A 144,179-nucleotide genomic window follows, 5' to 3' on the forward strand; every position below is an offset into this window, starting at 1 on the left:
CACGGTGCTCCGCCCCCTCCCCAAACGTCGCAGTACTGCAGGGAAACGAGGTGGGCCCGGCTGGGGGTGGGGGACGAAGTCGGCTTCGTCTTTCCGCTCTTCAGCCAATGGTGAACTCCCCCTGAGGGAGATGGGGGAGCAGGCTGTAGAGAAGGTCCAAGTATTTTTCCCTTTTTCTGCCACGTCCCAACCATTGACGTGAGCCCACTCCTCAGGTTCTGATTGGGCGTATGCATTGTCCCCCAGCAGAGATCCTGTAAGCCGATTGGTCATCTCTGCCATGAGGGCGGGGCTTGCGTACTCTCCTCCTTCGCTTCAACCGCGGCGCAAGGGGCGGGACTCGCCGCCACCGCCTCTGCTTCCGCCGCCGCCACCGCCGCCGCCGCCGCCGCCACAGCCGCCAGCCGCTGCGCGTTCGGCGGGGGAGGAGTTGGAGGCGGAGAAGAAGGCGGTGGTGGCGGGTGGAGGTTCGAGCGCTGTTCTCGCTCCGGAGCCGCTGCACATTTCGGTGAGGGTTTTTTTTTTTTCAATCTGGCTTGTTCCGCTGTAGGGAGTGTGGGGGTCGGGGCGAGGAAATTGCTGCGTTCTGCTCCTCAGTTTCTCTATCTCTAGCCTCGGGAAGGAGCGGGGCCTGTCCCTGGCCTGCTGCGCCGGCCATGGTGGGTGGGGTTGATGGCTGTGGGAACCCTTCTTCGCCTCCTGGGCCCTGTCCAGCCCGGACCCGGGCCGCGCTCCTATCCGGGACGGTCGCGCCCGCCGTCCCCCGACGGATGACATCGGTTGGTATCGGGGTCTCCGCTGCCGCTCTTGCCTGCTGCCTCTTCTGCTGTCCTTGGTGACTTGGCCAAGGACCCCGCTGGCTTTCCCGTACACTCGCCACTGTCCAAGAGTGTGCCCCCCAACCAACACCTCACACCCCCCTTCTGCTGGTTTCCCGTTACCCCGCGTAGAGCGGAACCATCTTACGCCACAGGCCTGCAGCCCCCCTCCCCCGAGGAGCCTTCCGTTGCCGTCGCTCTGCTGGGCGTCTGCATTTTCCCCGATTGTCAGTGAGGCTCGGCACGCAGACACCCCGCTCGAGCCGCAGCAGCCGCTCTACTCCCGGGATCAGCACCCTTCCGCCAGGGCTGTTCTCTGTTAGCGATGTCAGGCCAGAGCTCCTCTTGCAGATGCACCTTTAATTTGGCCTCCCTCAGATGACTGTTAATCATTTTGCGCACATTCAAAATGGTGAGCTTGAAGACGCTCAGACGAAGTTGAAGCAAAGGGAGGTGGTAAATAGTCATTTTGCAGGGAGGAAGAGTAATCTGAGAGTTCCCTCTCCGGACATTAAAAAAAAAAAATTTACATCCGCATAGGCACTTCTTTTGAGTCTGCTGGTTCTGTGAAGTTTAAAATTTTCATTACACGCTTAATGTATTCTGTTTTATCATGAAATATTTGGTCACATTTCTTTAAAATGGCAGTCACCTTTGCTGAAGGCTACAGATTATGTGAAGTGTATGTGAATAAACCTGAGGATAACAGTAATAAACGATTAAACTATATTTTTCAGTGTTGTAATTGTCTTGGGATTCATGTCAATGTTATATGAGATAACCACTTAATTTTAAAAATTCATTACAGACATGGCAAGTTTGATGTACGTTTCAACAATATAAATAACGGACTGTTAGGTAAAATTAGAATATTTCTTTTCATCCCCCAGTCCCACTCCAGTGTAAAGTTGACAGTTTAGTGTCCATTTTTCAAAATCCTCTTACAAATGCACTTCTAAACACATAAACGTACACGTAAAGTTTTTTTTTTTGAGGGAGGCTATACCATATACCAAACATGTTTGCATACCGCTTGCTTATTGATTTAATTACATATCTTGAACATCTTTACTTGTTACATAAAGGTCTCCCTAATACTGTTTTAAAGGCTAACTGGTATCAGTTTGAATGGGCTATAATTTATTCTATTCCCTTTTTGAAAGACATTTAATTGTAGTTTTCTGGTATCACAAATAATGATTTGCAATGAAAATAACTTTCTAATTAATTGATCAATGTTTAATTACAAATTTTAACTCATCCTTGATTTAAAAAAATTAAGCAGTATGGAAGAATGTAAGATAAAAAGTACTGCTTCCACTTCTAGTCCTGCTTGCATCCTGATTGTCTGCCACTGTTTACAATTCAGTAAACTTCCTCTATGTGTGATTATTTCTGGAGCATGGGTTCCTAGAAGTGGAGTTGCTCAGTTAAAAGATTATGCGTATTTTAAATTTTGGTAACCCTTTCTCCCTCTTTATTACTCTTGTTGAAAATATTCTTGAATGTTTCTTACACACTTCTTCTTCTAGGTAAACTTTAGACTCAACTAAAAATCCTTAGCTATTTTGAATAAGGTTGTATTGAAATTTTAGATTAACTTGGAGACAACTGATCTTCATAGTATTGAGTCTCTGTCCTCAGAAATATTGCCTCTCCATTTTATTCACATCTTGTTTTATATTCTTAGGGAAATTTTTATAGTTTTTCTTTTTTTTCTTCATACGTATAACATTCCTTCCCAGTATTCCTAGCTATTTTATGGTTTGATTCGTGTGGTGGATGGAAACTTTCAATAACATTCCTCTTTCTTTTTCTCTGGTTATGCCAAACTTTTGAGTTTTCTATCATGTATCAAATTATTTTATTGAGTTGATTATCAGGAGATAGTCACAGTTTTGTGGTTTCCTTTTCAGTTTTTATAATTTACGTGTTTTTCTCATTGCTTTTGCAATTATACATCCTATAAAATGTTGAGCACTGATAGATTAAAAACTAATAGCACTGATAGCTAAAAACATGTCATTGTTTCTGACTTTAAGGGATAATGCTTCTGATGTTTTAGCATTAATTATGATGTTTGCTGAAGCTTTCTGGTAAAGCCGCCTATATTAAAATATTTCCTTCTAGTCTTGGCTTTCCAAGATGATTATGTTGTTGTTTCTGACATTTTTAAAAACCATAAAAGAGTTTTCTTATATATATATTTTTGACATCTTTTGAGGTGGTATATGTGGTCATCACCAGTATTCCCTGGTTTATATTTTCCTGAGAGATCACCTTCTTAGAAAATCAACCTTATTGAGGATAATTTAGATACAATAAAATGTACTTATTTAAAATGTACAGTGTATTTTGTTTTTGACAAATGTGTACTCTGTGACCACCACCACAGTCAAGAGTGGAATATTTTCATGTCACGATTAAGGTATAGAATATTTTCATCTCCCCCAAAGTTGCCTTTTGCAATCAATCACAATTTCACCCTGAGGACTAGGAAAGTACTCATCCTTTTTTTCTTGCTATAAATTGTTATCATTTTCTCTAGAATTTCATGTAAGTGGAATTGTGTAATACATACTCTTTTTGTATCTGACTTTTTCTCTTGGCATGTTTTTCAGGATTATCCATGTTTTTCTGTACTTAACTGGTTCATCTCATTTTATTGCTGAATAGAAGTCCTTGGTATGACTTACTAGTTTGTTGACCATTCCACCTGTTTACAGATACTTGGATTGTTTACAGTTTGGGGCTGTTATTAATAAATAACCTTCATTTATTGAACATTCATTTATTCAGTGAACATTCATTTATTTTGAATTTTTGTGAACATCTTTTTTTCTTGGTAAATTCCTAGAAATGGAACTTGTTGGGTTGTATGATACATGGATATTTAACTTTGTAAGAAACTGCCAAGCTGTTTTCCAGAGTGGTTGTCCTACTTTACATATCCGTCAGCAGTATATGACAGTTCCAGTTGCTCCACATCGTCCTCAGCACTTGGTTATTTCAGTCTTTTAAATTTTAGCCCTTTTAGTGGGTATGTAGTAGTATCATACTGGGATTTTAATTTACATTTACCAGATGACTAATGGTGCTGAGAATTTGCTCAAGTGTATGTCTTAATGAGCAAAAGATCTGTTGACATCTTTTGCTCTTTAAAAAACAAAACAAAAAAAATGGGTGGTTTGTCTTACTGAGTTGTAAGCATTTTTTAATGCAGTCTTAATACAACTCATTTGACACAGAGATACATAAACACACACAGTGCAATCTGAAGCTTGTTTTTTTCATTTTCCTAACTTTAAAAGAAGAGCTTTTAATTTTGATAAATTCATCTTACCAACTTTTTCTTATGATTTGTGCTTCTGTGTTCTGAAGAACTCTTTGCTTAATGCAAAGTTGTGCAGATTTACTCTTATGATTTTTCTATAAGTTTTCTAGTTTTGGCTTTTATGTCAAGGCACATTATACATTTTGGGTTAGTTTTTGTATATGGTGTGTAGTAAGGGTCAAGGCTCATTTTCTTTTCAGGCGTATATATAGTTCTAGCACCATTTGTTGGGACTGCTTTCCTTTCCCCATTAAATTAACTTTGTCAAAAGTCAGTTGACCGTATAGGTGAATCTGTTCCTGTACTTTTCTCTTGATCTTTGTGCCTGTAATTTTGCCAATTACTAAGTTGTCATGGTTATTTTTACTTTATAATAAGTGTTGAAATTAGGTAATATGAATCCTTGAACTTGATTCTTTTTCAAAATTGCCTTGGCTATTCTAAATTTACCATAAAACTTTTAGAGGCAGCCTGTTGGTTTCTACAAAAAGTCCTGAAGGGATTTTAATTTGGATTGTGTTGAATGCATAGATCAATTTAGGAAGAATCAACATCTTGAGTCTTCCAATTCATGAATACATGTTGTCTCCATTTATGTAGGTCTTCTTTCATTTCCTTTGTCAGCATTTTGTAGTTGCATCAGAAAGATGTTGCTCATTTTGTTAGATTTATATCTAAGTAACAGTTGATACTATTATAAATAATTTTCTTAAATTTTAGTTGCCAGTTATTCACTGCTATATGTAAAAATACAGTTGGTTTTTGCATATTGACCTTGATTCTTGCAACCTTGCTAAATTCATTTATTCGAGTAAATTTTTTGTAGATTCTTTGGAATTGTCCTATGTAGAGAATCATGTTATTTGCAAATATAAATCCATTTTATTCGTTTTCAATTTGTATGTAATTCCCTCTACCTTTTCTTCTTCTTAGACTGACTAAGACCTCCAGTGTGATGTTGAATAGCAGTGGTGAAAGCAGATATCCTTCTCTGTTCCTGATCTTAAGAAGAAAGCTTTGAATCTTTCATTATTGAGTGTGATAGAGTGGTGCTATAGGTTGAATGCTTATGTCATTCCAAAATTCATAGTGTTGAAACATAATCCCCATTGTGAGGGTATTTGGAGATGGGGTCTCAGGGAGGTGATTAGGTCATGAGGCTTCTGCCTTCATTAATGGATTTGTGTGCTTATAAAAGAGGTCCCAGAGAGCTCCTATCCCCTTATGCCGTATGAGAACACAGTGAAAAAACTGCAGTCTGTGAACCAGGAAGTGACCCTCACCAAACATTGAACCTACCAGCGCCTTGATTTTGGACTTCCCAGCTTCCAGAACTGTGAGAAGTAAATTTCTTTCTCTTTTTTCTTTTTTAGACAGAGTCTTGCTCTGTCGGCTAGGCTGGAGTGCAGTGGCGCAATCTCAGCTCGCTGCAACCTCGGTCTTCCAGGCTCAAGCAATTCTCCTGCCTCAGCCTCCTGAGTAGCTGGGATTACAGGCGTGTACCCCCATGCCCGGCTAATTTTTGTATTTTTAGTAGAGACGGGGTTTCACCATGTTGGCCAAGCTGGTCTTGAACTCCTTACCTCAGGTAATCCACCTGCCTTGGCCTCCGAAAGTGCTGGAATTGCAGGTGTGAGCCACTGAGCCCAGCCGAGAAATAAATTTCTGTTGTTTATAAGCCACTTCAGTCTATGGGAGCTTGTTATAGCAGTCCTAATGGACTAAGACAAGTGGCCTTTTATCATATTGAGGATGTTCCCATTCTGTTCTTGGATTGTTGAGACTTTTTTTTGTTGTTGTTGTTGTTGTTTTTGAGACGGAGTCTTGCTCTGTTGCCCAGGCTGGAGTGCAGTGGCCCCATCTCGGCTCACTACAACCTCCACCTCCTCGTGGGTTCAAGCGATTCTTCCGCCCCAGCCCCGAGTAGCTGGGGTTACAGGTACACGCCACCTGGCTAAATTTTTTGTATTTTTGTAGAGATGGGGTTTTACCATGTTGGCCAGGCTGGTCTTGAACTCCTGACCTCATGATCCTCCTGCCTTGGCCCCCCAAAGTGCTGGGATTATAGGCATGAGCCACTGTGCCTGGCCAAGAGTTTTTTTTGTTTTGTTTTGTTTTGTTTGTTTTTTTTTTTGTTTTTAATCGTGAGTGGATGTTGAGTTTAGTTAGGTAGTTTTACTGTATTTATTGAGATAATAATATGGTTTGTTTCTGTGTTAATGTGATGAATTACATTAACTTATTTGCGAATGTAGAATCATCTTCCATTCTGTGGCTAAACCTCACTTGGTGATGGTGTATTATCTAGTATCATTTTTATAAACTGGTGAAATATTTTGTTTTTTTTGTTTTGCATCTATGTTCATGAAAGATACTTTTTCACGTAATGCTGGCTTCGTAGAGTTGCAAAGTGTTTCTTCTTATATTTTTGAAAAAATTTTTATTAGGATTAGTATTATTTGTTTTATAATTTTTTTTTTAGAGTTTGCATGTGAACTCTTCTGGTCCTAGAATTTTCTTTGTTGGAAGGCCTCAAAGGATAAGTCCAATCATCCTTTAATAGATACAGGATTATTAGGGTTATCTATTTCTTCTTGAAAGCTTTCAGTCTTTGTATGAGTCACTCACTAAGTGCGGTTTAGTAGTTTTTGTCTTTCAAGGCATTTGTCTTATTTCATTTATTCATTGTCATAAAATTATTTCTTAATTATTTTGATGCCCATAACATCTGTAGTGATGTCTTTCCTTTCATTCTTGTTATTAGCAGTGTGACCTCTCTTGTTTTTATTTGGTTCCAGGTTTATTTTATTAATCTTTTCAAAGTCAACTTTTTATTTGATTGCTTTTTGATTTTTTTTATTTTTAGTTTTATTGATTTCTACTCCTTACTATTTCTTCTATATGCTTTGGGTTTAAATTCCTCTGTGTTGATTTATTAAGGTGTAAGCTTAGGTCATTGATTTGAGACCTTTTTTCTTTGCCTTCCAAGCACTGCCCGAGGTGCTCACACAAATTTGATGAACTGATTATTTTTAAAGTTCTTACATCACGTCCACTTTGACCCATGGAGGCTGCTGTTTAATTTCCAAATATTTGGTGATTTTGCATGTCTCTTTCTTTGTATAATTTGTTTTAAATTCTTTCATGGTTGTTGTATGACCAGAATATGGTTACTCTCAGTAAATGTTCCATGTCCACTTCAAAATAATGTGTATTCTGCTGTTTAGCGATGGAGTATTCTATGTCAAGTTGATTGATGGTGCTTGTTAGGCCTTCTGTTTCCTTACTGAGTTTTTGTTTGTTTCATTGATCATTGAGAGAAGAGTGAAGTCTCCGAGTATAATGGTGAGTTTATTTATTTCTCCTTTTCAGTTTTTGCATCATGTGTATTGAACCTCCTGTTAGGTGCGTGTAAATTTAGGATTGTTAAAACTTTTTGGTGAACGAACCCCTTTATCATTATGTAATGCCCTCTTTATCTGTGATAGTATTCCTCATTCCAAAGTCTACTTTATCTAATATTAATATTGCCTCTCCAGCCTTCTTTTAGTGTTTGTGTATTATTTTCCATCCATTTAATCTGTCTTTTGTTTAAAATGGGTTTGCTCTGTTGTGCACATGTCCCCTAGAACTTAAAAGTATAATTGAAAAAAGAAAAATGAGTTTGTTCTAGACAGCCTTTTTAAATTCATCTTGAAAAATCTGTTTTTAAATTGAAGTGTTTAGACTGTTTACATTTAATGTAATTATTGATGTAGTTGAATTTAAATATACAATCTTAATTGTTTTCTACCTACTCTGATCCCTGTTTTTGAGTCCATTTTATCTTGACCATTGGCTCACTACTGAAACTTACTTTTTCTCTTTTAAAAAGTTATTGGCTTCTCTGTGATTTATATTATACATCTTTAATAATATACTATATTGAAGCAATATTATACCACATTTTTCATAGTGTCAGAGCTCTACAACAGTACATTTACAATGTATATTTACAATTTCTCCTTTTGCGCTATTACTGTTTTACCTTTTACAAATGCCATAAATGCATAATACCTTGTAATGTTTTTTTTATTCCTGTGCTGTCTAGTATGGTAGTCTTTAGCCAGTGTAGCTATTTAAATTTGAATTTAAAGTAGTATAAGTTAAATTAAAATTATTTTCTTTGTTATAATGGCCTCTTTTCCAGTGCTTACTCCTTCTGCATGAAGAACTTCCTTTCACATTTCTTGCACTTCAGGTCTACTGGTAACAAAGTCCGAAGATTGTCTCACAAATACTTTGTTTCACTTTTTCTTTTGAAAGATTTTGCTGGATATACATTTATTGTTCACAGTGTTTCTAATATTAAGGATGCTGTTTATTATCTTTTGACTTGCACAGTTTCAAATAAGAAGTTGGCTGTGATTCTTATTTAGTTGCTTTTTCTACTGTCAGTATCAAATATGTTTTATCAGTGGTTTTTAAATTTTATTTTATGTGTTTGTTTTTTGAGACAAGGTCTCGCTCTATTGCCCAAGCTGTAGTGCAGTAGTACAAGCTTGTCTCCCTGTAGCCTCCAACTTCTAGACTCAAGCAATTCTCCCACTTTATCCTCTAGAAATGCTGGGATTGCAGGCCTAAGCCACTGTGCCCAGGCTGTCGTTGGTGGTGGTAGTGGTTGTTTTTGAGACAGAGTCTCACTCTGTTGCCCAGGCTGGAGTGCAGTGGCGCCATCTCAGCTCACTGCAACCTCCACCTCCTGAGTTCAAGTGATTCTCATGCCTCAGCCTCCCAAGTAGCTGGGATCACAGGCTCTCGCCGCCACACCTGGCTAATTTTTGTATTTAACAGAGTTCCACCATGTTGGCCAGGCTAGTCTCACAACTCCTGGCCTCAAGTGATCTGCCTTCTTTGGGCTCCCAGAGTGCTGGGATTGCAGGCATGTATCATTCGTTTTTTGTTTTGTTTTGTTTTTTGTTTTTTTGTTTTTGAGATGGAGTCTTGCTCTGTCTCCCAGGCGCGAGTGCAGTGGCGCAGTCTTGGCTCACTGCAAGCTCAGCCTCCCAGGTTCACTCCATTCTCTTGCCTCAGCCTCTCGAGTAGCTGGGACTACAGGCACCCGCCACCACGCCTGGCTAATTTTTTTTGTATTTTTTTTTAGTAGAGACAGGGTTTCACCATGTTAGCCAGGATGGTCTTGATCTCCTGGTCTTGTGATCCACCCACCTCTGCCTCCCAAAGTGCTGGGATTACAGGTGTGAGCCACCGTGCCCGGCCATATCATTCATTTTTTATAGCAGGTTAGAGATGTTACATCATGGGATATGTGCACATTTTTGTGTGTTTTATATTTATACTGCTTTTGTAGAGGGGAATCACTGAGCTTCTTGGGATTTATGATCTTTTAAATAATGTTTGAAAAATTCACAGCATCTTCGAATGTTTCCACTGTCCTCCCTCCCACCGCCAATTTGTGGGATTCCAGTTAAATTCATGGTGGTTCATTTAATGAAGTCTACAACTCTTGGAGGCTCTGTTCTGGTTTTTGTTGCTGTTGTTTTTTAATGTGTTTCTTTTCACTTAAATCTCTTTTGATGTAGGCTTGGGTCATTTCTTTTGACTTATCTTTTTTTTTTTTTTTTTTTTTTTTTTTTTTTGAGACAGTCTCAATCCATCACCCAGGCTGGAGTGCAGTGGTGTGATCTTGGCTCACTGCAACCTCTGCTTCCTGAGTTCAGGTGATTCTCCGTATCTCAGCCTCCTGAGTAGCTGGAATTATGAGCGTGCACCACCATGTCTCACTAATTTTTTGTATTTTCATTAGAGACGAGTTTCACTATGTTGATCAGGCTGATCTTGAACTCTTGACCTGAAGTGATCCGCCCATGTTGGCCTCCCAAAATGCCGGGATTACAGGCGTGAACCACTGAGCCCGACCTGACTTATCTTGAGCTCACTAAAAGTTTCCTCCCCTAGTTTTTTAATGAGCCCATAGAATGCATTCTTCATTTCTATTACTGTGTTTTTTATTTTTTGCATTTCCATTTTCATCTCTCCTGAAATTTCTCATGAGTTGATCCATGTTCCTACCTTTGTGCCGAGTCTTTAAAAGGGTAATCATAGTTATTTTAATTTTCTTCTCTGATAATTCTGTTATTTGCCTTACCTGGTTCTGTTCATTGCTGTCCTTGATAAAGAGGGTTTTTTCCTCCTTAGCTTTTTTGTCTTGTAATTTTTGACTGAATGGAAGACTTCATATGCAGAACAGTAGAGATTGCGGCAAATAATTCTTATGTCTGGATGTGAGTCTGCTTCTGCATCTGCTAGGCTTTTAGTGTGGTGTGGCATTGATTCAGTCTAATTCATGATTGAGATGGGTTTAGATTTTGTTTCTGCGGTTGCATTGTGTTTAGTGTTACCTTGTGCTTAGTGTGGCAGCTGAAGTGCCTGATTTTTCTAAGTGTTCCTATTTCACTGTCAACTTTCAGCTTTCTCATGTGTGCCCATACCTCAGTGGAGAAGTTTCTCCACATGCTGTCATTATTCCCAGCAGTAGACTATTGTTTCTTGATGCTGACTAGCCTGGGGATGGATGCAGAGTTTTCTCTGTCTTCCTTATCTGTACTCAGTGTTACAGAAGCCTTGTGTCTCTTGTTTTTGGGTATGGGCCATTGATGCTGTACCTTCTCTCCATGGTAGCCAAACTCTGCCTCATATCTTTTTTTTTGAGACGGAGTTGCACTCTTGTCACCCAGGCTGGAGTGCTGCATTAGTGTGATCTCGGCTCACTGCAAACTCCGCCACTCAGGTTCAAGCGATTCTCCTGCCTCAGCCTCCCAAGTAGCTGGGATTACAGCGATGTGCCACCACGCCCAGCTAATTTTGTACTTTTGGTAGAGATGGGGTTTCCCCATGTTGGCCAGGCTGGTCTCGAACTCCTGACCCCAGGTGATTCTCCCACCTCGGCCTCCCAAAGTGCGACCTCAGGTGATCCTCCCACCTCGGCCTCTCAAAGTGCTGGGATTACAAGCCTGAGTTCTGCACCTGGCCCATATCTTTAATAGGTTTTGTGCAGGAGAGATTTTCTGCTCCTTCCCCAGTGGTAGCAAATCTTTAATGTACCGGTATAGGAGCCAGGACTAAGTTTCCTAACTCTGCTCTAGGAGTAAAGGTCTTTTTCTTTTACTCATACTCAAACCACAATGGAGGACAGAGGTTGCTGCCCTTCCCTAGTGGTTTAAAGTTGTTGTTGGCCGTTCACTGTGGCTCACACCTGTAATTTCAGCATTTTGAGAGGCCAAGATGGGCGGATCATTTGAGCTCAGGAGTTCAAGACCAGCCTGGCCAACATAGTGAAACCCTGTCTCTACTAAAAAGAAAACAAAAACCAAAAAAATAGCTGGGCGTGATGGCAGGCACCTGTGATCCCAGCTGCTTGGGAGACTGAGGCAGGAGAATTGCTTGAACCTGAGAGGCAGAGGTTGCAGTGAGCCGAGATGCCGCCACTGCCTTCCAGCCTGGGCAAGAGAATGAGACTCCGTCTCAAAAAATAAAATAAAAATAAACTTGTTGCTTTTTTTTTCCTACTAGGGTGTTGAGGAAGGGTTTCATTCCTTTCCCTTGTTGGCAGTCACTCCCTTTCACAACAGAAGTGGGAGTGACACTCCAGCTTTCTATACCCTGCAGAAGTGGAACTCCTACAAATGGTGTATTTCTAAAATTACTTTTTATAGCTGTTTACTGTACTGACTTTTGTATCTTGATGTTACGGCTGTCTGTCTTAATCTGTTCCTGCTGCTATGACAAAATACCTAAGACTGGGTAATTTATAAAGAAAATAATTTATTTCGCTGGGCGCGGTGGCTCAAGCCTGTAATCCCAGCACTTTGGGAGGCTGAGACGGGCGGATCACGAGGTCAGGAGATCGAGACCATCCTGGCTAACATGGTGAAACCCCGTCTCTACTAAAAAATACAAAAAACTAGCTGGGCGAGGTGGCGGGCGCCTGTAGTACCAGCTACTCGGGAGGCTGGGACAGGAGAATGGCATGAACCTGGGAGGCGGAGCTTGCAATGAGCTGAGATCCAGCCACTGCACTCCAGCCCGGGCGACAGAGCGAGACTCCGTCTCAAAAAAAAAAAAAAAGAAAAGAAAAGAAAATAATTTATTTCTCTCAATTCTAGAGCCTAGATGTTTAAAATCAAGGTGCCATTGGGTTTAGTGTTTGATGAGGGCTGCTCTCTGCTTCCGAGATGGCACCTGGTGCTTGTCTTCACACAGCAGAAAATGAAAGAGCGTGAAGGGCTAAGTAGTTCCCCCTCAGCCTTTTTATAAGGTACTAGTCCATTTATGAGGGCAGAGCCCTTATGACTTAATCACTTTTCAAAAGACCCCACTTTTTATTACCATCACAGTGTGGATTAAGAATTTTGGAAGATGGCACAAACATTCAAACCATAGCACTGACACTATCACTGAATTTTTTTGTATGTCTCAATTTTTTCTTTTAGATTTCTTTTCACTTTAATAGTTTTATTTTTACTTTTTACAAATTTTATTTCTACATTCCTAGTTTTGTTGGTATCTCTTGTTTTCCTCTTTCTCCCCCTTCCCCCCCCCCTTTTTTTTTTGGTTTTACGATGGTTAGAACTTTACATGTTAGGCCGGGTGTGGCAGCTCACCCCTGTAATCTCAGCATTTTGGGAGGTTGAGGCAGGTGGATCATGAGGTCAGGAGTTCAAGACTAGCCTGACCAACATGGTGAAACCCCATCTCTACTAAAAATACAAAAATTAGCCGGATGTGATGCATGCCTGTAATCCCAGCTACTCAGGAGGCTGAGGCAGGAGAATTGCTGCACTCCAGCCTGGGCCATAGAGAGAGACTCTGTCTCAAAAAAAAAAAAAAAAAAAAAAAAGAGAAAAAAGAACTTTACATGTAAAGTAGAAGTAATGATTGGCATTTTAAGAAGGAAATGATACTGACACTTCACTGTTCAATATAATTTTGCCATACGTTTTGGACTGATTAGTTTTATAAGGCTTAGTAAATTCTTTTCCATTTTTAGTTTTTGAGAGTTCTTCTAAACTTTAATGAATGTTGAATTTCATTGAATGCTTTTTCTCCATCCACTGAAATATTTATTAATGAAAATAGAGGCAATCATATCTAATGATGAGTCTGTTTTGGAATAGACTCAGTATATACTGTTTTCAAATATATTGCTGTAATGGCTTGCTAATATCTCAGAATTTTTGTTTTTTTATCACTGGAATTGACATCTAATTTTTTATTTTTGTGACTTGTCTGCTTGTCTGACCATTTCTTTTTTTTTTTTTTTTTGAGATAGAGTTTAGCTCTTCTTGCCCAAGCTGGAGTGCAGTGGCGCGATCTCAGCTCACTGCAATCTCTGCCTCCCGGGTTCAAGCGTGTCTCCTGCCTCAGCCTCCCGAATAGTTGGGATTACAGGCATGTGCCTCCACACCCAGCTAATTTTTTGTATTTTTAATAGAAATAGGGTTTCACCATGTTAGTCAGGCTGGTCTTGAACTCCTGACCTCATGTGATCTACCAGCCTCTTGGCCTCCCAAAGTGCTGGGATTACAGGCGTGAGCCACTGCGCCCAGCCTTGTGTGGCTAGTTCATGAAGATTTTACTCTGCTCTTCAAATGAACTTTAAAACAAGCTTATGAAATCCTTTTCTATTCTCTGGACAAACAGGTTTAGCACTGGAAATCTATTTGTATATTTGGATAGAAATTTCTATTAAGACCTGTGGGCCTATTGTTTTGCTTGTGGGAAGATTTTTATTCCTTCCCCCGAAGTCAGGGCCTTACTCTGTCGCCCAGGCTAGAGGGCAATGGCACAATCATGGCTTACTTCAGCCTCCACCTCCCAGGCTCACGTGACCTCCCACCTCAGCTTCGCATGTAGCTGGGACTACAGGCACACACCACCATTCCCATCTAATTTTTATATTTTTTATAGAGATGGGTTTTCACCATGTTGCTCATCTGGTCTTGAGCTCCTAGGCTCAAACTGCCCACCTGCTTCAGTCTCCCAAAGTGCAGGAATTGCAGGCATGAGCCACTGGGCCCAGCCTAGTGTTGTCCTTTTAAGTTATACTTTTAGTGACCCTTATTTTTATGATTTACACATTAAAGAAACATTCATCTGATAACCTTAATATCTGAAGTCTTCATAGGCATTTTCCGTTTCCTTTCATTTTGTTAATTCTTGTCAACGTTATTTCTCATGTGTGTTTTACTCTTTATTGTGAGTTCATATTCTTTGAAATTTTACATGTGAGAATTCTGACCTGGGTTGAAAGTGAGGCGACTTTCAACTGAGAGGAATTAGCTTTGCTTCTCTCGGGTACTTGGAACACTGCTCCCTAAGACTTAACAATATTCTTACTTTGTGGCTTGTTGGCTCATACAGGTTGTATGAATTGCAGCCACAAATCTAATGAGATTGAGCTGTGGCTTTGAATTGTTAGGCGTGATATTCCTTCTCTTTTCCACCATTCACCCCCTACCCAGAGTTAAGACATTTTTATTTGCTTTGAGTTGTGAGGTTTAAAAAAAATGTTTTATCTGTCATACTGTTAGAAACAGAAATTGAGAAGTTGAATTTTCATGAGATCTTGTTTTATACATGTGTTTCTTATTCTCTAATGTTTGTGTGGTTAGAAGAAGGATCCCATGTCCTAGGTTTCCCAGGATAATTCCACTTCACACCTTCTATTTTTGTCTGATAATTAATTGTGTGTTTTTGCATTCTGAAGTGTCTTAGCCTAATTTTCAGTGGTCCATAAAAACCTGTTGCTAACAAAGTGTTTAAACATTTTTCTGCCAATTATAAAAGGAGCACAAGTGTGAAAGAAAAGTTGGGAAACAAAAAAATGCCTTCCAAAGGTATAAAAATCACTCATAGACCCAAACTGAAATACAACTTTAACACTTGAATATGTTTTCTTCCAGTGACAATTTAAAACTTTTTATTGCACTGTGCTTATAAAAATGTGTGTAACTTCAGTAAATTAGCACAGACTGAAGTCAATATAAACACCAACCAAGTCAAGAATTAGCATGTGGCTGGGTGCGGCAGCTCATACCTGTAATCCCAGCACTTTGGGAGGCCGAGGCGGGTGGATCACTTGAGGTCAGGAGTTCGAGATCAGCCTGGCCAACATGGTGAAACCCCATCTCTACTAAAAATACAAAAATTATCCAGGTGTGGTGGCAGGTGCCTATGATCCCAGCTACTCGGGAGGCTGGGGCAGGAGAATTACTTGAACCCAGAAGGTAGATGTTGCAGTGAGCCAAGATTGCACCACTGCACTCCAACCTGGGCAACAGAGTGAGATTCTGTCTCAAAAAAAAAAGAATTAGAATGTTACTAGCACAGCCTTCTGCTGTAATACCTTTCAGGATTTTGTCTTCCTCCTCTCTGGAAAAGGTGATTATTCTCTCTTGGTATGTAACACCATAGATTAATTTTGCTTGTTTTTGAACTTTTATAAAAATGGAACATACAGCATGAATTTTTTATATTTGGCTGTTTTTCATTTCATTCATTTTTTTGAGATCCATTTGTGTTTGTAGTATTCCTGTTGTGGGTAGCTGTAGTTCGTTTTTGTTGTATAGTATTTTGCCTACAAATATATTCTGTTATATTCACCCATTTTGCTGTTGAACATTTGGGTTGTTGACAGTTTGAAATTATTATGGACATTGCTTCTATGAACATTTTTTAAAATTTATTTTTTTAGAGATGGGGTCTTGCTCTGTTGCCCAGGCTGGAATGCAGTGCCGAGATTATAGCTCACTGCAGCCTGGAACTCTTGGGCTCCAGCAGTCACCCTCCACAGACTGCCATATAAGTGGGACTGTAGGTGAACATTTTTATATGTCTTGGTATGCATTTAGAAGATGGACTGCTTGACCATATCATATGCATATGTTCAGGTTTAGTAGGTGCTTCCAAAAAGTTTTCCAAGATGAATGCAGAGATGTATATTTACAGCTGTAATGTGAAAGTTGCTTAAAATCCACACCAACATTTGATATGGTTAATATTTTAATTTTCATCTCCAGTGTATAATAGTAACTTGTTCTAATTTATGATTTCAGCCAGTTTATGAAATTGATACCTTTTCATATGTTTCTTAGCCATTTGTGTATCCTTTTCTGGAATGTGTCTCATGTTATCACATTTCTTTTGGATTATCTTATTCTTTTTTATATTTAGGAGTATGTTATATATGCTGTATGTGAGCACTTTGATACTTATATATAATGTACATTTCTTTTCTCATTTGTGGCTTTCCTTTTCAGTCTCTGAATGGTATCTTTTTATGAATGGAAATTTTAAATTCCATTGTGCAGTTCATTGGCCCTTTATTTCTTTAGGAAATTTTACTTTTTGTTCCCTTTTTAAAAAAATCTTTCTTTACTCCAACATTATAAAGATTTATCCTTTTTTGGATTTATTGTTTTGCCTTTTACATTTAGATCTACAGTCCTTTTGGAATTGAGTTTTGCACTTTGTGGGAAACAGGCCAAATTTTGTTTCTGCATCACTATCCAATTAATCTAGTGTGTTCAATGAAAAAACATATCTTGTCCCTAGAGCTCTGTAATGTGTCATTGTCATAAGTCAATTGTATGTAATGTGTATCTGTTTTGGGACTCTGTTCCTGTGTTGGTCCTATATGATACTAGCCACATGTGGCTGTTTAAGATTAAGATTAATATAGGCATGAACACTGCAGAATTTTATCATCACAGAAAGCTCTATTGTTTGACACTTTTCTTTTCTTTTTTTTTTTTTGAGATGGAGTCTTGCTCAGTTGCGCAGGCTAGAGTGCAATGGGGCAATCTCGGCTCACTGCAACCTCCACCTCCCGGGTTCGAGTGATTCTCCTGCCTCACCCTCCCAAGTACTGGGACTGCAGGCATGTACCACCATGTGCGGCAAATTTTTGTATTTTTAGTAGAGACAGGGTTTCACCATGTTGGCCAGACCTGGTCTCCAGCTCCTGGCCTCAAGTGATCCACCCACCTCAGCTTCCAAAACTGCTGAGATTTCAGGCATGAGCCACCACGCCCGGTCTGTTGGACACTTTTCTATCCTATTCCATTGATATATTTGTCTGCCTATTCCCTAACAAGCCTCTTATTAATTATCATAGGTTTTTAAGATTTGTCTTCTGAAAGAGTTATCTCTTTGTACCTTGTTCTTTTTAATGATAACTTTGGTTATTCTTGGCCATTTACAGTCCTATTTACATTTTAGAATCACCTTGTCAATTTTCCCCAAAAAAATGCCTGCTGGGATTTTATTAGGATTACATTTAACCCATGTATTATTTAAGGAGAATTGAAATTCATGAAACTGAACCAAGCCAATGAGTATGGGATTTTTCTCCATTTAGTTATGTCTTCTAAAATGTCTGTGAGTAATATTCTGCATCTTTCATTGAGTTTATTTCTAGGGACTTGATGTTTGTGGTTGCTGTTTTAAACGATAACCTTTTTAGGTAATGTTAGTAATAAATTTAGTTTTCTAGCTGCATGTGATAATACATTTTTATATCAACTTTGTATCTGTCAACCATCTAAAACTTACCACTGTAGAACTTTACTTGTAGGTAGTTTCTTCCATTTTTTTTATATGTAACCATGTTGTCTGTGAATAATGAGATTTTTCCTTCCTTTCCAATCCTTAAACTTTTTATTTTCTCTCATTTTTAATTCACTGGCAAGCACACTCACTTGATAGGTGTTTGAGTATATGTATTCAGCTCAGATAGCATGGACTTCTTAATGGAAACTGTGGAAGCCAGCAAACAATAGGAATACATCTTTATAGTGCTCCAAAAAAGAAAAAAAAAGGCATCTAATGTAGAATACTATTTTCATTTGAATATCCTTCAAAAACAAAGACAGTCTGAGACATACAGAAGCAGAGAGGGAAGTTGTTACCAGCAAACTCATAACAAACATTAAAAGATGTTATTCAGGCTAAAGGAACATCAGACAGATGGAGGCATGGAAATGGAATAAGTAGACGTTTTCAGAAAGGGATATTGAAGGTGTTTGAAACAGTCTTGATAATGTTTGGTGAGGCTTATATGTAGGGTGAGCTATATGAAAATAACAACCATGGACATGAAGGAGTTAAACTGTTATATGAGTTTCTTGCATCTTTTGGGACCTGGTAAAAGAACTACAGACAGTGCTCAACTGGTTTCATTTATGATTTTTCAACTTTATAATGGGTTTAGTAGGGTCTTAAAAGCATTTTCAACTTAATGATATTTTCATTTTACAGTAGATATGTCAGGACATAATCCCATTGTAAGTCAAGGAGCATCTGTAGTTTGAAGTAGACAGTAAGAGTGTAGGTCACATTTTGATATAAGGACAAGCTGAAATGGACTTGTCCAAACATAAACCACAACCAGACTTCTATGATGTTAAGACAATCTACATGCAATAATTGCCTGCCAGAAGAAAACTTAAAATGCTCATTAGAGAAAGATAAGTTATTTAGAGCTTCTAGGAAATATTATCCAGCATACATCAAGGATACATTTTGTAATTTCTAGGAAAACCACTAAGATAATGATATTTTAAAGGATATATCAAAAAAGCTAGTAGATGAAATGGAAGAACAAAAAAATTATCATTACCAAGGAATTCAAGAAAGGAGGAATAAAGGAACAAAGGACAGGTGAGATGATTGAAAATAATAACAAGATGGTAGATTTAAACCAGACTACATTGGTAATTATGTTAAATGCGAATGGATTAAATATTCCAACAAAAAGAGAAAGATTATCCGATGTTTTATAGAAGTGAGTAAGACCTACCTATATTCTGTTCATAATAAAAGTACTTTACAAGTAAAGGCACAGGTAAAATGAAAAGATGGAATCAGTATTGTTGCAAATACCAAAAGAAAGCTGATGTGGCTATATTAATACCAGACAAATGGACTTAAGGAGAGAAGTATTCTGAGAGATAAGAAAAAATTGGCCCATGATAAGTGGGCCAATTTATCAAGAAGACATAATTCTAAATATGTTTTCACATAGTAACACAGCTTCCAAATATGTAAGACAGAAGCTAAAATAGCTAAAAGAAAGGTAGATCCGTATTCCTAGCTGGAGATTTTAAGTACATTCAAAGTAACTGGTAGAACAATAAGATTAAAAAAGTATTAGTAAAGAAATAGGAAATTTGAATGGTATGATTAATCAACTTGACCTAATTGACATTTATAGAACATTATATTCAACAACTGAAGGCTTTACATTATTTTTAAGTGCATATGGGACATTTGCAAAAATATTCTTGGTCATGAAGTAGTATCATTAATCTTCAAAGAATTTAAATTATACAACGCATGTTCTCTGATCACTATAGAATTATATTACAACCCAATAACAAAAAAAAAATAGGCTGCAAATGTTTGGAAATTAACCAAGACACTTCTGAGTTAGCCTATGAATGAAAAACAAAGTCACTGTGGAAATTCAAAAACATTTTAATCTGAAAAATAATAAAAATAATACATATCAGAACTTTTGGAATACAGCTGAAGCAGTGCTTAGAGGTAACTTTATGCTTTAGATGTATAAATTAGTAAGAAACAAAGGTTAACGGTCAGTAGTCTAAGCTCTTATCTCAAAGGAGCAATGAATTAAACCCAAGGAAGTAGAAAAAAGGAAATAGTATAAAAGTAGAAATCAATGAAGCAGGAAAGTTTTACAGTCAATTAGTTAAGAAAACTTTTTAAAAATGAAAACCTGTAATGACCTGATTAAGAAAAATGAAAGAAAACACAAATCACTAGTATCAGGGATGAAAAAAAGAGACATTACTACCGATCTTCTGTATATTAAATTGTTAATGAAAGGGGATCATTTACAACTTGATAATACATTTGACAGCTTGAATGAAAGGTCATAATCCCTGAAAAACACAGTTTACTCAGCTTACATATAAAGAAATAGAAAATCTGAGTTGTTCTGTGTCCATTAAGGTAGTTGAATTTGTCAAAAACCTTTCCACAGAGAAAATCCTAGACCTGATGACTTCACTGACAAATCTGCCTTATATGTAAGTAAGATATAATCCTGGATTTACACAGACTCTTCTAGAGAACAAGAAGAACATAGATTTATTTGCGTATTGTATGACTTTAGTATAATCTTGATAGGAAAACTGGACAAAAGCATGAGGAGACCATTTTAAGCCAATATTTCTCATAAACATAGATAAAAGAATAATCCTGTGAGATATAAAAGGATTAATGTATTGTGACCAACATGGATTTGTTTGGAGAATGTGAAATTAAGTTGGTTAAATGTTTTAAAATTAATAATTTGGCTGGATGCAGTGGCTCATGCCTGTAATCCCACCACTTTGGAAGGTCGAGGCAGAAGGATCATTTGAGCCCAGGAGTTCAAGACCAGCCTAGGCAACATGGTGGGACCCTGTGTCTACAAAAAATTTTAAAAATTAACTGGGTGTGGTTCATGCCTGTGGTCCCAGCTACTCAGTAGGCTGAGGTGGGAGGATCTCTTAAGCCAAGGTTGAGTCAGGATCTCTTAAGCCAAGGTTGAGTCAGCAGTGAGCCTTGATCTGGCCACTGCACTTTAGCCTGGGCAACAGAGCAAGACCCTGTCTCAAAGATAAAAAATAAAATTAATCAGTGTTATCTATCACTTTTACAGAATAATGTAGTGAGTTCATAGGTCCATAGAGAAAAAAATTGTAAATTTTGTAGAATTTACAAAAAAATTATTTGACAAAATTCAGCATGTGTTTATGTTTAGAAAACCTCATTAATTTATGAATAGAAGGAAGCATACTTAATTTGCCAACAAAAAACTGTACAGCTAACATCATAGTCAATGAAAAACAACTGATTCGTGTGTAATACATCTGTCCCTCTATTCAACATTGCATTGAACTGTTTTTCTTTTTCTTTTTTTTTTTTTTTTGAGACAGAGTTTTGCTCGTTGCCCAGGCTGGAGTGCAATGGCACAATCTTGGCTCACTGCAACCTCCGCCTCCCAGGTTCAAGCGATTCTTCTGCCTCAGCCTCCTGAGTAGCTGATATTACAGGCATGCACCACCACGCCCGGCTAATTTTGTATTTTTAGTAGAGATGGGGTTTCTTCATGTTGATCAGGTTGGTCTTGAACTCCCAACCTCACATGATCCTCCTGCCCAAAGTGCTGGGATTACAGGCGTGAGCCACCACGCCCGGCCGCATCGGACTTCTAACCAGTATGCTCGGCCAAAAATGAATATAAAAATTAGAAAACATAAACCCCAAATACATTGCCAGCAAACTTTTAAAATAGGTGAAGTTAGCAAGGTGATTGGATACAAGGCCAATTATTATATGTACTAGCAACCACAAAGTGTAAAAGTTTTTAAAATGTGTGTAGAATAGCATTGAAATATGTAAGATGGCTAAGAATAAATTCAATTAACTTGAACAAGACTTCTATACTGAAAATTAAAAGTGCCAACAGACATTTCTAAATACTTACATGGAGAAATTATTCCATGTTTATGTAGGAAATTAATGTTATTATTTACAGTGAAATATAGTAATGACTTCACCTCATTCCTTATTTATTGTGTATCTACTAGTTAGAAAATAAGATCTACTGGACGATTTTGCAGTTGTATGTATGTATAGGTGGTCATTTGCTGGCGGATAGAAGATAGTAGAAATCTAGAGATAGTTTAAAAAGAATATACAAGTATGAGAAATAATTTAAGTGTAGGCTTTGATTGTTATTCAAAATAAATACCTTGTTAACTCTTGGGATATTTATTTTGCCTTAGCAGTTAATAAAAATACGAGATAATGTTAGTAAACTAAGTTAAAATATAGTTGATTTTGACATGTATATATAAAATAGCTTTCTAATAACATTTGTCATAGTTTGTCATAAATGCATTTTGTCATAAAGTTTGTAATCTGAATTTATATCTCAGTTGTGATAATAGGTGTAAATTATCAAAATTCTGTGTGTCTAAGGAATTCATTTACTAAAAGGAAATGCAGGGTAGATAATTATAGAAGACTGATTTAAGAGAAATTCTAAATGTTTTTAGGGCATTTTGGAGGCATATATGTAATTATAAATATGAGAGAATATAAAATAAATACTCTAATGGACTTGGAAGAGTAACCAAGACTTCTTCAAGTAAGGATCAAATTGTATTTGATTCTCAACTTTGTTTTTTAGAAAAGATACTTTAAAAGTGAGTTATTTCTGGCTCCCGGCAGATGAGTCATAAGCATGTAGATCCATGCTATCGGTTGAAACTCTTCTTCTGAAAGTTTAGCTGATTTTTCTCTCCGTGTGCCTAAATCTTCATTTTAATTTACATTATTTGTATTTGTTACCTCTTGCAGGATAAGAGGGTAACTTGTTATCCTGCAGTCGACATAGCAACTCAGACATTTATCATCTGACTGTCCCAGTGGGTTGGAAATTCAGGAGCTGCCTGGTTGCTGATTTTGGTTCAAGTCTCTCAAGAGGTTGCAGTCAAATGTAGGCTGGGACTGCAGTCGTTTGAAGGCTTGACTAGGGCTGAGATAACTGCTTTCCAGGTTGCTCATCCTTGTGGCTGTTGCTGGAAGACCTTAGTTTCTTGTGGATTTTGTCAGGAACAGTCAGTGTTTCACCATGTGGGCTTTCCATGGGTCTACTTGAATGATCTCATGATGTGGCAGCTGGTTTCTTTTAGAAAGAGTGAACAGAGAGATTAAGGGAGCCACAATTCCTTTTATTACCCTATTTTTATACATCACACACAGTCACATCCATCACACTGTCTTCATTAGAAACAAGTCACAAGAGAGGGCTCTAATAATGACAGCAGTTTATTAACTTGCCTAAATGAAGTTTGAATCCATGTGTGCCCACGTACTTAGCCCTCTCTTTCCATTATGTGACCACATTTCCATCAGAGAAAGGAGCACAGAATTATCTCATTCATTCATTCATTTGTTCAGTAACTTTAAATATACTGCCAGACAATGTACTAGACAAAGTGTATGCAAATAAAAAATAAACAAGGTCTTTGTCTTTAAATTCACTAGTTTACTGTGAGAAGTGTATCTTGCAGGTCCATGTTCTTCCTTGTAATCCTTGAAGATTATTCCTATTGTCTGTCCAGAGCTGCTGGCATAATACTGTAGTTAAAATGATAAAATGATGACTTCTAGATTAATAATTGAGAGACCTAGAAATTAATACGTCCCTGATTGACTCCTTTAATTCTTAGCAACATGTTTATATATTTGTTTCAGTACTAGTAAGAAGTATGTAAAAACCCCAAATTGTTTGAAGTGACTAATTGTCACAAGTAGAGAGGAGTCTGTTATGAACATGTTAGGTGAATAGTACATGGCGCAAATAACTGATCAGCAAAGGAAGTGTCTATTTAGAGAAAAACTAAGTGTTCCCAATTTACCTTAGCTACAAATTTGGACTGATTAATCATTTTAATCTTGACCCTAGCTATGGTCATTATTCCCTACTTATCTCCTCCCTGTTTTGCTTTTTTCTTGTTTTTTATACTTAGAGATAGAAATGAGAACACTGTGGTAGATAGAATATAGAGGTTTCGGATTAAATAGAAATAATTTAGTATCTACAGAGAGATTTTAGTCTATATTCATAAAACAAGAACCACTATTAAATAATAAAGAATCACAGAATAAGAAAGTATGAGAAATTAAAAAGATTGTTACAGAGAATAATGAAAGGCTAAGAGAATAAGGAAAGGCTAAGTGAAAGAAGTAAAAGTGAGTGAAATCTCCCAGTCTGTAGAGTGAAAATATGAAAGGAAAGTTTAGAGACAAATGATTAACCCATTTGGACCAAATAAAGAAAAAGTAGTAAGGAAAAGGATATATTTGAGACCTGTACAAGAGTCTCTTAAATTAAAATAGCTCTTCCAGTGCTGTGTAGGAAAAATTTAAACATGGCCTGACCCAAACAAGTCTTTGTGAAATTGTAGAATACCAGCTATTGAGACAAGATCCTAAATATCCAGACAGAAAAATTTGGTGTTTCTACAAAAGTAGGATAAATCAATAGACAGGTAGGACACAGTGCCTTTCAGAGTTTAGAAAAAGTGATTGTGTCTTGAACTGTACTAAAGTGTGAGACAGATAGTATATTCAGATGTCCAAGGACTCAGTGTTTGCCTCCAACATATAGTTGTTGAAACCATTATTTGAGGATCTTCCAGTAAAGGAAAAAATATGATAAAAACATGGAATTCAAAGTAGGGGACTTACCTGAACGGGTAGTACAATCAAAAGATTTCCACAGAAGTAGCTGAGTAATAGACCTTGAAAACAGGTAGACTAAATTTGGATCAGGATGTTAAACAGCTCGGAAAAGAGTATCTTTAAGAAAAAAAGTGGAATCACATTAAAGAAAAGTTTAAGAAACAGGGTGATTTCCATGATTTCTGCATTCTTCCCAATGCCTTTCCTCTCTTCAGCAGTATTCCTATCAGGTATTTGCACCAACCATACTACCAAAGGTGCCGCCGTTCGCCATTATCCTCCATGTTGCTAAGTGGTCAGAGATAGGCTTTCATCATACTTTAACTTTTGGCACGGTCAGTTCTGCCTGAAACACTGTCTTCACTTGGCGTTCACACTTCAGGACTTCTCTTTTCTCTCACTGGCCTCTTGTTATTTTTTCTAGTATAGGTTAAGCATCCCTAATTCAAAAATTTAACATTTAAAAAATGCTCCAAAATCTGAAACTTTTTTTTTTTTTTTTGAGACGTAGTCTCACTGACCTCAGGTGATTGCTTGTCTTGGCCTTCCAAAGTACTGGGATTACAGGCATGAGCAACTGCACCTGGCCCGAAAATCTGAAACATTTTTACTGCCAATATGACACCGTAAGTGTAACATTCCACACATCAGTACTTAACAGAAACTTGGTTTCACGCACACAATTATTAAAAGTATTGTATAAAATTACTTTCAGACTGTATGTAAGATGTATAGGAAACAAGTGAATTTTGTGTTTAGACTTGGATGTCATCCTCAAGATATCTTATTATGTATATGCAAATATTCAAAGATTTGAAAAAATCCCAAATCCGAAACACTCCTGGTTCCAAGCGTTTCAGAAAAGGGATACCCAGTCTGCTTCTTTTTCCCTGGACCCTTCATATTTGATTGTCTCAGGGCTTAACTTTACTTCTCCATGTACACTAGAGATCTCATCCAAGTTCATACGTGTTTTATGCACTGACAACTCCCAAATTATACTAGAACAGCTCATAATTTTTCAATCTACTCCAGACTCGTATTTAACATTTCCTCTTGAATGTCTAACAGATATCTCAAACTTAATTCATCCACAACTGAACTGAATATATTTTCTTCAAATCTGCCTCTTCTACAGTTTTTCCTACATTAGTTGAAATTAACTGCATTTTTCCCATTGTCCAGCCTTTAAAACCTGGAGTCAACCTCGACCTTCTTTCATATCCTATATTAGTAAATTTTGTTGATTCTATTTTTACAATATGTCCAGAATCTTGTCATTTCTTACCCCCTTTATTTTAACCCTGGTCCAAACCACTGTGATCTCTTGCCAGTATTATTTTGATAGCTTTGTAACAGTGCTCCCTGCTTTTGACCTCATTCCCCTTCATGCTATTCAATACAGTAGCCAGAGCGTTCTTCTTAAAACAGAAGTCACATATCTCTTCTATGCTCAGAACTTCGATGGTTTTCCATCTCAGAATAAAACCCACATTTCGGCCAGGCACTGTGGCTCATGCCTGTAATCTCAGCACTTTGGGAGGCCAAGGAGGGTGGATCACGCGGTCAGGAGTTTGAGAGCAGCCTGGCTAATATGGTGAAACCCTGTCTCTACTAAAAATACAAAAATCAGCCAGTCATGGTGGCGCGCGCCTGTAGTCCCAGCTACCAGGAGGCTGAGGCAGGAGAATTACTTGAACCCGGGAGGCGGAGGTTGCAGTGAGCCAAGATCAAGCTACTGCACTCCAGCCTGGGCGACAGAGCGAGACTCGGTCTCAAAAAAGAAAAAAAAAACAAAAAATTAAAACATTGTTAATTTGCACCTTTGTTTTTGCCAGTATGTTAAGATTATTTTTTTTTATATTCCTTTTCTCTTTAGCTGTTGCTAACAGCCTCTTTTGATTCAGATACTTTAAAGGATCATAACTTGTTACTGAATTTGTAATTTATATGGGTGAATGTGGGTGTGTACTTTTACATATGTTAATATATATCTGTCTGTGATTAGACAGGTAACATGTACAGTTAAACTCATTTGCAGAGATATTGTCTAATAAATTTGCATTAATGATGAGCAACTGGCAATAGCTCAAGTGTTTAAATAATTAAGGTGTTTAAATAAAAAACTTAACCAAACTTTCAAAAAAACCACAGGTTGCAACTTCTCAAATAGTACTTTTCAAATAGTAAATAAATGCATTAATTTCAAAACAGACGTTCTTTTTGTATTTGTTCCATGATAAATTGTAGTTTTTCCTGATTGAAAATAGGTTCTTATTTGGGATTAAATTATCTGATCAATTGACTGTTGCAAAGATTAAATACATCATTATTTACACACATTATTAATTGTTATAAGCCATTACACTATTTTTCAAAAATGAAGTTTGTATTCTTACAGTTACCTTTTAGCAATTCCAGGGCTAAAGGAACTTTACTGCTTGACAGAGAAGCAATGATAGCACAGTGTAGTAGACTCCCAAATAATTTGGGAGTCAGTACTTTTAATATTATAAAAGTTTATTATTTAAACTTTTTTATTATTTAAAAAAGTTTATTATTTAAAATATTGTAAGTTTAATATTTAAAAAGTACCCGAGTCAGTACTTTTAGTATTTTTGTTTGTTTACTTATAAATTATGTATGTATTGTTGTCATTGACAGTCTTAAGGATGATACATACTTAGGTGAGTTTTGTCAAGAGCAGATGTAAATCTGTATTTCAGATAGCCATTTTGGTATTTCTAAGAGTTTTTGATTGGCTTGTCAAATCATGTTGTATTTTGCTTGTTTTTGTTTATTTATTTTTGGGACGGGATCTCACTCTGTCACCCAGAGCTGGAGTGCAGTGACATGATCTCGGCTCACTGCAGCCTCTACATCCTGGACTCAAGCAATCCTCCCACCTCAGCCTCCCGAGGGACTACAGTTGTGCACCACCACGCCTGGCTAATTTTTTTATTTCTTGCAGAGACAGGCTTTCACCATGTTGGCCAGGTTGGTCTCGAATTCCTGAGCTCAAACTGATTTGCCCGCCTTGGCCTGCTAAAGTGCTGTAATCTAAGGTGGATTACAGGCATTTGCCACCGTGCTTGGCTACATCACATTGTATTTTTCTAAGTTTTATTATAAGGCTTCCCTAGGAGGAGCGAAAGTATCATTTTTGCTGTTTTTGTGCTTTTATTATTAATCTATTGTTCAATTCATTGTTTCTTTGTAGGAATCTTCTGTGGCTTATTCATAGGGCGAATAAAAACTAAATCACATCTATAATTCTACTGAACTAGTCACACAGACACTGCCATATATGTCACAGTACACTGAAAAGGAGCCAGCAGGTAAGGAAAGTCAGTTCTTCTACATTGAGCACTTTTTGTTTTTCCCTCTGGGTACCTTGAGTACCAGTAAATGACATGTGATCATCTGACATATGATCTTACTAAAGCCTGGTTTTGATCCATATATTGAATGTTTGTAAAGCTTAGTTTCTAATTTTTGATAGGCAAAAATAGAAATTCTGATATTTTCTTTCCATACCCATTTAGCTTGGAAAGCTTTATGCTTTCCAGTTTGGAGACTATTCTTTTGGTAGAATTGTTAAGGGCATTGGTTCTGGAGTCATACTATTAGATTATTAGACAAGTTATCCAACACTTAATTTTAACTTTAATTTTTCAATTTTTAAAATAGAATACAGTATCCACCTCAAGATTACTGATGGGGTTAAGTAAGTGTAACACTTGATATTATTATACTTGATATGTGCGTGTATTGTAAATACATGTTGTTTCTGTTTCCTTCTTGGAAGTGATTATATTTCTTATTTTAATGCAACTAAAAAATTATGTAACTGTTTCATTCATTCATTCATTTATTCATTTTTTTTGAGATGGAGTCTCAAACTGTCACCCAAGCTGGAGTGCAGTGGTGCAATCTTGGCTCACTGCCACCTCCGCCTCCTGGGTTCAGGTGATTATCATGCCTCAGCCTCCCGAGTAGCTGGAATTACAGGCATGTGCCACCACGCCCAGCTAATTTTTGTATCTTTAGTAGAGACAGGGTTTTGCCTTGTTGGCTAGGCTGATCTTGAACCCCTGGCCCCAAGTGATCCGACTGCCTCAGCCTCCCAAAGAACTGGGATTACAGGCATGAGCCACTACCCCCAGCAACTGTTGCATTTATTAACTATACCATATGCTGTGAGAAAATATTTTGTTTAGTTGCTGTGTAGTACATGTAATATATAATTGACTAAACTTACACTTAATATATGTGTGTGTATAATAATGAACTACTTAGTGAAAGTTGCTGCTGTTTACCTCAGTCATCAAAACTTAATAGTCAAGTCATTTAAATGTTGATGGCTTTTCTTACCGTAGCATATACCATTCATTGGTAGTTTTGAAGGCAGGGTAGTGTGTGTTTGACCTGGATCATTGCTGTTTTGTTTTGGATAGTTTTATCTGACGTTAATCTTTGGAACATATTTTTTGTGGTCTGGTTGATTCTTCAGGGTACAGATACCATTTAAAGAGGTTACTTGTTATCTTTGACATAAATGTTTTCATTCTTAAAGTAATTGAAACCATCATATCATATGCTAGTAATTGACTAATCAAATATGTATTGAGCACTTATATTAATATATAAGGTACTTAATTTGGAAGATCTCCAGTCCATAAAGAGCTTTGGCAGTATAATAATTTGGCATGTGGAAAACATTTTTTGGTAGGTTTCATTATAAAAATCTGAAATATCTTGAACCAAATTTTAAAACATGTTTTTTGAAGGGAAGAGGCCACTAACTCTTATTATATAGTACTTCATGTTTAGTTTTCTAGTGTGTGAAGAATAATGTTTTATAGTACTAGTAAGATACACTTCATGTTCAGAAGCATATGATTTGATAAGTAATAAAATATAAACTGAAGTAGTTTTCCCCGACAGGTTGCCAGAATAAAGCTCATTGCTGTTCCTGTTTTAATTTTTTAACTTTTTTTTTCAGCAATGGACCAAGAATCTGGTAAGGCTGCCTGGCCCAAACCAGCAGGAGGATATCAGACAATTACAGGCAGGAGATATGGAAGAAGACATGCTTATGTCAGTTTTAAACCATGTATGACCAGGCATGAAAGAAGCTTAGGTCGGGCTGGTGATGACTATGAAGTGTTGGAACTAGATGATGTTCCAAAGGAAAATTCCTCAGGTGTGTAACATATAATTATTTAAAGGTTATTAATAGTTATATAGGAATTGATCTTATAATTAAGTTTTTGGGTGGGTATTATGCATGTCTGTGAGTGTAAATGCAGCATACTTCCTATCAAGAAATTCTATTTTGAAATTATTACTGAATTTAACATTAATGGTATATATATTTAAACATAGAAGAAAATAGTATATAGCCAGTCATTAAAATATAACTACACTGTCATAGTAGTTATTACAATGTCATAACCTTCAGCCAAAGGAAATCATCTTTGCATCAAAAAGAAATGTTTTGAAATTTTTAAAAACGTGGATCAAGTAGAGATATTTTTTCCCTGCATATGATATTTAAATAACTTTTCTTCTTCTCTTCTTTTTTTTTTTTTTGAGATGGAGTCACTTTCTGTTGGCCAGGATGGAGTGCAGTGGTGCAATCTTGGCTCACTGCAACCTCCGTCTCCCAGGTTCAAGCGATTCTTGTGCCTCAGCCTCCCTAGTAGCTGGAACTACAGGTGTTTGTGACCACACCCAGCTAATTTTTGTATTTTTAGTAGAGACAGGGTTTCACCACGTTGGCCAGGCTGATCTCAAACTCCTGACCTCTCAAGTGATCCACCTGCCTTGGCTTCTCAAAGTGCTGGGATTACAGGTTTGAGTCACTGTGCTGGCCTTTTTTTTTTTTTTTTTTTTTTTAAGATAGAGGCTTGCTTTGTCAGCCAGGCTGGCGTGCGATGACACGATCTTGGCTCCCTGCAACCTCTGCCTCCTAGGTTCAAGTGGTTCTCCTGCCTCAGCCTTCCAAGTAGCTGGGGCTACAGGCATGCGCCTCCACACCTGACTAATTTTTGTATTTTTTGGTAAAGATGGGGTTTTGCCATGTTGCCCAGGCTGGTCTCGAACTCCTGACCTCAAGTGGTCCATCCAGCTCAGCCTCCCGAAGTGCTGGGATTAGAGGCATGGACCATTGTACCTGGCCAACTTTTCTTTAAATTTATCTCTAAATTTAACTTGACTTGTTTATTTTTTCATCATCTTACAAAATCCAAAGGACAAGGAAGGCTTATTCAATTAAAATTTCTTAGTTATTTGGTGGTTTTGAAAAAGTATTTTGCAGCTATCCATGTACCATAATTGCACATTTTTGGACTGGATTTGTCTTCTTCCTCTTGTTCTAAGCAAACTTGACATTTCTAGATTATTTTTGCTGTCACATGTAAGAACTTGAATTACTAACTAAGGTCATCCCATTAAAGAACTCTTTGTTCCCAGCTACTCAGGAGGCTGAGGCAGGAGAATTGCATGAACCTGGGAGGCGGAGCTTGTAGTGAGCTGAGATCGCGCCACTGCACTCCAGCCTGGGTGACAGAGCGAGACTCTGTCTCAAAAAAAAAAAAAAAAATAGAATAAAAAAACCCTTCCTACAATATGTCATGGCCAAACTTCAGTTATTTTACAATTCATGAATTTTTATTCCAGCAAATCTCTAATGTCTTCATTTTTTATTGTTACTGGTGATGCAAGATACTTATGCTTAAAGTAATTTATAGATACAATTTTACTCGTGTTTCAGAATTCTCACAGTTGAACTATGACAAGAATCAACGTTGATCTGTTATTTTCAGTCATAACTATAACATATCTAAAGTTAACTTATTACAAACGTATTCAACAATCCAATTTATAATCTAATATAAATGTCTAGATACTGAGATATAATTTTGTGAATTGCCAGCAAAACACAATAGGTTCTAATTTCTCTTAGATCTGTAACTATAGTTATTATATCTGTCATAAGTACTTTTGAAGGTTTTTTTGTTTTTTTGTTTTTTTGCCTGCATGTAATAAAGAAGGTGAGTTTGGAAATCACTGGGAGGGCAGATTGGTTACCCTAGACTCCACTTACGAGAGGCTTCACATTGTATAACCTCTCAAGAACTTCTCCTTTATATGTCTTGCAGAATGCATAAGATATTAGGATTTAGATAGAAAACCGCCAAAGACATGTGAGGGAGATGATAGTGAAAGGCTATACATTGACATAAATGAACTCATAGAGTAACCAGTCTGTATCCCCAGTTAAGTTAAGGAGCATAGAAGTGCTTGGTAAATAAATTTACTCATATGTTCAAGTAGGCAATAATTGGTACGATTTCCACTTAAGTGATAGTTATTACATAAAATTTTATCTGAGTTAATCCTTCAAAATATGTTTTCTTTGTTTTCTATGAAGGTTCCAGTCCTTTGGATCAAGTTGATTCTTCTTTGCCCAGCGAACCTATATTTGAAAAAAGTGAAAAAGAAATTCCCACTTGTGGTTCAGCATTGAATCAAACCACTGAGAGCGGTCAATCCTTTGCTGCAGTACATCATAGTGAGGAAGGCAGGGATACCTTAGGAAGCAGTACAAATCTTCATAATCACTCTGAGGAAGAGTATACTCCAGGAGCTTGTAATGCTTCAAGTGTCCAAAATGGAATTGCTTTGGTTCATACAGACTCTTATGATCCAGATGGCAAACATGGAGAAGATAATGACCGTCTTCAACTTTCTGCAGAAGTCGTGGAAGGTAGCAGATACCAAGAGTCATTAGGCAATACAATATTTGAGTTGGAAAACAGAGAGGCAGAGGCATACTCTGGTCTTTCACCACCAGTTCCCTCATTTAACTGTGAAGTAAGAGATGCGTTTGAAGAGTTAGATTCTGTACCGTTAGCGAAAAGTTCTGCTGGTGATACTGAGTTTGTCCATCAGAATAGCCAGGAAATTCAGAGGTCTTCTCAAGATGAAATGGTTAGAAAGAAACAACAAAACAATACTAGCCAGGAAAGACAGACAGAAAATTCAACTGAAGATGCAGCCTACAGTCCAGGGCATATTTGTAGTGAACAAAATACCAATGATATGGAAAAGAACCATGGAAGTTCTCCTGAACAGGTAGTGAGGCCAAAAGTTAGAAAACTGATAAGTTCAAGCCAGGTGGACCAAGAAACAGGTTTTAATAGGCATGAGGCGAAACAAAGAAGTGTTCAAAGATGGAGGGAGGCTTTGGAAGTTGAGGAAAGTGGCTCGGATGACCTCTTAATAAAATGTGAAGAATATGATGGAGAGCATGACTGTATGTTCTTGGATCCACCATACTCAAGAGTTATTACACAAAGGGAAACAGAAAATAACCAAATAACACCAGAAAGTGGAGCCACAGCAGGAAGGCAAGAAGTGGGTAACACCTTTTGGAATGGCTGTGGAGATTATTACCAACTCTATGACAAAGATGAAGACAGGTAAGGTCACATCCAGTACTTTTTCAGATTGTGTAGTAAATGAAGTGGTTTCTTTCTAGAACCATGTTTGATGGTTAGGCTATTGGATAAGATCAGGCAATTAGACATTTTGACTTACCAAATATTCTTATTTACTGAATGCTAACCATACATGCAAACTACTCATTAGAATTTTTCACAAAAAAATGTTTTTGAGATTTTAGTAGTTTACAGAAATAAGTTCAGATAATGATTATTAATTATTATAAAGGGATAGAGATGCTAGTTAGCTCATAGTATTTCAATTAATAAAATGTAAGATAAACATTTATTGTATTTTTTAAAAACCTACATTAAGCCAGTCTGGGTTTAAAAAGTGATTAATATCACAAATTATTGGTGGTAATACTTCATTAACATTGCCAAGTAGTTACTAATACCACTTGTTTCCCTCTTTATCTGTTCTTCTTGTGGTCTTCCTATCACTCAGTTTATTTTTTACTTATTTTTTTCTTAGCATTCAGTTCTCATTAACAACTCTGTGTGGTAGGTTTTGTAAATAAGGAAACTGAGGCACAGAGCGTTAAATAACTTCCTAAGGTCACAGAGCAACTGAATGGTAGAACTGGACTTTGAGTGCCTAGTTAGGTATTCCAGAGACTGTTCACCACTATTCTTTGCTATTTTCAAGAGAACATAAAACTTATAATAAACATTCTGATTGCTCTTACAAACCTATATCTTTTTTTTCCAAACCATAAGACAATAGAAACAAGAAAAAAATGGAGAATTTCTTTGTTCAGTTGTTGAATTTCCATTACCTCAGTGTCCAGATTTTCATGAGTCCTTGTAAGCTAGTTGCACCCCTGACGGTGCTCAATTACAGTGCAATTGCAAGATTTTATTAGCTAGTAGAAATAATTGTGTGGTTTTTTTTAGCTATAAAGTACTATAAAGGAAGAAATATACCATTTTGAATATGAATGCATTTTAATTCATGTCATAAAACAATTCATTTGGTTTTCTTTGGACATATGAATTAAGTTACTATAATACAGAATGTGTAATTTATTATAAAAAATATTTAAAATGTAATTTCTGCTACTCTGTCAAAGTTTGTAAACTTTAAGGGTTAGTAAGTAATTTTTGTATGATATACTGTTTTTAAGCTGAGGGTAAAGTTTTTTTCAGTTCAAGCCACAGTCTTTTATTCAGTATCCACACTTCTAAAAACAGAAATTGGACACAAAGCCTGACCTGATGTTAACTTCCTGGATAAGCACATCTGGTTCTGAATTGAAATGAGGGTATTTTTTCAAATATTTGTATATTTTACTGCAGAAATATGATTATATTTGATTACTGTGTGCTGGCCTGGACCACGTTGGGGATTGTTAAGTAGTATTTCTAAATCTGGGAAATATATATCAAAATTCCAAAACACATTCAGCCCTAAGATTTTGAATTAGATTGCAAGTCTCTAATATTATACCTCTAGATTACTATTTTTTAAAAAAGACAAAACTTACAGTCTTTGATAATTTATTTGTTTTGAAAGTGTAAGGTACTTGTATTTTTTTCCCCTAGTTACACTTTTTCTTCTTTAAGGAGAATCATTTAATTTGGCTGTACCTTTGTCATTTTGGGCAAAATATATACCTCTCTTCCTTGCTTTTTATAGTTGGTTATAATGTCTTATGATGAAGTTGATGAAATTGTTACATTGTTTGCCAACCCCTAGAGAAAGGGTAGTCTTCCTGGCTCCTGGATTTCAAACTGATTTTCTTTGTTTTGGGGGTGGTCAGTGGTAGAAGTGTATTCTTTGCCTTGAAGGACCCTGGACTTTTGATAGTTATAAGGTATTTTCTTAGTTATTTGTAGTTCTTGTTGTTCTTATTTATTTTTAATTTTTTTCTTAAATGATGTCAATATTCTGAACCATGATATATATAAATCACATATATATATATATATATATATTTTTTTTTTACAAGCACAATGTGTAGATGGGAAAAAACATTTACAGTTAATAGAAACTTTGTCCTTTTAAATTGCTAGTAATATATTAACTACAGAGCCTGTGGTTAGGGTATGCCAAAATGATGGAACTACTTGAGGATCATTCTTTAAGACACACTGAAATGCTGAAAACACTTAAAAGGTTTTTGTTTTGTTTTGTTTTAAAGAATCATAGAATAAATTCTAAAGGATAATGGTTCTGCCTAGGACTGTACTTGTATTTTTATCCATAGCCTTAAGATATGTTTTAGGATCTCAAACTATCTGTACAGTTTTTTGTACAGACTGTTCTATTTCTGTCTAGAAACTCCATTTCTATGCTGATGTTTCCTGTTCCTCTACCCTAATTCCCTGCAAAGGATTATAGTTGCCAGGGTGCCTTTTTAATATGGTGCCAGCTAAAGGTTGGAATTTAATAGCTGTACACTCCTATTTAGTTTCATTTTGCCCTTGTTCATCTCCCTGATGTTTCATTGTCATCCTCCCTATTTCTTGTATTAGTAGATTGGAGAAATGGTGATGCTAGTCTTCTCAGGTTTTGGATGGAAAGTATAAGAACTGCTGCTTAATTTGAGTCTGTGAACTTTGAGTTTTCTTTGTAAAGCTTAAAAAGTTGATAAACTTGAAAAGTTTTTTTTGTCATGCTTATAATAGCCAAAGTAGAACTCATCAAGAATATAACTAAAGTTCATTGTGGCATTTTAATTTTTTTATTATTTATTTATTCATTTTGAGACCGAGTTTCTCTCTGTTGCCCAGGCTGGAGTGCAGTGGCGTGATCTCAGCTCACTACAACCTCCGCCTCCTAGGTTCCAGCGATTCTTCTGCCTCAGCCTCCTGAGTAACTGGGACCACAGGCGTGCCATCATGCCCAGCTAATTTTTGTATTTTTAGTAGAGATGTGGTTTCACCATGTTGGTCAGGCTGGTCTTGAACCCCTGACCTCAAGTGATCCACCTGCCTCAGCCTTCCAGAGTGTTAGGATTACAGGCGTGAGCCGCTGCACCCGGCCAGCATTTTCAGATATAGGAACTTTGGCTACTTTTAAAAAATATGGAATATATATTCTTTATAAGTAGAGAAGTATTTTAATGAATTCATGATTGCCTTCTTCCGTGAAAAATTCTAAATGATCACTTAATCACATCTGAAATGTTACACTCTATGGGATAAGCATTGCAGCCAGTAGCATTGCTCTGAGCTGTTTGACAGGAATTGAGCCCCACCTTATTAAATTAGGACTCCAAGGGGAATTTTAATAGGCAGCATATAATTACCAGACTTAGAATTAGACCAAAGAGCTAAGGTTAGTACCCTGCTCTTTTGAAATACACCCTGAGAAGTTTAGTAGCTGTTTGACGACAAGATCTTGAGTTTAAAAAAACCTTTCAGCAATACTAGCACATCTTAACCTTGGGCCTAAGTGCTTTGAAGAGAGGCAGGCCATCTACTGACCATTCCTTATAGCACTTGGGGTTTCTTGCAGAATTTTTGTGTTCTTAGGACTTAACTTTGCTTAAAATTAAAAAACCTTACTTAAGGTACAATGTCGGGACAACATATTTTGTTGAAGTTGTTGGGAAATAAAATGATTATTAGCCATTTAGTTGACTTTGATATGATACATTAAAAGATTTGTTGAAATCTTCTTAAGTGCCAGACTTTGTTCCAGGTGCCCTGTTAATGCAAATCGTAATGGTCCCTGTTCCCACAACGTTCACTAGCTTTATGAAGAAGACAAAATATACATATTTGATTAAGTACCTTTCCTGTTCTGTGTAGGTTACTTGAAAGCCACAAAGAAAGAGTTTCTCTGAGAACTTGGTACTACCCACAGCAAATAAAACATCTATATGCAGCTAAGGCACGGATCTTAAAGCACATGCGCTGACATTTTAGCAAACCTTTTTATCTTGTTTTCAAGTTCATAGAAGTTTGGAAGGAGCACATTAGGTGTAAATGTGTTTGTTCTGCAGATATGCTAGGGAGTTCATGGGATTACAATATCCTGATATTAAGGAAAAAGACCAGAAAGTGACAAAAGGCAGGCACAATTCAAAAATCATAGCCTTCTTGCCCTTATTAATGAAATTAAGCAGACTTATATATTTGGACATAATCCATTCGTATCACTGTATGACATTACAGTTCAGTGTTAATAGTGGTAAAAGTTCCAAAATATTTAGATTATGTCAGATAACAAAATATTTAAAGTTTCACTTTTTCCTAGGCTCCATGTAGTTGAGTTTCTTATGGCTATGATAAATGCCAGGAAGAACAAACTAACAAGTACCTTGGGGAATTATGGAATGAGAGATTGCTTTTGGTTGGTTTTATGTTTCCATAGCTTATTTCTGCCTAGGATTTGTACATAAATTTTGTCTATAATTTCATTCTGTATATGAAGTTTTTTTAGCTCACAATTAAGTGTGTACAGTGTAACATTTGAGTAAATTATAGTCATCTGCATTTTAAATACAACTTTAAGTGCTAAAAGGGGTCAGTACCAGTGAAGAATCATATGAAGATCAAAGTAGTACTTAGTTTTTACTTTGAGAACTTTTAAATGTGTCACTCACCCACTTTTAAAATCTAGGATGAATGGATCTTCACTATTCCATGATCATTTTTGTGTCCTATTTGTTCTGTTGCTTCTTAAAAAGTGATTTTTTTTCTTTTTTTTTCTTTTTTTTTTTTATTTGAGTCGGAGTCTCACTCTGTCACCCAGGCTGGAGTGCAGTGGCACGATCTCGGCTCACTGCTAGCTCCGTCTCCCGGGTTCATGCCATTCTCCTGCCTCAGCCTCCCGAGTAGCTGGGACTACAGGCGCTCGCCACCACGCCTGGCTAATTTTTTGTATTTTTAATAGAGACGGGGTTTCACCGTGTTAGCCAGGATGGTCTCGATCTCCTGACGTCGTGATCCACCTGCCTCGGCTTCCCAAAGTGCTGGGATTACAGGCGTGAAAAAGTGATTTTTAAATCTTTTCCCTTTTTGTTTTTCCTTCCATGTACTCCTGTCACTCCTAGTGGTTAACTTCGTTTCTTGTTTTCCTGTAGAAGTTAAAAATGTATAAATGTGGATTTTCTTATTTTCGTCTTCTCCATATTAGGGGATAGTAGTATTTATTTGTATTTTTAATTTCCTCTTCAATGAAGAGAGGTAGCCCCTCTCATTCTGTACCTATAGTGATTTCTGATACTTCATCTAATTGTCCTTACTCATAGGTTGCTTCCCTCTATCTCTCAACCTTGAGTTTTTCTCTATCTTGAAGAAAACCTTTACTTTTTCTTGCTCTCTCTGTTATTTGCCTGTTTGTGTTTTCTTTTCCACCGCTGAGTTTTAAGAAAAAGTTTTCCATACCCACTGCCTCTATTCTGTCACTATCCACTCTTCTTACTGTCTTGAAATCCAATTCCTAATATTGTTTCTATATTCTTTTTTATTGAGATAGAGTCTCGCTTTGTCACCTAGGCTGGAGTGCAGCAGTGCACTCTCAGCTCACTGCAACCTCCGCCACCTGGGTTCAAGCGATTCTCCTGCCTCAGCCTGCTGAGTAGCTGGGACTACAGGTGTGCACCACCATGCCTGGCTAATTTTATTTCTCTTTCTTTCTTTCTTATTTATTTATTTATTTATTTCAAAGTCTTGCTCTAGTTGCCAAGGCTGGAGTGCAATGGCACCATCTCAGCTCACCACAACCTCCGCCTCCCAGGTTCAAGCGATTCTCCTGCCTCAACCTCCTGAGTAGCTGGGATTACAGGCGCCCGCCACCACACCCAGCTAATTTTGTATTTTTAGTGGAGACCAGATTTCTCCATGTTGCTTAGGCTGGTCTCAAACTCCCAACCTCAGGTGATCCACCTGCCTCGGCCTCCCAAAGTGCTGGGATTACAGGCGTGAGCTACCGCACCCGGCCCTATATTCTTTAATGTCAGTGGTGACCTCCTGATTCCCACATCCGTTTGTCTTTTCTCAGTACCCATTTCCTTTGATTTCTCTGCACTATTATGAAAAATAATTGCAGTGTTAAAGAAGCAGCTGTGTTGTAGTGAGCTGCACTGAGTAAACAAGAAGTCTAGTTCATGAAATAATTGAAAATCAAGATAAGTGATTTTATACAGGAAGGTCTTGAAAGAAATAGAGTCTGATCTGAGCCTGGAAGTGGGGGAAAGGTGAAGTGATTGTAAAGATGTTCCTGATGGCAAGACGAATGGTTGTAGTGAAAGTTCACACTTTAAGGACACTGTTTGAAATAGAGCATTCATGAGTTGGATGCAAGTAAGTACTGGGATCAGATAGCAGTAAATTATAAGTGCTATTCAATGACATTTAACTTTTTATTCTATAGGCCACTATTTCCAAAGTGGGTGAAATATATTAAGTGGTACACAGACAGTGTTTTTAATTTTAATCATTATGTATCCATGTTAATGGAAAGTAAAATATAGGTAGCACATCAAATCCAGGACTTAATGGCTATTGCTTATCCTAACTAAATGTATTTGAGTTTTAAAAAAAAATGTTAAAAAAAGATTTGCTAACAGTTATTGGTGGCTCATTATTTATCAGGCATTGTTAAAATGTTTTATATATATTAACTCATATACCCTTTACATGAACCCAGCGAACTATTAAATACTGTTGTTTTATTCACCTGATATGTGAGGCTATAAAGGCATAGAGAGGTTTTCATAGCTAGTAAGTGGTGGATTCAAATCCAGACAAACTGACTTCAGGACCTGTATTCTCAACTATCATACCTTAAGACAGAGGGTAAATGTGCAACTGCTGCAAAAATTGTGAGAGTGATAGGCAAATGGCTTGTTTGTGAAACTAAAGCAGTAGCATTAGGGAAAAAGAGCTGTTGAAGGTTTTTTGGAGTAATACTGTAAACATACTGTTTGATATGTAAATTGAAGTGATGGTAGTATTCAGAATGCATTTTGAGGGAGTGGAATTAAATTTAGGAACACCAATTAATAATTGACTATATAGGTCTAATTTGGAGAAAAGCATTTGAACCAGGGTTTTACATTTTAGGAGAAACGGAGAAAAAGGAGCTAGACTATAAGAGCCATTGTGCAGAGAAAGAATGGAAAGTAAGAAAGGATTTGAATGTGGGGAGTTTGTGAAGAGTCAAAAAATAAGTGTTTCCAGAATGAGAGCATGGTGATAACATTAAAAGATAACAAATCAAGAGAGGGATTCATCTGACAGATGAATTTTATAATAGAATTTTTGACAAGAAAGGTGAAAAATCTTAAAATGCTTAGAGGGTAGTTAGTGATAGGAAAAGCTTAGTGTAGTGGTTGGGGCTGACTGGGGATATACATTTAAAAGTTGTCTCCTTAGCATTGAGGGTTAGGTATCATGAGTAATACTGATATGGGCCTGGGGTCTGGAAACTTTTTCTTAAAGGAGCAGATGGTAAATATTTTAGGCTTTGGTGACTAAGAGGCAGAATTAAAGATAAACATGTAAAAACTGTTTTTAGCTCACAAACCATTAAAAAACAGACAGCAGAGCCAGGTTTGAACCCAAGCCTGTAGTAGTTTGCCAATCCATAACATAGGCTTATTGATTATTGATCATAGACTTTCCTCTTATATTGAAGTTTAGAGATATTCCATGAGTTATTTGATTAATATGGAAAAGTGAGGACTTTTTACATTACCTCTTTGGACAGGATCATATTCTGAGTGAAATCTTTTTTTTTAAATGAGCTTCTCTTTTATATATGTTAGGAATTGCCACAAATTTATGTAGAAATCTTACCCTAATTGTTAAAGACATATTACAATAGGAGTTGGTAATGTAGCTTTGAATTTTATAAGGTTCTTAGTCAAGAAAACTTAGCTGAATAAGCTCCTTTAAAACTAATTTCTGTGTTGGATTTTTACACTTACATAAGTCTAGAAATTGTTTATATTAGATTATTCTTTGATTCACAGAAAATTGTACAGAATACAAGGAACTTTGGCTTAGACCCAGCTGAAAGAACACCTTTTAGTTGCTATGCCTAGGTTTTATACCTTTCCTTCTCCGGGATGTTAGTGCCCTGCCATCCATTGTTTACTGGAAATTGGCAATTGATTTTATATTTTTGCTTCTATTAAACTTCTCAGAGCTTAGATTAGTGCTGCTGTTTGTTAATAGCATCTTGATCTTTGAGTGTATCTGTTAATAAAAGAAATCACTAACTGCATATTAATGACATAATCATCATCATTTTAAAATATATAATTTCCTACCAATTATCACTTCCTTTCAAAAATGTAAACTAAAATTGTTGTTTTTGATTTTCCAAGTCAAGTGAACATAGAGAAATCTTTGAGGAGATTCTTAACCAGAATGGTTGGTATGGTTGGAGGGGGCATTTAAGACTTATTTTCAACACTGATAAGTAATATTTTAGCCTTTGGTAGTTATAAGATGACTAATCCTTTAAAAACTAAGAGTAGTTAAATGTAACCAAGTTGACTAAAGCTAAGTGTAAAAAAGTAATTTTCTGTGCTTTTTTTTTTTTTTTTTTTTTTTTTTTTTTTTTGAGAGGGAGTTTCACTCCTATTGCCCAGGCTGGAGTACGATGACGCAATCTCGGCTCACCGCAACCTCTACCTCCCAAGTTCAAGTGGTTCTTCTGCCTCAGCCTCCCGAGTAGCTGGGATTACAGGCATGCACCACCACGCCCGGCTAATTTTGTATTGTTAGTAGAGACGGGGTTTCTCTATGTTGGTCAGGCTGCTCTCAAACTCCCGACCTCAGGTGATCCGCCCACCTCAGCCTCCCAAAGTGCTGGGATTATAGGCATGAGCCACCATGCCCGGCCTGAACTGAAACTTACTTCGTATTCACAGTCCTACCTAAGGACAGTAAAGCTTTGCCAGTACTGCTTTTTATGCATTTGAATGTCACTTCTTTAAAAGTTCTTTGGGAAAAAGGAAGGAAAAAGACAGTTAACTTTTTATTACATGGTAATAGTAGAAATTTATTCATAGAAAATATGTCATTAGTTATCACTATAATTTGAAAGTTGTTATAATCATATTAGATATGCAGTAAGTCTACTTACATTTATTCCAGGTAGCATTTAAGATTACCAAATTGTACTTAAAAGTTTATTTAGAAATATGTCTAAAATATGACAAGCCCCTATCTAGGTACCATGGATGTAGTGAAAGAAAAAGTAAAGTGATATGTTCCATAACTTGCCATGTGCCATATTCTTTTCAAAGAGTCACACTGCTGCATGCATTTATTTGTTTAATAGTCTAAAGATTGAATTAACACCTAACGAAGCATGTGTGGCATCAGCACTCCACTCTATACCATGATGTCGGGTGTGTTAGTTCATCCGTGCATTGCTATAAACAAACACCTGAGACTGGGTAATTTATAAAGAAAAGAGGTTTAATTGGCTCACAGTTCAGCAGACTGTACAGGAAGCATAGTGGCTTCTGCTTCTGGGGGGGCCTCAGGAATCTTCCAATCATGGTGGAAGGCAGAGGAGGAACAAGACTTCTCACTTGGCAGGAGCAGGTGCAAGAAAGAGTGAGGGGGGAGGTGCCACACACTTTTAAACAACCAGATCTGGTGAAAACTCAGTCACTATCACAAGAACAGTACCAAGGGGATAATGCTAAACTCTTCATGAAGGATCCACCCCCATGATCCAGTAACCTCCCACCAGGCCCCATCTCCAACATTTCAGATTACAGTTCAACATGAGATTTGGTGGGAACACAGATCCAAACTGTATCATCTAGTTAACACCCCAAATGATAAAAATAACTGAACACATAATGATAGTTTATTTCTCTTCTGATTTGCAGTTCTGAATGCAGTGATGGGGAATGGTCTGCTTCTTTGCCTCATCGATTTTCTGGTACAGAAAAAGATCAGTCCTCAAGTGATGAAAGCTGGGAGACTCTGCCAGGAAAAGATGAGAATGAACCTGAGCTACAGAGTGATAGCAGTGGCCCTGAAGAAGAAAACCAAGAATTATCTCTTCAGGAAGGGTATGCTGAGAACAGTGAGATTTTTTTTTTGTATATTGTACAAGAGTGGTATATATCACATTCAAATGTTGGATATGCCATTAATTGTATTTATAAGCCTTATGTAGAACCAATAGGACCCCCTGATTTTTTTCATTATGCTTTTGGTGTTTTAAAAAGAACAATTAAGTTGAAAACACTGATAATTTCAGTATCCTCTATTAAGACACAATGTATGTCTCCACTTTGCTTTAATAAGAGAAGTTGGGCACCTAAAATGTCATTTTGGTTAAGTTAGGAATGGGTAAATTAGTACTGTCATTGCTTAAGGGAGAAAGGACAGCCTCGAGGGAAATCAGTGATTCATTCACAGAAATGGAGAAAGTTAGTTGCAAAAGCTAGTGTTCATAATCTTGTCTAATTGCATTGTATGATCTCTCCAAAATATCAGTGATTGATGGTTAACATTTTTGTTCTTTCCTCATTTTAATGGGAAAGCTCTAGTACTATAAGGGTTGTCAAACATACCATGAAGGACTAGATAATAAATATTCATGGCTTTGTGTTCAGTCTGTGTTGCAGCTACTCACCTCTACTGTTGCAGTATAAAAGTAGCCATAGACAAGATGTAAATGAATGGGTGTAGCTGTCTTCCAACCTTTTATTATTTTATGGGTTTCTAGCAAGAATGTTTGTTGAATTTTATTAAAGTCTTTTTAGCATCAATGAAAATTATCATGATGATTTTTCACTTTTGCCCTGATCATGAGGAATTATTCTATAATTAGATTTGCTAATATTCAACTTCCCTTGCTCCTTGAAATAAACCAAATCTGATCACAGTCATGGTTTATTGTTATTTTAATGAGCTGCTGGATTCTAATATTTTACATGGGATTTTTATATTGAGATTCCTAGATGCAAATTGTCTTTTAGTTTTTTGTTTCAATATCAGTTTGGTACTTGCTTTGCTAAAAGAATGTTTATGCTTTTCTTTTTCTTTTTCTGTCCTTTGCATCTGTTGCTTAGTTTACTTGTTCCTTTAAAGTTTGTTAAACTTGTGAAACCATGTTTTATTGTAGGAGAATATCTTTTTGATGATAATTTTTTCTATGATAATTGATCCTAATTCTTAGTCTCTCATGGGAACTATTTTGGTAAATTATGTTTTTTTGTTTTTTTTTTTTTAGGAAAAGAACTTTTTCAGTCTAGACTAATAGTAAAACTTGTACTTCTCGAAGCATATACATTTTCAGCTTGAGATTAATCCTGTAAGAAAATCTAGAAATAAAATATATAGAAAAATCTATAAAGAAAGAAATTCACAAACATAATTGGTTTTGACAGTGTTAGGTTGAGGTGGCACTTCTTTCTTCTTCATGAGATACACACACACACACACACACACACACACACACACACACACACACACATATATATATATAGAGAGAGAGAGAGAGAGAGAGAGAAAGTCTTGCTCTCTGTTGCCCAGGCCGTAGTGCAGTGGTAACGATCTCGGCTCACTGCAACCTCCATCTCTCAGGTTCAGGTGATTCTCCTGCCTCAGCCTCCTGAGTAGCTGGGACTACAGGTACCCACCATCATGCCTGGCTAATTTTTGTATTTTTAGTAGAGACGGGGTTTCACCATGTTGGCCAGGCTGGTCTTGAACTCCTGACCTCAGGTGATCTGCCTGCCTTGGCCTCCCAAAGGGCTGGGATTATAGGCGTGAGCCACCACGCCTGGCCTCATGATTTTATATTTGATTGCCTTTAATCACTGTTAGTTTAGTTTACTAAGTATAAATTATTCATATGTCATTTGTGTTAGTAATTATTCACTCAGCAAATATTTATTGAGCATTTACTTTGTGCCAGGCATTGTTTTGGATATTAGAGTTGTATCAGTAAACAAGACAAATAACATTCTTTCATGAAGCTTACATTGTCGTAGGAAAGGCAGATGATCACCAAGATACAAACCCAGTACATTACACACTGTGATGATTACTGTGAAAGGAATAAAACAGTAATGTGAAAGAAGGTAAATAATGAAGATATTAATTAGAGTGGTCAGGGACGACATCTCTTTGGAATTGACTTTTGAGCTGAGTTCTTAAAGATGAGAATTAGGGTTCAGAAAGAACTTTCTATGCAAAAGAAAAAGCAAGAGCAGAGATATTGAATGTTGGTAATTTAAGAAGCCCAGTTTTTCAAAATTAGTCTTTTACGTTATTATAGTGCCAAATTATGGTTTTACTCACACATTTTTCATCCTTAGACTTTCTCTTAGAGCTAGCAGCCTTGTTTTGATGAATCTATGATTACATATTTATTTTTTCTAACCTAGATTTTATTTAAAGCCATTATAACCAGCTTCCTTTTTGAACTTCTAAAGATCTTCTATACACATAAAAGCATATATGTGTACACATTCCATTTCATTTTTTTTATACAGCCGGTAGCACATTGTGTAGACATGTGTGTACACCTTGCTTTTGTTATTTGTTTTGTTTATAGATCTGTTTTTTAGATTGTTTAATATTCATGCATGTAGATTTCCTTTATTTTTAAAAATCTGCATAAATGTCTTCTTTTGAGAAATGTCTGTTCATATCCTTTGCCCACTTTTTGATGGGGTTGTTTTTTTCTTGTATATTTGTTTGAGTTATTTGTAGATGCTGGATATTAGCCCTTTGTCGGATGAGTAGATTGCAAAAATTTTCTCCCATTCTGTAGGTTGCCTGTTCACTCTGATGGTAGTTTATTTTGCTGTGCAGAAGCTCTTTAGTTTAACATGAAAAAATGCTCATCATCACTCGCCATCAGAGAAATGCAAATCAAAACCACAATGAGATACCATCTCAGCACCAGTTAGAATGGCAGTCATTCAAAAGGCAGGAAACAACAGGTGTTGGAGAGGATGTGGAGAAATAGGAACACTTTTACACTGTTGGTGGGATTGTAAACTAGTTCAACCATTATGGAAAACAGTATGGCAATTCCTCAAGGATCTAGAACTAGATGTACCATATGACCCAGCCATCCCACTACTGGGTATATACCCAAAGGATTATAAATCATGCTGCTATAAAGACACATGCACATGTATGTTTATTGCGGCACTATTCACAATAGCAAAGACTTGGAATCAACCCAAATGTCCATCTGTGACAGACTGGATTCAGAAAATGTGGCACATATACACCATGGAATACTATGCAGCCATAAAAAAGGATGAGTTTGCGTCCTTTGTAGGGACATGGATGCAGCTGGAAACCATCATTCTTAGCAAACTATCACAAGAACAGAAAACCAAACACCGCATGTTCTCACTCATAGGTGGGAACTGAACAATGAGATCACCTGGACTCGGGAAGGGGAACATCACACATCGGGGCCTATCATGGGGAGGGGGGAGGGGGGAGGGATTGCATTGGGAGTTATACCTGATATAAATGATGAATTGATGGGTGCTGACGAGTTGATGGGTGCAGCACACCAACATGGCACAAGTATACATATGTAACAAACCTGCACGTTATGCACATGTACCCTAGAACTTAAAGTATAATTTAAAAAAAAAAAATCGGCCGGGCGCGGTGGCTCAAGCCTGTAATCCCAGCACTTCGGGAGGCCGAGACGGGCGGATCACGAGGACAGGAGATCGAGACCATCCTGGCTAACACGGTGAAACCCCGTCTCTACTAAAAAAAAAAAAAAACTACAAAAAACTAGCCGGGCGAGGTGGCGGCGCCTGTAGTCCCAGCTACCCGGGAGGCTGAGGCAGGAGAATGGCGTGAACCCGGGAGGCGGAGCTTGCAGTGAGCTGAGATCCGGCCACAGCACTCCAGCCTGGGTGACAGAACGAGACTCCGTCTCAAAAAAAAAAAAAAAAAAAAAAATCTGCATAGTACTACCTTGTTTTGCTTAAAGTCACAGTTTCTAAGAAGCTGTCTATAAAGTTAAGTGAGGACTTACTGTATAATGCTACATGGGTATACCAGTTTCATTTGGTGGACAGTTTTGGTTATTGTAAGTAATGCTGAAGAAAAAAAAAAACATTGTACATACTTGTTCAGGAGAAATAACTGGAAGCCAAACCACTAGGTCAGTGAGTATGCATAAACCTAATCTATAGCTATTGCCAGGTTTCCCTACAAAGAACTTAAATTTGTCACTTTCTTACCAACACTATATGGGTTGCCTTTCTTCAAAGTTTCACCAACACACAGGATATTATCAGAATTTTTTATTTTTGCTAATAGTTGAAACCTAGTTGTTTTAATTTGCATTTTGCTTATTATAAATGAGGCAGAGCGTCTTTTTATATATTTAAGGGCTATTTGAATTTCCTTTTCTGCCAACCAAATATAACCTTTGCCTCCTTTCTGTTGATATATATTGATGTTTTTCTTACGGTTTGTTTTTACATTTTAAGCTTCCATTTATTAAGGAAAAGCCCTTTATCTCTCTTGTATTGTAGTTCACTTTTCTCAATTTGAGTTTTGTGTCCAAATTTTTGGTGTTTTGACTTTTCTATGAGTGTTTTCTTTAATGTGAACGTTGTAGAATTTATCAGTCTGTTTGTGACTTCAGGGTTTTATATCATGCTTAGAATGACACTGAAATTTTTGTAAAATTTTCTCTCAAGACTCTCTGGTACTCATTGTTTAAGTGAGGGTGGGGGTGCATATGCACATGTACTTCAAAAAAGTATAGCTAAAGTTTATTTAAGGGATTTAACCTCCCTCCCTGCAGGCTAATACGCAGTTGTCCCAATATATTTTGTTGTTGAGTCCTTTTTTGTTTTTTGAGACAGAGTCTCTCTCTGTTGCCCAGGCTGGAGTGCAGTGGTGTGATCTCAGCTCACTGCAACTTCTGCCTTCTGAGTTCAAGTGATTCTCATGCCTCAGCTTCCTGAGTAGCTGAAATTAGGCATTCACCCAGCTAATTTTTTGTACTTTTAGTAGAGACAGCGTTTCACTATGTTGTCCAGGCTGGTCTCAAACTCCTGGCCTCAAGTGATCTGCCTGCCTCGGACTCCCAAAGTGCTGGGATTATAGGGGTGAGCCACTGTACCTAGCCTATGGAGTCCTTTTTTTTCTTCCTGTTTTGAAATGCTTCCTTTATCTCCTCCTTATTTTCTTGATCTGTACCATTGATTTGTGTGTCTCTGTTCCTGTTTAGTTAGTTTCTATTAGGAGTAGACTGACAGTAAACAAATAAGAAAATGTTAAGCAAAAATAAATTTTATAATTTAAATAAGCAGAGTTATGTGGTAGTCAGTAACTGGAGAGCTGTTTGAATGTTCAAGACAGGCCTCCCTGAGTAGGTGACTTATAATCTGACATGAACATCAGAAAGAAAGTAGCAAGGTAAACATTCAGTGCAAGAACATTTTAGGTAGAGGAAATGGCCCCAAGGTAGAAATGATCTCCATGTGTTGCAAAAGTAGAAAGAACAGTAGGAGCCTAGTAGCTGGGGGAAGAGTGATGAGAGATGCTGTTGGAGAAGTGGGCTGAGCAGAAAGAATGTGTTATGTAAGGATTTGAAGGCCAGGTTAAGGAATTCAGATTTTAACTGTGAAGGGAAAGTACTCAAGAGCAGTGTTTTAAAATTCAAATAGTCAGGGATGGATTTTTCTTATGTTTCTCCTACAGAAGGAGAAAACAGAGCATAGATAATTTGTAAAATAAATACGTTCCTATGTAATTAGGAACTATTTCTGTAGACATATGACCCTATAACTAATTTCTTTCCTTTTTTACATAATTCTGCAGTTAAGGAAGACAGTTTTTTAGATTTATAAAAGTACCAAGAGCTTAGAACTCAACATAATCCACTTGCATGGAATAGAATTAAAGACAGTGTTATGGTATGTTTTAAAATAATATTTTTTTCTTCCTTTAAAATGTTTGTACTAGGGAACAGACATCCTTGGAAGAGGGAGAAATTCCTTGGTTACAGTACAATGAAGTCAATGAAAGCAGCAGTGATGAGGGAAATGAACCTGCCAATGAATTTGCACAGCCAGCTTTCATGTTGGATGGTAACAATAACCTGGAGGATGACTCCAGTGTGAGTGAAGACTTAGATGTGGATTGGAGGTATGTAGCATGATTTTATTAGGATACTTAATTAGACTCTTTGAGTTGAATGAGTTCATGATTCTAAATTATGAAAATTAAATCTCTGCTAGCTAAGAAATATTCTAATTTTTCCCATCTGTTAGTTCTCCTCTTCTTCAAAGCTCATTTCAAATGTTCCTTCCTACTTGGACCCTTTCCTACTTCCTCCAGTGAGTGACCTCTTCCTTTGACCTTTAGCTCTCTTGAAACTCACCTTATATCCTAGTTACTTATACACATTTTTTGAGTTTTAGATTTCTGACTTTTAAAATTTTGCTTTGTATGCCCTGTAGCACTTAGCATAATTCTTTCAAAAATAGCTTCTTAATGAATACCACTTGAATTTTAAAACCTGTGGTTGAATCAGAAAACTGTAAGAATAGTTTTCCTTCCCTGTTCTTCCTTTTCCTTCTCTGTATGTAAAATATGGAAGATAAAATATTACTTTCCAGGAGATGTTGAAAGCATTTAATTTACTTTATGCTTGACAAAGAATAGTCAGCTTCAAATGAAAGTAACATATAAGTGAATTGTATTCTGGAATTGTTACTACTTATGATACAATGCTCAGAATTTAACTGTTTTGGTTTATAGTGTCTTTAAAGTGTGTAATAGTCCACTGAAAGCAGGTAGCTATTGAGATGTAGAAAGGGTGTCCTAACTGATCCCCTTTTTTTTACTTTTTCTGGGGCAAAAAAGATATCTTGATGTACTCACCCTTGTTTCTTTCTCTGTACAAATATATTTTTAAGAATTTTGTGTTTTTCCAGTTAAAATTCCTTCACAGAAAATTCAGAAAAATAAATAAGAAAAAACTCAGGTATATCTCCTGAATCTCTTCAGGTTTCCGGAACATATGTTTTAAGCCCTCTTTTGTGTCTTTAATTTTTCTTTCTGTGTGTGCTAGCTACTTCTCTGTACTTCTCCAGATTGTTCCAGATGGGAAACTGAACATCTTGAGATCTTCCTTGCCCTTTCCTATTCTTACTTCCCAAGGGGGGAAAAATGTGTGGAGAACAGACTTTTATCACCATTTTGGGGAAGTAGAAATGGTATTTCATTACAGCCATGCAATTTGTAATTCTACCTTAAACATTCTCATACTTTAAAACACATTTTCTGGCTTCCCATACGTTATGGAGAATAAGCCGCTTTACCTAGTCCCAGTCTTGCTGATCTTGATGCTTCTCTCTTTTCCTTCCTCTCTGTCTCCCCATTGCCTTTTTACTGCACTCCTTATTAATTCGGAAGTCTTCTGTCTCCATTATGCAAAGTAATTCCTCAAAGTGTTCAGCAGTTGAAAGAATCATTTGTTTAGCATCATCTATGCATGTTGGGAGACAATTATGGTTTCATATGAAGGAATTTTTTCTGTTGCACATTTTCAAGACTCTAAAAATAATTGTTTTACAGCTCTGTTACGAAGATGCTCCTTCCTATAGGGGCACTAAGATTTAACGGATTATTGACTCATTGAAATAGTGCAGTGAGCTTTTTCTTCCCCATCCTGCATAAAAGTTTTTCTATACGTCTGGTTTTTCCTTTAGGACAAATCATTGAAAGTGACATTACTGAGATACGTAGTATTTTTCAAGGTATGGATACATATTTCCAAATAACTTCCAAAAAGGTTGTTTTACCTAAAAATTTGAAAGAATAATGGAAGTTTTTGCTGAATATAATTTGTTTGTTTGAGATGGAGTCTCGTTCTGTTGCCCAGGCTGGAATGCAGTGGTGTGATCTCGGCTCACTGCAACCTCCGCCTCTCAGGTTCAAGTGATTTTCTTGCCCCAGCCTCCCAAGTAGCTGGAATTACAGGCGCCTGCCACCACATCCAGCTAATTTTTATATTTTCAGTACAGACAGGGTTTCACATTGTTGCCCAGGCTGGTCTCAAACTGCTGACCTCAAGTGATCTGCCCTCCTTGGCCTCCCAGAGTGCTGGGATTACAGGTGTGAGCCACCATGCCCAGCCTCTGAATATAATTTGAACTTAAATTTGAGAAACTATTACTTTAGGTTCTAGTTCACTGATGATCTTTCTAGACATGGCTGTTGTGTTAAGGTTTTAGAAACCTTACTAATGGTCCAAAAATATACAGAGCTTCAAAGTAGTTTTTTTTTTTTTTAATTATAGAAACATTTTAGCATTAATTTTAAGACACAAATTTTGAAGGTTGCTGTATGTCCACACCTCATTATTTGCTTATATGATACTACATTAATTTATGTGGCAATGTCTAAAGGTTGATAAGGTGAAAATGTGGTTTCATTTCCATATTAAAATAGCATGCTATGGGTAAAGCCATGGCAAAGAGCAGCAGTTCTTGTCTCTGAAGTCAAACTTTGGCACACGTGTTTTCATTTCACCACTGCTTAGGAAAAAAGTGAAGCCTTTTGGTTTGTTAATTTAGTTTGAAGGAAAATGGAAAAACTCCTCTATCAAGTTTGTTTACTTGTTTTCATTGAAGTTGCATTAGTGTTCAGAATACTCAAGAGTACCTGATAGCTTGGTGTGGTAGGAAGTGACACAGAGAAATCATCGTTTCAGATACCGACAAATCCCAACTCTACCATTTGTTTATTCTTTGATAACTCCTTAACTTCTCTGTCTTCCTGTAAGAAATTGAGTTCTTATTAACCTAATAAGATTGTGAGAAGTTAATTCTGTGTGGATATAACTGTGGTTTAATAGAATTTTTAAATATTTTGATATAATTTTAGACTTACAGAAAAGTGGCAAAAATAGTACAAAAATCCTCATATATCCTTCACTAAGATTTCCTAAATGCTAACATTTTAAAACCACGTTTGTGTTACCATTCTCTTTCCTTTGTTTATACTTATAGTAAGGTTTTTTCTGACCCACTTATGAGTAAGTTGCAGGCATGATGTCTTTTTCTTTACTTGTAAATAATCTAGAATGAATTTCCAAATCCAAGACCATTTTCTTACATAACACAGTAAATAAAATTGTCAAAGTCAGTAAATTAATGCTGATACAATATCATCTAATCTACAAACCTTATTTAGATGTTTGTAGTTGTTCCACCAGTGCCATTAGAGTAAAATTTTTTTCTGGTCTAATCTTTGTATTAGATTTTTCGTTGTATTTAGTTAACGAGTTTCTTTAGTCTCTGTTAATGTGGACATTTCCTTTGTCTTTGTTTTTCGTTACCCTGAGATTTTTAAAAAGTACAGGTCATTTATTTTTTAGAATATCCCTTAGGGTGTATTTGTCTGTCATGAATAGATTTGAGTTGTGAATTTTTAGCAGAAACACCCTAGAAGTGATGTTTTGTCCTTTGCAGTACATATCAGAAAATACATGGTGTCAAATCAACCCATTACTGGTGATACAAAATCTGATTTGGTTATGGTGTTATCTGTCAGATTTCTTTACAGTTGTCATTTATCCTTTTATACAGCTGACCCTTGAACAACACAGGGGTTAGGGGTGCTGATCCCTGTGCACTAGAAAATCCAAGCATAACTTTTGACTCTTCAGAAGGTTAATTACTGATAGTCCACTGTTGACCAGAAGCCTTATGATAAAGTAAACAGTTGATTGCCACATGTTTTGTATGTGATACGCATTACATACTGTATTCTTACATAAAGCAAGCTAGAGAAAAGAAAATGTTAAGAAAATCATAAAAAGAGAAAATATATTTATTCTTCATTAAGTGGAAGTAGGTCATCATAAAGGTCTTCATCCTTGCTGTCTTCATGTTGAGTAGTAAGCTGAAGAGGAAGAGGAGGGATTGGTCTTGTTATTTCAGAGGTGGCAGAGGTGTAAAAAAAACTGAGGTTAAGGGTACCCACCTATACCCACCTCAAGCCCCTGTTGTTTAGGGGTCAACTGTAGTCAATAGGCTTCTAGCGTGAAGATACTTTGAGACTGTAAATAACATGTTTCTTCTTAAACTGTCAAATTTCCATCCACTAGTTTTAGCACCTATTAGTGGTTCTTGTCTGAAACAATTTTTTGTTTTTTTTGTTTTTTGTTTTATGTTTTTTTTTTTTTTTTTTTTTTTTTGAGACAGGGTCCCATTCTGTCACCCAGGCTGTAGTGCAGTGGTGCAAACTTGACTCACTGCAACCTCTGCTTCCCAGGCTTAAGTGATTCTCCAGCCTCAGCCTTGCGTGTAGCTGGGACTACAGGCATGAGCTACCAATGCCTGGCTAATATTTGTATTTTTTGTAGATGTAGGCTTTCGCCATGTTGCCCAGGCTGGTCTTGAACTCCTGAGCTCAAAGTGATTTGCCCACCTTGACCTCCCAAAGTGCTGGGATTACAGCCACCACACCCGGCCTGAAACAGTTACTACCATGGTGACTGCCAAGTACATGATGTTAGAATTTTTACCTGATTATTTGTAGTGGGCCAAATTACAACTGGATATTATGCTTTGAGTGTCTAGATTTGCTTAGCCTGGAGAAGAAAAGAATTATTGGGAGATAGTTGTCTTCAGTCGTTTGAAGGGTTGTTTTGCAAAGAGAAGGAAGACACAATTTATGTTGTTTCAGCAGGCAGAATTACAGCAACAGAGCAAAAGTTGCAAGTAGGAACACTTAATATGTTTTAAATTCGTAGTAGTGCTATCCCGCCCTGGTACATACCACCTTAGAAAGCAGTGTATTTTCTGTGTGGAAGGAATGTTTCTTCTGTTTCTTGAATGTCTACTATGGTGCCATCCCTGTGTCAGGCACCTTTGCACACCTACTATGTCTTACTGACTTCAGGGCTCTCTCTTTGTACTACATCTTACTGCTAGATGAAGGAGTTTCAGTATTTCAAGGGTGGATGGATTCAGTAATTCTTAATATTAATTCCAAAATCTGTGATTATATGAGCATGTCTGTTGCTTTGTATCATGTGATACTTGATTTCCAGATACTGCTAAACTATAACATACTCTTTCTAAGAACCATTTCTGTGTCCCTCGGCAATAGATGGGTAATTTTAATTATGACACATGGGTTGACATCAAAATGATTTTTGAGCTGGTTGTTTGTGGATGTTTAGGACTATGATATTCAAATATGATAGGATATGGAAGTCAACAAGTTTGTCTTTAGACAAAATAAGCTCAGTTTTGGATCTCTTGGACTTAAGAGGTGGTAGGAATACATCTACTCAAAGTGCCCCACAGACAACTAGAAATGTAGGTCAGGAGCTTCAGGGGAGTTTAGGAATTAGGTAGAGATTTAGGAATTACCTGCAGAGAGGATAATTGAAGAAAATGGGCTTGAATATATTAATAATTTCCAAGGGAGCCAGATTAGAGAGAAGAGGACCAAGGACATGCTTACGGTTTTCAAATTTTGAAATACTTAGTATTTCCAAGACTAGAGGAAAGGGAGGAATCTCGATGTGTTCAGGGGTAGAGGAAGGAGAATAGGACCAAAGTGAGACATGTTTTCCTTCTAGGAGCTTAACGGTTTTTTAGAGAAAATTATAATAAAAATGAGCAGTTAGGAGCTAGATATTTTTCAAGCTGTATAATAATGGAGGTGGCCTAATCTTAAACTCCCCTGAAGCTCCTGACCTACATTTCTAGTTGTCTGTGGGGCACTTTGAGTAGATGTATTCCTACCACCTCTTAAGTCCAAGAGATCCAAAACTGAGCTTATTTTGTCTAAAGACAAACTTGTTGACTTCCATATCCTATCATATTTGAATATCATAGTCCTAAACATCCACAAACAACCAGCTCAAAAATCATTTTGATGTCAACCCATGTGTCATAATTAAAATTACCCATCTATTGCCGAGGGACACAGAAATGGTTCTTAGAAAGAGTATGTTATAGTTTAGCAGTATCTGGAAATCAAGTATCACATGATACAAAGCAACAGACATGCTCATATAATCACAGATTTTGGAATTAATATTAAGAATTACTGAATCCATCCACCCTTGAAATACTGAAACTCCTTCATCTAGCAGTAAGATGTAGTACAAAGAGAGAGCCCTGAAGTCAGTAAGACATAGTAGGTGTGCAAAGGTGCCTGACACAGGGATGGCACCATAGTAGACATTCAAGAAACAGAAGAAACATTCCTTCCACACAGAAAATATAATATTTGTAATATTATATTACAAAGATTTGTAATATATCCTTAGCTTCAACTGCATTTCACAAATACACCTGTGCATGTGTATATAAGATATTCACTCTCGTACTTGTATAATTCAATAGAGAAAAAGGTATATTTTCTAAATGTAAGCAAAACATTTTCCATTCTGCAATAAAAACTGAGAAATACTGAAATTTAAGGCAAACTAGCAGGACACCAAGTATAATTTGTATACACATACTGGTGACAATTATCATTCAATAATTCTTTTCTTCTCCAGGCTAAGCAAATCTAGACACTCAAAGCATAATATCCAGTTGTAATTTGACCCTACAAGTTGGTATTAAAATATTTTAAGGTTTTCTGTGCACAGCATGCTTATTGGCTTGTCAATATGCTAATACAATTATGTCCTTAGCATAAGATTTCCCAAATCATAGTGGTGAGTTTTGTTTTTCTGGTTTTTTTTTTCTTTCTTTTTTTTCAGCCTATTTGATGGCTTTGCAGATGGACTAGGAGTTGCCGAAGCTATTTCATACGTGGATCCTCAGTTCCTTACCTACATGGCACTAGAAGAACGCTTAGCCCAGGCTATGGAGGTATGTTCATAACGCTAATGTCCATATATAAGTTGATGGGATACAAAATGATAAAGGTTTAAAGGGATTTTGAGACTATTCTTAAGAAAAGGTGAATCTTTTTTCCATCAAAGTTTAGTAACAGTTATTGAATGATAATTGTCACCAGTATGTGTATACAAATTATACTTGGTGTCCTGCTAGTTTGCCTTAAATTTCAGTATTTCTCAGTTTTTATTGCAGAATGGAAAATGTTTTGCTTACATTTAGAAAATATACCTTTTTCTCTATTGAATTATACAAGTACAAGAGTGAATATCTTATATACACATGCACAGGTGTATTTGTGAAATGCAGTTGAAGCTAAGGATATATTACAAATCTCTTTTTTTCTCATGGCTTCTAAATACTATCTGGCTGCCTAATGCAGTTAGGAAATTTGCTCCTCCTAATCCCAACAAACATATACACACTTCAATAAATGGGGCATATTTGCTGCCTAAGTTTCTTTTGCCTTCTTTTCATTATTTAACTAAAACAGAAAAACCTGTTCTTAAATGTTATTTGCCTAAGTTCAAAGCCCAAGTATTTTCATGTTTGGGAACTACTACTGTACCAGTGGATTTCATTAAAAGAAGTCTTTCTTTAAATCACTATTTCCAAAATATAGGTACAGAAATGACTGGTGAATGAGCCACAGGTGAGAGAACAAAAAAGTTGGTAAGAACTTTTAGGAGCATTATAATATATTTTGTCTTTAAATTTTCTGAGATTAGAAAGTCCAGTTTATGTATTTATTTATTTTCGAGACAAGATCTCACTCTGTCGCCCAAACTGTAGTGCAGTGGTACAGTCATAGCTTACTACAGCCCTGAACTCCTGGGCTCAAGCGATCAGCTCACCTTAGCCTGTCCCAAGTAGCGGGGACTACAGATATGGGCCATCAGAACTGGTTTGGGTTTTTTCTGTTTTTTTTTTGGTAGAGATAGGGTATCACTATGTTACCCAGGCTGATCTCAAACTCCTGCCCTGAAGCAGTCCTCCCACTTTGGCCTCCCATAGCACTGGGATTATAGACATGAGTCACCGTGCCCAGCCAGAAAGTCTGCTTTAGATTGACAAATTAGGTAGCAGGTACCTATCTAATATTGATATATTTAATAATATATTTATATATCTAATATATTACCTCTCTAATATATAATATATATTAGATATATCTCTATTAGATATATTTGTCTTTAAATTATCTCTAATTTGTAATATATAGTGCGTACTATATATACTATATATTACATATATACTATATACTATATATATTACATATATAGTATATATTATACATTGCTATATATAACATATCTAGTGTACCTAGTAATACTATATAGTATATATAAGCTATATATAACATAAGCTTATGATATAACATAAGATATATATAACATATCTATAGATATTAGATACCTATCCATTTGCACACACACATGCATGCATGTACATGTTCACATACATTTATGCTAGCTCTGCTTTGTCATCACTTTTTTTACATATGTAATTGTCCATGGAGATTGCTTTCAGTTATGCTTTACGATGAATGTTTTTCTCAAAGTAACCATAGCAGAAATGCTCTATACTAGGAAAAAAGTCAGAAAGAACATCATGAGATAGGATACACTTAGGATTTTTGCGAAATTATTTAACCTGCCTTGTCAAATTCTGTGACACATAAGAAATAATGGTATAGCATGGTAATTTGCATCAGAAATACATAAAGATTAAGGATCACTCATTTCCTTGTGCTAGGTCTGTTCTAGGGTCTGATTTCACAACATTTAGTCTTTCATTTTATGCTAATGGTTTATGATTTCCTATAATATGGAGATAACTTTAAAAAGAAGTGTTGAGAATGAAATGTTTTATTATGTATTACTAGTGGGGAATGTGACATTTGGCATCTGGAAAGAAGAGCCAGAGAGACTGGTCTTGAGAGGTCATGCTAGGTAAAGACACTAGCAGTAAACTAAGACGAGGCAAGTAAGAGCTTACAGTCTCAAACATTGTTGGCTTCTACCAGTAGTGAACCCAGTGGCATTATTCCTACCAGTCTATACTTCTACCTCTGTTTAATGGCTTTAAGCATCTCTCTTCTCTAAGGCTTATCAGCTTCTTCACAGTTTAGTGCTCCGATTTAATTTATTCAAATTTGATTGAAATGTTTCACTCCTAGAAAATCAATACAGTTGTCTTCCTGTCACTCTAGAAATCTTATTTTTCTGTGTTCAGTATGCATTTATTTAATCATTTTTTTAAATGAAACAAAAATAATCTATGATTATTTCTTTTATATTTAACACTAACACTCTTTAAGTGAAACAAAAACAAAACTGCTTGTTTTTGTTTGTTTCTCAAGCAGCCCTATAAGTTTTTGGAAATAGTTGCTTTCATTTCTGGTATTTTTCCAATACTAGATTGATCATTCTATTCAGGTAGTGGCTTTTGGTGAAAATACTGGCAATATGTCTTTGTCTCCTTATATCTGTGTCTCTAATTTGAGTGAGGAGAGGATAAAACATTAAACATCTTTAACTTTTTGAAATTTTTCTACTTCTGAAAATGGATTTTGAAAAAATCCCCTTGCACGTTTATGTTGACATCTAAAATTTTTCAGCATAAATCTAGGTAGTATTATTTACTTTATCATACTTCTTCGCTAGAAAAATGTTTAAAATTTTTAATGTAAAAAGTGGCTAAATTGAGTTACAATTAATAGTATCCAAATGATCAAAAATAAATTATGAATTTTGGTAAGTATTTTGTAGGAAATGCATCTAATGAGATGGAGGCATTTTCCTTTCCCAGTTATGAGTGAATTTTATTTATTACTGAAATGAGAAACATTTCAGCATAAGTTTTACTTCTGATTTTCATCTTATGAATGTAAGGTTGAAAAATGTTGTTCACCTAAATAAATTAACAGGAATGGAAGGAGTTTATTATGGCATTGTCACTGAATTCTTTTGAGATATTTGCCAAGAATCACATCAACTTAAGTTGTTTAGGTATTCCTTAGATTCCTTCAGTTTTGTTTTGTTTTGTTTTTTAAGCAAGGGATTGGAAGCCACCCAAAAGATTTGTTACTTAGTCATTAGAGTTCACTTCTACCTCAATACTTCAGATTGTCCCCCTGAATGGGTAAGAAGTGTGCTTTTATTTATAAAGTGGAAGAAAGGTAAGTATAAACAGAATGTTAGAACAGAGAACCAGCATGATATACTGCAGGTGCATTCTTATGTGGATCATTTTGAAGAAAGATTACCTATGAAAGCTTATTGAAACTGATTATCTTAAGACTGTCCATACCCACGGGCCCTTTGTAAAGTCTTTATATACAATAGCACCTGTATATACCCAGGCGTAGGCACTCGGAAGGCAGTAATGTGGAGATTAAGAAGATGGACTTTTGTGTTAAAGAATTAGGCTGTGTGACCTTGGACAATTCACTTAACCTTTCTAAGCTTCAGCTTCCTCATTTACAAAATGGGAATAATAAAATCTACCTGATGGGTTGTTGTGAGATTGTGTTAAAGCCTTTAGCAAAATAGCTGCTTGTATTGGGAAGCTCTCAGTAAATGGTATATTCATATAGGTTTATTCAAATCAACAGTCAACTAAGTGATGTAATCAGTGAACAAATCTGGATTCAGTGATGGTCATTCAGAATCAGTATTGCTATCTTCATTCTTTAAAAACTGAATTGTATTTTATTCTTCAGAACAAAATTTTGTGCTGATAAAGGATTATGCTACTTTAAACCTACATGTATTCTAGATTGGGTGATTTAGGCTATTTAGTTGTCTTTCTGACTCTTGGACTAACTATTGTAAATACATTGTACTGCCTAAAGGTGTAGATAGTTTTTTGTTTTTGTTTTTTTTAATTTTTATAGATTCTCATAGCAGTGGCTGTAAAATGCTATCTTTTGCTTGTGTTGCTTATAAGTGATCCTGGATTATCTTAAATATATGACAGTACCAAGGCAATAAGTTATTTTTACATATATGAAATTTGAGGTGTTATTAGCACTGCAGATGTGCAGATAATCATTAGAAAGAGATAACCCATTAAGACAAACATATATCAAAGCATAATTAGCCTGGAATAACCTCCCCAAATGAAAGTTACTATAAATAATATCCTTTATTTCTGTTTATGTGTAGCACAGATGAGTTCTTACAAGCAGGTTTTATCTTCAGTAGTACATATGGGGAATTGGAGGAGATTCGTAATTATAGCTATGTGAGAAGGAAAGGGACAGATAACAGGATCTTACCTCCCATTTCCTGTCTCGCAATGGGAAAGTTCAATATAAAGAATTCTAAACTAGAACAAAGAATTAGAATAACAAGGGATTGGCTAGGAGGAAATAAAAATAATTCTAAAGAATATGTGAAAAGCACGTATAAGGAGCAGCCACCACCTGTCAGGCAAAGCTAGGACAATCCAAGGAAGAGTGCCTAGTCTACCTCAGGGCTGAGATCCAGACCTTGATGGAAATGGCACCACGGTGGCTTGCTATATGAGAGAGAAGTCACTGTGGTATGTGCTGGTATAACTTGCTGGAAGTCAGCTCTCTTAGGGTGCTGAGGAGAGCTATTCATAGGAAGGTGTCTGAGTGGAAGCACTGTGCTGCAGAACTGTCCAACATGGGTGCTGGGGGAGGCTGCTCCCTGCTAAGTGCATTACAGGAACTGGCTGCTAGAGAAGCTGTGTGCACTGTAAGAGTCTAGTGCTAGAGAAAGCTATGAACATCACACTAGTCCTAGTGTGCTCTGTCAAGCAAGCACACTGGGACAGAAGGAAAGCCCTTTCCTCCAGCAGTGTTCTTCAACATCCCCTGTGAACAAAGCTTAACATCATGCCAGCTGTTAGGAGGGAAAGTATTTAAACAGCCCAGATTTTCATAGAGCTGACACAATAGTGAATTTGGATTTGTGGAGCGATAATTCCATAAATGGAACATTCCAGCACGTTGACAACTTGGCTTCCATACATACCTTACAATGCACGTTTAAATTTCCATCCATCAATAGAATTGTATTTTCACCCCACAAAATACAGCTATTACTACAATTGAAGTTTCACCCTTTCCCCAGAATGAGCAGATGGCTAGTTCCAAGAGTCATTGTATCTATTACTAGCTATGCATTACTCCATAAATTCATAGTCACACTGAATGTTCTCTTATATAAAGACTAAATTGCAAATTTAACTTCCAACAACTGGTATATGAAATAGAAATGGGAAAGAGAAAAAGTAAACTTAATATATACAAATAAGCACATACATAAAACAAGCACATAAAATAAGCAAAATTACTAATCCTTGTTCTGTATTTGGTCGTGAGACTGTAAATGATAGCTATAACTTCCTTCTTCCATGACCCAGTCATATTTTTCCCTACCCTCAGCCAGAAGCTCACTTAGCTGGTTAGGATTCTTTAGTTGTTAGAGTAACCCAAACCTACATTATATCTTCAGTTGTTCTTTCTTTTTTGTCTGCTGTAGTTTTCTGGTAACTTTACTGTTGAGCATGAAAGCACTAAGAGATTCACACTCCAGGGTTTATTATCACAGGGTTTTCAAGCAGAGGAAGCCTAGTCTGTGGAGGGCAGACTATTTCCACTGGTAACAGGAGGCTCAGAGTGACTTGGGGATTCAAGATTATCAGTTTCCTCAGAGTTCAACCAGATGTCCTCATTCCAGGTTTCAGAATCTTATTCCTTAACCAATCAATGGTAAAACTTTTGAGAAATTTGATGAGACTGAGAAGTCAACTCTTAATTTTCACTTAGCAATCCACACAGTTACATTTTGTGTTTGATTTTTAGGCGCAAGAGCTGCTTTTAGGGCTGTCATGGATGCTTTCTGGCTCTCATACCCTATTGTGAGGGCTAAGGGACCTGAGTTTGTAATTTTTTTCTGTAAGTGCACAAGGGCACTTATTAATAATCCATCTCACATCACAATTTTTATAGTTAGATCACTGTTGCTGTAAGGTCGAGTATAGCAGCTCTCTGGGCTCTCAAGACACTTGCTTCAGTTGGACCTTCATCACTGTCAACCACAGTGATATCTTGGTTAATTGTGATGCCACTACAGACTGTGGATTAATAGCATCCCATTCTCATTGGCAAGGAGCTCAGCACTGAACTCAATCTCACGGGCCTAACCAAACCAATCCCCAAATCCTTTTCTTGCAGTTCTGTGTCCTGCAAGACACAGAACTCTTTTTTTTTTTTTTGCATGCTCTTCCCATGAATTTTTTTTTTAATACCTTATGTTCTAGGGTACAGGTGCACAACGTGCAGGTTTGTTACATATGTACACATGTGCCATGTTGGTGTGCTGCACCCATTAACTCGTCATTTACATTAGGTATATCTCCTAATGCTATCCCTCCCCCCTCCCCAACCCCACGACAGGCCCCGGTGTGTGATGTTCCCTATCCTGTGTCCAAGTGTTCTCATTGTTCAGTTCCCACTTACGAGTGAGAACATGCGATGTTTGGTTTTCTCTCCTTGGGATAGTTTGCTCAGAATGATGGTTTCCAGCTGCATCCATGTCCCTACAAAGAACATGAACTCATCCTTTTTTATGGCTGCATAGTATTCCATGGTGTATATGTGCCACATTTTCTTAATCCAGTCTATTATTGATGGACATTTAGGTTGGTTCCAAATCTTTGCTATTGTGAATAGTGTCGCAATAAACATACATGTGCATGTGTCTTTATAGCAGCATGATTTATAATCCTTTGGGTATATACCCAGTAATGGGATGGCTGGGTCAAACGGTATTTCTAGTTCTAGATCCTTGAGGGATTCACCACACTGTCTTCCACAATGGTTGAACTAGTTTACAGTCCCACCAACAGTGTAAAAGTGTTTCCTATTTCTCCACATCCTCTGCAGCACCTGTTGTTTTCTGACTTTTTAGTGATTGCCATTCTAACTGGTGTGAGATGGTATTTCATTGTGGTTTTGATTTGCATTTCTCTGATGGCCAGTGATGATGAGCATTTTTTCATGTGTCTGTTGGCTGCATAAATGTCTTCTTTTGAGAAGTGTCTGTTCATAATCCTCCACCCACTTTTTTTTTTTTTTTTTTTGAGACGGAGTCTTGCTCTGTCTCCCAGGCCGGAGTGCAGTGGCATGATCTTGGCTCACTGCAACCTCTGTCTCCTGGGTTCACGCCATTCTCCTGCCTCAGCCTCCAGAGTAGCTGGGACAACAGGTGCCTGCCACCACACCTGGCTAATTTTTTTTTTTTTTTTTTGTCTTTTTAGTAGAGACGGGGTTTCACTGTGTTGGCCAGGATGGTCTCGATCTCCTGACCTCATGATCCACCCGCCTCAGCCTCCCAAAGTGCTGGGATTACAGGCGTGATCCACCACTCCCGACCCCTTTGCCCACTTTTTGATGGAGTTGTTTGATTTTTTCTTGTAAATTTGTTCAAGTTCTTTGTAGATTCTGGATATTAGCCCTTTGTCAGATGGGCAGATTGCAAAAATTTTCTCCCATTCTGTAGGTTGCCTGTTCACTCTGATGGTAGTTTCTTTTGCTGTGCAGAAGCTCTTTAGTTTAATTAGATCCCATTTGTCAATTTTGGCTTTTGTTGCCATTGCTTTTGGTGTTTTAGACATGAAGTTCTTGTCCATGCCTATGTCCTGAATGGTATTGCCTAGGTTTTCTTCTAGGGTTTTTATGGTATTAGGTCTTACATTTAAGTCTCTAATCCATCTTGAATTAATCTTCATATAAGGAGTAAGGAAAGGATCCAGTTTCAGCTTTCTACATTATGGCTAGCCAGTTTTCCCAGCACCATTTATTAAATAGGGAATCCTTTCCCCATTTCTTGTTTTTGTCAGGTTTGTCAAAGATCAGATGGCTGTAGATGTGTGGTATTATTTCTGAGGGCTCTGTTCTGTTCCACTGGTCTGTATCTCTGTTTTGGTGCCAGTACCATGCCGTTTTGGTTACTGTAGCCTTGTAGTATAGTTTGAAGTCAGCATGATGCCTCCATCTTTGTTCTTTGTGCTTAGGATTGTCTTGGCAATGTGGGTTCTTTTTTGGTTCCATATGAACTTTAAAGTAGTTTTTTCCAATTCTGTGAAGAAAGTCATTGGTAACTTAACGGGGATGGCATTGAATCTATAAATTACCTTGGGTAGTATGGCCATTTTCACAATATTGATTTTTCCTATCCATGAGCATGCAATGTTCTTCCATTTGTTTGTGTCCTCTTATATTTCATTGAGCAGTGGTTTGTTGTTCTTGTTGAAGAGGTCCTTCACATCCCTTGTAAGTTGGATTCCTAGGTATTTTATTCTCTTTGAAGCAATTGTGAATGGGAGTTCACTCATGACTTGGCTCTCTGTTTGTCTGTTACTGATGTATGGGAATGCTTGTGATTTTTGCACATTGATTTTGTATCCTGACACTTTGCTGAAGTTGCTTATCAGCTTAAGGAGATTTTGGGCTGAGACTACGGGGTTTTCTAAATATACTATCATGTCATCTGCAAACAGGAACAATTTGACTTCTTCTTTTCCTAATTGAATACCCTTTATTTCTTTCTTCTGCCTGATTGCCCTGGCCAGAACTTCCAGCACTATATAGGAGTGGTGAGAGAGGGCATCCCTGTCTTGTGCCAGTTTTCAAAGGGAATGCCAGTTTTTGCCCATTTAGTATGATATTATCTGTGGGTTTGTCATGAATAGCTCTTATTATTTTGAGATACGTCCCATCAATACCTAATTTATTGAGCGTTTTTAGCATGAAGTGCTGTTGAATTTTGTCAAAGGCCTTTTCTGCATCTATTGAGATAATCATGGTTTTTGTCTTTGGTTCTGTTTATATGGTGGATTACATTTATTGATTTGCGTATGTTGAACCAGCCTTGCATCCCAGGGATGAAGCCCACTTGATCATGGTGGATAAGCTTTTTGATGTGCTGCTGGATTCGGTTTGCCAGTATTTTATTGAGGATTTTTGTATCGATGTTCATCAGGGATATTAGTCTAAATTCTCTTTTTTTGTTGTGTTTCTGCCAGGCTTTGGTATCAGGATGATGTTGGCCTCGTAAAATGAGTTAGGGAGGATTCCCTCTTTTTCTATTGATTGGAATAGTTTCAGAAGGAATGGTACCAGCTCCTCTTTGTATCTCTGGTAGAATCTGGCTGTGAATCCATCTGGTCCTGGACTTTTTTTGGTTGGTAGGCTATAAATTACTGCCTCAATTTCAGAGCCTGTCATTGGTCTATTCAGGGATTCAACTTCTTCCTGGTTTAGTCTTGGGAGGGTGTATGTGTCCAGGAATTTATCCATTTCTTCTAGATTTTCTAGTTTATTTGCATAGAGGTGTTTATAGTATTCTCTGATGGTAGTTTGTATTTCTGTGGGATCGGTGGTAATATCCCCTTTATGATTTTTTGTTGTGTCTATTTTATTCTTCTCTCTTTTCTTCTTTATTAGTCTTGCTAGTGGTCTATCAATTTTCTTGATCCTTTCAAAAAACCAGCTTCTGGATTCGTTGATTCTTTGAAGGATTTTTTGTGTCTCTCTCTCCCTCAGTTCTGCTCTGATCTTGTTATTTCTTGCCTTCTACTAGCTTTCGAATGTGTTTGCTCTTGCTTTTCTAGTTCTTTTAATTGTGATGTTAGGGTGTCAAATTTAGATCTTTCCTGCTTTCTCTTGTGGGCATTTAGTACTATAAATTTCCCTCTACACACTGCTTTAAATGTGTCCTGGGACCACTCTTAATATGAATTCTATACCAGTCTGAGTTCAGTCCCAAGAAAGAGAAATACAGTAATTTGAACAGGGAAAATTTACTGTAAATATTAACTACAACAGAAGTTTAGAATACCAAGGGATTGGCTAGTAGGAAATAAAGCAAACTCTAAAGAATATAGGATTAGCAGATTTAAGGAACAGCTTTAGGGCTGAGATAGAGCACTCTACTTCCCTCCCCTCTAAGGCTGAAAGCCAGACCTTATTGGGAAGGACACAGCCGTGGCTTACGGAGGAGTATTTATGGTACTGTGCTGGCAGAACTTGCTGGAAATTTGCCTTCTGGAACTTGGCAAGAATCTGCCCTCTGGGGCACCAGAGAAACTTCACAGTGATGTGACCAAGCCCCTAGGTACTCTGCTGCAGAACCACCCAAGATGAGTACCAGGAGAAGCTACTGGCCATCTTGTCCTGCAATTACGTTACTGGGTAAGCAGCATGTGCTTCAGGAGCCAGGCACTGGAGAAGCCACCCACACTGGAGGAGCCTGATGCTGGAGAAGCCATCCGTGCACAGGGAAGCCTGGCACACTGCAGAGGCAAGCCCAAGGGAACCATGAAGCAAAGTCCTTTCCGTGTGCAGTGTCTCTCCAGCACCCTCTACTGACAAAACTTAAAATCATGTCAGCTAACAAAAGGAAAAATATTTAAAATGCCCAAATCTGTTTTCAAAGAGCAGAAATGAAAGGTGTATTTGGAGCTGAGAAGCAATAATTCAATTACTGGAGCAGCGTTTCTTATTTTCTGCAATGTTTCTCTGCATATCCAGAGTCAAATTTGGTGTTCAATAATATTAACTGTGTTTATTAACTCTTGGTGAACCCTTTTGCTTTTTCCTTTTTTAGTTCTGATTTTGCTTTGGGCTTGCCCCAAAGCAAGTTGTAATCCTCTGTTATAAGTTATCTTAATTTCTTTTTGGGAATATCTGTGGTAGAACCTTAGGCATGTATAAAATATTAAGTTTGCCGTCCATAAGAATAGAGTGTTAGCTAAGCTGTCAGGCAGAATTCTTCTTCTATATGGGAAACCTGGCTTGTTCATTTTTTTTTTCATTATGGTAAAATAAACATAGCATAAAATTTACTATTGCTACAGTTTTTTAAAGTGTACAGTTCAGTGTAATTAAGTGTATTCACATTGCTGTAAACAGTAACTCCACATTTTCCCATCTCTCCAGCCCCTGGCAGCCACCATTCTGTTTTCTGTCTCAATGAATTTGACTACTTTAGGTATCTCATATACGAATCATACAGTATTTATCCTTCTGTGACTGGCTTATTTCACTTAGCATAATGTCTTCAGGGTTCATCCATGTTGTGACATGTGTTAGAATTTTCTTCCTTTTCAAGGCTGAGTAATATTCCTCTGTATGTGTACATCATATTTTGCATATTTGTCCATCCATCAATGAACAGTTGATCTGCTTCCACCTTTTGACTCTTGTGAATAATGCTGCAGTGAACGTGGGTGTACAGATATTTGTTTTAGTCCCTGCTTTCAGTTCTTTTGGGGTATGTACCCAGAACTAGAATTGCTGGATTATGTGATAATTCTGTTTTTAATTTTGAGGAATTGTTGGGCTGTTTTCTGTAGCAGCTGCAATATTCTGCACTCCAACCAGGATGGGAGGCCCAGTTTCGATAGTTGTCAAATTTCCTTCAAGTTTTTCATCCCTACAAAGAAGCCAAGGTCTTTTATAGCCCCATGATCTTATGATGCTGTAATTAGGATATAATACTAACATGTAATAATTAAACTGTGTAATACCAATTCTTTGAATACAGTAGCAGTTCAGAAGGATACTAGCGCAGTCTAGGACCACTGACAGGCTTCATGGAAGAGACAGGACTTACGCAGTCCCTGAGGGAGTGATAGAACTTAAAAGATGGACAGAAAGCACCAGGCAGGCGAAGCAGCATGTGCACTAAGAGCAAGTAGTTGTACAGGTTGCAGACAAAAAGACGAAAGTCTCAACTGCTGTTCTAGTCTAATTGGAGCCAGAAAGGATGAGGATGACGCATACCAGATGATCACATGATCTGATGTTCTTTCCATCCTTGTTAGAACAGTAATTTGACATAGATATTTGAACCTGTAAATGAAATTCACAACCCAGATAACCTAGTAATACTTGTGAACTGGTAATGTGGGTGTGCCAAATCCATGCCAGTAGTAGATATAGCCATTCGGGAGTGCATTATTTGCTTCCATACTTGGAGCATCTAGTAGCCTCAGCCACATTTTATCTTTCATGAAGTGAACCTTTCTAAAATGTTTATTACTTTCTTTCATGTTATTGATCTCACATAGGAACCAATAGTTGGAAAAAGTAACCACTCTTTCAAAATATAAATACGGAAAAGTAGATGATTATTGAGACACGGTAGATTTTTATTTATTTATTTATTTTGAGACACAGTCTTGCTCTGTCATCAAGGCTGGAGTGCGTGGTGATCTCAGCTCACTGCAACCTCCACCTCCCGGGATCAAGCAGTTCTCCTGCCTGTCTCCCGAGTAGCTGGGATTATAGCACACACTACCGTGCCCGGCTTTTTTTTTTTTTTTTTGAGATGGAGTTTCGCTCTTGTTGTTCAGGCTGGAGTGCAATGGCATGATCTCGGCTCACTGCAACCTCTACATCCTGGGTTCAAGCAGTTCTCCTGCCTCAGCCTCACAAGTAGCTGGGATTACAGGCATGCGCCACTACGCCCTGCTAATTTTGTATTTTTTAAACTAGAGACAGGATTTCACCACGTTGGTCAGGCTGGTCTTGAACTCCTGACCTCAAGTGACCCACCCGCCTCGGCCTCCCAAAGTGCTGGGATTACAGGCATGAGCCATCACTCCCAGCCAAGACAAGGTATATTTTTATTTCACGTGTAGAAAGTTGGGCTCTGCGTGTATATTTAATGTTTTGGTTTGTTGATGATGGTGGTAGTTCCTTCTGAAGAGGCAAAAGGAGCAAAGGACTAAAGCAAAAGAAACTAACAAGAAGAGAATAACGGTGATACAATTTTGAAGATACCCTAAAAAATAGTTTTCTGTTACTGTTTTAAAGTATTTCCTAACAAAGAACTGTACCTTTTGTTTTTCAGACTGCTCTGGCACATTTAGAGTCTCTTGCAGTGGATGTTGAGGTGGCCAATCCGCCAGCCAGTAAGGAAAGCATCGATGGTCTTCCAGAGACCCTTGTTCTTGAAGATCACACTGGTAAGGGCAGAGTTGATCTCAAATGTTGAGGAACACATTGCACATTTAAGTATATTATCAGTGTACCTAGATGATTAAATACTTGTTTATTAGAAATTTTCACTAGATTTTTTTTTATAGAAACCAGATGCTTACAAACTCACCTAGTATAAGAATATTTTTAATTTTCAAGTGATAGACTGCGACAAATGTTCCTGTGTCAGCATTTTTACAAAAGCAGTATTTATTAGATTCCAAATTGCTAAGTATTTGACAGAAATGCTTGCCAATTAACTGATCAAAGATTGGCTCTTTCGTCTTTCAGAGGTATCTTCTCTGAGTGTAATATATTGCTTTTCAGTTTTATTAAAATTGAACTACATGTGATTGATCTAAATTATTTGTTGTTTTCAGCTATTGGTCAGGAACAATGCTGTCCAATCTGTTGCAGTGAGTATATTAAGGATGATATAGCAACAGAGTTGCCCTGTCACCATTTCTTTCACAAACCTTGTGTCTCAATTTGGCTACAAAAGGTGAGTGATAGAATAATTAATTTAAAATTTTAAAATTTAATACTTTAATAGTGTCTTCTGCAAGTGAATAATAACAGTATCTCTTTTTTTTTTTTTTTGAGACAGTTTCCCTCTTGTCACCTAGGCTGGATTGCGGTGGCTCGATCTCGGCTCACTGCAGCCTCTGCCTCTGTGGTTCAAGCTATTCTCCTGCCTCAGCCTCCCAAGTAGCTGGTATTACAGGCACCCACCACCATGCCTGGCTAATTTTTTTGTATTTTTAGTAGAGACGGGGTTTCGCCATGTTGGTCAGGCTGGTCTCGAACTCCTGACCTCAGGTGATTTGCCTGCCTCAGTTTCCCAAAGTGCTGGGATTACAGGTGTGAGCCACCATGCCCAGCCAATAGTAGTATCTTTTAAACCTGTTTTATTTAGCTACAAATTTTTAGTACTTTTTAATTCATTGTTAAAAACTGGTTGCCTTTAATGATTACAAATCAGGGATAATATTTGGCACATAGTAAACATATAGTGTAGGAAAAGTAGTGGTAAACTTATTACGAATGAAAATTAGAATTCAGTAGAAAATGACTTTTTCAGTGTCTATACATGATGTTGGTAGTAGTGAAAGTAGGTGTTATTAAAATTAGTGGGGAAGCAGAAAATGCAGAGCCACCAACTCTTAACAATTTTGAGTGTGGCTGAGTCTGTGAGGTCCATTCCCTCATTTCTTTCCACTCCCATACATTAGACCTTCAACCCTTGTTGTCTTAACTACTATTGTAGTTACCTACTTTATTTCGTTACTTCTTTTAGAGGTACTTTCTTTTCATTTCTTTTTTATTTGCAGAAATCTGTGGGGTACATGTGCAACTTTGTCACATGCATAGGTTACTTAGTGGTCCAGTCAGGGCATTTAGGATATCCTATCACCTGGATAACATACACTATACCATTAACTAATTTCTCATTATCTTCCCTCCTTCCTACCCCCTCACTCTTCCAAATCTTCATTATCTATCATTCCATCATTAAAGGCTTTTTATGAAATATAGTTCTGATCATGTACTTCCCTTCTCATAAAAGAAAGAGAGAGACCTCCAGTCACCTGTGGAATAATCTGAAGCTTTAATCTTGACATTCAAGGCCTTTTGTGATTTAGACCTCAACCTGTTTCTTCAGATTTACTTTTCTGTACATTTGCTTACGTTTCTATGCATTTGCTCCTGAGGTCTGGCATGATTTTTCCCTATACCATCTGTAAGATTAGATATATAGGTAGGTGCAGTTTAAATTCCACCTTTTCTGTCCTTAATAAATGCTGTCTTTAAACTCCCACGATAGTTTCAGAGACTTCAGAGGCAGTGTTTTGTGTGCCTGCTGTGTGTCAGTCACTGTCAGATGATTCCTCTTTAATGATTCATGATTTCTTCTTTAATCCTCACAGTACTTTAGGACTTACTGGTATCTTTATTCCTATTTTCTAATGATTGTTACTTGTCTAAGTTTAATAGCTAGTACATAGTTCACCAAGACCACGCTCATCTATTTGACTCTAAAATGTTACTGTTGGGCCCAATCTATATGGCAAGTACACAATAAATGTTTGCTGAAATGAATTTTTTTTTTTTTGAAACGGAGTCTCGCTCTGTCGCCCAGGCTGGAGTGCAATGGCGCTGTCTCGGCTCACTGCAACCTCCGCCTCCCGGGTTCAAGCAATTCTCCTTTCTCAGCCTCCTGTGTAACTGGGGCTACAGGCGCACGCTACCACACTCAGCTAATTTTTTGTATTTTAGTGGAGACGGGGTTTCACCATGTTGCCCAGTCTGTTTGCGAACTCCTGAGCTCAGGCAGTCCGCCCACCTCGGCCTTCCAAAGTGCTGGGATTACAGGCATGAGCCACCACGCCCGGCCTAAAATGAATTCTTAAACGGTAAACATAATATATATTGTACAGCCTTGAATTATACTTGAAACTTTGCTATAACTCAAGGTAACAGTCTCTTCAGTCTTTCTCCTGTCAGGAAATATCTTAGTGTGAAGCCTTTCCTGCTTTTTTTCTGGGGAGAATGTTCCCAAGATACAGTTCTTTGTCGCCTTCAACAGGATGATCTCTTCAGCCTCCCTTCCAGCAGGGAATTCTCTTTGGGAAAAAGACCAGATTTGCAAGGGGATAATCTTTTATCAGATAATGTAGCTGTACAATCATTCAGTTGGTCCTAGAATGTTGTACTCCTAGTATAACTGCTTTCCCCTTCCCACCTTCCCTCCAAGGTCTATGGCATTGTTTTGTCATTTAGAAGGCACCTAACCCTCTTATCCTCTTTTTGGAAAGAAATGTCATGGCTTAGAAAGTCTGAAGTCCATCTGCTTTGACATATCTGTGCTACCCTAAAATGAGGCTTTAATTTGCCATAGATCTACATTAATTTACCGTAGACCTTCTTTAATTCACACCAAATCATAAATGATAAATCATAAATGATTTGATGTGAATTAAAGTAGGTCTGTGGTTTCTCTAATAAATGCATAATAGACTAAATAATGATAATTCCGTTCAGATTATTGTCAAGCTAAACTCTGACCTCCATGCGGACATGTGCCATGATTCTTTGTTCACCCTCTGCCATTGCATCACTGCTGAGTTTAGCAGCTCTTAATTAAAACTCACTAAATGAAGGAGGATGAATGACCTTAAAGATATGAACATTAATAAGAGACATTGTTTACCCTCAAAGAAATTAGAGTCTGATTGGGCACAGAGGGAATAGTATGAAAATAATGTCTTTCTGCATTATATGGATTTGAAGTTTATTTTTTGTTGTTAAGATACTTATTATTAGGATAATGATACTGTTTTTTCTTTATTAAGTTATTTATGTGGCAGTTAAGATGATTCTGGTGGCTCTTAACGTTTTTTTTTTCTCCAGTCGGGAACATGCCCTGTGTGCCGCCGTCATTTCCCACCTGCAGTTATTGAAGCATCTGCAGCTCCTTCCTCTGAGCCTGATCCTGATGCCCCACCTGCAAATGACAGTACTGCAGAAGCGCCCTAAACCTTAACAGTTGAAATGAGATCAGTGTATCGAAGTAAATCTGCAAATTCCTTCTAAATCTCATGTGCAAATAATTATATATAAATATATTTAAAAAAGCTATATATAGTATATGCCATAGTTTAGAAAGAATATTAACCTTTCTAAACTAAATTTAGGTTTGCAGAAAGTATTAAACATTTTCAAGCTGAATGTTGAGACAGTGCATCCATTTTCTTTAGTTGAATATGTTTGTATTAATTGTAAAGCCAAGCTTATCAGTTGACTTTCTCCAGAAGAAATAATCATCTGTGTGGCATACGTTACTGGCTTTGTCTATAATACTGCCACTAAGTGATTATAATTAAGCTCTCCTGTTTGCATCAAATGTTAAGACTGTGTTCACAACAGTAGTAAAATTTGGTTTCATTGGAAATGAAACAAATTGTAAAGTATGCTTTTTCACTAGTCCCTTTGGTTTTGCTACACCATAACCTCTTGGTTCATATGCTGAGAAATTTTTCAGAAAGTCCATTTTTGTTTAAAATTAGGACTTTTCAGAATGCCAAATGAAGGCTAAAATTTTGGCCAGAACACTACAAAAGTTTTAAATCTTAGAAGTAACTCCCCCTGAAATAAAGTTAGGTAGTAAAATCCTTAATGAAACCAGTGGATGTGCTTAACATAAGGTTAGTAAAGCATACAAAGAATCTAGTGTGCTCAGGGCTTGGTACAATGAGCTGAATTAGATGGCCTTATGAAACCCTTTCTAACCTCTTACCCATCCTGTTTCTCCTTGGTAAAAATTATACTTGAAGGCCCAGAACACTCATGGCACATTTGTTTAATATTGGATATAGTTAGTTTAAGGTAATTTTGCTTCTACAGTATTTTGGAAGGTCTGAAAACTTGCACAGGGTCATCTTTGTAATTATATAACCCCAAACTAAGATGCACAGTGTCTCCTTTAGGTAATCACACACAGTAGACGAGTATGTGCAAACATGGACATAATAGTTCACTTACAAATGTGATTTGATGTTAACGCTAGAGAATGATGACTGTTAGAATATCACATTTGAGCAAGTAAAACAGTAAAGCACATAGTGAATGTACGTCCATCTAATTGGTCCATTGATAATTTAGTTTGGGCACATGAAAGGAATATTTATATGGCTTCCCAAATGCAGAGTTACATCTTATTTGTGTAATTCCTCTGAGTATTTATATCCCGTCTCTTTTTTTCATTTTTAAAAATAAATGAATTTTCACTGTTGGCACATTTGAGGCTTAAATATAAGGAACATAACACTTGCATTCTAATTTTTGCATATATTGTAAATGTGTCTGGTATTTACAGCAAAATACTGTGTATCCTTTTATGGGTAAAACAAAAGTGAACATTGCATGCATGTAATGTGATGAATTTGTAATTTAGGAGTTCTTTGGGGCTTCTGTGACTTTGGAAATGCTTACATTCAGGCCTTAATGTTGCATTAGCTAGCATGTTTTCCCTCTGGTGTATATAGTCATTGTTGTATAAACTAATCTTTGCTTGTTTTCTACTCTGTGATCTTTCCATACCATATTTCATTAATGATCAGTTAGTGTCAAGGAGTCAAATCAGATTAAAATTAATTTCATATGTATATTGTGGAAATTTGTGGCTAGTGTGATTTTTGTTTTTCCTTTTAAGTACTGTTGATCAGTTGTGACACTTACTGGTTAAACTTACGTTGCTAAAGATTTCTCTATAATAAGCCACACATTATATTTAGACTATATTAAGGGACCTTGGTTTTCTTCTAGATAGCAGCTGTCCCAAAGAAAATATTTCTTCTTTGCCTGTTAAGATTTAGCTATTATCTGCCAGTTGTTACGAGGTTTTGGTTCCAAACTCAACCAGCAATGTTGAGAGCAGAACTTAAGATAGCTGTTGTACTTTTTGCTTTCCATCTGTTACTGTCCTTCATTCTTGGCTCCCTACTATCTATAAACAGCTGCTGTGAAGGAGAAAAGTTGAGTAAGAGTTGGCTTAAATTTTAAAAAGGAGAAAGAAAATTGAGGTTTTAGGATTTTCATAGTAACAAGCTCTGGTATAAGCTAAGGCTGGCAAGTTCAGATACTAAAATATTATTTGGTCATATCTTGGATCCTTTTGAAAAAGTTAAGACTATATAAAGGTAAATTAGAAATAAGTATGAATATTAATAAAATAGCATTTATCTTATTTCTCTATTTTATGTTGTGACTTAACCTAATTTTATTTTTTTAACATTTTCTTATTTCTTGTAATATGAATGCTGATATTTAAAGGTAGATCTATGTGGTTTTCTTTTGTGTTTCTTAATTGTTTATCTCTAACTCTTAAGATTATTTGTGATCTGGATTTATGTACTTGTTAAGATACATATGAATTGTTAAAATGGAATGCAAGTTTTTCAAAAGCCCAGGTCTAAATGTAATGGTTGGTTTATTGTTCTACAACCCCAGCCCATCATTTTCTGTGTAAATCATAAACAATAAACAGAATATACTCAGTGGTCATTTCTAATATTTAATTGTGTAATTGTATCACTTCTATAATGTAACCCCGAAGGATTTAGAGTTAATGACAACACTACTGAGCATGTGATGTTAAAAGTCCTTGAACTATAATATAAGAAAGCCCTAGGAAGAGCTAGACAGAAGTAGTTGAGGGACTTCCTACTGCTGGAGGGTCTCTGAGTCCTTGCGCTCCCCTGCCTGACATCCTTAGCTATCCTGTAGGTTTCAGCAGAACTTGATTTCCACACTGACTCCGGACTGCAGAAACCGTTAATAAGAAGGGAGCCCACCTCACGTCAGTGGTTTTTTGCAAATCAGGCATGGAAATATTATTAAATCTACCTGTTTAGCAAGATCCCTCATGGTTCTCAAACAGTTCAGAGAACTCACTCATTTCAGAAGGGTCAATTGGGTTCTGATAAGTTACGCCATTCAATTAGACAAAGACTAGCCAGGCTTGGTGGTGTGTACCTATAATCCCAGCTATTCAGGAGGCTTGAGGCAGGAGGATTGCTTGAGCCCAGGAGCTTAAGAGCATCTTGGGCAACATAGTGAGACCCTGTCTCAAAAAAATTTATAAAGTTAGACAAAAACTAATCATTTTGTTTAGATGCTTAGAAAGTTGAGAATTCCAATTCTTCTCTAATAGATTAAATATGTAACTAGAAAAATAGTGTCCGAGCTAGAAACAGTGGTATACCTCTACTGTTGATGTTTTTATCATTTCATCATCATTTTCATTCAGCCACTGCTGGATGGAGCCATTCGTCACCCTTGCAAAGGATGAATTTCATTGTTGGAAGATTGTCACCAAATTTCTCTCTAAACAGCACATGTGAAATTAGATAGAAAGTCCTGTTTCTTCTGTGTGGTCACCTCTTCATATGCTTCAGGCTTCACACGTTCTGAAATCTTACATGTATCTATTCCAGACCAGCCTAGGGTTGGCTTTTTCACTCCTCTTAAAGTATGTTGCTCAGAATTAAACACAATTCTGTGATCGAACTAGGGCAGGGTTCAGAAGCACTGTTGCCAAATTCAGAGTGATTCTCCTATGGCTGTTATGGTTGATGTATGTTGTTATTACCACCATCATTATTAGCCAGGCTCTCATCCTGTTTGCTGTCTCTTGCTGAGCTTCACAGGTATTGCTGGTAAGCCAAGTCCACGCCTAGTCTTTACTTAAACAGTCTCTTATTAACCTAATTGAAGGACAGCATTCATCCTTACTGAATTTAGTTTATGAAGGTTCTTGTGAATTCAGGTTTTTCCTCTTAGCCTTGCATCAGTTCCAGTTTTGATAAAGCACACCTTTGGTATTTAGTGGCTTTGTCTAAGTTGTTGATACATGTTGAATTGAATGTGATGCAATACAGACCTTCAGAATGCCACTATACACTGCACTTCAGGTGGGTGATCCGTTAATTAGTACTTTGGTTACAGTTGTTGGCAGTAACTACCAGTCACTTCATATGCCCGTTTCTTCCTCTTTCCTAAAAAGGACACTAAGAATTTTGTCATGTTTGGCAAACAGATGCACTATGCACTGTCTTTGGAAGTAGCCTAATGTGCTAGTATATTAAAGAAAGGAAATGAAGTCAGCTGGTAATGCCTCATTCTTAGTGAAACCATACTACCTCTTTTTCTAACTCCTTACATGCCATCTGTTTAATAATCTGCCTTAGAATTTGTTAAGTGATCAGTGTCAAGCTCATTTTAATAATTTTTGGAGTCCACCTTTTCCCATCTCAAAATTGTGTTTGAAATAACATGACCTGACAAAGTCACGTAATCACCCTGCTTCTGTTTTCTCTATAAAGTAATTAATCTAAATTATAGGTTCAGTACTACCACTATTTGTGCATGAATAAGGGTTTGAAAAAACATATTTTTCATTGATGTGCAAAGTCATAGGGAAATATACTTTGTTTCCATCATTGTTTATAGCACCACTTTTTGGAGATTGATGAACATTTCAGATAAAACACTCTTAAAAACATATTAATTGCCTTTCAAGAGTTGAGAATTTGACAGGGGAACTTTATTAAGTCAAAATAAAATGAATTTTCATAATACTAATTTTGCTAAAAGGCAACAAACCTAACACTAATAAAGATAGTTGGCAATTTATTGCATCTTACAGTATTAGTATATAATCAATATACAGTTTTTATAGTGAACATTGACAGAGAGGAGGTCTTTATCTTATCTTTTTAGAAAGATACTACTTACTGTCAGAAAAATTCTGCCAGTCACTGTGATTTCCTTAGATTATATCAAGGTTTCTTCTTACGAAGATTTATTTTTTAAATGCATTTTTACATTATAATAATTCCTATTTATGAAGCACTAAATATTAGGCATAGTGTTAGGCTCTCTATCTTAGCTCATCTTCATAAAGGTCTGCAGGGTTTATTTATCGTCTCAACTTTACAAATAAAAAAAAAAAATTGAGCCCCAGACATGGTCAAAGAGCACTGGTTCTTAAACGAGATGCTGTGGGTTCTGTCCACTTCATGCCGCCTTCCTGAGTAGGAACAGCTTACCTGATCAGTGTTATCAGTGTTATTATTTAAGTACATTGAGATGTAGTCTGTTTTGTTTTATCAGAAAAATATTAGGATCTGTTCAGAATTTTGAGAAATATTTTTTCCTTGCTATATTATTTTGCTAACATGTTAAGATATTTGTGTACTGATGACCAATATTATAATGTGGCCCTGATTAGTGAAGTTTCTTAATCACCAGTAAGATCTAATGAGAACTTCTTCCCTTTGCCTGGTAATCTGGTTTTCTTAAATTGTTCTGCAGAGACTGTCCCAGGCCTGAAATGTGTATAGCATCCCGTTATGTCTTAGCCAGCGAGAGCTAACTATGCAGACATCTTTCTACAAGCAATTTGTGCTACCCTTTCCAAAGGTCTGGATTTCAGTTCCTCTAGAAGCCATGGACATTTGTTCTCCACAATTGCAAATACTCCAAAGAGTACAGAACCTACTCCCAAGTTGTTTCATTCGTAGGAAGAGACACTTGACAGGGGCTTTTCTTTTGATATCAATCCTTAAATGCCATTTTTAAATTCTTTTTTAAAGAATTCTTTTTAAAATCCAGCCGTTTACATTGTGCCCTAGTTCTATTAGTCTAGTCCCAATGACTTGTGAAGAGAACCCAAGTGTTACAGACAGCTGTTACAAGGGGCTTCTCTACATGCCATCATGCCGACTGGCTTTTGGCCCCAGCAAATAATTCTTCCTCTTTACCTGCACCAAGGATCCCCCAACCCTGGTATTGCAGTATTCTAGGTCTGGTGCCATTCTAGAATATTAGACTTTTTATTTCCGTTTAAATTGATCTTTAAAGCAGATGAAGATAGGGATGAGGAGCTTACCAGATCAACCTTGTCTGGAAAGCAAGCTCTAGCCTCAGTTGGATGATGATGAATCTATTCACAAGTGAGCACCTTGGTTACAACCCACATCTAAATGAGTAAATACTACTTCAAAGAAAATATTTAAAAATATCCAAATTAGGGAGCTTACGAAAATAGTATATTAGGACATACAAAATGGGAATCCTTTCTCAATCCACTGAGAAACACCTTCATTAAACCCAACAAATTAAATATTTGCATAACCTGAGCTGCTTTCCATTTAGTATTTACGAAGTGCTTATTCTCACAAACCTGTGAACAAGACAGACAAGATCCCTGGCGTCCTGAAGTGTGCATTGTAATGAAGAGACTGTTAACACGTGCCCACCCCTAGCACAGCTGGATTCACTCAGTAGAAAGGATTTCATCTTAGCTTGAGTAATGCCTGACACACAGGGCCTTAGCGTCTCTTCTGTGATTACCCAAGCTAGAAACAAAAGCAGGGAAAGAATAAGCCCACTAAGGTGACTTTAGCCACCAGCACGTACTCTCAAGCCCAAAGGATTATAGCTATATTGAGATATTTATAGGTTGAAGGATTGAACCCATCTCCTAAGAGGTCGTGTGCCCTATGGTCCACAGCAGGCCATGATGTCTTACAACCAGGGAAATTTGGAAAGAATTTCTTTTCTTTTTTTTTTTTTTGAGATGCAGTCTTGCCCAGGCTGGAGTGCCATGGTGCGATCTCAGCTCACTGCAACCTCTGCCTCCCCGGATCAAGCGATTCTCCTGCCTCAGCCTCCTGAGTAGATGGGATTACAGACATGTGCCACCACGCCCAGCTAATTTTTGTATTTTTAGTAAAGACAGGGTTTCACCATGTTGGCCAGGCTGGTCTCAAACCCCTGACCTCAGGTGAACCACCTGCCTCAGCCTCCCAAAGTGCTGGGATTACAGGCACTGAGCCACCAGCGCCAGCCAAGAGTTTATTTTCTAGAGATGGGGTGAGTTGAATAGAAGAACCAAAACTCCAGTGTTTGACCTTATATCCTGTGCCTTATTTTTGCTTGTTTTCTCTTCTTCCTGTGCTACAGCATTCACACATAGGCATCCAGTGTGGTTTTATCCAGAAAATAGAACATAAAGCAGGCAATTCTGAAGCCTTGCTTTTCTGCTGGCCATGTAGGCTCTGATACAAAATATTGTATAATTTCTTTTGTAAGTATGCTGGCGTACCAGCACTAACACAATGAACCCTGCAAACTGTCTTACCAAGGGCTTAACAAGGAGTAAGCATCATTGTAAAATTGTCAGACTTGCCGTGTTGTGACTCTCACAGAAGCTGAATGGGCCAAATGAAAGTACACTGGACATTAAGGGAAATAAATGCTATGCAGATGCACAGCCATGTTAAGATAGTCCCCACTCTCAACTTAGCAGCAGCACTATGTGGTATAGCAGAGGTGCCAAATCTGAGCATAACCGAGGTTCACTCAGGGAGGGCAGAAATGTTGCACAATCTTTTGGGTGGTTCTTTCCCCAACCCTCATTACTGTATAATGCATTTTCTCCCACAACTAAGGCCCTGAAGAACTACCTAAAGCTTAATTTATATGTAGGTGAAACTCAGTAGAAGGGGAAGCAGAACAGAATGCTGCATTGGATGGATTTACCACAGTGCCTACAAGGACCATTCTACCTGAAGGAGAATATCCCTTCTCGTTGTCAAGGACTGCAAAGGATTCAGGGTTTTCCCCTGCTTGCAAGCTAACAAGTTTCCTAGGTCCCAGGAGTAGATACAAGACCCCTGGATCAGAGAAAAAGGACTTCATTTCTCATAGCACAGTAGAAAGCAGGAGTTTCATAATTACATCAGTTTGCCTTCCCCCCAGTCTCACTTTCGGGTGCTGTGCACACACAGTGTGAGTCTGTGTCACAGCTAAGGAAATTTGAGCTTAGGAAACCCCAATCTTAGGGGACTGCTAGAAACCTGCCCCAGGACAAGACGTTATCTTCATTTTGCTCAGGAAACAAATCTGTCCTCTGACCTGGGAGGAGAGTAGGGGACAACATATCTGTCTCCTAAGAAGCTTTTTGGTATCCAAACATCTTTGAAAACACAGGACAGGACAAAGCTGTTCATGCTTCTTGCTCAGAAGATGTGCAGAAATACAAGAAATTGAGGAAGAATTGTCTCTCAACACCATAGCCCCTGCTAAAGGGGTGGGACAACACAGGCCTCAAAACCCTACTCCCAGCCACAGGTGATTGGACTGTTGGGCACCTGACTCAAGGCTCCTGCATTCAGAGGTTGGCCAGCGACCTGGTGCTGGAGATAAGGCAGGCCTATCAGTTTCTGTCACTAATTTATGTTGGGAAATAGGGAATTCCCAACAGGAAATGGGGAGGTGAAGCAAAAGGGTTGCAGGAGGAGGGATATTAAAGTAAGTAGTCATGACATGCTGAAGTGATGAGGAAGCAGAAACTAAGAACAGTTAATAACTGAATGGGAGAAAATACCTAAGAGTGGATTGAAGAAGAAGCCAACTGCAGTGGGAGAGAAGGAAGCTGAGCCTCATGACCAGTGGATCACCAGAATGAAGTAGTCGTAGCTCCTTCCTTTCCTCAGGCATCTTTTTACTTTCTATCCCGATCTGCCACCCACACCAAACATGAATATCCTTATAACATCACACACAAGCCAGTACTGGAGAGAATTTGAGTGAGCCTCTGTTTCAGTTAAGTAAGCTCTTTGGTTATAAAGAACAGAAGAGATACAAAATATGTTGGAGCACAGTGATAGTAAACTAGTTAACATTTATTGAGTGCATACTATGTGCTGGGAACATTTTTGGGTCATTGTACCTGGAATAGCTTAGTTAATCCTTCCATAATCCTAATAAAACTTAGAAGTAAACACTATTATAATTCCCCAAAGACATCAAAAGATTAAGTAGCTGCCAAGGCTCACATACTGAGTAAGTAAGGAAGTCAGGATTCCAACCCAATGCCCTTAACTGCCTTGTTGTGTTGCTTACTGCATAGGTGAGTGAGTTGATACTCAAGGTAAGTACAAACAAAATAAATTTTAGGGACATCACTAATAGTTCTTGCATACTAACCTTGCAAGCTTAGTAACCCTTTAAACATTATTTCACTGGGGATGAAAACACTAAACATTTGGACCAAAAAACTTAGAAGTTGGTAATTATCTGTAATAACATTCACAGAGAATAAGCCCAAAGAGGTTAAGGAGAGGAGCCTGAACATTAAATTGATTTACTCTTACCTGGGAAAAAAACCTGATCTCAGCAGATGCAATTTATGTTACTTTTATATCCACTGCAGACAGAATTCTGCCTCCACCATTTTTTTTTTCTTGCCAGCCTCTATGGTGTCCACAGTGTCAGTGACCACTGTCCACACCTGCAAATAGGTAAGAACAATGATGTGGTCAAAGGAAGCCTGTTGTATTTCTGCAGACTAGTAAGGCCTGGGTAGGAAGCAAGTTGTGATTGACCAGAGGTAAATGTTGGGTCCCTGCTGTGTCTCACACTAAATCCACTCTACATGATCTTGTTCTGTCCTAATTGGTCTCTATCCCAGACGGCTAATCCCTTTGGTTAATGAATACCCATAGCCTCATCATCTCTAGGAACAGGCACCTAACTGGAGCCTGAGGGAATGTTGCCAAAGCAACTTGGCAAAAGATGCTTGTCTGTTCATCGACTGCTTTGTGCTGAGAATCAACAAAAAATGATCTAAATAACCACCATATTAGCTCCCTTAAGGAAGAAACAGTGACAGTGACTTGCCCAAGATCATACACAGCCAACCAGTGTCAGAGCTAGGACTTGAATTTAGTTCTTCTGACTACTAACAGTTTTTTCTACTATGCCAAATACTGTTCCTGCTTTCCTTTCACCTGTACTCACTGTCATTCTCTGGTGAGTCCAGGCAGCACCTATGGTGAGATCAGAAGCAATGGCCTTCATTGAATAGGTAGCATTTGCCTACGGCCTGCTTTGTCCCAGATACACTTCCACCAGCGAAGTGGGAAAATAATGACAAATAAGCAGAGCAAGTCTTCTGTTTTTGAGTTTCTGTTTCTCTGCCTCAGTTTTGGGTCAGTTTTAAGACCCAAAACTTGGCGTGGGGAAGCAGGGACATTTCTGAGAGCTTGCTCTGCAGCCAGCACTTTATGAAAATAGAAGTACAGGATGAAATTTTGAGCTCTTTAAGGATGACAACACTGATTGATTATCACTAGGAGCCGGTAATTGCCTCCTGGTCTTAAAGTAGGAAACCTGCTGGGTAAAAAAATAAAGACAATGAAGGGAACATTTTGTCTTATAAATTGAGCAACAGCATTCTCTAGCAACCTGTTAATGTCAGACATGATCTCTACAAAAGTGAAGATGAGCTTGACTGCACCCAAAAAGAATATTTTTTCCTATCAAATGGAAATACAAATTCAGGGTTCTGGGCAAATTTTCTTGAGTTTAAAAACAGGGAAGCTGAGGCAATATTTACTTACAGACTCCAAGTCGGAAGGAACTAAACAATCCTGCCAGTTGCTCTAGAGGTGACAGGCACTTGCCTTTTCTCACTTTTCTTTTCCCCTTCTACCCTCCCTTCTGTCTCTCCTTTTTCATTCCTTCTTTCCTTCATCAGCCAGGACTGAGTTTAAATCCTAGTCCTACCATGTTCTAGCTGTGAAGTCTTGAGCAGCTAACTCAACCTCCATGTACCTGTTGTCTTATCTATAAAACATGGACAGATGGTTTTCTATCTAGGGTTATTATGAGGGAGTTGACATACGTAAAGTACTTAGGATCTGCCACATAGTCAGTGTTGGGTAGAAATACATCTTCCCTATTCCTGATGTTTGTTTCCACATGGAAGGACTTCTTCACTCATTATTTGATCTAAATTTTCATTGACAAATCACAGTATCACACATGGGCTCATGAATTTTGTAATATATTTTTCAGTCAAATTGTTTATATAGACAGGAACCCAACAAAAATATTTACCCAGGACCTTGTGCACTCTAGAAGTGGCCCTGGAGAAAAGCATTTGCCTACAGAAATAAACTGTTTCCTTCCTCTGCCTGTATCAGTAACAAAGGTGCAGCTTTGGCCACTATCTGCCACTCCTTTGTCTCCCTGTTTGTTTAGAGGTTGATCAGGAAAGAGGGACACCATTTCCTCAGATCCCTCAAAGTCCCAAAAAGCACTCAATAAGCATTAGCTGTTATCATTTTTCAAGCTTTCAGGTTGTGTTTTATTTTCCATTTTTTTCCTTTCCTTTCATTCCAAAAAGTCTCCTTTCTTTAATTCTATAAGCTCTTTGGTCTCTGAGAGATTCCTGTTTGTTTATTTTTATTTGTTTTTTACAATTATTCCAGAGATCTGGACATTCTCTAGCACAGAAAAAAAAAAAAAATTCCCTGTCCTTGTTAGCATCCTTCAGTAGTTGAGCTCGGTGAAAATTCCACTGCCCCCAGCCCTTCACAGCACTGCTCTCAAGGCCAGTAGGCTGTACCTGGGCCCTGACTTGAGAGGAAGATCACAAGAGAAGAGCATTCAGTGGGTTAAAAAAAAAACAGATCCCAAGGATGAAGGGAATCTACCTTTGGATTGGATCCAGAAGGTCAAAGGGTTCTAGGAATGAAGGAATTCAACATGGCAACGCTGGAAGCAAAGTAAGCGTTCAACAGTTGGATGATAATAAAGTAAGTGACCGTGAAACCAATAGGACAACATGGAGCTCATTACGATTATGATTAGGGAGACCAGGAGGAGACATGGAATAGGGCTTATGTGCAATAAAACAGAGAGGAAAGGAGGAGACAATTTATAAATGTATGTGGTTGATAAATTGTCCTGTGATTATGTAAAATTAGGCATCTGTTAAAAAGATGAGAATGAGGTAATAATAGAGTTACCATGTTAGAGTAGTTGGATAATAGGATTAGTTGTTTATTTTCTCGAACTGAATGTAACATAGTGATATTACTTTTATAATTTAGTAAATTTGTTCTTTTCAAAAGACGTACACCTATGCCTTTCTCCCGGCTATCTGCAGTTCAACAGTGAGGGACTTGGGCTCCCCAGGCCTGCATCACACTAAACAGTCCTGGCCGCCTATGATACCCTTTCTCTTTTCTCCCTGATTTGTTGTCTATTACAGTTTGCTCCGTGGACATGTGAAGCAATCTCTGGGGGTGGGGTCGAGGAATCTGCATTATAGACAGTTTCCTGGGAGATTCTTACACACACTAAAGTTTGGACAAAGATTGCTTAATTTTTCTGCCAAAAATCTTAACCACACAGGGACTTGCATGATCTCTGTTATTTCTTGAAGCAAAGTTAATCCACAGATATTATGCCTCATGAGTATGTGTTTTAAGTGTTCAGTGAACACTGTTCCATTTATCCTCAAAGATTTTTGTGTAGAAATTTTTTATTGTAATTTATTCATAGTTTTTGCTTACAAAGCCACCTTATAAGCAAGCTATCCTGTCATAGGACCACTACTTTCTTTCCCTCTGTTTTGAGTCCTGCCATAATTAGGGCTGAGTGACCTTTCAGGACACTTTACTTTGGTTCTTTGATCACAATGGAACAGAGAACACAGGACTCTGGGGTCCTGAGGCTGGCTGAAGGGCTTCAGTTTTCCTTAATTCTCTATTTTTATAGGACCTGGAAATACCCACCCATGATGCCACTGCTTCCAGCCCTCAAACTAAGAGTGGAGTCTCTAGTCGTGCACATTCCTGGGTCTCAGGGCTCACGAAGGACTGAGGCTGAGGTGGGGCAGCCCATCTGCGTCCGCTGTCCCAGCAGAGCCTCACAGGTCCTCGCTGGCCCTGCAGGAAGGAGGCCCCTCTGAGGTGAGGAGTGTTCTGACCTACAAGGGTGTCCAGTCTTTTGGCTTCCCTGGGCAACACTGGAAGGAGAAAAATTGTCTTGGGCCACACATAAAATACACTAATGATAGCTGATGAGCTTTTAAAAAAAATGCAAACAGAAATCTCATAATGTTTTAAGAAAGTTTATGACTTTGCGTTGGGCCACATTCAAAGCTATCCTGGGCTGCATGCAGCCTGTGGGCCATGGGTTGGAAAATCTTGCTTTATGATTTTACTCAAAACAGAAACTAAGTGCTAACATTTCCCCCAGTCACAATTCTATTTTACCTTTTTAAAAACTCTAAAGGGCAAGAATTTTGCTAATCTTTTCTAGAAATATAAAAACAAGCAAATATGTTTTCTAAAACCAACCAAGGCTTTTCCCCTGGGGAATTTGGAGACATAGCATGAACTCCTTCCTCATTGCTGTTTCTTGAGGGGCTATTAGGCTGTGCTGTGCTCTGCCTGAGGAGAGGCCAGGTACACAGCCTGAGAGGCCAGTCATTGTGTCAGGAGTTCCCAGTGTCCATCTTGATAAGACTTTGCTAAAACATACTAATACAGACTTCATTACCTCCTGTGTATCTAAATAAACGTACCAAGTTATTTTAAATGACTAAAGTTTTCCTTTATAATAATCGTTTGAAATTTCTGCCTAGGGTAAAACAACCACCTAGATTCTCACAGAATTCATGAATAATATTTAAATCCACTCTCCTAAACAGCAGTGTTTCATGTAAGTAGTGCGCTAAACACAATGCCCAAATTTATTTTTAAAGCTTTGAAGACAAATGATGAACCCTCCTGTGAGATTATCTTTTATGTGGCAGAAGAAAAGAATCTTTGAGGGTCAAGTTGTTAGGGCAGCTACAGAAGCCACAGCCACGGGCCAGGAGGTCCTGAGGCCTCTCTGAAGGATGTGTGTGGTCATCCACTATGGGTGCAGCTGGTGTTGAGAAACTAAGCTGATGCACCTCCTCTGTTGTTCCAAGGCTAGACCAACGTGGGCATTCTCTACACCTATTGTCTCCTTTACCCATTAGGGGGAAAAGCACTTCTACTGTGCAGGGATCTGCTCCTTTAAACACATAAATACCACTTAATCCACTGCCCTCAACAGAGGAAAAGACCACTGGCCTGGAGGCCTCCAAAATTCCCTCTCTTTTTCTTTCTTTCAAATCAAAGATCATGGTTCATTTCGGGTTCCAAAGCTATTTTCTAAAAATGTTTTAATCCAAATCATGACTTCTTTCTAATTCTCTTTCCTTCCTGAACAATTCAGTGCTAAAGCCATTAGGGCAGAGCGAAGACTGTATGGGTGCCAGGGTGAAGGGAACCACAATGGTACAGAGTAAAGTGCCTGTATCAGAACAGGATAAGGAGGCAGTCCTGCAGAGGGTCAGCTCAGCATGGTGTGTTCAAGTCCTACAGAGTTTTGGAGCCCAAGTAAGTATGGACAGTGTCCCCGACGAGAATGGCCCAGCACAGGGAATCCAACCCCAAGCTAAGGATGCCAGGCAGTGGGAGGGAGAGGGTGGAAGTCGGGGGGCTGCTGCACGGTGTCAGAGCCAAGCTGGGTGAGGAAGGCATCCCTGTAGGGGCAGCTCAGTTATAGAGAGCTAGAACCCACAAGAGGTGAGTCCAGGGGAGCACGTGGCGATGAGTCAGGTGGGAGGTTGGTAACATCAAGGGGATTTGATAAAATACAAAATATATTAATCATATGGAATCGAGATTTTCCACCATTGGTGAAGGGAGTTACAAATGTGGAGAGGAAGAAAATGAGAAGGAAGCCATGTGTTGAATGGGAATTCAGTGTATCAGTGTGAATCCATGGTTTCCGTATCCACAGATGTATAAATGTAGCTGTAAATGTGTGTGTGCACACAGATGTTAGTGGTGGCAGGTATCCAAGTTACCCCCAAGTTACCAGTGGCAAATCTCAATTCTTGCCTCCTTAGAAAAAAGAATTTGACTGAGGGGCATGAGGTAGAAGGAGAGACCAAGGTAAGTTTCAGAGCAGGAGTAAAAATTTATTAAAAAGCTTTAGAACAGGAAGGAAAGGAAAGTGCAGCTTAGAAGAGGGCCAAGCAAGCAACTTGAGAATCCAAATGTGCAGCCTGACCTGTTGACCTGGGGTTTTATACACTGGCATACTTCCAGGATCTTGCCCTTACTTCATCCCACTCCTGAGATCTTACTGGGAAGCTGCAGACCAGTTTCAGATGTTTTCTATCTATTAGGAGACTACCTCTCCCTGGTGCTGGCTGTGACCAGTTATTTAGAGAAACAGTTAACAGCCGCCTGACCATCACCTGATGGTCGTCTGACACTCCTGGTGTGTGTTGAGGGGAAGCCCTCCACTGCCCTGCTCATGCCTGCCTGGCTACCTACTGTAACACAGATCCAGTGCCTACCTCTGTCAGCTGAGATGCCTAGGAGTAGTGATAATCCTAATACCCAGATCTCGATCTCTAAAAATCACCTTCCGCTAAAAGAAACCAGGGCTTATTAGAGAAATGGCTGATTTCAGGGTTGGGAAAAGAAAACATGAGCCTAGGACATCTTGAGCCAGAAAAGGAAGTGATCAAAGAATGATGGAAACATCACAAAGACTAGAAGTTGGCTGGAAAGGGCCCTCCCTGGCCAAATGGGATGATTTGTGCAACAAACTAAATAATAATGAAAGGCTACAACCTGTTGAACAAAATAGGAAATGTAAATCCACTCAGATATAAATAAATAAGTGAATAAAATATAGTTTGATAAATGGGATACTTACCTAATTTCAAACAATTTCTCCACCAACACCTGTTAATTACAGAGGAGAAAAGAGTAACTTTACAATGGGACCTTCTGGCAGACATCACCTGACTCAAGTGTCAAAGTGAGAAACATCATCAATAATGTTTCCATCAAATGGAAATCCTGTACCACCTGACAGGAGGCATTTAGGACTTCTGTGATATTCCCTCTAAAGATGCATCATCTGAATCTGACTGTGAAGAAACATCAGAAAAACTCAAATTGATTAACACTCCACAAGGTAACTGACCTATAATCTCCCAGATTCAAGGTCAGAAAAGACGAAGAAAAACTGAGAAACTGTTTCAAGCTAAAGTTGACCTAAGGGGCGTGACAATTGCAGTGCTTGATTCGGAACTGGAGCCTTTTGCCATAAAAGACACGTAGGAGACAATTGGCTAAAATGGAAGGAAGGCTGAGGTTTAGATGGCAACAATATATAAGGGTTACTTTTCTGATTTTGATAGTTACATCATGTTTCTACAGGAGAATGCCCTTGTTTGTAGGAAATACGTACCAAAGTATTTAGAGGTAATAGGAATCAGGTTGGTGAATTACAAATGGATCCAGAAAAAAAGGAGTTATTTGTAACATACTTGTAATGTTTCTGTAAGTTTGTGATTATTTCAAAATAAAACAATTAACTTAGAAGCACATCACACTTATTCCCATCCTACATTTAGCCATTTTGAACCTGGGCCATATTGATAACTAGGAGAGGAAATGTTACCTGCTCATAGAAGTCATCTGCCAGCGTTTTCTTATTATTGACTTATGTAAAATAGGTTGACAACATAATCTGGGAAAAAACATCACAGTCACCCTTTCTTGTAATGCTTTCCTGAGAGTGTTGGCTAAAATACGATGAAGTTAATACCACTTAGAAAAGCAAAACCCCCTTCAAGAAGGACTCATGGGACAAATTTTCATCACGATGTTCAGCATGAGATTATCTTCCATAAGCGTGCATCCCTCCCCTAATTAGCTTCCTGACTTTCTTTCTAGTTCCCCCAAAACTCTGGCAATGGCAACTAAAAAGATGGCTTTTGTGAGAAGAGTGATTGGTGTCCACACCTGCTGATGCTGAGCACAAGACAATGCACATGTGTTCTCTTGAAGGAAGAAACTTTAGAAACGTCATCTTCACACCCAATTAGTCAAGGTGTCAATCACTTGTCTACTATAGCTGCGGCCTTAGTGTCCACTTTCAGACCCGGCATCAGCTGTGTGAAACCCAGTCGCACCCTGCTGCCTTTGGTCTAGATGTGACTTCTCCTCCTTAGAGGGGCATGATAGAGCCCATGTGTTTCTTTTCTTTTCTTTTCTTTTTGTTTTTGAGATGGAGTCTCACTCTGTCACCCAGGCTGGAGTGCAGTGGCACCATCTCGGCTCACTGCAACCTCCTCCTCCCAGTTCAAGCAATTCTCCTGCCTCAGCCTCCCAAGTAACTGGGACTACAGGCATGCACCACCACGCCTAGCTAATTTTTGTATTTTTAGCAGAGACAGGGTTTTATCATGTTGGCCAGGTTGGTCTCAAACTCCTGACCTCAAGTGATCCACCCACCTCAGCCTCCCAAAGTGCTGGGATTACAGGCGTGAGCCACCGTGCCTGGAGGAGCCCATGTGTTTCTCATCTCACCAACCCAAAGCCCAACTCACTCCACAGCTGCTGACCATGAGGAAACCTAAGGTCAACACCAGAGTTAGGTAAATAAGCCACCCCCCAACCCCCACCCCCATACACACTTGTTTTATTTAAACTGGCCAATCCACAGTTCCCAGAGGAAAGCCCTTGGGCCTTGGTAGAGGCCTAGTCTCAAGCCCTCACTCTCCCTTCCCACCTGCCAGTTGAGCACTCTGCTGTCTCTGGACTTCGCATCGGCCTTCAGGGATGTGTAAGTAATAATAATGCTTCTCTCATTTCATATATTTTGTTTGTGGTCCCCTCTGTGTCTCACCTGACCAACATACCCCAATCTAATTCTCCTCCCGCTCAGGCTCTCCTGGAGAGTGGCTATCCTGGTAGGAATAAACTGGCCCTGGGCCAGAAAAGAGCCACAAGAGCTTCTGCCAGTGTTTCCTGTGACAGGGACACCTGGTCATGGGTCATGCTTAGGCATTAGGCCGTCTACCATGATAAAGAAGTATCCTGGCTGGGTACAGTGACTCGCCCCTATAATCCAGCACTTTGAGAGGCTGAGGCGGGTGGATTGCCTGAGCCCAGGAATTCGAGACTAGCCTGGACAACATGACAAAACTTCCTCACTACAAAAAATTAGCCAGGAGTGGTGGCGCATGCCTGTAGTCCCAGCTACTCGGAAGGCTGAGGTGGGGGGATTGCTTGAGCCCAGGAGGGGAAGGTTTCAGTGAGCCAAGATCATGCTACTGCATGACCACTTCCCCTGGAGCCTCCACAGGACGGGGCTAGAGTTTACAGACACTCTCCAGAGTGGCTTCAAGACCAAAGTGGAGGAAAATCACAATGTAAGGGTAGATAAGGTGCTGAAAGCGATGACGGTGGTAATTAGCCCTGAGGACGAAGGTGGAAATGAAGAGCTTATTTTGGTAACTGCTCCTACATGCTGATGGCTGAACCTAAGGTAATCTGTGCCTTCCAGTTTTAGGATCTCATCCAGAGTCATTATAATATAGGTGGGGGTACACTGACTTTGGGTCGGGTCCAGGGTTCAAATCCTGGCTTTATTTATTTTGCTATCTACATTTAGTATCCTACTTAATCTTTCATCAGCTGTGCTAGGTACTGCTAGTACCTCCACTCTCCATTCACCACTTCTTTCTTCTTCAGTCTTCTTCAGGTCATGCTGTACCTAGCCTTCCTGCCTCTGTGCTGGTTACATGAGAAAATAAACGCTTTTCTTGTAGAAAGCCACTGTAGTTATAGCTCACTGTGAAACACAGACGTAACTGATGAGTTATCTGTAAAAATGGGGTTAATGCCAGAGGTGGAGGTTTCTGTGAGCCGAGATTGCGCCACTGCGCTTCAGCGTGGGCAACAAGAGCAAAACTCCATCTCCAAAAAAAACAAAAACAAACCTCAAAGGGCTGAATGAAAGGTTAGATCAAATAACATGGAAGTGCCTCTAAATGGTAGAAGAGAAAGTTGAATACATGCTTTCTCGATTCCTTCCCTCAACCAATTTAATCCTGTCCAGAGAGGAACATGGTTTCCCTTGATATCCTATTCCCACTTTCCCCAGTTCCATGCTCAATTCAGCCAGCTGGCTAAAGTAACCACCTTCAGGTTTGACTGGTTAGTAACTTGCAGGTGTTCAACAACACAAAGGGAACTCCAAGTGATGTCATTTTAGGGGATTATGGGGAGGATGTTTTGTGATAGTAGTTGGGGACTAGGAGAAAGCTGTTGAAGGTTCTAGGAGTCCCTCAGCCATCCATTTGAGCCACCAGTCATCCTGTAACTGTCGTGACGATGGGGAAGACCTTGCCACCCAGCTTTGTAGACTCTCCTAAAGAAGTCTGAGCTTCCAATGAGTTTTTTCAACTTACCAATTAGGATCAAATCTGTGAGATTTTTATGGGGAGGACTTATATCTCTTAGAAATTCAGCCAGGTGTGGTGGCTTACACCTGTAATCCCAGCACTTTGGGAGGCCGACGGGGGCGGATCACTTGAGGTCAGGAGTTCAAGACCAGCCTGGCCAACATGATGAAACTCCATCTCTACAAAAAAAAAAAAAAAAAAAAAAAAAAAAAAAAAAGCCGGTTGTGGTGGCGCTCACCTGTAATCCCAGCTACTGAAACTCCATCACCACACACACACAAAAAAAACCAGTCATGGTGGCGTGCACCTGTAATCCCAGCTACTCCAGAGGCTGAGGCATGGTGATCACTTGAACCTGGCGGGACAGAGATTGCAGTGAGCTGAGATCATGCCTGGGTGGCAGAGCAAGATCCCATCTCAAAAAAAAAGAAAAGAAAAAAAAATCTGTCATCGCTATTGTCTACCTTCATTTTGTAAGGCAAAACTATCCATATTAAAGTAGTGGGCCAATGAGCTAAAATTCATATTTTTACTATGTAATAAAACAAGTCTCACAGTTTCGTAAAAATACACTTATAGCTTTCATGTCGGTTGTTTAGTTTTGATTAAGTGAAAATAGTAATACTTAACTTACAAAATATTCTTGAACTGTAAAATCTTTTTCAGGCAGGATACACCTCGATACTAATTCCAGCTTTAGGTCACTGCTGGTTCTCCCATTTTACTTTAGTGGCTCTTTTGGAAGATAGATTTCTCAGAGCCTCATTGCCCAGAATTAGATTCCAGAGAACTGGGGTTCATACCTTCTTGCACTTTCACTTGGGATTTGGGGAATCTGTTTGTTGGATAGTCTCTGAACAGCACCCCTGGAGTCAAACAACACAAGCACCAGTTGTAGAGTTATTCTCAGCAGGTTTTGAAATTTGGTCAACTAAGAGACAGTGGCCTGATATATTCATCCTGAAATATATTCAAATCTCAAGGGCAAGTACATTTAATCAGGATTATTTTGTTCTAAGTGGTAGAGATTGAGTCTAATCTGGAACTAAGCAGGGAATTTATTGCCTCACAGAGCTGAAGAGTTGGGGGTCACCTGGCATTCAACATGGCTGGGTTCGGGGCTTAAATGGGGCCTCTAGGATTCAGTTTCTCTTCAATGTCTGACTGTATTCATTCTCAGGCTTTTCCTGTTTGCCTGATGATGCCTGAAATCTCCCTGTTTTACTCTCAAGGTAGTAAAGCAGCTACATCCTCACACTCTCCTTGGTTTGTCTCTAGAAAGTCTCTTCAGTAGCCTCCCAGAAAATCCAGCGACTCACCATCCACTCTGGTCACACCCATTAGTCTTTGAATCACTGTAACCAGAAGGAGATGGTGTCATGATTGCTGTGATTAAATATGGAGTCGCGTGTTTGAGCAGAGTCCACCCCATGGAGCCTTGGATGGTGTCCCATAGGCTGATAGTGGGGAAGGATGGATTCCAATGAAAAATGGGAGCTACTACTAAAAAGGGAGAAATAAATGCCGGGGAAGCAAGTAACAAAAATATCCATCCTTACATAGCCATTAGAACCTGCAGATGTCTTCTGAGACTGTTAATTTACTTTTGTTTCAGTGTAATTTTTGAAAATCTGATTTTAATAAGCTCATAGCAGTTCAACAGAAAGTAATTCCTATTGTCAGTTACTTTATGTTCAGTTTTAATCTAAATACTGGCATATACTTGAATTGGTAAACTATACCCCCAACCCCACCTTTTTTTTTTTTTTTTGAGACAGTCTCACTTTGTTGCCCAAGTTGGAGTGCACTGGTGTGATCTCAGCTCACTGCAACCTGTCTCCCAGGTTAAAGCAATTCTCATGCCTCAGTCTCCTGAGTAGCTGGGATTACAGGTGTGTGCCACCAAGCCTGGCTAATTTTTGTATTTTTAGTAGAGACAGGGTCTTACCATGTTGGCCAGGCTGGTCTCGAACTCCTGGCTTCAAGTGATCTGCCCTCCTTGGCCTCCCAAAGTGCTGGGATTACAGGCTTGAGCCACCGCGCCCGGCCCTATTTACTCTTTAATAAAGTTGCAGCTATGATGATGCCAAGGTTTGGAATAATTGTATAAGCGGCCAAGTTTCTGTTCTCAGAGGGCTGACTCACTCTACCCATATTAAATAGTACGTTCTTTTTGTCTTCCTAGCCTGATACTTACAATGATTTTTTGTCATAATTACTAATATAGGATAGTAGTTCATGATGTTTTAAGTCCTTAAAAATAGATTCAGCTGAGTGCCCAGTATTTCTAATGATTTGCAATTGTGTATACATCATTAAGTATTCCATACAGCATCCTGACTCCCCTGAAACCATAAACTCAAAAAAAATTTTTTCTTTTCTTTTTTCTCTTCTTTTTCTTTTTCTTTTTTTCTCTTTCTTTCTCTCTCTTTCTCTTTCTCTTTCTCTGTTTCTCTCTCTCTTTCTCTCTTTTTCTTTCTCTTTTTCTCTTTCTTTCTTTTCTCTCTCTCTCTCTCTCTCCCTTTCTCTTTTTTTCTTTCTCTCCCCATCTCTCCCCACCCCCTCCCCCTCTCTCCCCCTCCCCCTCTCTCCCCCTCCCCCTCTCTCCCCTCCCCCTCTCTCTCCCCCTCCCCCTCTCTCCCCTCCCCCTCTCTCCCCTCCCCCTCTCTCCCCTCCCCCTCTCTCCCCTCCCCCTCTCTTCCCCTCCCCCTCTCTCCCATCCCCTCTCCCCTCCCCTCTCTCCCCCTCCCCCTCTCTCCCCCTCCCCTCTCTCCCCCTCCCCCTCTCTCCCCTCCCCCTCTCTCCCCTCCCCTCTCTCCCCCCTCTCTCCCCCCTCTCTCCCCCCTCTCTCCCCCCTCTCTCCCCCCTCTCTCCCCCCTCTCTCCCCCTCTCTCCCCCTCTCTCCCCCCCTCTCCCCCCCCTTCCCCCCCTCTCTCCCCCCTCTCTCCCCTCTCCCCCCCCCCTCTCTCCCCCTCTCCCCCCCCTCTCTCCCCCCTTCCCTCCCCCCCCCCCCCTCGCTCCCTCCCCCTCCTCCTCCCCCCGCTCCCTCCCCTCCCCTCTCCCCTCTCCCCCGCCCCCCTCCCTCCGCCTCCCTCCTCTCCCGCCGCCTCCTCCCCCCTCCCTCCGCCTCCCCTCTCCCTCCGCCTCCTCCCCTCTCCACTCCGCCTCTCCCCCCCTCCCTCCCGCCTCCCCCCCTCTCCCTCCGCCTTTCCCCTCCTCTCCCGCCCTCTCCCCCTTTCCTCCCTCTCTCCCCCCCCTTTCCCTCTCGCCTCTCTCTCCCTCTCCTCTCCCTCCCTCGTCCCTCCTCTCCCTCTCCTCCCTCTCTCCCCTCTCCCCTCCCTCCCTCCCTCTCCCTCTCTTCGTCTCCTCCCTCCCTCTCCTCCCTCTTCCCTCCCTCCCTCCCCTCCCTCCTCCTCTCCCTCCCTCCCTCTCCCTCCCTCTCCCTCCCTCCCCCTCTCCCTCCCTCCCTCTCCCTCCCTCCCTCCCTCTCCCTCCCGCCCTCTCCCTCCCTCTCCCCTCCCTCCCTCTCCCGCCCTCCCTCTCCTCCCTCCCTCTCCCTCCCCTCCCCTCCTCTCCCTCCCCTCCCCCCCTCTCCCTCCCGCTCCCTCCCCTCTCTCCCCCCCTCTCTCCCCCTCTCCCCCCCTCTCTCCCCCTCTCCCCCCTCGCTCCCCCTCCTCTCCCCCCTCTCTCGCCCTCTCTCCCCCTCTCCCCCCTCTCTCCCCTCCTCTCTCCCCCTCTCCTCCCTCTCTCCCCCTCTCCTCCCTCTCCCTCTCTCTCCTCCCTCCCCCTCTCTCTCCCTCCCCTCTCTCCTCCTCCCCCCTCTCGCTCCCCGCCCCCTCGCTCTCCTCCCCCTCTCTCTCCCTCCCCCTCTCTCTGGCCTCCCCCTCTCTCTGCCTCCCCCTCTCTCTCTGCCTCCCCCTCTCTCCTCCCTCCCCTCTCTCCCTCCCTCCCCCTCTCTCCCTCCCTCCCCCTCTCTCCCTCCCTCCCCCTCTCTCCCTCCCTCCCCCTCTCTCCCTCCCTCCCCCTCTCTCCCTCCCTCCCCCTCTCTCCCTCCCTCCCCCTCTCTCCCTCCCTCCCTCTCTCTCCCTCCCTCCCTCTCTCTCCCTCCCTCCCTCTCTCTCCCTCCCTCCCTCTCTCTCCCTCCCTCCCTCTCTCTCCCTCCCTGCCTCTCTCTGCCTCCCTGCCTCTCTCTGCCTCCCTGCCTCTCTCTGCCTCCCTGCCTCTCTCTGCCTCCCTGCCTCTCTCTCCCTCCCTGCCTCTCTCTCCCTCCCTGCCTCTCTCTCCCTCTCTGCCTCTCTCTCCCTCTCTGCCTCTCTCTCCCTCTCTGCCTCTCTCTCCCTCTCTGCCTCTCTCTCCCTCTCTGCCTCTCTCTCCCTCTCTGCCTCTCTCTCTCTCTCCTCTCTGCCTCTCTCTCCCTCTCTGCCTCTCTCTCCCTCTCTGCCTCTCTCTCCCTCTCTGCCTCTCTCTCCCTCTCTGCCTCTCTCTGCCTCTCTCTCCCTCTCTCTGCCTCTCTCTCCCTCTCTCTCCCTCTCTGCCTCTCTCTGCCTCTCTCTGCCTCTCTCTGCCTCTCTCTGCCTCTCTCTGCCTCTCTCTGCCTCTCTCTGCCTCTCTCTGCCTCTCTCTGCCTCTCTCTCCCTCTCTCTCCCTCTCTCTCCCTCTCTCTGCCTCTCTCTGCCTCTCTCTGCCTCTCTGCCTCTCTCTCCCTCTCTGCCTCTCTCTCCCTCTCTGCCTCTCTCTCCCTCTCTGCCTCTCTCTCTCTCTCTCTGCCTCTCTCTCTCTCTGCCTCTCTCTCTCTCTGCCTCTCTCTCTCTCTGCCCCTCTCTCTCTCTGCCCCTCTCTCTCTTTCTCTTTTTCTTTTTCTTTCCTTCTCTACATTTCAACACTGACTACAGATAACAGTTCAAAGACTTTCCCCGGTACCCCCCACTCCCCACCACACCCCACACTTCATCTAATTTTCTACTTTTATTCCTCACCGAGAATTTGATCAGAAACCAGAGAATGTGAGTGCTGGGACCAACTTTAGAAACCATGTGAGAAACCTCAGATTCGAGGTTTGGACTCTTAATTCAAGGAAATGTATGAGCACACACCCTCAGAACATGTACATTAAAGCGTTTATACAGAACCCCTTGGATCCCACAAAAATCTGGTTTTCTTGGGCTTAGAGGACAAAGTGACTTGTTCAAGACCAGAGTGCAAGTTGGAGTTAGGACTCAAGCCTGAAGTACAGGGTGTCCTCGATAAGTCCAGAGTTCATTACTTACAGCCTTGCTGCTGTTGCTTTTTTGGCATGAGGGTCTTGAAAGATATTATCTAATAGACAGAATAGTCATGAAATTATTCCCCGTTCAAATATTCTCCATTTAGTGTTGATTCCCACCAATCACATCAGTGTCTTTATTTAGGTTCCAGTGTGATTGGTGGTCTGGAATATTCAACAATGCGCTGTTAATACAATGTCAACTGATCTGCAAAATAAAAATGTAACTCTTGTGAAATATTCAGGATTGCATAGAAGTGATGCCTGATGGAAGTGATGTTATAGAACTGCTCAAAATTACTTATGCTGAGGCTTTGAAAAGTGAGGCTAAATCATTCTCTTAGTGGTCATGTTGTAAAAAATCAAGCATTAAGTAAAATATGGTATATGCTGAACTACAATTTTGTTGGAAAGTTATACCAAAATCTAATTTTTTAATTCTATCAAACCTTTGTTTTCATCGCTAACTATGAAATTCTGGTTGCTACTGTAAGTGAATTCACCCTAAGTAGCTTTTGTTCTTTTACCCATTCTTAGATAATGAATATTTCCTGTATTTCATTCCAACTTCAAAAAGCAGACGCTTTTATGTGTTGATCTTTAGCTACATCTTTCTTACTCCAAATCACAAAGTTCCTTGAAAACTCATTTTACAAATCTCTGGGATTTTTTATCAGGTTCTTAGATATGGAGTGGTGATGATGACCCCTGGGAAATAAAATTGTTGTGCTACAAATTGAGTACATTTTGATTAACTCGGAACATTTCTGAAATTCCATGTGCAGCGTAACTCAGTATTCTGAAAAATGAGTGAATCCAAAGGGCATAGACGAGAAATAGATGAATTCTAAGTTACTTATTGAATGTGTCTTACAGATTTTTATAAAGTCTTATGTATTTTGGATAATTTGTGACTATGCATGCTTCTGTTTCTAGATATTTTAATGATTAATTAATCTGCAGTATAAAACAAAGACATTTATGCTGTTTGATAATCTAAGAACAGATAACAAAATTACCTTTATAACTAGATTATTTGGGTTTACCCAGCAGAATAGAATTTCCATTAATTTGAGCTAGGAAATAACTAGCAATTTCTCACTGGCTCTTCACAATGGCAATCAAATCCACAGACTTGTATTGAGGCATGTCAGGCATCTCTCGTGCTTAGCTGTTCAAGATTTCCAAAGTGTTTTTGCCCCAACACATTTAAGCCTGAGTGTCAGTGGTAACATAGGCCTATTGGTAGGGTACATTGTAACTTAAACTGGTGCAGTTTTGAGTGGGGCACTGACTCTTAATTACACTGTGACAACAGCTATAAACAAGGACTGTCCCAGCAAACAAGAACTTGTGGCTACTCTACCTTCTAATGACCTGTTGGTTGCTCAGCAACCAGAGAACCTGACTCTCACTATTTACAAAGCCCCCAGTGTGCACTCAACCCCATCTGCCTGAGACCCAGGTGCTACCTTATTTGGGGATGCTGCCTTTGAAGGCAGCCTCTCCAGGAGCCCAGGACACACAGGAGGAGGCAAGCTATGTTGTCAAAGGGTCAGACAGGGTCCCAGCTCTCTGGGCTCTCACCTTTACTTACTTCCTTGTCCATTTTGATTAAAACACTTCTAAGAGTGTTTTAATCACTCTTAAACTTCTAAGAGGTCAAGGCTGAATGATTTAGCAGGATTAAAATGGGCTAAATCACATCTGAGTACAGAACATGTGTCTGTGTGTGTCTGTGTGTGAAATGATGAAATGGGGAACTAAAATGGAATAGTACAATTTCTGCTCTTTCACTAATGGTGAAAACCATTTCATGAAGGCTGGCCAATGTTTCTCCCCTGTTTCTCCTATGTAACATGGAGGTGGTGATAACCTGTATCTGATAGGCTTGTGACAAGGTCTCAGACTGCTCATTGTCCCCTACATCTAGTCTCCTCTTCCTTCTTGTAACAAAACTCACCAAGTTTTAATTGGGCACACATTCCCCAAACTAGCTTCTCCTATCTCTCTCGTGAAGGCAGTGTATGCAGCTTCCCATCATGTCTTCCTAAGGAAGTTTTGGGCTCTCCACTCCCTCTTTCCCCCTTTCAACTGGCTAGGAAATGCCAACAACTGGGACAGCCAGCTTGGATCCAGGGATGGACATCACTTTCTGACTGACAGACACTGAATTCTGTAATAACACGTGAGAGAAAAGTGTTTACTTAAGCTACTGTATTTTTGGGGGCTGGAGGCTTCCCAATCACAGCCATAAATCATATAAGCAGCAACAGTGGATTTGTAAAGCCAATGACTTAGCTTCAAGAGGTATATGTTATAGTCCTGTTGCTTGCATATCCTTCGATATTTTTTTTAAGTTCTGGGATACAAGTGCAGAATGTGCAGGCTTGTTACAAAGGTATACATATGCCATGGTGGTTTGCCACACCTATCAACCCATCATCTAGGTTTTAAGTCCTGCATGCATTAGGTATTTGTCCTAATGCTCTCCCTCCCCTTTCCCCCCACTCTCCTGACAGGCCCCGGTGTGTGATGTTCCCTTCCCTGTGTCCACATGTTTTCATTGTTCAACTCCCACTTGTAAGTGAAAACATGTGGTATTTAGTTTTCTGTTCCTGTGTTAGTTTGCTGAGAATGATGGTTTGCAGCTTCATGGTGATTTATCAAGGATCCAGAACCAGAAATACCATTTGACCCAGCAATCCCATTACTGGGTATTTACACAAAGGATTATAAATCATTCTGTAAAGACACATCCACACATATGTTTATTGCAGCATTATTTACAATAGCAGAGACTTGGAATCAACACAAATACCCCTCCTTGGACATCTTTAAGCTTTGCTCATCTTGAAATATAAGTACAAATAACACTTGAAATATGGGCGAGTATAAAATATTGAATATACCCTACTGTTATTACTTTTCCGAGCCAGGTTTCATCTCCATGAATTCATTCATTTGGAAAACATTTAAGGAGCCAGATACTACTTGAGGCACAGTTATCTAGCGTTGCATAGATAGAAAAAGTTTCCAACCTGATGTGGACAGAGTAAACCAATAACAAATACCAGACAGTGATGAATCTTACAGTGAAAATAAGACAAGGTGGTGATTCAGAGATTGAGTGGGGAGCCATGATGGACGTGATCAAAGGACTCAGACATTTCTGTTGAGTGAATAACAGAAGCCAGTCTGTGAAGATCTATAGGGAGAGGATTCCAGATGGAAGACCTAGGGCAAAGAACCTATGGGTGAAAGAATGTAACTTGTCAAAGAAAAAGCCAGTGTTTTTGGCTGGAGCTGAGTGAGAACATGGTGTATAGTCGAAAATCAAATCAGAGGTAGAAGGGGGCCATTGTCTGTCTACATAGTTCATGGATTCCAGGCAAATGAGAAGTCATTAGGGGGCTTTTAACAGGGATAATACAGAGACAGCACCCCATGCAGACTTCCTCAGATGCGAATACTACACCTAAGTGCAGGCAGCTCATGTAGAAACCAATTTTACAAGTTGGACAGATTCTTCAAATGGGGACCAGGTTCTAGCTGCCAGGCATCTGAGAGCACATGAGGATATCGGAAAATGTTTTAACCCAGGGCTGACACTGTTGCTAATTGTCCTTTATCCTCAAGGAGGTTAGTAGCTTGGAATTTGATGTCAGAAACAACTGGCTTTGAATCCAAGCTGCTGTACCACTAGATGTGACCTCAGATAAAACACCCTGCCTCTGAGAGTTTCACTTGTCCTCATCCATAAAATGTGGGAAATAATATCCATCAAGGCAGTGCTGTAAGGCCTTGACAAAAGATTATATGTAAATCGCCTGGCACATTGTAAATACTCAGTAAAGAGGCATATGTATTTAAAATTTTTGTACAGTCTTAGAACTCATTAAAAAATCATGAGGCCAGTCCCTCACTCCACAGAGGTGCTAAGACAGGAACTGAAGAGTTCAGGACTCTCCTGCCACCCTACCTGGGACCTGTTAAAATCCTCTTATGCTCCCACCTGCGCCCACCTTCCTCCGGAGCCCACACTGCCTTTTCCTGCCTCCAAACTTCAGTCCCACTGATGCGCTCTGCAGTGCTCTGCCTGGCAGCTTAGCGCTTATTTTGGCATTCTGTGTGGTGATGCCTTGTCTTCCCATTCAATTAAGAGCACCCTGAAAGAAGGGACCATTTACCATGCTTCACCTATGCCTTCCAAGCTGCTTTCACTTATAGAAGGTGTTTAGCAAGTAACATGTCTGAAGGAATGAACAAAGACGAATGGGAGCATTCAGTGGATCACCCCTGTCTCCCTCAATCCTTGTCACTTGCTGCATATCTTCCATTTGCCTTGGGATCCTGTGGCCAGCCTGCTGTGTGCCCCTGGAGGCTACCTCAGCGGGCTCCCTTGCCTTCTGGCTTCTGATGGGGTTCAGCTGACAGGAGCTGCTGGCAGGAGACTGGAGAGTGGGCAGAGGGCGAGCTCTGGGCTAGGACAGCTCCACTTGCAGCTGTTCTTCCTGGGGTGCTGTGACTGCTCCATCCCCTCTCTGACCAAGAGTAGTGACTCCCTGCTGTTGCTAGCCCTGGGAATTTCCTTGCAGTTTGTAACAACCTGCCCACAACACTGTGAGTAGCTTTTAAAACTCTTCAAATTATCCAGCTTAGCTCTGCCATCCTTTCCCCCAAAGAAAATGATATATCCCACACATTATGTCAGGCAAATATACCACACCAGGTAGAACAAAATGTACTCTAGTCTAGAGGAGGATTTGGACTTTTTATTCTAGGAGAACAGATGCCATTGCTTCCCTTGGTAAACCAAGGGGCACCTACCAGGTGTCTGTGAGCCTGCTATGACTGAGACAAACACATTCAAATGAAGCTGTTCATTGTCTTTAACTGAGTTGTTGGTGGGAATTGCAGAACTTAGCAGACATGAACCATTGCTGACAATTAAATGTTTTTTACAAGAATAAAATAAGTTGCTTCATGGAAGAAACTAAAAATACTTTTGAAAGTGTATATTGTGCATGAGTTTTTCTACTCCATGTTGCCAGGCTGTGGGTGTTAAACACTTCAGAAGATTTGGTCTGTCATGTTTAGACAGTGGGTGGCAAAAAATTCTAGGTTTAAAAAAAAGATGTCTACTCCATTGTCTCCTAAGTGTAAATTGTAAAAGCTTATTTCCAAAAACTTTTTTGCTGGGCATGGTCAAGACCAACTGACTGCTCCTAAGGGAGGACAGGTTATCTGTGAAATAGATCTTCAAGCCATCCCCATCCTAGCACTCAAGTCTCTACCTTGATCACTGTTGCAACTGATGGCCATGAAGACAGGGCATTCTCCGTCAAATACAATCTTAGAAAGGGTCAAGGAAGGATTTCTATAGGGAAAAAGCTGTACTATATTTTTTATTTGTAACATTGATCTGTCCGAAGATGAGAGTGTTATTAAAGATCAATGAGAAGCAAAAGGAGGAAGAGAAGACAAGCAGGCTTTTGATCAATTAGCCTGGGAAGTCACATTGCACTGACACTGGCTTAATAAATGTCTCTTTGGTTCCCTGATTTAACAGCGTGGAGCTCTGGACATTGCATGGAGCACCTGCTTGCTGTGTAGTGAAGAGCCCTACCCTACTTGGCAATGGCCCACCATCTGTTCTTCCCTACCACCTTCCCAGCTTCCTGATATGGATGATACGCAGTGGCCTGTGACTCAGTTTGAGGCTGAACCAAGTGACCTCTCCCAAGATGAGCACAGCTCGCTGACCACCAACTCTTCTTGGTGCTCATTGCTCTGGTGGGGAGGGGATGTTAGACGTTATGCTGGGTCAGGTGCTGCATTCACTCCACATTCCAAGTCTCGTGAGAAGCAGCCACAGTCTAGTCACATATTTCCCTTCTTTTCCCAGCTGTAAAGCCAGTTATTTTCTATTTATTTGATGAAAGTTCTAGGCATTGGGGGATATATCCTTGACCCAATCAAATTAGCTCTCTGTCATTCCGGAGAGGGGAGTTAGGTAATAAATGAACAAGACAACTACAAAGTCCAATTACCTCCCTGTTCCCCAATTTCAAAGACAGAAACAATTTTTATATGTGAAAATTAAAGCCAAGCCCTTGACCACCGCCACTACAACAACCTCTGCTGCCAGACACAGCCACGCCCTATCCTAGAGAAACACTGAAGTCAGACCTGAGAAAGCAGTCTAAATTGCAGATGCATCTGGGGGCTGAAAGTTAATATAGAATCTAGTGCCTTCAGAGCATCTGACCTGTAGGCAGGACTTAGCCCTCTTGAGCACAGAGAAACCCATATAGTTTCCAGAGATTCCTGGAGGGGAATGTTTGTGTCTGTCCTCAGTCACATAATTGAAGTTAGATGACCGTCAGTGACGAGGTACTTGTCTTGTGTCTAAACCAAACTCATTTTATCTTGTGCTGTTCTTGGGAGGAAATGAGACCAGCTATGCCCTTTCTGTAAGGAAACAAACTTTCATGTAATTGTGGGTTAATAGCACATAATCCCCTAAATTTCTTCCTAGTTTCATCCCTCTATATTATGCAAAACAAGGTTTCGGCAAATGAGTATTACTTGGAAGGGACTAGCCCGGAGCTGTTAGTTGTCGGTTTACCACCCTTTGGAGAGAGCCTGGCTGAAAGTAAATCCAAGACCAAGGAAGGCAAAGCTTAGACACGGAAAAAGACAGATCTGATGATGGAGGTATTGTTACTGTCGTAGGCATCTGGAGCAGAAATTCCATCTGGAATGACAGCTTAGCATTCGGTGTTATGGGTGGTGCCCAATGCTGGTTGCCTGTCTGAATTGCCTGGGGAGTTTATAAAGGACATATATTTAGAGCTCCCCATCTTGGATATTCTGATTATGAAGTCTGATGTGGGGCCCAGAAATCTTCAGCTCAAATAAATTGACGTGATTCCGAAGTACAGGCAGCTTCCAGAACCATTGCTCTGAGCCAATTTCATCCTCCAATATGGAAGAACATCTGCGACACCCCACGGAAACATCAGCGCCAGGAGTTCCCAAGGTCATTCCTGCCACTAGTGGGCAACTCCAGGTACAAATTGCATCCTATTATAATGCTAAAATCAATCCCTTTGTACTTCTCCACTTTAATCCTAACTCTGTGCCCAAGAACAGTATAGGATCAATTTTTTCCCCCCTCTTTTTAAAAATCGTTTTTGGGCCGGGCGCCGTGGGTCAAGCCTGTAATCCCAGCACTTTGGGAGGCCGAGACGGGCGGATCACGAGGTCAAGAGATCGAGACCATCCTGGTTAACACAGTGAAACCCCGTCTCTACTAAAAAAAAAAAATACAAAAAACTAGCCGGGCGAGGTGGCGGGCGCCTGTAGTCCCAGCTACTCGGGAGGCTGAGGCAGGAGAATGGCGTAAACCCGGGAGGCGGAGCTTGCAGTGAGCTGAGATCCGGCCACTGCACTCCAGCCCGGGCGACAGAGCGAGACTCGGTCTCAAAAAAAAAAAAAAAAAAAAAAATCGTTTTTGTTTTGCAGCTGGGGTGGGGAGGAGGAAAGGCCCCTCAGCTCTTTCCTCATTGGTGGTGTTTCTGGACATTGTCCAGAATGGTAATGAGTGTTTGAAATGTGCTCTATGAAGCCATGCTTGCTGGATAACTTAGATACTATTTGGATAGTATTCCTAGTAACACCCACAATTCAGAACAGCCCATGCTCCTTAGTTCTCCTTAGTTCCCCTTCTCCAGTGCCCTGGACCCCTATTTCTCCTTGAACATCAACATTAATATTTCCATCTTCTCCAGGGCACACCTTTTATTAGATTTATTGTGCCACAGGAATGGCCATTCAAGTCCTGTTGCAGAAAGGTATTCAGCAAATGTATAAAAGGTCGGACAAGGTGAAGGAGAAGCAGGAGAACTGTCACATGTAACTGCAGGACACATGCTCACCAAAGGTGTTTATGCTAAAAACTATGATTACACGTAAACAGAGCCTTCAATGTAAGCTAATAAATACATTAATGCTGTGTTATAAACCTGAATCCAATAATGTGACAAAATATGTCCTATACATTGTAGAAGAGCAGAGTTGTCTAAACAGGCCTATAAATAGACACCAATATTCTCACCAATAGACACATACTGTGCTGCTAACTGTATTGAAATGATAAAGCTTATTAGCATTGCTTTTGAAGTATAAACACTCCAAAGAGTATGAAAAGGGCCGGGCGTGGTGGTTCAAGCCTGTAATCCCAGCACTTTGGGAGGCCGAGACGGGTGGATCACGAGGTCAGGAGATCGAGACCATCCTGGGTAACACGGTGAAACCCCGTCTCTACTAAAAAATACAAAAAAAACTAGCCGGGCGAGGTGGCGGCGCCTGTAGTCCCAGCTACTCGGGAGGCTGAGGCAGGAGAATGGCGTGAACTCGGGAGGCGGAGCTTGCAGTGAGCTGAGATCTGGCCACCGCACTCCAGCCTGGGTGACAGAGTGAGACTCCGTCTCAAAAAAAAAAAAAAAAAAAAAAAGTATGAAAAGACAAAGATGTGTGTGAGTGGATGAAGTGGAGTTACTGAAACAAATGTAGAGACTGAGTGCTGTCAAACTCGAATTGGATTTACTTCAAGTACTGGGATGGTTCTATACTTTAGTTAAAAATCTTTAAGGGAAAAGGCAATTTCAACATCCTGTTGGGTGTGTGTGTGTGTGCACATATGTGCACATCCACACGATATTTTGAGTTAAGAATGAAGTATTTCTGGATACACAGCAACTTACCAAAACATACATTTTAAAAACATAAAATGTCTGTTAAGGCTGAGTACAATGGTTCGTGCCTGTAATCCCAGCACTTTGGGAGGCTAAGGCAGGGGCATCACTTAAGCCCCCAGGCATTTGAGATCAGCCTGGGCAACGTAGCAAGACCCTGTTTCTATAAAAATAAAAATTAGCTGGGTGTGGTGGCACATGCCTGTAGTCCCAGTTCCTCAGGAGGCTGAGGTGGGAGGATGACTTGAGCCCAAGAGTTTGAGGCTGCAGTGAGTTACAATTGCCCCATTCACTCCAGTGTGGGTGACAGAGGGTGTCTCAAAAATAGAATGTTTAAGGCCAGAGTTGCCTATTACAGAAGAGGGAGCAAAGACGTCTGAGGAAGCCAGACAGGGCTGCTATACCTTCTTGGTTTTAAAATACAGCTCTGCAGCCAGTCCCCTCAGGTAACATAAAAAGCTGCGGGCTGATACTTGACTTTGGCTACTTAGAGGAGCATAAGTCTACAATAGTTGTTCAATATGAGACCATGTAATCACAGAATATCTAAATACAATCTGCTACATGTTTCCAAAGGCAGCAAAAATGGGAGCATCTGCCACCCTGTCTGTTATTAATACATGGTATACATTGAGGTATGTAGGTGCATGGAAGGAACAGGGAAATGTCGGTGTTAAGGCCAGGAAACAGACGGCATCTTCATTTAAACATGTTTTCTTGTCAACTTTGATAGAACAAATGCTCTTGCTATACTTCAATTTGTAAAGTACATATTTGTTTTAAAGGCAGGAATGTCTACCACATAAGGAAGAAAACTTAATAGCAGTTCAGTGTTTCTTAAAAATGATTTATCTCTCACGAAGTAGTTTCTGAGCCAAATAACCAATTTTATTTGGAAATTGAAAAATGACAGAGGATTATTTTTAAAGCAATTTCTCTACTCATGCCCTGTAACCTCTGAAGAAGTCAGGCTTATGAGGACATATACAGAGAGTAAAGAAGTTGTCATCATCTATATTTATTTTTTGAAGTGGACCATCCAATCAGACATTAGATGATGCCTTTATGACTGCAATTCTCAAGTAGATGTGTTTCATCTCCACACTTTCAGATTTATGATTTATAGTTCCCTTCTGCTTATTTTTCACTCATTGTGTCTATTAGATTTCCTTTTAAAGATTTTTTTAAAATTTGACTAAACACAAAACCAGAAAAAAGATTTGGGAAGCTGGCAGAAAAAATATGAGGTAGAAAATCTCATGAGGGAGCATAAATTTCAGATACACGACTGCTATTTCTCCTGGGCCATGATGTACTTTCTTCATCTCTATGGCCTGTAGCCACCTGTCTCAGAAGTCCAGAGAGGCCAGGCATGACCCGGAACTTGGAGTTGAGGGAGCAACCTCCCGGGCTTCGGTAAACAGTCAGCTTCACCTTCTGTTTTCAGTCTCTTATGGTAGCTGGACCTGAGAGGCACTCAGATCTGTGCAGCCTCCTTCCATAAATGGGCTTCTCTTACTCTTCACTTCTCAACATCAAAGGGAAAACTGTACTGAGGCATTTATATAGTTGCTCATAACCATCCAATTACTTATCATAACTGCCAGAGAAAAGCTGCCCAGAGCCCTGAGACTGGCCTTCAAGGTTCTCCCCGACTGAACATGACTTTCCTTTGTCTTTATCTCCCTCTGCTGCTCCTGAAGTGTGTCACGTGTTTTACTGAATGAAAAATCTACCATATTTGTCTTTCTCAGTATCTCTAAGTCTTTGCCCCTGTGGCCCCCTGTCAGGAATTAGTTTCCCATATCCTACTAACATCCTGCCTGGTCTCCTATATTAACTTAACCTCCACCTCCTCCAAATAGAATTACCGTCTTTACTGGAAGTTGTATTAGCTGTCTACGTACACACGTGTCTTATCCCTAAACCAGAAGCTCCTTGTGGATGAGTCACCATGTCAACTGTTCTGACATCTCACATCCCATAACACAGAGAAGCTGCTCCAAGAAGCTTGGCTCAATCTGCTGCCCCGATCCCTATTTTAGAAAGTTGAGAGTGAGTAGTTGTAACCCAGAGAATGCTAACAGGAAAAAGCAACCTTGGATATGTCCATTGTCAATACTATGACACAAGCTCATCTGCAGGCACAACAATGTCACCAGCTGCACAACCTTGATGCAATCACAGGTTCCTGCCATTTTTCTTAGTTTCATCTTCCCTAAGATCACCTGGTCTCTGGACCTGGACATTTTACAAGGTATCCTGGTCTTCTTGCCCTGGCTCTCTCAGCACAATTAAAATCCATCACAACTCAAACTAAATGCATCAGCAGCAACAACCACCTTCCCTGCTTGGGACCCTTTCAAGCATTCTGAATTAGTTACTGCCTTGTGTCCAGCTGTTCAGTAGATCTGTGTGCAATTCTACTTCTTCCCCCTTCACCATTTTCTCCTGAATCTATCCCTATCCAACTGATTTTTCCAGCTGGGCTTCCACCAGCTACTCCTTTCCAAACCCACCCTACCCCACCATGTGATTTTCTGTCAAAATTATGGTTCCTGGCAATTGAACCTCTTTGGTCTCTTCGTGCAAGGGTCAATTTTTCGCTGAGATGTGAAAGCACACGAAGAGAGTAGGTAGAGCTGAAGGTATTTTATTAGGAAAAGACAACCTGTTGAAATTTACTTTTTAATGCATTTTTACTTATATCTACCCCCCTTTCATTCATTTATTCATATAATAATGAATAAATTGAACACCTGCCATGTACTTGACATTTGCTCAGCACTTGGGATAAACAGTGGAGAGATGCAGATTCCCACCCTCATGGTGAGGCATTGGAGATAGACACTAAGCAAATAAACTTAATAAATAAGTAAGTTATATAATTTGCTATGAGCGAAAGGATAGAGTCAGAATCTGGGCCATGGGGAATTCTGGGGCAGAATGTGCAGGTTGCTGGGGCAGAGGGGAAGTTTAAGCAGACTTGACAGAAGTGCAGAATGAGCCCAGGGGAATGGAGAGGAAGAGCAGTGCAGACAGAGGGACAGGGATTTTAGCGTGTCTGAGAGCAGCAGGCAGGCTGTGGTGGCTCCCTAGCCCAAGAGTGGGAGAACTGTATAGGAGGTTTGTGCAGAGCAACAACAGGAATAGGGCCTTATAAGCAGTGGTAAAGACTCCAGGGTTTGTCTTTTTAAACTAAGAACAATGGAAAGGAGAAAGGAAGGGGTGTTTTGAGGTGGCTGCCCTAAATGGAGACATGAAATCAGTCTTCACTCACTCTAGAGACTGCCATGTAAAACACACCATGCTCTCACAGAACGCACAGGTACTTTTTTGGTAATCCTAGAAGGCAGGCTCAGGGAAAAAAATGCAAGTTATTGGAGTGGGGACAGGTTTGGGATTCAACTAAAACATTTATTAAGGACCACAGTGTACAAGAAGGGCTTTCTAGCAGAGAAGACTATTCGATAATAGTGGTCTGGACAGCCGGAGGAGAATAGGCATTAGGAAAGAAGGCATATTGCAAAATGACTACCTAGGTGTTTAGGAGAAAATGAGAAGGTCACACAGAATGATGCTCATGGCTTCATATAACTACATGCCAGAAGCTGTCTAGGAAAACAAAGCACACTATAAAGAAAGCAAATTGATGATTGCAATTCTATAGGTGCCGCAGAATGCTGGCTGGATTAGAAGCCATGGCTATAGCATGGTGCAGACAAATATGTTGGCAAGGGTAAAGGCAAAGTCTGTAAATCAGAAGTTATGGCTAATTATAGAAATTCATTAAGCTGGCCAGGAGTATGATGTGGAGGAAGGACATGTGACTGAAGATAAAGAGAGGGAGAAACACAAATGATAGCTATTTCTGCCTAGTTCCATCCCTTAAAATGTTTGTTAACAATGTAGCATATCAAGCTTGATACACTTAGCATAAACTCATCCAGAAGGACGATGCCCTTATTTTTGCATGTTTCTTGGAAACTACTGTCCTATCCTTACTCCAGTGGGATAATTTTAAAAAGGAGAAAGGGGATAAAAAACACATGCTGCAAAGCTAGTCTTGGTTTTTCCTTCCTGCCAACACACAGCACAGGGTGCCCCACTGGGATTTCTAGCACCACCTTGGGCAGAATTGTGAGGGGGTGATGTGTGTTTCATGACTCTAAATCTTTATAGCCTCCTAGTACCCACCTTGTATAATCTGCCAGAGGGAGCTACTGCCTCGACCTGCGAGTTTCTGCCTCATCCTAGTGAAATCCCAGGGTGATCGAAAACACCCAGAGTTGCCAAGAGGTCAAGTGAGATTCAGACTGAAAGATGTCCATTGGGTTCAAAAACAAAGAGGCGGTTTGTGATCTGGGCAAGAGCAAATTTCATGGAGTGGCAGGTCAGGCTGCATCTGGGTTGAAGAATGAATGAGGAATTAAAGCCAGCAATTGTCATCCAACTGTGAAAGGACAGAAGAGCCTTGAGCATGTTTAAATGTTCAAAGTTAGTGGAAATGAGCTATTTGCAAGGAGCAGGTTGATGATGCAGGGCAGGTGGCAATAAACAGCATGAGGTCCCTGGCCCAGCTGGGATTTTAGTACAAGCAGTGATTTTGGCCTGGCCTTTTGACCTGTTGCTGAGATCCAGCAAAGAAGTCCAGGGAATCATTTCTAGCTGTTTCATTACATTTAAGAAGCTCAAGCACCACCATTAAGTAGGATCCTGAGTATTGGAGCCATTTAATAAGTCTAAGGGAAATGACAGGTCATCTGCATCTAAAGTTATATGGTCAAGAAAAGACTCCCTGTACTCTAATACGTGTGTAACATTTGCTTAATGTCCTCTGAGGTCTGACTTGTATCATGATAAACCACTTGAACCATTTCTGAAAGCCATTTCTACACGTTAATATTATCCAATTGATTTTCACTATCCTGGGAACTTTTTTTTTTTTTTTTTTTTGGACGATCTATTACGTTAGCTCTGCCTTTGTTTTAAAAACAAGCATCATCTCAAAGCAAGACATTTACAGAGGCACAAATTAGTTTGACTCAAACTCAGAACTCAAGATTTCCAGAGGGCTCAGGTCTGACAAAGACCTGGGCCAAAGAGATACACTGGTCAGCACTGTTATTCTGTTATCTCAGCGTTAATGGTTTCATTGCCAAGGAGAATCCCGCAGATAGTGAGATGGAAAAGAATCACTCAGCCATCCAAAATCAAGACTATAGTTAGTCCCAGAATTTATATTCCAGTAGTTTTTTTTTTTTTTTTTTTAATTTTGTGAGCTTTGAATACTACTCACCTCCCACCTAAAAGAAAGTATGGATAATTTAAAAATAAAACTGTCTCATGATGGCAGCACGGGTAGCTTCATGAGAACACAGACGTAGGGCCAAACTGCCCCCACAGAGCAGTAGATATGCTGTTCCAGGCTGTAACCAGTGGCCAGCGAGTCGTCGGGCACAGTGATGGGAAAGCAGAGTACTCTTCACAGTCTAGCAGAGAGTCTGTCATCATGAACACTTAACTGAAGAAGCTGAGAATGTTCTGCAAGTGAATGAGGAGCCTCAGAATGAACGGGGATAATGAGCACATTTGACAGGCTGTGGGACATCCACAGAGCTTGACAACAAGAGACTCCTGGTCCCACCCAGAAGAGGCGCGAGTCCCCAGTCACAGTGGACCAAATGTTCTCAATAATTCCTCAGTGATAATGTATGAGATGCTAATATATGAATGGTGAGGACAGTTATTGATGCTAATGCATGTCACATATGGTTCTCATTGCAATGTGGATCCAGCATTCCTGTTTCTTTCTTCTAGTAAGAATCTTCTTCAGCTATTAGTAATAACAATTGCTGGATTGAATGTACTCAAGCTTGTTTCAGGCAAGACTCTGTATAGAATTTGCCTTATTTCTAAGAGTGCTACATGTTATGCTAGACATTGATTTCTGTTTTTCAAGAGAAGACTTTCCTACTAAAGCTCAGTGAAGCATTTATAATTCTTTCCAGAGTATCATGTTTTTATATCTACAAATAACGTCAAAGCTGAGTCATGTTGCATTATGGATTCAACATGATACAGGCCAGTAAAGAAGGAAATTTTACTGTATTAAAAGTGGACTGAGACTCAAAGTGGATATGTTAGAATTTGTTTGATACTAGACTGACCCTTGCTGCGAGAATCTTGTCTTTCTTAAGGCATTCTTCCATTCTGTTAGATAAATATTCTTGTCTATTTTATTTGGGAGAGTACCTGGGTGAATGTTGCATATGTGAACAATTGCTTTGGTTTGCACTTTGGTGAAGGTCCCTGAAAATTTTGTCCAATTTAATCTACTATAGCCACTCATGACAGAGACTCAGACGCTGCTTGGCTTTGTGTGAAGCCGTCATGCCAGACCCAGTGAATTCCCTTGGGTGCTACTACGTTTGGCTCTGAATTTTAGAAACAACCAGACCTGGAACCGACTGTGGAAGTACCCTGTGGAGAGCAGCCCAGAGTGCCCTGAGAGGACCTCCAACGTTATGCCAAGAAAGCCTGACACCAGGTGCCACAGCCAGTCCTCCTGCCTCTGTTGACACTGACCAGAGCTTTCTCAGAAGAGTGCTCAGGATTTGGCTTCTGTTTTAGACACAGGGAAAAACCATCCAAAAGAATGCAAAGCAAATCATCTTGATGTGGGTCCTTTCAGAAGCAAACCCTGAGACAGTATTTAAGTGCAAGTAGTTTATTTGGAGGCTGATCCCAAAAAGCTCTGATAAGGAAGCAGAAGAGTGACAGAGGGAGAAGGAAGATGATAAGGGGCCTGTACAGCTTGTTACTGCTGTGAGAAACTGGGGCTCAGTCCTGCCGGAGATCTCTGGGAGACGATGTAGAACACACCTCAGAGTTAGCACACACTTGAGAGGGAGTTGTCAAAAAGGCAGAGATACTTATCCACCAGCTCCCCATCCGTCATTTGTTGAGGGCTGCCTCCATAAGCATTAACTCATTGGCACTTGCCACTTGCTTGGTGCACAGGCTCCTGCAACAAGGAAAATGCTTAGGCAGAGTGGCAGGCATTGGCAGTAAGCAGCCTTGATGTGCAGAGGTGATGCTGAGGGGGAACCTGCCTCACCTGGAGAAAGTTAAGGAAGTGGTAATCTCTTTTCTTTCTCTCTCTCTTTCTCTCTCTCCTCCTCTCCCCCTTCTCCTCCCACCTAACTCACACACATATGCATAGCTGCTGGTCCTTTCTCCATGGCACCAGCACAATGAAGGGGAAAATCTTTAAACACAGAATTTGATTAGACAAAATATAAACAATTATTGAGCACTTATATGCAAGGCACTGTTACAGTAAGAAAACGATTTTCCCCTCAAGGAGTTGGACATTAAGCAGGAGAGATAAAACATTAAAAACAATATTTCAAGATGCCCAAGTTCTCTGTTAGAGGTAGTGGTGCATGTTAAGAAATCAGTGTTTTCTAAAGATTGCAGAGCAAAGACAGCGAGTGAGAGAGTGTGAACACAAGCTCTAGAAAGTGTGCCCAGTGCCTTTTGGAATGGGTCAGGGGATGGCGGGAGGTAAGGGTGGGCTTTACAGAGAAAATGAGGCTTACATTTAGGCCTGAAGTGACAGTGGAATTTAGATGAGGGAGAGGGGCATCATGGCAGAGTAGTGGTGGGGTGAGGGGTATGAGTTTTTCAGATATAAGAAATAAATTGATATTTTTTGGAAGATTAAACACCAAAAAAGACATACCATGAAACAAATGAAATAGTGGGATCTCTGCCTCCAGACAATATTTAATATTCTCCTGACATCCTTCCGTCTTGTTGCTGATGTGTGTGGCTGTATCAGAACTGAGGTGCTGGCTGGGACAGGATGAGACATAGAATGGGCAGCCAAGATACACATTCAGAACTAAAAGTCAAAACCCCAAAGTAAACTCACCGGCCCATCCGTGTCAGTGAGGGTAAGGGCCATGTGAAAACCATCCAGGCTACTGCCCAGGTACAGGGGGCAGGGGATTGCCATCAGGGAGGCTGCCAGCCAGTCCTCCAGACTGTACTCTGAGGAAGAAGGCAAGGACAGAAAGCTCAAACCAGGGCCAGGGCTTCATGGACCAGAAAGTGTCAGAAGCATCATGAACCCTGAGCTGTGATGCTACTCTCGGGAACCAGTCGTTTCACACTCTGCCTCTTGCCCTCAGCAGACCTTGAGGGTGCTTCAAGAGAAAACTGTGGCAACTCAATAACAAAATTAGCAACCCAGTAAAAAGGCACAAAAGAGAGAAAAAAAAAAGCACAAAAGATTTGTTTTTGTTTTAATTTTTGTAGGTACATGAGAGAATTTGATATAGGCATTTGATTCATAGTAAACACATGATGGAAAATAGGGTATTTATCCCCTCAGGAATTTATCCTTTGTGTTACAAACCAGTTATGCTCTTTTAGCTATTTTGAAATGTACAATTAAAATATTTTGACTATATCTATGCTATTGTGCTATCAAATACTAAGTATTATTAGGTATTATTCATTCTTACTATTTTTTTTTTTAACCCATTAGCCATCCGCCACCCCCACCCTCACCCCTGCCACTACCCTTTCCAGCCTTGGTAACCGTCCTTCTACTCTATATCTCGATGTGTTCAATCATTTTTATTTTTGCATCTCACAAATAAGTGAGACTATGTGATGCTTGTCTTTCTGTGCCTGGCTTATTTCACTTAAAATAATAATCTCCAGTTCCATCCAATGTTGCAAATGACAGGATCTCATTCTTTATGCTGAATAGTACTCCATTGTGTATATGTACCACATTTTATTTTTCTTTAATTTTTTTAAATTTCAGTGATTTGGGGGTACAAGTGGTTTTTGGTTACACGGATGAATTGTATAGTGGTGAAGTTCAACATTTTAGTGCACCCGTCACCCAAGTGGTGTATATTGTACCCAATATGTGGGTTTTCATTCCTTACTCCCCGTCCTGTCCCCCTCTTCTGAGTCTCCATATTTCATTATATCACTCTAGGCTTTGTGTACCCACAGCCTAGCTCCCCCTTGTAAGTGAGAATATGCAGTATTTGATTTTGCATTCCTTAATTACTTCACTTAGAATACTGGCTTCCAGCTTCAACCAAGTTCCTGCAGAAGGCATTATTCCATTCTTTTTTTATGACTGGCTGGTATTACATGGTGTATATGTACATTTTCTTTTTTTAAGTTCAGGGGTACATGTGCAGGTTTGTTACACAGGTCATTTGTGTCATGGCAGTTTGTTGTACAGATTATTTCATCACCCCAGTATTAAGCATAGTATTCATTAGTTATTTTTCCTGATCTTCTCCCTCCTCCCACCCTCCAAGGATCCCCAGTGTCTGTTCCCTTCTGTGTGTCCCTGTGTTGTCATCATTTAGCTCCCACTTACAAGTGAGAACATGCAGTATTTGGTTTTCTGTTCTGTATTTTCTAAGGATAAGGGCCTCCGGCTCCATCCATGTCCCTGCAAAGGACATGATCTCATTCTTTTTTATGGCTGTGTAGTATTCCAGGGTGTATATGTAACACATTATCTTTATCCAGTCTATCATTGATGTGCATTTAGGTTGATTCCATATATTTGCTACTCTGAATAATGCTGCAGTGAACATACATGTGCATGTGTTTTTATAATATGATTTATATTCCTTCGGGCATATACCCGGCAATGGGATTGCTGGGTTGAATGGTAGTTCTATCTTTAGGTCTTTAATGATTTGCCATGCTGTCTTCCACAATGGTTGAGCTAACTTACACTTTCACCAGTAGTGTATAAGCATTCCTTTTTCTCCAGCATCTTACCAGCATCGGTTATTTTTGACTTTTTAATCATTCTGGCTGATATGAGATGGTACCTCATTGTGCATTTCCCTAAATATCAGAAATATTGAGCTTTTTAAAATGATTGTGGTTGCGTGTACATCATATTTTGGAAAATGTCTATTCATCCTCTTTGCCCACTGTTTAATGGGATTGTTAGGGTTTTTTTTTTTTTTTTTTTTTTCTTGTCAATTTAAGTCTCTTTTAGATGCTGGATATTAGACCTCTGTCAGATGCATAGTGTGCAAAAGTTTTCTCCCACTCTCTATGTTGTGTAGTTCCTCTCATAGTTTATTTTGCTGTGCAGAATTCCTTTAGTTTAATTAGATCCCATTTGTCAATTTTTGCTTTTGTTGCAATTGCATTTTTCATTTTATTTTATTTGTATTTTAGAGAGTCTAGCTGTGTCACCCAGGCTGGAGTGCAGTGGTGTGATCTCGGCTCACTGCAACCTCTGCCTCCCGGGTTCAAGCGATTCTCCTGCCTCAGCCTCCTGAGTAGCTGGGACTACAGGTACATACCACCATGCCCAGCTAATTTTTTGTGTTTTTAGTAGAGACAGCGTTTCACCATGTTAGCCAGGATGGGCTCGATTTCCTGACCTCGGCATCTTCATCATGAAATATTTGACCGTACTTGTGTCCTGAGTGGTATTGCCTAAGTTGTTTTCCAGGGTTTTTATAGTTCTGGGTGTTACATTTAAGTTTTTAATCTCTCTTGAGTTAATTTTTGTGTATGGTGTAAGGATTGGGTCTAGTTTCAATCTTTGTATGACTAGCCAGTTATCTCAGCACCACTTATTGAATAGGCAATCCTTTTCCCATTGCTTGTTTTTGTCAGGCTTATCAAAAATCAGATGGTTGTAGGTGTGTGGTCTTATTTCTGCATTCTCTATTCCATTGGCCTCTGTGTGTTTTTGTACCATGCTATTTTGGTTACTGTAGCCCTGTGGTATAGTTTGAAGTCAGGTAGTTTGATGCCTCCAGCTTTGTTCTTTTTGCCTAGGATTTTCTTGACTATTGGGGTTCCTTGTTGGCTCTATGTGAATTTTAAAATAGTATTTTCTAATTCTGTGAGGAATATCAATGGTAGTTTAATGGGAATAGCGTCAAATCTGTAAATTACTTTGCTCAGTATGACCATTTTTATTATATTGATTCTTCCTATTCATGAGCATGGAATGTTTTTCCATTTGTTTGTGTCACTGGTTTTTTTGAGCAGTAGTTTGTAGTTCTCTTTGTAGTTATCTTTTCACCTCCCTAGTTAGCTATATTCCTAGGTAATTTATTCTTTTTGTGGCAATTGTGAATAGGAGTTTGTTCCTGACTTGGCTCTTGACTTGCCTGTTGTTGATATATAGGAATGCTAGTGACTTTTGCACACTGATTTTTGTATCCTGAGACTTTGTTGAAGTTATCAGCTTAAGGTTTTGAGGGCTGAGGTTATGGGGTTTTCTAGATATTGGATCATGTCATTTGCAAACAGGGATAGTTTGACTTCCTCTCTTTCTATTTGGATGTCCTTTATTTTTTTCTCTTGCCTGATTGCTCTGGCCAGGACTTCCAATACTATGTTGATTTCCAATACTGTGTTGAATAGGAGTGGTGAGAGAGGGCATTCTTGTCTTGTGCCAGTTTTTAAGGGGAATGCTTCAGCTTTTGCCCATTCAGTAAGATGTTCACTGTGGGTTTGTCATATATGGCTCTTATTATTTTGAGGCATGTTCCTTTAGTACCTAGTTTATTGAGAATTTTTAACATGAAGGTATGTTGAATTTTATTGAAAGCCCTTTCTGCATCTATTGAGATAATCATGTGTTTTTTGTCCTCTCTTTATGTGATGTCACATTTATTGAACCACCTTGCATCCCAGGGATAAAGCCTACTTGATCATGGTGGATAAGCTTTTTGATGTGCTGCTGGAATTGACTTGCCAGTATTTTGCTGAGGATTTTTGCATCAATGTTCATCATGAATATTGGCCTGAAGCTTTTTTTGTTGTATCTTTGCCAGGTTTTGGTAACAGTATGATGCTGGCCTCATAGGATGAGTTCAAGAGGAGTCCTTCTTCCTCAATTTTTTGCAAAAGTTTCTGTAGGAATAGTACCAGCTCTTCTTTGTACCTCTGGTAGAATTCAGCTGTGAATCTGTGTGGTCCTGGGCTTTTATTTATTTATTTATTTTTCGTAGGCTATTTATTACTGCCTCAATTTCAGAGCTCATTACTGATCTGTTCATGGATTCAACTTCCTCCTGGTTTGGTTCTGGAAGGATGTATATGTCCAGGAATTTATATATTTCTAGTTTTTCCAGTTTATGTATATAGATGTGTTTATAATATTCTTTGATGGTTGTATTTCTGTGGGGTCAGTGGAAACATCCTGCTTGTCATTTCTGATCATGTTTATTTGAATCTTTTTGCTTTGCTCCTTTATTAGTCTAGCTAGTGGTCTATTTTATTTTTTCCCAAAAACCAGCTTATGGATTTACTGATTTTTCTTTTTTGAATGGCTTTTCATGTATCTTCTTCAGTTCAGCTCTGATTTTGGTTATTTCTTGTCCTCTGCTAGCTTTGGGATTTGATTGCTCTTGGTTCTCTAGTTCTTTTAGACTTGATGTTAGTTTTTTAAGTTGATCTTTCTACTTTCTGATATGGGAACTTAGTGTTATAAATTCCCCTCTTAGTACTGCTTTAGCTGTGTCCCAGAGATTCTGGTATGTTGTATTTTTGTTCTTATTAGTTTCAAAGAACTGCTTGACTTCTGCCTTAATTTCATTATTGACCCAAGAGTCATTCAGGAGCAGGTTATTCACTTTTCATGTAATTGCACGGTTTTGAGTAAATTTCTTAGTCCTGATTTCTAATTTGAGTGTGCTGTGATCTTAGAGACTTATGTTTTTAGTCCTTTTGCATTTGCTGAGGAGTGTTTTACTTCTGATTATGTAATAACCTTTAGGGTATGTGCCATGTGGCAATGAGAAGAATGCATATTCTGTTGTTTTGGGGTAAAGAATTCTGTAGATATCTTCTATCAGGTCCATTTGATCTAGTGCTGAGTTCAGGTTCTGAATATCATTGTTAATTTTTGATGTTGATCTGTCTAATATTGTCAGTGGGGTGTTCGACTCCCACATGGCAATAGTGGGAGACTTTAGGTCTCTTTGAAGGTCTCTAAGAACTTGCTTTATGAAACTGGGTGCTCCTGTGTTGGGAGCATATATATTTAGGACAGTTTGATCTTCTTGTTGAATTAAACCCTTTACCGCTATGTAATGCCCTTTTTCATCTTTTTTTTTTTTTTTTTTAATCTTTGTTGGTTTAAAGTCTATTTTGTCAGAAACTAGGATTGTAACCCATGCTCTTTTGTTTTCCATTTGCTTGGTAGATTTTCTTTCATCCCTTTATTTTGAACCTATGTATGTCATTGCATGTGAGATGGATCACTTAAAGCCAGCATAGCAATGGGTCTTGTTTCTTTATCAAGCTTGCCACTCTGTATCTTTTAATCAGGGCATTTAGCCCATTTACATTTAAGATTAGTATTAATATGTGTGGATTTGATCCTGTCATCATATTAGCTGGTTATTTTGCAGACTTGTTTATGTGATTGCTTCACAGTGTCACTGGTCTATGTACTTCAATGTGTTTTTGTAGTGGCTGGTAAGTCTTCCCATATTTAGTGCTTCCTTCTAATGGAAAAAAAGAGCTCTAATAAGGCAAGTCTGGTGCCTTACAAATTCCCTCAGCATTTGGTTGTCTGAAAAGGATCTTATTTCTCCTTTGCTTGTGAAGTTTAGTTTGGCTAGATATGAAATTCTGGGTTGGAATTTCTTCAAATGTTGGCCCCTAATCTCTTCTGGCTTATAGAGTTTCATCTGAGAGGTTTGCATTAGTCTGATGGGCTACCCTTTGTATGTGACCTGACATTTCTCTCTAACTGCCTTTAACATTTTTTCTTTCATTTCAACCTTGGATTATCTGATTATGTGTCTTGGGGGTGATCTTCTTGTGAAGTATCTTACTGGGGTTCTCTGCATCTCCTGAATTTGAATGTTGGCCTATCTAGGTTGGGGAAGTTCTCATGGATGATATCCTGAAATGTTTTCCAAGTGGGTATCATCCTCCCCATCTCTTTCAGGTATACCAATCAGTTGTAGGCTTGGTCTCTTTATATAATCCCATATTTCCCAGAGGTTTTGTTCCTTTTCATTCTTTTTTTCTTTATTCTTGTCTGCCTGTCTTATTTCAGAAAGCCATTCTCCAGGCTCTGAGATTCTTTCCTCTACTTGGTCTATTCTGCTATTAATACTTGTGATTGCATTATGAAATCCTTGTGTGTTTTTCAGCTCTGTCGAGTCAGTTATGTTCTTCTCTATACTGGCTATTTTGTCTGCCAGCTCCTGCAATGTTTTATCATGATTTTTAGCTTCCTTGGATTGGGTTACAACATACTCCTGTTGCTCAGTGAACTTTGTACCTATCTATATTCTGAATTCTACTTCTGTCATTTCAGCCATCTCAGCCTCAGCCTGGTTCTGAACACTTGCCGGAGAGGTAATACAGTCACTTAAAGAAAAGAAGACACTCTGGCGTTTTGAGTTTTCAGTGTTCTTATGCTGACTCTTTCTTATCTTTGTGGGCTATCTATCTTCAATCTTTGAGGTTGCTGACATTTGAATGGGTTTATCTTTTATCTTATTTGATCTTGAGGGTTTGATTGTGGTATAGGGTAGATTCAGCCAACTGGCTTTGTTTCTGGGAGGTTTTAGGAGGCCAGTGTTCAGCTCCCAACTGTGGACAGCATGCTCTAACTTTGGGGGACTACTATTGGGCCCCAACTTTGTTCTCTGGCCCTGAAGTTTGGAGTCCACTGCACTGGGCAGGGGGCGCAAAGTGTGGCGGCTTTAGCAGAGTGCTAGCGGATGCGTGGGTGCTTGCCTCCCTGCAGGCATTCATCATAGTGGTGGCAGAGGCAGGGAGCAAGGGGCCCCTGCTGGAGACTGTGTGCTGTTGCACTGGAGGTGGTGTTGGCTTAGGGCATGGGGCTGGCCAGCACAGGTCTGGCTGCCTTATCTGTGCCCCTCAAGCAGGAGTGATCGCTCAGGGTGTGGGAGGATCCCATTTTCTGTGCAACATTAGCACAAGGGCAGGGTGCTGGCAGGAGTGGGGCTTGCTGGCTCTGTGCCCACCAAGGCTTCATCTGCAATGGTGGTCGCTGGGGATAGGGGCACACTGCGCACATGCTGGAGGGCAAGTGAAGCAAAACCCACCTATGCAGACACACACCAGCAAAGTGATGTGGGGACTTGCTGTGGGCTTGTGGGAAGCTAGAGTATGGGGAGGGAATGTGAAGGCTGGTGCATGGCCACAGGGACCACCTCACTGGAGCTCTCCACTGGTCAGGCATGGTCCACCAGTGCAGAAGCTATGGTGTTGGGCCCCCAGCACACCCAAGACTACCCTGTAAGCAGGCATGGTCAGGCTGGGGCCCCAGGAGAGGCCAGCAGACAAAGGAATGCTCAGGTCAGACCAGCCTAGTCTGATGACCAAGACCACCCTGCAGAGATCAGGCTGGACAGTTCCCCTAGGGCCAAAGTTTCTTATGAGAGCAGGTTGAGCCTAAAGGGATGACTGTCCCTGGCCATACTCCACTACAAATGCTCCTGCACCAATCCCTGTGGGCTCCATGTCAGCTGGCTTGCTGCTTTACCACTTTGCTTGCCTCCTGAGGGCTCTACCCCACAGAAATGTGGGTCAGCAACAACTCAGGACAATCAATCAGGGATGGAGGGTCGGTGCTGTGGGCCTAAGCCAGGGGTTCCCTGTCTGATGACAAGCAGTAGGGGGTGTGTGGGACCCACAGGAGATGGACTGGCTCCCTCTGCTTGGGCCAACTGTAGCTTGTTGAAGGTGTAGATAAGGCACATAGGGTATTTGCTCCTTCATTAGTCCAAGGGTTGCAAGGATGGTTCCACTACAGAGGCAGTGGCAGAGAGGCTTTCAGTTGTCCCTGGAGGCTCTGTCCAGGGAATTTCCAAGTTGCTACTGGCCTAGTAGCTCTGGCAGAGGGTACCTAGAGTCTTAGACCTGGAGGACCTCCCCAGTGGGGAGATATGGGAACAGGTACCCTTGTAAGAGTCTGGCCACTTTTCCACAGGACTGCTGTGATATGCTGAACACCCACTCCAGTCCCACTATAGTTGCCTTGGATTTTCCAGTACCTGGAGGTATCACCAGTGAAGGCTGTGAAACAGTAAAGATGGCAGCCTGCCCTGACCTCTGAGAGCTCCCTCCCAGGGAGATACAGATGCTAGCCCGAATGCACCTGTAGGAAGTCACTGGAGACCCCAGTTGGGAGGTCTTGTCCAGGGAAGAGGAATGGGCAGCTGTGCTGCTGTGCTGCTGTGCTGCTGTGCTGTGCTGGGGATCCCTTCTGCCCCTAGTTGGCTTGAACTCTCTAAAGCCAGAAGGCTGGAATGCTAAGTTGCCCAAACAGCAAAGATGGTAGCCTGCCCCTCTCCCCAGAAACTCCCACCCAAAAAGGCACATGGCTGCCACCAGTAGCTAACTGGAATTCCAAATCACTGGGTATTATCCTGTAAGATGCCATGGAAGTGGGGCCTGCAGACTGTCACTTCTTGGCCCCCTGTATTCAGCCTCTTTCCTAGTGGTATGTACAGGGTCTAACCTCCTGCTTTGCTAGACCCTTGTGGTTACTTTTGCTGGGAAGCCCTGAACCTGAGTATCTAAGGCTCCTACATCTCCAGGTGTGCCTGAGCGGTTGCTCTTCCAGGACTCCACATCGCTCTGTGTGTCTGACAGAAGGCCCTGGTGGAATGGATTCACGAAGGTATCCCCTGACTGTAAGGTTGCAAAGATCCATGGGAGAAGCCTCCCGGGTTCAAGCAATTCTCCTGCCTCCGGCTCCTGAGTACCTGGGTTTACAGGTGCACACCACCACACCCAGCTAATTTTTGTATTTTTTTAGTAGAGACGGGGTTTCACCATATTGGTCATGCTGGTCTTGAACTCTTGACCTTGTGATCCACCTGCCTCAGCCTCCCAAAGTGCTGGGATTACAGGCATGAGCCACCACGCTCAGCTGGGATTGCATTCTTAATTTGATTCTCAGCTTGGTTGTTGGTGTAGAGCAGTGCTACTAATTTGTATACATTGACTTCATAACCTGAATTCATTTGTCAAATCTAGGAGTCTTTTGAGAGGAGTCTTTAGGGTTTTCTAGGTATAGAATCATATATCACTGGTGACCAGCAATAGTTTGACTTCCTCTTTTCCAATTTGGATGCCCTTTCTTTCTTTCTCTTGCCTTATTGATCTGGCTAGGACTTTTAGTACTATATTGAATAAAAGTAGTGAAGGTAGGCATCCTTGTCTTGTTCCACCTTTTGGGGAATGGTTTCAGCTCTTTCCCATTCAGTATGATGTTAGCTGTGGGTTTGTCATATGACTTTTCTTATTTTGAGGTAAGTCCCTTCTATGTCTAGTTTGTTGAGTGTTTTTATAAAAAATGGATGCTGGATTTTATCAAATCCTTTTTCTGCATACATTGAAATGATTTTACAGTTTTTGTTTTTAATCCTGTTTGTGATGTATCACAATTATTATTGACTTGCATGTTAAACCATCTCTGCATTTTTGGGATGAAACCCACTTGATTGATCATGGTGTATTCTGTTCTTGATGTGCTATTGGATGCAGTTATTTTGTTGAGTATTTTTGCATCCATGCCCATCAGGGATATTTGTAATTTTCTTTTTTGGTATGTCCTTTCCTGGTTTCAGTATCAGGATGATACTGGCTTCATACAATGAGTTAGGAAGGATACCCTCTTTTGCAATCTTTTGATATAGTTTCAGTAGGATTTGCACTAATTCTTCAAATGGTCTGGTAGAATTCAGCTGTGAATCCATATGGCTCTTGGCTTTTTTTTGTTGGCATTTTAAAAAATTAACTGATTCAGTCTCACTGCTTGTTATTTGTCTGTTCAGGGTTTCTATTTCTTCCTGGTTGAATCTAGGAGGGTTGTACGTTTCCAGGAGTTTATCCATTTTTTTCTAGATTTTCAAGTTTATGTGCCTAGAGGTGTTCATACCAGTCTCAAATAATCTTTTGTAGCTCCGTGGTATCAGTTGTAATTTCTCCAGTTTTATTTCTCATTGAGTTTATTTGAATCTTCTCCCATCTTTTCTTGGTTAATCTGGCTAATGATCTATTAATTTTATCTTCTCAAAGAACCATCTTTTTGTTTCATTGATCTTTTGTATTTTTTTGTTTCAGTTTCACTTAGTTCTACTCTGATCTTTCTTTTCTTCCATTAGCTTTGGGTATAGGTCTTGTTGCCCTAGTTCCTTGAGGTGTGTGACATTAGGTTTTCAACTTGTGATCTTTCAGAGTTTTTGATGTAGGCATTTAATGGTATTAACTTTCCTTTTAGCACTGCTTTTTGCTGTATCTCAGGGATTTTTTATAACTTGTGTCACTAGTATCATTCATTTCAAGGAGTTTTTAAATTTCCACCTTCATATCATTGTTAACCCCAAAATCATGCAGGATTTTAATTTCCATGTATTTGTATCATTTTGATGATGTCTCTTGTAGTTGATTTCATTTTATTCCACTGTGATCTGAGAAGACACTTGATATGATTACTTTTTAAATTTATTGAGACTTGTTTTGTGGCCTGTCTTATGGTCTATCTTGGAGATAAATGTGCTGGTGAGAAGACTGTATATTCTTAAATTCTTGGGTAGAACATTCTGTAATAATTGTTAGGTCCATTTGTTCTAGAGTGTAGTTTAATTCCATTGTTTCTTTGACTTTCTGTCTCTGATCATCTAGTGATATCAGGGGAGTGTTAAAGTCCTCCACTATTGTGCTGCTGTCTATCTCATTTCTAGTAGTAAATGTTTTATGAATCTAGGAGATCCAGTGTTAGGTGCATATGAATTTAGGATTGTGATATCTTCTTGTTGGATTGATTTTATTATAATTATCTTCTTTGTCTTTTTTTTTAACTGCTGTTGAAGTCTATTTTATCTGATAAAAAATAACTACTCTCTTTTGCTTTCAGTTTCCATTTGCATGAAATATGCTTTTCTACCCCTTTACTTTGAGTTTATATGAATTCTTACATGTTAGGTAAGTCGCTGGAAACCCACAGATACTTGGTTGTGATTTATTTTCTAAATTCTGCCAATGTGTGTCTTGTAAGTGGAGAATTTGGGCCATTTACATTCAGTGTTAATATTGATGTGAGGTACTGTCGTAGTCATCATGTAAGTTGTTAGCTAGATACTTTGTTTTCTTCATTGTGTTTTATAGGCCCTGTGAGGTTTATGGTTTCATGAGATTTTATTCTAGTGCATATTGACCTTCTGTTTAAGGGTTTAGAACTCCTTTTAGCATTTCTTTTAGGGCTGGCCTGGTAGTGACAAATTCCCTCAGCATTTGTTTGTCTGAGAATGACTTTATTTCTCCTTCATTTATGAAACTTAGATTTGCTTGATTAAAAAATAATTGGCTGACAATTATTCATTTTAGGGGGCTAATGATAGGGCCCCAATCCCTTCTGGCTTGTAAGGTTTCTAGTGACAAGTCTGCTGTTAGTCTGATATGTTTTCCATTTTAGGTTACCTGGTGCTTTTATCTTACTGCTCTCAGAATTGTTTCCTTCATGTTGACTTAAATGGCTTGATGACTATATGCCTTACTGAAGTCTTTTTTGTAATGAATCTCCCAGGAATTCTTTGAGTGTCTCGTATTTGGATATCTGAATCTCTACCAAGGCCAGTGTGATGGTTAATATTGAGTGCCAACTTGATTGGATTGAAGGATGCAAAGTATTGTTCCTGGGTGTGTCTGTGAGGGTGTTGCCATAGAGGATTAACATTTGAGTCAGTGGACTGGGAGAGGCAAACTCACCCTCAGTCGGGGTGGGCACCATCTAATCAGCTGCAAGCATGACTAGAATAAAGTAGGCAGGAGAAGATGGAAGAGCAAACTTGCTGAGTCTTCTGGCCTTCATCTTTCTCTTGTGCTGGATGCTTCCTACCCTCAAATATCAGACTCCAAGTTCCTCAGCTTTTGGACAGGTGTAGGCTGCACTGCTGGCTTCGCTACTTCTGAGGTTTTGGGACTCAGACTGATACACTACTGGCTTCCTTGCTCCTCAACTTGCAGATGGCCTATCATGGGACTTGACCTTGTGATCATGTAAGTCAATTCTCCTTAATAAACTCCCTTTCATATATATATACATCCTATTAGCTCTGTCCCTCTAGAGAGCCCTAACGAAGCCAGAGAGGAGCTTATATTTGAATATCTAAATCTCTAACAAGGCCAGAAAAGTTTTTCTCAATTATTCCCTCAAATAAGTTTTTCAAGCCTTTAGACTTCTCTCTCAGGAACACCAATTATTCTTAGGTTTGGTCACTTTACATAATCCCATATTTCTTAGATATTTTATTTCTTTTGATTCTTTATTTTTGTCTGTTTGGGTAAATTGGAAAGCCCTGTCTGCAGGCTCTGAAATTCTTTCTGAATACTTGTGCTAGTCTATTGCTAACTTTCCACTGCATTTTGTAATTCCCTAGATGTGCTTTTCATTTCCAGAAGTTCTGATTGGATTTTCTTTAAAATATCTATCTGTTTAGAAAATTTTTCATTCAGATCCTGAATTGTTTTTACATTTCTTTATGTTAGTTTTCACTTTTCTCTGGTATCTCCTCGAGTAGCTTTATAATAAACCTTTTGAATTTATCTGGTATTTCAAGGATTTCATCTTGGTTTGGATTCATTGCTAGAGAGTTATTATGATCTCTTGGGGATGTTATAGAATATTGTTTTGTCATATTACCAGAATTATTTTTCTGGTTCTTTATTTGGGTAAACTATTTCTCGTAATGATTCTTGAATTTGTTTTTGATTTTTAAAAAAAAAATATTCCTTTCCCCCCCTCTTAAGGATATGGCTTTAATGTTGATAGTTTTTTTGTAGCCAAATTCAGCTCTTGGTGCTTTCAGGGGTGAAGGGTGAAAACTCTGTATTGTATGAGTTATAGAGAGTCCTTGGTTATAGAGAGTCTCTGTATGATGGCTTTCTCAGGTAATTGTTGTAATAGCAATGTTCTCACTGTGTGAGCAGGCTCACTGTCTTCTATGGGATCAGAATGACAGAGGTCTCTTGAAGCTTACCTTGTTCCCCCATGGTGTGAACTTTTTTTTTTTTCTCCAGTATTTTATTTACTGGACTGAGTAGTTCAGGCTTGAATAGTTCACCTCCCCTAAGAACTAATAGTTCTACCAGTGTCCCTGGTAGAAACCAGTTAGTTGTGGCTAAAACAGGTTGGCAAATGCAATACCCAGTGGTGGGTCGAGGTCACCAGTGGCTGGAGGAGCTCTCAGTGAAATACACTGGGATTTTTCAGGGAGAAAGGTGGGAGCCACCTAAGTTCCCCTGTCAGGCCAGCAGAAAAGCAATCTATCCCTCAGACACGCTCCTGACCCCATGTTCCAGTTATTCAGATCAGACAGGCACCTCTCTTCATAGGGAGAAATGTTGATATTCCAAGTAGAGAGAAACTGTGACTGTACCTCTTATTCAAGCCTGAACCTGGAGGGCACTCCATCTGTGGAGCTGCAGTCACCCTGACGTGTTCCAAAAGGATTGTCTGTAGGTGTGCGCATGCTGAGCTCCCATGAGAGAAGCCCCAGTTGTTTCTGCTGTGGTGGTTGAGGTGGAAAAGAAGTCTCCTCTAAGATGCTTCATGAGCAGCGGGGCTGCCGTTAGCAGAGAGCTGCAGACTTTTCCTGCTGAGCCCAGCACTGAACCTGTGCCTCTGCTGAAAGAAACTTTTCACCAGCAGAAAGATCTGGGACTCAAAACCTGCCATCCAGATTCTTTTGTCTCAAAGGGTATTCCCTTGATATGTTTCCCTCTCTCTTCCTCTGGGAGTAGGAGTCCTTGAAGGCCAGACACTGTGAATGCTGCTATTCCTCTGGGTCTAGTCACCCAGTAGGGCTGCCACACTCTAGGCTGGTGCTGGGGAATATCTGAAAAGGATCCAGTAATGTGACCAGTCCTTAAGTCTCCCAGCAGTGGGTACCAGCACCTGCTCTGATAGGGGCAGTAGGGGAGCAATGTAGACTTGATGAGATTCCTTGGTTGTAAATAGCCTTAGTGTGTTGGCTTTCTCAAATGTTGGTTGTACTGGTAATAAACTGGTTACATGGACAGACTCAGACCTCCTAGTTAGCCAGGGTGGTGCAGGCAATGGTGATAGCTAAGGTCATGCACAAATTTTCCCCTTCCTGGGTTCAGTGTTGCTCTACCTGTAGAGGCTGTAATGGACTCTTGTCACTTGGCCTCCAGTGAGGAGGTGGTGTTTCAAAAGAGCACCAGCTGTGGTAGAAGTGGTGGGATTTGTGCTTGCTTTTTGTTACCCAGGGGCAGTATCCTGGTTTCTTAGGTGATGGGCGGGGCTACAGGGCTCCCAGAAGTTTCTGTTCTGTGTGTTAAGCTACCAGGGTGGGTAAAGGGGCAAAGCCAGGTGGGGACTGGGTCAGGCAGGTCTGCTGGCTCTCCATATGCAGGGCAAGCAGAGGCCTCTGTGGGGGTTGAGGGGACAGGAGGTTCTCTGGCCACTGGGGTAATGTTCCAGGAAGAAGTGTAGCTACTTCTGCTGCACAGAATAGTTCATGCAGGGAGTGGGGTATAGCAGGTGGCAGCAAGCCTCACCCAGCTCCCACACACTTGACAAGGCAGGTCTCTCACCCACAGTGTTTGCTAGCAGTAGCTAGCTAAATTTCCCAGCCATCTATGCTCAGAACTGAAATGGACAAGGCTGTAAGCCTTCCCCTTAGAGACAGCAATGGTGGCTTTCAGGCCATGCCCCTCCTCAGCTGCCTACAAAGCTGGGGTGCCCAGCTCCTCTGCCCATGGTTACAGCACACTTCTTCCCACTCACTTGCCAGTTCTGGCCAAGGGAGTTCGTCCCCACTTGAGATTATATTGTGAATTTTAGTTGGGAGCTTCTTTCAACTGCTGCCTGAGTTAGTTGGCAGACTTCTGTGAGGTCCCCTGTGATGCAGAATCAGGAATGGCTTCCCTTGGTCCATGCTGGAGACTGGGAATGTGCAGAAGACCATTCTCATTGCTCCTACTTTTGTATTCCCCACTGTTCCCTATATCAATTCCAGCACTGTTTAGTGTTAAGGCTTCCCCCATGGACCGGATTTCCAGATTCCCTGGTGGGGATGTATAACCTGGAGGCAATTTCTCCCCCTCTCACACTGTGGGAACTTACAGTTTTTCACCTGGCTCATGGAGTAGGCTGCAGCTTGTTGCTTCTTTCAAAGATTCTGGTTTCATTTCTTTTTCTTAAGTTCTTGCATTGCTTCTTGGAAAAAAGTTCAGAGTATGAATCTCTGCTCACTATTTTATCTTTCCAAATGGGAAAGGCATGTTAACACCAACTCTAATCTGCCATCTTTAAAATTGTTTTAGTAAATGAATCCCATGTTATTCATCTGTTGATGGATACTTAGGTTGCTTTCAAATCTTGGCTATTGTGATCAGTGCTGCAACAAACATAGGGGTGCAGATATTGTTTTGATACACCAATTTCTCTTCTCTTGGGTATATACCCAGCAGTGGGACTGCTGGATCATATGGTAGCAATGTGTTTTTAGTTTTTTGAAGAACATTCAAACTGTTCCCCACGGTAATTGTACTACTTTACATTCCCACCAACAGGGTAGGGAGGGTTCCCTTTTCTCCACATCTTCAGCAGCATTTGTTATTGCCTGTCTTTTGAATGAAAGCCATTTTAACTGAAGTGAGATGATATCTCATTGTAGTTTTGATTTGCATTTCTCTGATGTTTAGTGATGTTGTACACCTTTTTATACACCTGTTTGTCATTTATGTCTTCTTTTAAGTAAATGTCTATTCAGATTTTTTGCCCATTTTTAAATTGGATATTTAGACTTTTTCCTATAGCATTGTTTGAGCTCCTTATATATTCTGGTTATTAATCCCTTGTGAGATAAACAGTTTGCAAATATTTTCTCCCATTCTGTGGGTTATCTCTTTGTTTCCTTTGATAATAAAGGCACAAAATATTTGAATAAATATTTCACAAAAAAAATTTATGGGTGGCAAATAGCACAGGAAAAGATATGGGAAAACTGACTGGGACACTCAAATATTCTGCTCTCATATTTCCAGCCATTTCCCCACCTTACCAGAGACTTCGACAGTGGCAAGTGCTCACAATACTCCTGAGGCTGAGGTGCATTCACGAAGCTCTGATGGTCAGGCTGAGCTGGCTGGGGAGGCGGTCCTGCCACACAGTTGCCAGTCCCTTCACCCCCAGAGCCTGTGTGCTTATGACAATGTGCTCATCTCTTGGACCAGATGGCGTGAGGTTAGGCTCTTCCAAGGTGATCCTAGGCTGGCTGTGGATGCAGTGAGGATTAGCTTGCTTTGGTTTCTTTGTAGTGATTTCTACCTACTCATGGTTGTTTATATCATGGGAAAACCTGGAAAACTTAAAATGAATGGAGAGAAGGGGTCTCTGGTCAAGAGTAGAGGATCACAATGATTCTCAGGTTGTTATCACCTAGAAAACTCAGCTAGAAATGTCTGTTTTGCATGGATATGTCACTCTTTTCTAACCTGCCTCTGACCTGGACTTGAATCAAGGGCAGAAAACATAACATTCTGTGACAGTGAGCACCAACAGGGAAATGTCAAGAGAAAAGAACCCACGTAAATAGTGACACAATTTTCTCAAATAAGGCAATTTGGGGGAACTTAGTGGAATTCTGACAGAACGATTGGGTGTAAATGCACACATGGCTCCAACGTTGCATTTCTCATTCGTACCTTTGTGCCATCTCCCAGAAACAGGGAGCATAACTGTAATCTCCTAATAAATACATGTTTTTCTGGTATTGCAATCCTTCAGTTAGGTGCTGCACCTTATCCGTTCAACCTGAATTCCATTTGCTGGTTGTATTTGTAGGTGGCACACTATTGAAATGCAAAGAGGCTTTTCCAAATATAACCCTATGCAATTGCTTTCTTTCACCCCTCAAATTAATGGAAACTTATTTTGCTTTCTATGGAACTTGGGGTTGGTTTTGCTTTCTTTTACTTTGTCTTTCATGAAGGAAGCCAAGAAACTTTAAATGGCGCACATTCAAGACCCAAGATTACCAGTCTAGCAGCAGCTCTGCCTGATTCTCTGTGTTTTACACATTTGACAATTATCTCCCTTTATGGATTAGAGAAAGCATATCCTTCTCAGCAAGTGGTTCAGTGAAACTTCCATTAGTGAAAGAGGCACTTTGTCACAGAGCAGAAGTGTTCTTGCCACAGTGGAAAGGAAAAGATGCGTAACTTCTCATATTAAAACAGAGGCTTGCTTTAAATGGTAAGGAAAGAAGAGGATGTGGAGAAACTGGAACCCTTCTGAACTGTTAGGAACATAAAATGGTGCAGCCACTATAGAAAAGAGTGTGGTGGTCTCTCAAAAAATAGAACTACCGTGTGATCCAGCAATCCCTCTTCTGGGAATATATCCAGAAGAACTGAAAAAAGGGCCTAGAAGAAATATACACATCCTCCATGTTACTGTGGCATTATAATAGCCAAGAGGTGGAAATAATCCCATGGCTATTGACAAATGAACAGATAAACAAAATGTGGTGTACACACGCAATGGAATATTATTCAGCCTTAAAAAGGAATGAAGTTTGGATACATGCTACAACATGGATAAATCGTGAGGACATATGCTAAGTGAAATAAGGCAGTCACAAAAAGGCAAATACTGTATGATTCCATTTATAAGAGACATATAAATTAGTTGAATTCATAGAGACATGTGAAGTAGAATGGTGGTTGCTGGGGACTAATTTTGTAATAGGTAGAGAGTTTACTTGCAAGATTAAAAAATTCTGGAGATCTATTTTAACAATAATGTGAATATACTTAACACTGCTGAACCACACACTTTAAAATGATTAAGATGGTGAATTTTATGTTATGTGTTTTGTGGAGTTTTTATTTCTAGAAGTCGAGGAAAAAAGAAATGGTTTGTTTGTATTTTGTTCTTCCCATATTGACAGTCAATAGTCACTCGCTCCACGAGTAACTTCAAAGAAACAGGTATCTCTAAGCTTACAGCTCCAAGCACCTAAAACTGTAAAGAATCCTCGAAGAAGATAAAGCGGTTCTATGTTCTCCAAACAAAGCTTCCAACTTCTAGGGCATTGGGGGTGCTAAATTTTATATACAACAGGCTTGTCTCATACAATTGTGTCATTGCATCTTTTTTTTTTTTTTTTTTTTTTTTTTGTAATAGTCTATTTTTGTTTCCATGTTCCATTTTGTATGTATTTGGTAGAGTTCTTCCCTGGAGAAGAAGCTGAGTGTCCCATAAATTTCCTGGTCACACTTACGTGACAAATCTTGCAGTTATTCTAATTTTCAGCACAGTCTTTATAAATTGCAAGCCCAGTACCCTGCAATCAAAACGATGAATTTGATTTAAAATGGAGGCATCCCCCAGTGCCAAACTTAGGTCAGCTCCAAGTAGAAAGCAGAGGGGATAATGGTTTCTCTCTCCCCTCCTAGAGCTATTCTACTCATCTCACCTCAGCTGCTAAGCTCAGTTCGTCATGCCTTCCAGGCTTGCTGTTGCTAATGTATAACTAATTAAGCACTTTTTAATGAAAAAAATAGCTAAGCTAGGAGCAAGACAATGGTTTACGTCACTTTGTAGCCTGGAGAGGCAGTGGTGGATAAGACCCTAGATTTGGAATCAGGCTGCTTAACTTTGAATCCTGACTACAATTTAACTATGTGATCTTGGACATATTAACTAATTTCTCCACATCCTCAGTTTTCCCATCTGTAGAATGGGCATAATAACAATAGTACTGTATCCATTGGGTCCTGCTAGGAAAGCAGAACCAGTAGCAAATATAGTTTTTAAAACATGTATTAATCGGAACTGGCTTATGCCATGTGGCTGGCCAAAAAAGTGCAAAATCCATAGTTGCTGTCCTGTCCATGGTTGGAATTCTGCCCTTAACCCCCATGTCTCTCTCTGAAGCCTGAGCCCTGCCCTTAAGGTCTATCCAGATAATCTAGGATATTTCCATTACTCAAGTTCAACTAACTATGAACTTTAATTACATCTTTAAAAAATACTTTCAAGGCAACAGATGACTTTTTTTTCCTTTTAAAATTTACAAATAAAAATAGGAACAACATGTTCTGAAATATGTACACATTGTGGTATGGCTCAGCTGAGCCAACTGACATATGTATTACCTCATATTATTTATTGTTTTTGTGGTGAGAACACTTAAAATCTACTCTCATCGATTTTTAAAGAATGCATTGCTATTAACTATAGTCACCATGCTGTACCATAGATCTCTTTAACTTACTTTTCTTTCCAAACTGAAATTTGTATCCTTTGACCAACACCTCCCTAACTCTCTCCCAGTCCCCAGCCTCTGGTGACCACCACTTTATTCTTCTACATAGATGAGTTCAATGTTTTTAGAATCCACATGTGAGATTTAGAATACCGCATGTGACATCATGTGATATTTGCCTTTCTGTGCCTGGCTTATTTTAGTTTGTCTTCTAGTTTCATTCATATTGTTGCAAATTAAAGGATTTTTTTTCTTTTTAAAGGCAGAATGGTATTCTATCTTGTATATATACCACATTTTCTTTATCCTGTCATCCATTGATGAGCATTTAGGCTGATTCTATATCTTGGCTATTGTGAATCGTGCTGCAGTAAATGGGAGTGCAGATATTTCTTTGACATACAGATTTTATTCCCTTTAGATATATACCCAGCAGTGGGATTGCTACTTCATGGGGTAGTTCTAGTTTTAATTTTTGGAGAAACCTCCATACTGTTTTCCATGATGGCTGTGCTAATTTACATTCCCACCAACAGTGTACATGGGTTCCCTTTTCTTCACAGTTTCACCAGTACTTTTGTTTTCTTGATAATAGTGACTCTAACAGGTGTGAGGTAATCTTTGTGGTTTTAAAATGCATTTTCTGATGATTAGTGATGCTGAGTGATTTCTCACATAACTGGTCACTTGTATGTCTGTCTTTGAGAAATTTCTATTTAGGTTCTTTGTACATTTTTAATAGGGTTATTCTCTTACAATTGAGGGTATTTTTTTATTAGTTCCTTGTATTTTTTTGATATTTACTCCTTATCAGATGTATAGTTTGTGAATATTTTCTTCCATTCTTTAGGTTGTCTCTTCACTTTTATTTTCTTTGCTGTACAGGAGCTTTTTAGTTTGTCATAATCCCATTTGTCTACTTTTGCTTTAATTGCCTATGATTTGGTGGTTGTATCCAAAAGACTCAATGCCCAGCCCAATCTCATAGAGCTTTTCCTCTGTTTTCTCATAGTTTTCTATAGTTTCTAGGCCTTATGCTTAAGTCTTTAGTTCATTTGCAGATTTTTTTATATGCTATGAGATGAGGTCTAATTTTATTCTGCACATGGACATCTAGTTTTCCCAACACTATTTATTGAAGAGACTGTCCTTTCCCCATTATGTGTTCTTGGCAACTTTGTTTTAAAAAATTGACTATAAATGTGTGGGTTTATTTCTGCGTTCTCTATTCTGTTCTGTTGGTGTATGTACCTATTTTTATGCCAGTATCATGCTGTTTTGATTGCTGTATGTCTACAGAATATTTTGAAGTTAGAGAGTATGATGGCTACAGCTTTGTTCTTTTTGCTCAAGATTGCCTTGGCTACTAAGGATCTTTTGTGGTTCCACACAAATTTTAGGGTATTTTTTTTCTATTTCTGTGAGAAATGTCTTTGGAATTCTGATAGAGATAGTGTTGAACCTGTATTTCACTTTAGGTAGTATGGACATTTTAATAATCTTCCAATCCATGAACACACATCTATTTCTTTTTCAATTTCTTTCATCAACATTTTATAGTTTTCAATGTATAGGTCTTTTACTTTCTTAAATTTATTCCTAAGTGTTTTTTTTTTTTTTTTTGTATCTGTTATAAATTGGATTAGGTTCTTGATTTAATTTTTGAATAGTTGTTATTGTATAAAAAAGCTACTGATTTTTGTATGTTGATTTTGTATCCTGAAACTACTAAATTTGTTCTAAAAGTTTTTTGGTGGAGTTAGGGTTTTCTATATGTAAGATGATGTCATCTATAAACAGATACAGTCTAACTTGTTTTTAAAGTTTTTTTTGTAATGTTCTTGTCTGGTTATGGTACCCACATAATGCTGCCCTCATAAAATACAGAAGTATTTCCTCTCCTTTGATTCTTTGGATTCTTTGGAAGAGTTTGAGGAGGATTTGTTTTAGTTCTTCAAATGTTTGGAAATGAAAAGTGAAGCCATCAGATTCTGAGCTTTTCTTTGATGGGAGACTTTTCATTACTGATTCAGTCTCCTTATTATTGATCTGTTCACATGTTCCATTTCTTTATGATTCAGTCCTGTAAGGCTTTATGTGTCTAGGAATTTATATGTTTCTTCTAGATTATTTAATTAATTTTTTTATTATACTTTAAGTTCTGGGATACATGTGCAGACCGTGCAGGTTTGTTACATAGGTATACACAGGCCATGGTGGTTTGCTGCATCCATCAACCCATCATCTACATTAGGTATTTCTCCTAATGTTATCCTCCCCTACCCCCCTACACCCTGATAGGCCCCAGTGTGTGATGTTTCTCTCCCTGTGTCCATGTGTTCTCATTGTTCAAGTCACACTTACGAGTGAGAACATGCGGTGTTTGGTTTTCTGTTCCTGTGTTAGTTTGCTGAGAATGATTTCCAGCTTCATCTATGTCTCTGCAAAGGACATGAACTCATTCTTTTTTATGGCTGCACAGTATTCCATGGTGTATATGTGCCACATTTTCTTTATGCAGTCTATCATTGATGGGCATTTGGGTTGGTTCCAAGTCTTTGCTATTGTGAACAGTGCTGCAATAAACATATATGTGCATGTGTCTTTATAGTAGAATGATTTATAATCCTTTGTGTATATACCCAGTAATGGGATTGCTGGGTCACATGGTATTTCTGGATCTAGATCCTTGAGGAATCACCACACTGTCTTCCTTCATGCTAAAAACTCTCAATAAACTAGGTATTGATAGAACATATCTCAAAATAACAACTATTTGTGACAAACCCAAAGCCAATATCATACTGAATGGGCAAAAACTGGAAGCTTTCCCTTTGAAAACAGGCTCAAGACAAGGATGCTGTCTCTCACCACTCCTATTCAACATAGTGTTGGAAGGGCAATCAGGCAGGAGAAAGAAATAAAGGGTATTCAAATAGGGAAAGAGGAAGTCGATTTGTCTTTGTTTGAAGATGACATGATTGTATATTTAGAAAACTCCATCATCTCAGTCTAAAATCTTAAGCTGACAAGCAACTTCGGCAAAGTCTCAGTATACAAAATCAATGTGCAAAAATCAAGCATTCCTACACACCAATAACAGACAAACAGCCAAGTCATGAGTGAACTCCATTCACAACTGCTACAAAGAGAATAAAATACCTAGGAATACAACTTACAAGGGGTGTGAAGGACCTCTTCAAGGAGAACTGCAAACCACTACTCAAGGAAATAAGAAGGACACAAACGGATGGAAAAACATTCCACGCTCATGGATAAGAAGAATCAATATTGTGAAAATGGCCATACTGCCCAAGGTAATTTATAGATTCAATCCCAATCAAGCTACCACTGACTTGCTTCACAGAACTAGAAAAAAAACTACTTTAAATTTCACATGGAACCAAAAAAGAGCCCATATAGCCAAGACAATCCTAAGCAAAAAGAACAAAGCTGGAGGCATCATGCTACCTGACTTCAAACTATACTACAAAGCTACAGTAACCAAAACAGCATGGTACTGGTACCAAAACAGATATATAGATCAATGAAGCAGAACAGAGGCCTCAGAAATAATGCCACACATCTACAACCAGCTGATCTTTGACAAACCTGACAAAAACAAGCAGTGGGGAAAGGATTCCCTATTTAATAAATGGTGTTGGGAAAACTGGCTATCCATATGCAGAAAACTGAAACTGGGCCCTTTCCTTACACCTTATACAAAAATTAACTCAAGATGGATTAAAGACTTAACTGTAAGACCTAAAAGCATAAAAACCTTAGAAGAAAACATAGGCAATACCATTCAGGGCATAGGCATGGGCAAAGACTTCATGACTAAAACACCAAAAGCAATGGCAACAGAAGCCAAAATTGGCAAATGGGATCTAATTAAATATCTTCTTTACAGCAAAAGAAGCTATCATCAGAGTGAACAGGCAACCTACAGAATGGAAGAAAACTTGCAATCTGTCCATCTGACAAAGGGCTGATATCCAGAATCTAAAGGAACTTAAACAAATTTACAAGAAAAAAAACAAATAACCCCATCAAAAAGTGGGTGAAAGATAGACACTTCTCAAAAGAAGATATTTATGTGGCCAAAATCATATGAAAAAAAGCTCATCACTGGTCATTAGAGAAATGCAAATCAAAACCACAATAAGATACCATCTCACACCAGTTAGAATGGCGATCATTAAAATGTCAGGAAACAACAGATGCTGGAGAGGATGTGCAGAAATATGAATGCTTTTACACTGTTGGTTGGAGTGTAAATTAGATTATTTAATTTATCGATGTGTGTTAGTATTCCCTTATTTCTATTTCTGTAGTATTGTAATTTCTCCTTTCATTTCTAGTTTGTTAATTTTGTTTTCATAAAACCAACTTAGTTTCATTGGTCTTTTCTATTGTTTCTCTGGGCTCTATTTCTTCTCTGATCTTCATTTCTTTATATTAACTTTGGGCTTAGCTTGTTCTTTGTCTAATTTCTTGAGGTGCAACTTTAGATTGTTTAAATAAAATCTTTTTTGATGTAGATGTTTATTGCTATAAACTTTCCTCTTGGAATTTCTATTGCTGCATCCTATAAGTTTTGGTATATTGTGTTCCCATTCTTGTTTGTCTCAAGATAGTTTAATTTTTGTTTTAATTTCTTCATTGGCCCATTGTTTGGTTGGAGTTTAATTTCCATGTATTTGTGAGTTTTCCAAAATTTTTCATGATATTGATTTCTAGTTTTATACCATTGTGATTGGAAAAATACTTGATATTTCAATCTTCTTTAAGACTTGTTTTGTGGCCTAACATGATCTATCCTGGAGAATGTATCATTTGCACCTGAGAAGAATGTGTTGGATGGAGTGATTTCTAGTTTTATACCATTGTGATTGGAAAAATACTTGATATTTCAATCTTCTTTAAGACTTGTTTTGTGGCCTAACATGATCTATCCTGGAGAATGTATCATTTGCACCTGAGAAGAATGTGTTGGATGGAATGTGTTGGTTGGAGTTTAATTTCCATGTATTTGTGAGTTTTCCAAAATTTTTCATGATATTGATTTCTAGTTTTATACCATTGTGATTGGAAAAATACTTGATATTTCAATCTTCTTTAAGACTTGTTTTGTGGCCTAACATGATCTATCCTGGAGAATGTATCATTTGCGCCTGAGAAGAATGTGTTGGATGGAGTGTACATGTCTGTTAGTTCCATTTTTTGTAAAGTTTGATTTTTTTTATTGATTTCGTTTGGATGACCAGTCCATTGCTGAAAGTGGAGTACTAAAGTCCCCTACAGTTGGATTATAGTCTGTTTCCCTTAATATCTATTAATATTTGTTTTATATATATGTACCCTAATGTTAGATGCATATATATTTAAAATTGTTATATCCTCTGAATTGGCTCCTAATCACCATAGAAAGACCTTCTTTGTATTGCTTCATAGCTTTTTACTTAATCTATTTAATCTGATGTAACTATGTCTACCCTTGATCTCTTGGTTTCTATTTGCATGGAATATCTTTTTCCATCCCTTGACTTTTAGCATATGTATATCCTTAAGGGTGACATACATGTATATATACACTAAATGCGACACACATATACCTGTAGGCAGCATATAGTTGGGTCTTGTTTTTAAATCCATTCATCCACTCTTTCAGTTAGAGAATGTAATCCATTTACACTCAAGGTAATTGATAGGTAAGAACTTACTACTGACATTTTATTGTTTCCTGGTTGTTTTATAGATTCTTTTTTTACTACCTCTCTTGCTGTCTTCTTTTGTGTTCAGGTAGTTTTTCTCAAGCAGTATGCTTTGATTCTTTACTTTTTACCTTTTTTGTATCCACTATGGATTGTTGCTTTCTAGTTACAATAAGGCTTACAAAAACATCTTATAACAGGCTATTTTAAGCTGATAACAACTTAACTTTGATTGCATAAATAACTCTGCACTTTTATTTCCTCTCCCTCCACATTTTGCTGTCACAATTTACATCTTATAGTGTGTATCCCTTACCAAATTATTATATCTATTATTTTTAATAGTTTTCTTTTCATCTTCATAATAAAGATATTATTGATTTACATATTATCATCACAGTATTAGAGTACCACAAATTTGACTATGTACTTTTACCAGTCAGTTTAATACTTGAACACGTTTTCATGTTGCTAGTGTTCTTTCCGCTTGAGTTCCTTTCAGCGTGTCTTGTAAGACATGTGATGATAAATTCCTTCACCTTGTTCATCTGGGAAAATCCTTATCTCTCTTTCATCTCTGAAGGACCACTTTGTTGCATTTTTGTTTGTGTTTTATAATATGTCTTAGTGTTATCTTGTTTGGATTGAATCTTCTCAGAGATCTTTGGTCTCCCTGTACCTGGATATTTACATTTTCTGCTTTTTTTTTTTTTTTTTTTTTTTTTTTTTTTAATCTTTCAACCTCTTTCCTCTTTCTTCTCCTTTTTGAACACCTACAATTTGAATATTAGCTTTTTTGATGGTGTTCATACATTCCATAAACTTCCATCATTCCTTTTCATTTTCTTTCTTCTCTGGCTGTATGTTTTCAAATAGTCTGTCTTTGAGTTCAGATTCTTTCTTACATTGATCAACTCTGCGGTTGATGCTCTCTATTGCATTTTAAATTTCATTCACTATATTTTTCAGTTCTAGAGTGTTTTTGTAAAATATAATCTTACTGTTAAATGAGTAATTTTGGTCTATTTTATTTCATTGAATTGTATATTTTCAGGTGTGCTAATTTTCTTAAAATTATTTTGAATTATCTGCCAGGCAACTTATAAATTTCCAGTTCTTTTGGGTCAGCCATTAGGAGATTGTTGTGTTCTTTTGGTGGTGGTATATTTTCTTGGTTTTTCATGTTTCTTGTTGCCTAAATTGATGTCCACACAATTGAAGAAATAAGAACCTACTGCAGTCTTTACAGAATGGCTTTAAGAAAGCTCTTTACCACTCAGCCAATTCAGAGATTCTAGGTCGGCTATGTGGAATGGTTCATAGACTGGTTTGTTGTTGGAGTCCTTAGGTCAGCTGTCCTGGTCTTGGGTCAGCAGGTGGGTGGGCCTGAAGCCTAGAACCATGGGGGTATATCTGCTAACTGGGTCCATAGAAGTAGGTCTTGAAGCTGGGTCAACAAGTATGCACCTGTATCCTATGTCTGTGGGGACTGACCTGGATCCTGGGTATATAATATCTGACCTGGTGCTGGGGTGAGCCTTGAACCTAAGTCTGTAGGAGCCAGCCAGGTACTGGGACGGACCTCACACCTGGGCTCACTGGGTTGGGACTGGAGTCTGAACCCATGGGGGTTGTCCTGGCACTGGGGCAGGCCTGAGTCTAAGGGGGTGGGTATGGGTGCTGGCTCTGTAGGAATGGGCCTGGAGCCTTAGTCTGTGGTGGGTGGCCTGGGACTATGCTCTACTGGGGTGGACCTAAACTCAGTCTGCTGAAGGAGACCTGGACCCTGGGCTGCTAGAGTTTGAAGTTCCAGGGACCGGCCTTGCACTGGGCAGGCCTAGAGTCTGTGTCCATGGGTGCCAGCCTGATGCCTAAGGCCAGGAGCACAGACTTGGTATGGGGGCTCTAGTGGCTAACTTGGCTCAAGGATAGTCTGGAAATGAGCTGGGCTGGAGCCTGGGGCTGTAGGGGCTGGCCTGGTTCTAGGTAAGCCTGGAACCTGTATCCATAGGAAGCCAACCTGGAGGCTGGGTCTGCAGGTGGTGGTCTGGTGACTAGGACTTCAGGGGCTGTCTTGGTGTTGAGGTGGGCCAGCCTGGTTCTGGTGGCAGTCCAAAGTCTCTGGTCACTGGGGCCAGCTTGGCCCTGAGGTGGCCCTACAGTCTGAGTCCATGGGGGGGCTGGCTTGGCACTGTGGAAGGCCTAAAGTCTGGAACTGCTGGGACTGGTGCTGGGGCCTAGGGTCACTGGGATCAAGCCTGGCAGTGGGACAGGCCCAGAGACTGCATCTACCAGGCAGGCCTGGTACTGCAGGATCAGATCTGGCACCAGGGTAATCCTGGAGGCTCAGTCCATGGATACTGGCCAAGAGTCTGGGCTTTGGGGGTCAGCCTGTGGCTTTGGGGATGGCCTGGAGCCTGAGTTTGTGAGGGTTGGCCTGGAACTAGGGTAGGCTTGAAGTTCAGGGATTCTGAGGTTGACCAAGTGCTGAGGTTGGTTTGGAACCTGTGGCTGCCGGGGTCAGCCTGAAGGTGGGAAAGGCCTGGAGATGAAATTCACAGGGCAGGCCTGAAACTATGGGATCCCCCATGGCAACTGGGGTGAACCTGGAAGCTCAGTCCATGGGTACCAGTCTGAAACCTGGGGCTATGGTGACCTGCCACTGTTGGTTTTTATTGGGGTGGGCCTGGTGTTGGAGTCAATGGCAAAGTTCAGTACTCACCTCATTCTTCTTCCTATACACAGGAGGTTTCTGTCTACATGTTGTGCTGCCTGGGGTTGGTGGTGAGAGTAGTGTAAAACTATTCTTCCTGCACTCTTCAATGCATCTTCTCTTATTTCTGTGTTACCTCCAGATGCTGTAATCTCTCCTGATTCCTTAGTTCTTGTGAAGGTATGTTTGTGCATGGGTAGTTGTTCAAATTGTGGGGGATAAGCGTGAGAGAGTCCTATTCTGCCATCTTCCTGATGCCAGTCCTCCCAGAATAGCAACTTGATTGAATAATTGGAGACTGGGCTGGCCAAGTTGACACATCAAAACAACCATCACATATACCTACCTTTTCAGTCATGGAAAGGATTAAGTGATATTTGTAAATTACTTTAGCAGTGTCTAGCACATGGTAAATAATTAATTTTCACTTATTTATATAATAATTATAGTTACACTCATATAATTATAAATATTCCAGTTATATAACCTTGAGCCAATCATGTAACATGATTAATCTTCAATTTCTTCATCTGTAAAATGAGGGCATTGGAATACAAAGTTGCTAATGCACTTCATGCTCTTAAAGTCTATGGGATTTTTGGCCATGTTTGAGGAATGAAGGCTAAACAAGCCAGAATTGGGAAGAGAAGTGAACTGGAGTGACACAGAGATAGAAAAAAAGGAGGAGGTCATGGCATAGGTGGAAGAATGACAACAAAGAAACTTCTAAAGTCCACCAAACACCTTGTGAATGCATAGATTGTTCCAGATGTCATCAAATAGAATAGCCTATGTCTATGGTCTTGACTCCTGGGTGCCCTGGTCCAGCACTGGACAATTCATGTCAGTGGTAATAAGAGCCCAACTTTCTGGCAGGATAGACTTGTTCAGGTAACACTCAGCCAGCACCTACTCTGTGTCAGCCTGGGTTGATGCTGCTGTGATTCTAATTCTTCGTTAGCATGAAACACTTCCCTCTGATAAACTACTTTTATTCTTCCTTGGCATCATTTCCACAAAAAGTGTTCTTTCCAAGAAAGAGCCTCCAGGTTATATGCCAACTTGGGGGTGTGGGTACAATTAAGGCAAGCACTCAGTGTTCCCAATTCCACCTTGAAGGTATTAACAACCTTGAAAAATAGTGCCATTTAGTATTTCAAAACAAAGGTCCTGACATTTCCCCAGTTATGACAAGAAGAAAGGATGCATCAGAAATCAGTGGCTAAAAATGAGTCAAAAAGGGCTCAGTCTGCCAAATTGTCCCCCAAGGAAAGTTGAAGTGCTGGATTTGTAGTGAGCTAAATCCTTAGCAATTCCTCATGTCACAAGGAAAGATGGAAGCTAAGGGAAAGGTGATAGTGGAAGCCTGGAGGAGGAAGGAAAAGGAGCTGCTAGGTATCTGGTTGTTTGGAAAGTTACTACTCAAAAATAAAATGAGACACGATTCTTTCTGATTTCTTAAAGAGAAATATTTTACTTGTGGAATTAAAACTCAAAGTACAAAAACATGAACCACTCTGGGCTGGCTGAGGTTCTGGCAGATGCTCTTATGTAAGCCTCCACTGCTCATGGCTCGAGGATTTCAGGAGAATGGGACCCCAGCTCCCTAGGTTGCCCAGTCTCAGCATAGGTCATATTAACAATAACTCACATTTCACAGGCTGTGGCTTTACCTTCACACACAGGCATGATCCCTCTTCCTTCTCACTCCTCTAGTTATTTCTGGGAGACTCCTAAGGGAATCAGTCATGTGCTTATGTCAAGATCAACAACCCTTTTGAGTTTCCTTTTGCTTTCCTTTCAGTGAGATGTTTTTCCAAGAACTCTGACCAACCTCTAACAGAGATGCTGAATGCCAGCTCCCACAGCTCTAGTCTTGATCTCCAGGTTCCACAAACTGCTCCCTCCCCATTTTCCTTCGTGCCAAAAGGTGGTAATAGCTTCTGCTCTTATAGTCTCTGGGGAACCACACCAACCTTGAGAGTTTTCTATACTCAGCCCATACATTTGTAAATTGTAAACTCTTACTAAACTCTTCTCAAAGCATCCCATATGAGCATGCCATCCATTTCTTCTGGGTCTCCATGCAATAGACCAGATGTGTCTGAATCTCAGTTTGAGCCTTAGGCTAAAGCCTGTTATGCCATGAAGAGACTGCAGGTCCTATTGAACTGTTCAGTGAAAATGATTTAGGAGACTAAAAGATGACGCTTAAGACATTTTTAAAGTTGAAATCAAAATCGTGGTGTTTGCTTCATGACCTCTGAAACTAATTTGCCTCATGATCTCCGAAACGTAATCTACTGGGTAAAAAACTGTCAGCAGCACAGCAAGGCCAATCATTTTCAAGTCCCCAAAGAAGTCATATGTTCACCAGGAGACACAGGTCTTCCCATGTCTGAGCACAGAGAGGCAGTAGGACTGGCAGCTGCTGTTGGAGGTGCTTTCTTTCTTTCTTTTTTTTTTTTTTTTCGGTTTTCACATTTTTATTGGGAGCTGTGGGAGGGGCCGCCTCTGTCAGTGAAGGTGCTCACAGTTTCTTCAGCCACTCCAGGCTGGGGCCCTGAGGGTCCTGGGGGTGGCTGGGCACGTCCGGCATGTTCCCATCATCGCAGACGGGCACTGGGTAGTTGTAGGGCGTGGCCTCGTTGATCATGACGGAGTACTTAAAGTAGGGGCTGAATGGGGCCATAATTATAGCAAGGCCCCCAGTGACGAAGGACACGACCAGCACTGGCTCCTTGTCCCAGGCATTCTTAAGGAAGGCGCTGAGTCTCACAGCCGTCTTGGTCTTGGCGGCCGGAGGTGCTTTCAAAACACAGTGACCAGCAGGCCTGGCTCTAGCAGAGCCAACACCACAAGGGATTGGAGGGTATAAGCCATGCCAGGCAGTGTCAC

General features: G+C 39.5%; 1 protein-coding gene and 1 pseudogene across 2 annotated transcripts; one reads left to right on the forward strand and one right to left on the reverse strand.

Annotated features, from left to right (window-relative positions):
* Window positions 1-356: 356 nt before the first annotated feature.
* On the forward strand, window positions 357-74,900 carry PJA2 (praja ring finger ubiquitin ligase 2). Of its 2 annotated transcripts, none has more exons than XM_010380194.2 (10): window positions 357-508; window positions 27,698-27,815; window positions 29,483-29,683; window positions 31,916-32,966; window positions 42,800-42,985; window positions 48,891-49,073; window positions 55,666-55,777; window positions 68,701-68,815; window positions 69,209-69,330; window positions 72,240-74,900. In XM_010380194.2, the coding sequence occupies exons 2-10, from the start codon at window positions 27,785-27,787 to the stop codon at window positions 72,363-72,365; spliced, it is 2,127 nt and encodes a 708-aa protein (XP_010378496.1). In that variant the 5' UTR covers window positions 357-508; window positions 27,698-27,784; the 3' UTR covers window positions 72,366-74,900. The 2 variants fall into 2 exon arrangements, with proteins under 2 accessions (XP_010378496.1, XP_030783067.1); XM_030927207.1 differs by lacking the exon at window positions 357-508 and adding an exon at window positions 25,018-25,103.
* Window positions 74,901-143,754: 68,854 nt separating this feature from the next.
* The window catches only part of LOC115896342, a 2,842-nt pseudogene continuing 2,417 nt past the window's right edge, over window positions 143,755-144,179 (reverse strand).

This window comes from Rhinopithecus roxellana, chromosome 3 (genome assembly GCF_007565055.1).
Source record: "Rhinopithecus roxellana isolate Shanxi Qingling chromosome 3, ASM756505v1, whole genome shotgun sequence".
In the NCBI taxonomy this organism is placed as follows: domain Eukaryota; kingdom Metazoa; phylum Chordata; class Mammalia; order Primates; family Cercopithecidae; genus Rhinopithecus; species Rhinopithecus roxellana.

Excerpts from the sequence above, each read along its gene's own strand:
- PJA2 (XM_010380194.2), top strand. The coding sequence starts at position 27,785 with ATGTCACAGTACACTGAAAAGGAGCCAGCAG. Across the intron at positions 32,967-42,799 it reads TATGACAAAGATGAAGACAG|TTCTGAATGCAGTGATGGGG; the intron begins GTAAGGTCACAT and ends TCTGATTTGCAG. Across the intron at positions 69,331-72,239 it reads TCTCAATTTGGCTACAAAAG|TCGGGAACATGCCCTGTGTG; the intron begins GTGAGTGATAGA and ends TTTTTTCTCCAG.